This window comes from Chiloscyllium plagiosum, unplaced genomic scaffold (genome assembly GCF_037043375.1).
Source record: "Chiloscyllium plagiosum isolate Xiang-an unplaced genomic scaffold, Cpla_swu_hap1 HiC_scaffold_12, whole genome shotgun sequence".
NCBI classification, from domain to species: domain Eukaryota; kingdom Metazoa; phylum Chordata; class Chondrichthyes; order Orectolobiformes; family Hemiscylliidae; genus Chiloscyllium; species Chiloscyllium plagiosum.
The window spans coordinates 35256293-35361928 of NW_028270150.1; the positions used below are offsets into that span (position 1 = coordinate 35256293).

At 39.8% G+C, this 105636-nt stretch overlaps 3 protein-coding genes across 7 annotated transcripts in view; 1 reads left to right on the forward strand and 2 right to left on the reverse strand.

The window, feature by feature from the left end:
- Positions 1 to 16986, reverse strand: part of nit2 (nitrilase family, member 2) — a 27406-nt gene extending 10420 nt beyond the window's left edge. The window contains exons 1-5 of one of the 3 annotated variants that reach the window (XM_043701151.2): positions 16872 to 16986; positions 10658 to 10846; positions 5005 to 5123; positions 3912 to 4032; positions 2702 to 2790 (exon numbers count right to left, since the gene is read on the reverse strand). In XM_043701151.2, the coding sequence (XP_043557086.1) occupies positions 2702 to 2790; positions 3912 to 4032; positions 5005 to 5123; positions 10658 to 10688 (360 nt within the window). In that variant the 5' untranslated portion in view covers positions 10689 to 10846; positions 16872 to 16986. Of the gene's footprint in view, positions 1 to 2701; positions 2791 to 3911; positions 4033 to 5004; positions 5124 to 10657; positions 10847 to 16749 lie in introns of all 3 variants that reach the window. The other 2 variants (XM_043701153.2, XM_043701152.2) reach the window with 2 other exon arrangements.
- Positions 16987 to 17136: 150 nt separating this feature from the next.
- On the forward strand, positions 17137 to 17448 carry LOC122555301 (histone H4). Its single transcript, XM_087993193.1, has one exon. It carries the CDS (start codon positions 17137 to 17139, stop codon positions 17446 to 17448), a length of 312 nt encoding a protein of 103 aa, XP_087849319.1.
- A 7603-nt stretch (positions 17449 to 25051) lies between these two features.
- On the reverse strand, positions 25052 to 105115 carry tbc1d23 (TBC1 domain family, member 23). Of its 3 annotated transcripts, XM_043701147.2 has the most exons (19): positions 105032 to 105109; positions 87073 to 87184; positions 83574 to 83679; positions 75555 to 75759; positions 75227 to 75350; positions 68720 to 68844; positions 61800 to 61846; positions 50188 to 50291; positions 46356 to 46478; positions 45505 to 45597; positions 44416 to 44586; positions 39967 to 40009; positions 34697 to 34800; positions 34088 to 34230; positions 33650 to 33694; positions 29906 to 29994; positions 28509 to 28644; positions 27835 to 28029; positions 25052 to 26219 (listed from the first exon to the last, which is right to left on the reverse strand). In XM_043701147.2, exons 1-19 carry the CDS (start codon positions 105085 to 105087, stop codon positions 26138 to 26140), a joined length of 2103 nt encoding a protein of 700 aa, XP_043557082.2. In that variant the 5' UTR covers positions 105088 to 105109; the 3' UTR covers positions 25052 to 26137. The 3 variants fall into 3 exon arrangements, with proteins under 3 accessions (XP_043557082.2, XP_043557084.2, XP_043557083.2); XM_043701149.2 differs by lacking the exon at positions 83574 to 83679 and having other exon boundaries at positions 105032 to 105115; XM_043701148.2 differs by lacking the exon at positions 33650 to 33694.
- Between the last annotated feature and the right edge of the window lie 521 nt (positions 105116 to 105636).

Below are 105636 nucleotides of genomic sequence, written 5' to 3' on the forward strand. Positions count from 1 at the left end.
AGAGAGAGAGAAAGAAAGAGAGAAAGAGAGAGAGAAAGAAAGAGAGAAAGAAAGAGAGAAAGAAAGAGAGAAAGAAAGAGAGAGAGAAAGAAAGAGAGAAAGAGAGAAAGAAAGAGAAAGAAAGAGAGAAAGAAAGAGAGAAAGAGAGAAAGAAAGAGAGAGAAAGAAAGAGAGAAAGAGAGAAAGAAAGAAAGAAAGAGAGAAAGAAAGAAAGAGAGAAAGAGAGAGAGAAAGAAAGAGAGAGAGAAAGAGAGAGAGAAAGAAAGAGAGAGAAAGAAAGAAAGAGAGAAAGAAGAGAGAGAGAGAAAGAAGAGAGCGAGAAAGAAAGAGAGCGAGAAAGAAAGAAGAGAGAAAGAGAGAGAGAAAGAGAGAAAGAGAAAGAGAGAGAGAGAGAGAAAGAGAGAAAGAAAGAAAGATAGACTGACTTGAGCGGGACCTGTGAAGTCCTTAAATAGGATGGCTGTAAAGGCTAGCACTCCAGAGGACGATATATAAGGAACTAGGTTATGTTTGAATGAAGTATTACTGTTAGTTCAGTTCACAAGTGTTGGGATAAAACCCTAAAGAGCTGAAAATGTGTTGCTGGAAAAGCGCAGCAGGTCAGGCAGCATCCAGGAGAACAGGAGAAGGGCATAAGCCCTTCTTCAGGAATGAGGAAAGTTTGTCCAGCAGGCTAAGATAAAAGGTAGGGAGGAGGGACTTGGGGGAGGGGCGTCGGAAATGCGATAGGTGGAAAGAGGTCAAGGTGAGGGTGATAGGTCAGACTGGGGTGGGGCGGAGAGGTCAGGAAGAAGATTGCAGGTTAGGAAGGCGGTGCTGAGTTTGATGGATTTTGACTGATACAAGGTGGGAGGAGGGGAAATGAGGGAACTGGTGAAATCCGAGTTCATCCCTTGTGGTTGGAGGGTTCCTAGCGGAAGATGAGGCGCTCTCCTCCAACTGTCGTGTTGCTGTGGTCTGGCGATGGAGGAGTCCAAAGACCTGCATATCCTTGGTGGAGTGGAGGAGGAGTTGAGTGTTGAGCCACAGGGTGGTTGGGTTGGTTGGTCGGGTGTCCAGAGGTGTTCTCTGAAACCCTCCACAAGTAGGCGGCCTGTCTCCCCAATATAGAGGAGGCCACATCGGGTGCAGAGGATGCAATAGATGATATGTGTGGAGGTGCAGGTGAATCTGTGGTGGATATGGAAGTTTCCTTTGGGGCCTTGGAGGGAGGTGTGGGCGCAAGTCTTGCACCTCCTGCGGTTGCAGGGGAAGGTGCCGGGGAGTGGAGGTTGGGTTGGTGGGGGTGTGGATCTGATGAGGGAGTCACGGAGGGAGTGGTCTTTACGGAATGCTGATAGGGGAGGGAGGGAAATATATCCTTGGTGGTGAGGTCCGTTTGGAGGTGGCGGAAATGATGGTGGATGATGCGCTGTACATGGAGATTGATGGGGTGGTAAGGTGAGGACCAGTGGGGTTCTGTCCTGGTGGCGGTTGGAGGGCGGGGCTCAAGGGCGGAGGAGCGGGAAGTGGAAGAGATGCCGTGGAGGGCATCGTCGACCACGTTGGGGGGGAAATTACGGTCCTTGAAGAAGGAGGCCATCTGGTTGTACGTTTTTGGAACCGGTCCTCCTGGCAGCAGATGTGGCGGAGACGAAGGAATTGGGAGAATGGGATGGCGTTTTTACAGGGGGCAGGGTGGGAGGAGGTGTAGTCCAGGTAGCTGTGGGAGTCGGTCGGTTTGTAGTAGATGTCCGTGTTGATTCGGTCGCCTGAGATAGAAATAGAAAGGTCGAGGAAGGGGAGGGAGGAATCTGAGGACTGTCCAGGTGAATTGAGGTCGGGGTGGAAGGTGTTGGTGAAGTGGATGAACTGTTCAACCTCCTCGTGGGAGCACGAGGCGGCGCCGATACAGTCATCGATGTAGCAGAGGAAAAGGTGGGGGTTGGGGCCAGTGTAGTTGCGGAAGATGGACTGTTCCACATATCCTACGAAGAGGCAGGCATAGCTGGGGCCCATGCGGGTGCCATGGCTACTCCTTTCGTTCGGAGGAAGTGGGAGGATTGGAAAGGGAAGTTGTACAGGGTGAGGACCAGTTCAGTCAGTTAAAACCCTAAAGAGGTTATTTAAAGGTTAATATATTTAAACAAGAAGAAGCTATCCTCAGTTCCACTCAAAACGTTGAAGTCACAGGTGGCTTAAGCCACTAATGTGTTAGTTACAGCATATGTCATGTTTACAAGTGGCATTTTGGGTACTACAGGAGCTGTTTCCTTTCAATTTATTGAAATGTTTTGGGATAATGGGATTACACTTTTACCTTGGTTAAATCTTTGAATCTGAATCTGTATTATAAGTAGATAGTTTGAATTGTTCTATTTTATCTTCCTTTATTCTGTTCCACTGTTAAAGCCAAGTCTGCAGCAGTGGGTGTTTACATTTCAGTGAGAGACAAAATATTTTAAAAATAAAGAACAAAACTAAACAAAATATAATCTATCAAGCCAGGTTTCTGTCTGAAATCTGACTTGTTTCATCAATCGGGATCCTAGCAGTAGCTGCTTGATATCACATTCAAACCTGTAGGAAATTAATATTTTATTTTGGGCATTCAGAGAAATGGAGCTTTCCTCTTAACAGCCTTATTTAGCCTATAAAGTAGAAAATGCTCTTCTAACTCACTGCACAACTCAGTCACTGCTTCATAATAAAGAGTTTAAACCTTTCTATATTTCATCAACATGGATCCATTTGGTGCAAACACTGTGCAGGTGTTGTAAAACTTCCCACCATCTTCCTCTGGAATGGAACCTGTAAAATCACAAGCAGCCATTTATACTCAGCTACTGTTGGCAAAGTATTGTTTCAAATCTATCAAACAATTTTACAAATACAATATAAAATAACACATTGCCCAATGCTTTCCTTTTTATTCTTGGTGCCTTATATTAAAACAGGTATCATTGGTTAAAGATGTGAATAATGTGTTTGTATAAGGCACTGATATTTTCAATATATCCCAAAGCGCTTTATCCCTAGTGCAGTGGCTGTTGTCATGTCAACAAGTGTATCACAGACTGCAAAAGCAAGAATGACATGACATTCTGGAGTTACATAGATGATACTGCACCCTGGCAAATTGCTCCCTGCTCTAGTTCAAATAGTGCTACAGATTCTTGCATGTCCCCCTGAGCTGCCATGCTTGATTGTATAACAGAGCGGGCTTGGAAGTTCAAGGTTGGGAATGGACATGTGCAGGATGCTCAGGGATGAAATGTCATTTTCTTAACTCCCCACAATTAAGTACACTCACCCAGGGGATAAATGGTAGTAGGTGGGCAAAACACCTTGTATGCCTGTTTAGGGATGGGGAGTGCCAGAAAACAAGAGGCACATTATGTGCTCAACTAATGCACTAAAGTTTCTCTTCAATACTATTGCGAACAGCTCAATCAACAATACACAATAATCCAATGAAAATGCAGAGATCTCTCAAATACTACACTGAAATATAACTGGAATCTAGACAAAAAGGTAACAGTATGATGCATAACCTATGTGCATCTCACACACAGCTAGAGTGAAAACAGCTCTATAGTATACATGATCCTAAAATACAATTGTGATGTGCCTCTGATTAGAATTTATCAGCTGACTATATAAATTCTATATCGCTATTTGTCATTCTGCACCCATTACCAAGTTTCATAACAGAATTTTAAACTAATGCACTCAGCAACAGCCAGTTTTACATGCTCAATTTTATTTTCCATTGAAGTTTAGATTAGAAATTATACTTTGTGTTTTAGTGTGAAAATAGGAGCTTCCAAATTCCAATCATTAACTACTGAACAAAAAGTTGCTTTGTGAAGTAGAAAACAGCAATTAAATTTATTGGTTTCTTCCTGCAGTCTGCATTAACCCATACTGACCTCCAATAAGGTGAATCCCATTATCCTTTGCTACTTCAGACAACACTTGAGTTGACTCGCCTGGGATTTTTTCTGCATACTCTGGGAAATAATTTGTTCCATATGGAGAATTGTAACATTCCTGTGGTTTAAGATACATGAAGTCTTTAAAGCAGATATTCAGAAAAACCAAAATATACAATATTTGTTACTATCATGACCTGAATTTAGTTCAGGGTTATGGCAGTGTACTTCATTAAAAAAAAGGCTATACTCAAGTCTATACTTGTCTGAACAGTCTGAACTATATAATAACGCACAAAAACAAAAGCTCAGTTTATAAGTACCCTTTGAATTCTTTTTCAGCATTATACATTTTATGCCCCAAAGGTGTTTTCCATATGATTTTTTCTTCCTTTCTTTTGTTTTTAAGATGAGAAACAGATGTTTGGCTCATTAAAATCTAAAATCAACTAGGAGAAAGTGAGGACTGCAGATGCTGGACATCAGAGTTGAGAGTGTGGTGCTGGAAATGCACAGCAGGTCAGGCAATATCTGAATACCTGATGAAGGGCTCTTGCTCGAAACGTCAATTCTCCTGCTCCTTGGATGCTTCCTGACCTGCTGTGCTTTTCCAGCACCACACTCTCAACTCAAAGTCTAAGCCCATCTGTGATCCTAATTGTTTAATGCAGCATATAATGGCATTCTGAGTATCTGTACTATTCTATCTCCGCTGCACTGTCATACAGGCCAGTTATGGCATTTGCTGCCTTACACATTCTATCCCAATCTCTGTTTCAAATCTATTTTGCACCAATCTAAATCTATGTTGTCTAGTACTGAAACAAAAACAGATGGTGCTAGAACCTGCTGAGTATTTTCCACTAATTTCTACTTTTCTTTTGAGTTTTGTTTGTTGTAGTACTAGCTACTAAATCTATGAATAAAAGCAATAGGAATAAGCATAGGCCCTACGTTCCCTCAAGCCTGTACTGCTATTCAAAACAGGAAAGGCTCCACTTTTAAGTTTTGATGATAACTGGAAGGGTTAAATTGTGCAACAAGAAAGATAAATGGCTGTTGAACTTTTGTTGCTGAATGTTTTACCTACAGGGAGTGCTACAACCTTTGCCCCCTTCAATGCTGCTTCCTTCACCAATGTTCGGACTTTGCTGAGGTTACTGGCTTTCAGAGGTGACACTGTGAGCTGAATAAGCGCCAGACGGAATTCTAGGAATAAAACGCAGAACAGCAAATAGTCATTAATAAATAACTCAGTCACTATCGGCCTGGTATCGACTAATCTTGACCACAGAAACACACATTTGGTCCACTCACAGAAGGACGTTTTGCACCTTTTCAATCTGGAAATTCTGCCTAATTTTATTGAGCCTAGAGGTTAGCCATCGTCTGTGTAATTATACATTTATTTTAAACAAGGATTGGAGTGTTACACCATTCTTTGTGCACTTATTGTTCTGTCAAAATGGGGTTATCTTCCTTTTAGGCCATAAATTAAACACAGGCTCAAGTCAATAAGAGGTCATTTGTTGTTTGGCCCGGCAACTGTGGAAATGTTTAGCTCCGGGCAGCACCATCAGAAGGATCCAACATTTTAAGACTGTGTCACATCTGCGAATGCTATTTAAATTTGTATTACAGGCAGGTTTACTATGATGCAGATCATAATATTGGTAGATATACCATTTAATATCAACAGTACTGTTAAATTATATAAACACCACTAATACTAAAGTGTGCCTGTGCATTTCTTTCAAGTAGTAAAATTTGACTTACATTAAATAAGGTCATCCAAAGGTTAGTTACTAGTATTGTAGTTTGAAATTGTCATTCCTGCAATCAACTAGCACATTGGTTCACAATTCATTAATGTTTTAAAGATTTTCGTTATTGCAGTTACTTTGCTTCAAGCTTCTCCTTTTCCTATCTGTGACCTCTCCCTGTCCTTCACCTAGTGGAGAATTTGTCAATCCTCCAAACTGGCCATTCATGTACCTTGACCTACCACAGATAAGCTATTGTCAATTGTCTAGGCCTTAGTTTATATATGCTCTCACTGAAAGTCATAGAGATGTACAGCACAGAAACAGATTCTTCAGTCCAACTCATCCATGCTGATCAGACATCTCGCCCCATTTGCCAGCATTTGGCCCATATCCCTCTAAAGTCTTCCTGTTCATATACCAATTTAGATGCCTTTCAAATGTTGTAATTGTACCAGCCTCTACCACTTCTTCTGACGGCTCACTTCATACATGCACAATCCTCTGCATGAAAAAGTTCCCCCCTAGGTCCCTTTTAAATTTGTCTCTTCTCACCTTAAACCTATGCCCTCCAGTTTTGGACTCCCCACTCCAGTGAAAGCATCTTGTCTATTTACCCTATCCATGTCCTTCATGATTTCATAAACCTCTATAAAATCACCCCTCAGCCTCTGACACTCCAGGGAAAATAGCCCCAGTCTATTCAGCCTCTCCCTATAGCTCAAATCCTCCATCTCTTGCAACATCCTTGAAAATCTTTTCTGAACCCTTTCAAGTTTCATAACATCCTTCCTATAACAGGCAGACCAGAATTGCATGCAATATTCAATAGTGGCCGAAGTCCTCCATTCGTCCTCCTCCTTCTGAAGCCTCTCTTTTTTACCCAATTTTTCGGTTATTGGTGTTGATACCTCCTCCTTCGGCTTGGTGCCATTTTTTAATCCAATAAAACTTCGTGAAGGGTCATAGTAAATTTTATCACTTTACTGTATACATTATTTTAGGATTTCAGCTGATTAGACAAGTCAGATCCCAGATCCGAAACATGACTCGATAGGCCATAAATTTTCCTGTTCTTTGAGTTTACCGTGGAGCTCAGTCATTCAACTAATTAACAAGAGGCTGTGAATGGACTTCTAAAAAAAAGACCACAAAAGTTTATTACATGAGAAAAAGGCTAACAACTTTACACCAGACAAGAACTATTAGACTTATCTTATCACAAACATCAGCAAGAAAGAAGCATCCCTTCCATCTCAACAATATACTTATAGACATCAAATCGCAGTGAGGGCCTGCCCTCATTTAGATGGCACTGTTGTAATCTCTCTCTCCTAGATACCCTTAAAACAACTGCCAATTCAGCTTATTATTACTTAACATTGTTTCCGTAAACATATGTCCTCCAGCCTTGAAGAATGGCTTCCTCTCTTACAGCCCAACAGCCACTTGTTTCGGGAGCTTTCTTCATCTTGACTTGTAAACATGATAGGCTCTCTCCCCAGCCCTGGCTGCCTGTATAGTGCCAATAACAGCACCTCTGCTGCTATGGGCCTCTTCCCTCTGCAGGAACCTGCTTCTGGTTCTTTCCTGTTCTCTCTGATGTTCATAAAAACTGAAATCAGCAAACAGTAGAGCAATTATCTCCCGAGGTGACTTGCTGTCCGTTGAACTAAAAACATCATTTCTTGTGAATGCTGCTTTGAACTCAAACTTCAGAATGACTTTTAAAATGACAAATTTTCATAACTCTGAAAATTCATTTTTCATGAACTTCTAAACCTAAGTTCACAAATAATAATACATTATGCACCTTCATAACAATCACAAAGAACACCCTTTGTTTCTTAGCAGCTTGGTTCATACCTTGCCACAGAGGTTCATATTAGATAAGAAAAACATTGGCCTGTATAGGAAAGACATTTTGTTATACATAAAATCAAGATAATGAAATTCACAAGATGCATCGAACAGGCATAATCATCCCAAAAAAATGACACCAAACTTATAAAGGAGATATTAGAAAGGGAGGCTAAATACTTGGATAACAAGTAAGTTTGAAAGGAAGGTCTTACAGAAGGAAGAACAGGTGGACAAGTAGAGGCTGAAGGTAACTCCAGACTTTAGGGTCTAGGCACCTGAAGGCAGTGTTTCTGGACCTGGCCACGGTGCATCAGAAGGTCCAACAGCAGGCTGTGGAGGAAGTAGTCTGGTCCAATAACTTGTCTGCTTTCTAATGTTACCAATGACCCAGTAGAGTAACATGTATGCCTCAGCCTTCCAGGACTGTTGGTATGAGAGGGATTGAATTATATCATTATCCTTGGGAATATCATTTTAATTGGGATTTCTTAAGGTTCCTGTTAAAGTTTTTGTCTGTGCTCCAGTTTATCAGTTGTGCCACAAGAAAGGGGTACTTACACCCTTTTATAATTAATAAAGTTCTAGGATTGGCTGAAGATTGGGTGAAAGAAGCCAGGGAAGATACAGGGGACCAAAATTGGGGAAATGCAGGGTTTTCAGCAAGTAGTCAGGCTAGAGGAGAGGTATGGTGAGGCTATGAGATGATAATTTTTAATTGAAAGTGCTTGGATACCAACCTGAATGTAGATCAGTCAGCACAGGGATACCAGGTGAATGAGAACGTGGGCAAGAGTTTTTAATGAGCTTAATTTAAGGAGGCTTGAAGGTTGGAAATCAGCTAAGAATGCATTGACATAGTCAAGGCTATAGGTTAAAAAAAAGGCAAGATTGATGCTTTAAATGGAAGCTGGGCAGAGGTAAATGCAGTGATGAAAGAAATTATGGAGGTTGAAGCAAGCATATCTTGTGTTGAACTTTCGAAGGATATACTAAATTTCTGTGGATACAGGAAAATCTTTCATGACCATTAGCCTGAAAAATTAATCCTGTTAATTTCTCCACGGATACTGCCTGGTCTGCTGAATATTTCCAGTATTTTTATTTTATGGTACACTTATTGGAAAGATTAGCTTAAGGTTACGGGGAAGTGGGTGGGGGTATGATGAAGAAGGTACAGATGAGTGGATGAGGTCTGGATAAGTCTTTGGGAGATTTCAGAGCGAATGGTGCAGAGAGTGGGATGGGAATCCATTACTGTGGATCGTCTTGATGTGACTCTGGAATCAAGTGGGAATAATCCTACTGAGCTCAATGATATGGAAGAAGGATTAATGAATGGTCAACTGTGCCAATGCTTGAAGAGAGGCCAGTGAGATTGAAGAGGGCTTCTGCTGCTCAGTCATGGAGGATGTCAGTTCCAATTCAGGCTATATCCACATAACGGTGTGAGTGGAACCGCAATTGCACATTCAAACACAAGTTCTGAGAAATATAGGGATGAATTTGAAAGATGGCAACTGGTTTAAGAATGGATGTTGGATGTTTGGAGGGGGTTTGAGAGGAGTGAGGGGAAGATAGTGTCCACTTTCACAGTCAGGGGGTCACAGCCCCTGATAAAAGGGGGCATTTACAATGTTATGGGAACATGAAAGTCAGGAATAGTAGTTGGATAGTCAACATTTGGAGTTAAAAGAGAGTGGTTTGGGTCTTGTAAGTTAATTCAGGCCAGAGAAGATGTGAGGGGGAAAAATAGGAGAGATGCTAAACAGAGATTCAGAATTAGGCACAGGGGGGTTTGAGTGTACATTGGGGAAAATTGTGGCACAACTGTTAGCTGAACAGATGGCTTCAACCTTTGTGACAAAGAAATCCACTAGTACCTTATACATGTAGTGCAGGGGGATGGTTAGGGGTTGCCAATAGATGGGAGAGCTTGCAAATACATCCACCATACAAATAAAACAAAGTGGATGCTGGAAATCTGAAACAAAAACAGAAATTGCTGGAGAAACTCAGCAGGTCTGGCAGCATCTGTGGTGCAAAAACAGTTAACGTTTCGAGGCCAGTGACCCTTCTTCGGAACTGGTTTGGTATCCACCATTCAATCTGTTAGCTAAATTGTGGTGCTGTAATCAGTTGAGTCAATTAGTATGTATTGTAGCCACTATATCAACTGTGGGAAAATACTCATGCAATCAGTCTCAAAGTGTTTAGATTCTCACTTCAACAAATTGTGGGCGGCACGGTGGCACAGTGGTTAGCACTATTGCCTCACAGCACCAGAGACCCGGGTTCAATTCCTGCCTTAGGCGAATGACTGTGTGGAGTTTGCACGTTCTCCCCGTGTCTGCGTGGGTTTCCTCCGGGTGCTCCGGTTTCCTCCCACAGTCCAAAGATGTGCAGGTCAGGTGAATTGGCCATGCTAAATTGCCCGCAGTGTTAGGTAAGGGGTAAATGTAGGGGTATGGGTGGGTTGCGCTTCGGCGGGTCGGTGTGGACTTGTTGGGCCGAAGGGCCTGTTTCCACACTGTAAGTAATCTAATTCAATCTAATCTAAAAATTCCCCAAAACTGGATTTAAGCTTAATCTTATTGGAAACAAGGTTTAAGGAGAATCACTTCTGGAACGTTTAGACAGGATACAGCCAAACTCAAAGCCATGTTTTAGAATTCTATGATTCTCTGTTTCTGGAGGACAGGGGGGGGGGGGGGGAGTAACCTATTGAAAAGAACAGTTTTCTTTAATCGGATTCATTGAAACACTATTATTTGCCGCAAAAAAAAACACTTTTTAAAATGCTCTATGCAACAAAGCGGTAGCCGCTTTAAAGATGCGACAGAATTTACAATAAACTATAAAATTAATCTCGCGGATTCTTTTAAAAACAAAAGGACGGACGAACTCGGTTGAACACCATGAGTAGTATTTAACGACTTCGCAAACATACTTGCAGAGATCTTGAAATCAAATAGTTAGACAGAAGCCTGTATCTGACTAAGAGTAGCTGGGTCCCTCAAACAACAGCAACAAGTATGTGGAACGGGTTTGGAAATTGCAAAAAAAAAACAAAACCAAGGGAGCAATAACATGAATGTCTATGGCCTTGTAATAACTTACTTGTTGCCGCTGCTGACATGTTGTCAGTCATGGAGAAGCCCTCGACAGTGGAACGACTAGGGTGAAACTCCTGCTTTTTCAACTCCACTGGCTGGGGTCACGTCGCTTTGCAGCGGGCGGGGAGATGCTCGGGAGTTGTAGTATTTCACTCTGCCTGAAGTGGACTACAGAGGCTGCAGGCGGAAAAACCTGGAACAAAGTCAACCATTCATTCAAGTCACTAATGCGGAAGTGCCCAGTATGACTTGAAGCTCTTAACCATTTGTGCTAGTCAAAAACCTGGGTGGGCATTATATATTTTTTCTCTCGATTTGTTACAATCATTGTGCTTTAATCAATTTAGATGAATATATGTTTAAAATGTCAATATCCAGAAGCAAAAACCAATAACCTCACAACTTCTGGAATCTATAAATGGGAGATATCAGCTTTCATATTTTCTTTAGATCGCTTGGGTGTTTTGCCTGTGGTGGATTCAAAACTAAACACTTACATTGATCAAGCCAGATGACAAAGTTGCAAATAGAAAATGGAGCTGACAGATGCCTCACCAGCAATCCAGCTTTAAAACCGAACCTGAAATGCTAAGGAGGGAAAGGATTGGGAACTGGCCTGGGGATTTATAGCGTCAAGATTATAAAGGCCTACTGCACAGAAAAAGCTTCCTCGATCTATCGAGTCTCACCGGTCAAAAAAATAACCATCTAACTATTCTAAGCCCATTTTATAGCTCTTCCCCATAGCCCTGTGTGCCTTGGCATTCACAAGTATACATCTAAATACTTAAATGTTATAACTGTTTCTGCATTTACCATCCTTGCAGGCAGTGAGTTCCAAATGTCTGCTATTCTCTGAATGATAACATTTTTCTTTACATGCCCTCTAAACGGCCTGCCTCTTATATTAAATTTACACTTGCCATCACCAATCCCTTCACCAAAGAGAAAAGCTCCTTCTTGCCTACCATGTCCATATCCCTCATAATTGTACGCATCTCAATCATATCCATCCTCAGTATCCTCGGCACCAAGGAAGTCAAGATTAGAATGGTGCTGGAAAAGCACAGCAGGTCAGGCAGCACCTGAGGAGCAGGAAAATCGACATTTCGGGCAAAAGTCCTTCATCAGGAAATTCCTAGCTAACAGCAATTGTTACAGCTAACCTGAGAATTCAACTTTTAAAAAAAGGTTTTGTGATTTACACATGAAAGAAGTGAAACTATCATGGTATTCGAACAGATGAAACACTCAACAGACAATCAAGGTATTTTTCAATGTATAATTTCTGTTACGTCACACTGTAAATTTTTACTATAAATTCTGTGCCTTACAATTGTGTATTCCACAATCACCTGATGAAGGAGCGGCGCTCTGAAAGCTAGTGCTTCCAATTAAGCCTGTTGGACTATAACCTGGTGTTGTGTGATTTTTAACTTTGTACATCCCAGTCCAACACCGGCATCTCCAAATCATTTAGACAATTCAACATGGATAAAATCAAATGTCACCTTTTAGCATTTACAAATCCAACTGTTAACTAAAAATGCATTTAAAGTAACCAAAATGTAATATTTTTATGTTAAAATTCAACATTCAGGACTAATGGATGCATTTGGAAAAACTGTGTACGGTCCTAATTAACCATGCTAACTATTTGATTTTTCTTTAACAAAGCAACCTATTTTGATATTCTACACTAATAGATCAAAATATACAGACATTTAAGATAGAAAGCAGTGATACAATTGATATACAAATCACCTAGAGAAATAAAACTCTTGGCCTGGATAGATTTCATCCAATGTAAAAGCCAGCAAAATGATAGAGGAGACATTATTATATTTTTATATAGATCTTAAAAAGGAAATTATGTCAGATGAGCAGCCAATTAACTCTCCATATTTAAAAAGAAAATGTGTGGACTAGGTCTGAAAACTGTAGGCCAGTTAGTTTAATGGCGGTGAGAAGAAAGAGGATGAAAACATTACTCAAAGATGTGTTAAAAGAGAAAAAAAGTAGAAACTGAAATAGAAGAGGATTCAGCACTGACTCTAAAAGTGAAGATCATGTTTGATCCACCTTATTCTATTCTTGGAAGTGACAGAATGATAATGAATATTAGATACACTTGGATTTCCAAAGGCCTTTCAATAGTAATAGACTCATGTTTAGAGATCTGAGGCTGGATTTTTACACTGTCCAAATAACTACCTCAGAAGGCTTGAAGGTGGAGTAGGGCACATAAAATCCAGTGGCTGGCCCACCTGCCACTTACTCGGTCTGATATTTCAGCTTGGAAAGCCTTCCCTTGGGCCTATTTAAATGGTATTGGTCATTTAAGGGCTTCATCCTACTTTCCTTATTGTACCAAAATTGAGACTGCTGCTCTCTAGTTCTGAGGAGGGGTCACTCGAGTCAAAACATTATCTCTGATTTCTCTTCACAGATGCTACCAGACCTGAGTTTTTCCAGTAATCTCTATTTTTGTTTCTGATTTACAGCATCCACAATTCTTTCATTTTTTTATTCATTATTCTACCCATGGTGGGAAAGTCCCATGCCACCAGGGTAGCCTTACAGCTTGGTATAGCTTTCAAAACGTTATTGGGCAATTGGGTCCTCTTCTGGATATTTTGCCATATGGCTTTTTGAATCCAGGCCCGCAAACCCTTGATGAGATTCCCAATGGACCCAAGCTCCTGAGCATTGGGCTACTCCTCCCCCAAGGTGACACTAGGACCACATAGGCCATCCATCCCATTGACCAGCATCCATGGTGGGACTTTCCTGACTCTTTAAGCTGGGTGGAACAGGGCAAAGACTGTGGAGCACCATTAATTCAACCCATGCAATCAGGGTTTAAGTAGCACCATGGACAGCAAGCTGAATATCAAACAGAAAGGGGTTTAAAGGAAGTCATACGGTAAATCGTGAGAAGTGATGTTTCACAATGACAGGTTCTGGAACACCGTTGTTGACGATTTACATAAACAATTTGAAAAATTGCACAGAATACCAAATTTGAGGCTATAGTTAATACAAATGGACTGAAACAAAATAGATCTTTAATAAACTTGCATAACAGTAAGATAATTTAGTGAATGGACTTCAGTATAAGTAAAAAATAGGAACTGAATGAGACCATTCAGCATGATCATAGCTGATCATCTACCTCAACCCCATTACCAACATCCCTTGATGCCCTGAGATGTAAAAGCTTTCAATCTTAGACCTGAACATATTCAGCAACTGAGCATCCACAACTCTCTGAGGTAGATAATTCCAAAGATTTACAACCCTCTGAGTGAAGGAGTTTCCCCTCATCTCTGTCCTAAATAGGCTCTACTCTTTATTCTGGGATTATGTCTTGGTTCTAGACTCAGCAGGTGGGGATACATCCTATCTTTATCCACCCTATCACACTTTGTAAGAAATGTTTATGTTTTGCTAATCACCTCTCATTCTTTGAAATTCTAGACAATACTAACCCATTCTTTTCAATCTTTCCTCATAAAATTATCCTGTCATCTCAGGATTTGTTTGGTGAACTTCTATTACATTCACGCAATGGAAAATCTATACTTCCTTATATTAGAGGACCCAAACTTTACAGAATACTCTAAGTGTGATTTCACCATGACATGATACAATACAGCAAGACATCTTTTTGATGTGCAGTAACACCAGTCATCTCGCGCTCTCCAATGAGATAGCAGCTTATGGTCCTCTGAGTCTTTGGCAACTTTTACTTTACTTCTGTACCTGAATGACCCTGTGATGAACATCAACATACCACTTACCTTCCTTATTGACTATTACATCTGTGTGCTTGCTTTTAGTGACTCATGAACAAAGACACCCAAGTCCTTTTGGACAAAATACTGACCTACCTCTGACAATTTAACAAAAGCTCCGTATTTTAGCTTACTTACAAAAGCGATAATTTCACATTTGTTAACATCATTTCCAGCTTCCAAGTTCTTGCTCATTCACATAGCCCTCCAAGTCCTTTGTTCCCCTTGCATCTTCCTCAATATTCACAATTGCACTTAGTTATGTGCCATTAGCAAATTTAGAAATATTACAAATCCCCGCATGTATTTAGCTGATGACAAATGAGGCCCTAGCTCTGATCCTTGTGGTAACCCCACTGATAACCCAACCTGCCTTCCTGAGAATGGTCCAAAGATGAATTGTGAATTGGCCCTTGTAAATTGCCCATAGTGTTCAGGAATGTGTAGGTTAGGTGCATTAGTCATGGGAAATGTAGAGTGGTTGGGGAATGGGTCTGGGTAGGATACTTTGCAGAGGGTTGGTGAGGATGTGTTGGGCTGAATGGCCTGTTTGCAGGATTCTAGGATTCTATTCCTACCCTCTGTTTTCTCAACACATTGAAGTGTACTATCCAAAATTGCATGTGCTCTAATTACTAAGTTCCTGTGTAAGACCTTATCAAATGCCTTCTGAAAAGTCAAATACACTATACCCTGGTTGTTTATTTATGTTACAAGTAACTTCCACAAAACAAAGTTTGGAAAACATGATTTGCCTTTGTAGCATGGGCATAAATGATTGTTTTTTTTCAGGTTAGTAGGATGTAAAAAGTGGTGTGCTCAGAGATCAGTGCTAGGATCTTGATATGTTTACATCTTTAATAAATGACTTAGGTGAAGATGTGGAAGGTATGTTGCCAAATTTGCCGACAATGCAAAGACAAGTAGGAAAGCAAATTGTGAAGATGACAAGGAGATTATAAAAAGATAGGGGTTAGGTAGGGGTTACATGGGAGTTAAATGGTAAGCAAACATTTGGCAATGCAGCATAATGTGGAAAAGTGTGAAATAGGCCATTTTCAGAGAAATTTCAGGACTTTGAGATGCAGAGGCATCTGGGTGTCCTCATGCAAAACAAAAAAATCACAAATGTTAGTATGTAGGTACAGCAAGCAATAGGAAAGTTCATAGAATGTTATCATTCTTTGGGAGGGGAATTGAATACAAAAGTAGGGACAAAAACAGAAATTGTTAGGAAAGCTTAGGAGGTCTGGCAGCATTTGTGGAGAGAAATCAGAGTTAACGTTTCGATTCGCTGCAGCCTTAGAACAAAAGTAGGGAGGTTATGCGTCAGTTGTACAGGGCACTGGTCAAGTCTCATCTGGAGTACTGCGTTATTGGTCACCTTATATAAGGAAGGATGTAAACATACAGGAGGCAGTTCAAAGAAGGTTTGTTCAACTGCGGTTGGACTACTGAGGTTTAGAAGAGTTAGAGGTGTTTTGATTGCAACGAGTTCTGACTGATTAGATGTGAAGCCATGATTAATGGGAGATCGAGGGATTACTGTTTAAAAATCATGGGTTGCCAATTTAAAACAGAATGGTGACTATTTTTCTCTGAAAGTATTGTTAGTTTTTGGAACTTTCTTCCTGAAAAGATAGTAGAAACAAGATCCTTGAATTTTTTTTAAGGCAGAGGTAAATAGACTTTCTTACCACCATTTGAAAGGTTATCAGGTGAGGCGGGAATATGGGTTTGGTTACTTACAATCAGGAGGTTGGGTGGGCTGAATGTTTGTAAATCGACGTTGATTCGGCACAACTTTACCATCCTTTTCGAAGTGTCGAATTATCACACCCTTTATAATAGATCCTAATATTTTCCCAACAACCGCTTTGTCATGCAGTGTAGCAGAACCCTACTGGACAGCATCGCTGTAATACTTATTTGAGTTAAAAATCACACAACACCAGGTTATAGCCCAACAGGTTTAATTGGAAGCACACTAGCTTTCGGAGCGACGCTCCTTCATCAGGTGATTGTCACAATTAAACCTGTTGGACTATAACCTGGTGTTGTGTGATTTTTAACTTTGTACACCCCAGTCCAACACCGGCATCTCCGAATCATGGATACTTATTTGAAACAGCTCTCCAATCAGCCCCACGAATCTACATTTTCTCCCTTCCAGTATTCACCCAATTTCCTCCTGCAAGTAACTGCTGAATTTATTGCCACCGACATTTTACGTATTGCATTCCCGATTCATCCCGCATGCCTCCATGCGTTCTGATTTACACGTCCGACCTTTGATTACCCGAATGTTTCACCTACCGGATGCAGTTACCCGCCTTCACTTTTAAAATATATGACTTAAAAATATCCAATTTGGAACAGGCTAGATAATCTGTAAATCTCGCTTCTACAAAGTTTCCTTACTCTTGATGACAGTCCAGTTTTTCCAAAGTAAAAAATGAAGCTGGAAGGAGTAGAGAAGACAATCAATCAACTCTCTCTCTATTTCCGGATAGAGCTGGAAATTGAAACATTTGGAGGCGGGAACACAACAGAGCGGTGACGTCAGTGCGCGTATTACACCCAGGTCCGCTTCAGCTCAAGATCTCTTTGAGAAGAAAGGGCTTGTGCTTCAGTCTGCGGTCGTTGTTGTTATCGGCTGGTTGGTTGAGTGTGGTTGTAGCGCAGCATGTCGGGACGTGGTAAAGGCGGCAAGGGACTGGGCAAAGGCGGCGCCAAACGTCACCGCAAAGTGCTCCGAGATAACATCCAGGGGATCACCAAACCAGCCATCCGCCGGCTGGCGAGGCGAGGCGGAGTGAAGAGAATCTCCGGCCTAATCTACGAGGAGACCCGGGGTGTCCTGAAGGTCTTCCTGGAGAACGTGATCCGGGACGCGGTCACTTACACCGAGCACGCCAAGAGGAAGACGGTGACGGCCATGGATGTGGTGTACGCCTTGAAGAGACAAGGCCGCACTCTGTATGGATTTGGCGGTTAAAAGGTCCCGTTCCAGCCCTCATTTAAGACGGACTTTGTGATAGTTTTTTAAAAATTTTGTTGGTAGAAGTTTTGGCTTCAGTAGTGCGCTTGGCTTGTGCTTTGGCGATTCGGGGTCCGTCTTGGGGGAGTCGAAGAGATGTGAGGAGATCGTCAAGATGTTTCGCTTCTGATTGGCTGGCTCGTAGTTTGAAAATAGACCAATAGGAATTGGCGGCGTTTGCTATCCCTCATTTGCATATCAGCGTTGATAAATATAGTCGGTCCACAGTATCCCCGCCACTTCCAGCTGCTCATCCTCATTGTCTAATTGAAATGCAAACACCCTCTCCCCCGCGTTTAAACTCTTCTACAATCATGATTTCATTCTTGTTTGATGCAATGGCTTTTTTTTTCTGCTTGGTGACAAGTGGGACATTTTAACTACCTTTTTAGTGCAGTGTGCCTTTTTTTCTTTTTTAATTTGTTTGCTGATTTGAATCTTGTCTGCTCTTTTATTGCAATAAACAGATGAGTTCATTTTTCCATATCGTTCTGTCTTGTGTTCTTCTCCTAGTCGGGCTGTTATGACCTGATTCTGGATTAGTGGTGCTGGAAAAGCACAGCAATTCAGGTAGTATCCGAGGAGCAGTAAAATCGACGTTTCGGGCAAAAGCCCTTCATCAGGAATAAAGGCAGTGTGCCTGAAGGGTGGAGAGATTAAATGAGAGGCTTTACCCCTCCAGGCCCTCTGCCTGTATTCCTGATGAAGGGCTTTTGCCCGAAACGTCTATTTTACTGCTCCTCGGATGCTGCCTGACCAGCTGTGCTTTTCCAGCACCACTCTACTCCAGAATTTGGTTTCCAGCGTCTGCAGTCCTTATGTTTTTACCCTGTTATGACCTGATCTTGACACATTTGGAATCAATTTGACATGAATCTCCCTCGAAGGGTAACTCGACCTTAACGCTAATTGCTCTTTCTCCACAGATACTGCTAGATGTGAGGTTATATAGTAATTTGTTCTTGCTTCTGTTTCTGACTTCCAGCATCCTAGGTTCTTTGTTTTATTTTTAAGCAGGAATCTAGTTGCCTGGTTACTTTAGCTTTTCTATACACTTCAGTAGCTTGCTGGGTTTTCGTTTGTAGTTGAGCACTTCCAACCAGTTCCAGCAATCTAGATTTAGTGTTTAAAATATAATAGGCCCTTTTTAGTTCTAAATTAGGTTTTGCTGTTCTAATTGTCTGGTGTTTTTTCCTTAAATCGTGAATTCCTAACTGCACTCAGTCTTGTTCAGGTTGACCTCCTGGCAGACTGGTTTTCACTGGCATGTAATTGACGTTAAGGGATGACTTAGTGGAGGTCTATTTTAAAGGCAATTCTGTCTGGGTTTTTGAAATTGAATTTTAAAAAATGAATCTTTTAAAAAGGCAGTTGATGGTAGGCCAATCTGTTTTAAACTTAATAGTAGGCCTCACCTGAAGTAGGAGGCTTATGGCAAAGGTTGAATTTAAGTCTAATCGTTAGAGCAGGAATATTTCACTTAGTGAAATCTGTATTAGAGGATGATTTGTGGTTGCTGTAAAATAAATGATTTCAAGGCAAGGAAATTTGATCTGCCTACTGCTATCATTCAGCTTGTAACTACATACTTTTACTTTGAACACTACTTTTCCTGGAGAGATACAGGAAATTATGTAAATAAGGGATGTCCTATGGACATACAGAAGATCTGATTTTCTGTACATCCTAGGGTACTAGGTTAAAAATCACAACACCAGGTTATGATCCAACAGGTTTATTTGGAAGTACTACTTTGAGTGCTGCTCCTTCATCAGGTGGTCATACAACCTGCCTCACAGTGCCATGGACCCAAGTTCAATTCCAGCCTCTGGCGACTGTCAGTGTGGAGTTTGCACATTCTCCCTGTGTCTGTGGGTTTGCTCTGATTTCTTCCCACAGTCTAAAAATGTGCAGATCAAGTGAATTGGCCATCCTAAATTGCCCATAATGTTGCCTGCAATATAGGGCAGGGGAATGGGTTTGGGTGGGTTACTCTTAGAGGGTCGTTGTGGGCTGAAGGGCCTGTTTCTATTCTGTGGGGAATCTAATCTTTAAGGATTAAATTCCATTTGCCACTTCAGCCTATTTGACAGTCAGTTTATATTGTCATCTATGACCTCCTTGCTAGTTACCATCAAACTTTTTAATGTCCTCTGCAAACTGTTTATTTATTCTTTGGGATGTGGATGTTGCTGGCTAATTGCCTGCCCAAAAAGCAATTTACTCAACTAATTGCTGTTGGTCTAGTCACATGTAGGTCAGATCAAACAAGTTTACTTTCCTAAATGGTGTAGTAGATCAGATGGTCTTTCTGACTATTGTCAGGTGTTTCTTGGTCATTGTTCGACTTTAGTGGCATTTGAATTGAATAATTCAAAGTTTGTGATAATGCCACTAGGCCACCAGCTCTCCAACTACCACCTCCATTCAAGTCATCACAATGCAAACAGGAGTTCTAGCTCAATCCTGTAATACAGTACTGGACACTAGTTGTTTAGCTTGGTGGCAGTCACAGATTATCATCCTCTACTTCCTAAGTTTTGATGTTATTTACTCTGGATCCTCGCAGCTCTTGACTCTAACCAGTTGGCTTTGCAAGACCTTGTCAAAAGCCTGACTGACAGCCAGGCAGACTGTATCAACTGAATTGTACTGAAAAGCTTAAAATGTAGTATAGTAGTAGGCCTGATGAGTTCAGAATTAATTTAAAAATCAGCACCAGAGTTAACAAAAGAAATGGTGGATGTAGAATACCTCCACTTCCAGAAAACATTCTGGATCAGTGTGCCACATTTACTCCAGATATCTAAGTCTCAAGACACAAGGGATGAGAAAACTTTCTGCTGATTACCATGTATTATCTTCCCTTAGCTGATGACTCTATATACCTCCATGTTGAATACTCTTGGAGGAACCACTGAGGGTAACCAGAATACTGAATGTACTCTGGATGGAGGATTTCAATGGCCAACACCAAAAGTGGTTTGGCAGCCACAAAACTAGTCCAGTCCTAGGCTGGGTCCATAGCAGACGGTAAGGGAACCAACAAGAGAAAAACATACTTGCTTTCCCTCTCGCCACTCTTGTCTGCCACAGAAACAACTGTCCACGTCAGTATCAATAAAAGTGGCAGCTACATGGTCCACTTGGAGATCTAGTCAACTCTTAACATTGGGAATATCTTATTAGATGATGTGTGCCACTATCACTGTGCTTGGTGGCACTGACTTTGAACAGATCTAGCAACTTGATGGGTCATCCATGAGGCATTGTGAGCTGACAACAGCAGCAAAATCTTTCTCCAATACAATCTGCAACCTCATGATCCAGTGTATTCCCTGCTCATTCATCACAATCAAGCCAGGGGATCAACCTTGGGTTCAAAGAAGAGTGCAGGAGATATGTTAGGAGCAGCATCTGGCATACCTTAAAAAATGAGATGTTACCCTCTTGTAGCCAAACAGCACAAGCACCAAGTGATAGTTAAACTTAAGAACGTAAGAAATAGGAGCAGGAATACACCATGTGGTTCCCTCCAGTCCACAAATTAACAACCCTTTGGGTGAAGACATTCCTCCACAGCTCAGTCTGAAATCTGGTCCCCCTTATTTTGATGCTTTGCCCCCTTGTTCAAGTTTCACCTGCCAGTTGGAACAACCTCCCTGGTTCAATCTTATCAATTCCCTTCATAATTTTATATGCTCCCATAAGATGAGATTTCCCTCCTTCTGAATTCCAAAATGTATAGTCTCAGTTTACTCAATCTCTCCATGTAAGTCAATCCTCTCAACTCTGGAATCAACCTAGTGAACCTCTTCTGCACCTCCTCTACTGCCAGTACATCCTTTCTCAAGTAAGGAGACCAAAACTGAACACACTACTCCCGGTGTGGCTTCACCAATCTCCCACACAACTGCAGCTCCTAGTTTTAAAATTCCATCCCTCTAGCAATGAAGGACAATATTCTATTTGCATTCTTAATTACCTGCAAATTAAGGTTTTGTGATTCATGGACAAGGACAGCCAGGTCCCTCTGCACAGAAACATGCTGCAAGTTTTCACCATTTAAATAATAGTCCATTTTGCTGTTATCCCTACCAATATAGATGACCTCACATTTATCATGACATGGAGACAGCGGTGTTAGATTGGGGTGGACAAAGTTAAAAATCACACAACAGCACTTTATATAGTCTGTTATGGACCAGGCAAGAACTCCTCAAATTCTAAGAGCGTAGTCCCTGATCCTAACTTTGCTAATTGTTTTAAGTAGGTGTAAGTGGATATTCCAGGAGAGATGTAGCTGGTCAAACCACTTAGTTTTATCAAAACAGAATTTACTTACAAGATTATGGAACAAAATACACAAAAAAGGAATAATAAAAAACTTAAACTATCCGAAAACCCAACAGATTATCCGAATTTAGTGATGCTGTTCCAAATACTTGCAACAGTCCTCATAAACACCCCTTGGCACGAAAGGTAAAATCAAACAGGGCCTTATGGGAGAGAGAGAGAGATGGCATGTAGCTGTTTCTTAGATCAGTAGCCTCAAACTGCCTGACTGCTTTCAGTGAATAGTCAGACTGCCATAATCCAAATCAAACCAGACAAAAGCTGAGCTGGGAGAACTGGCTACTCCCCATCTGCAAACTTTGACACCAGAAAATAAACTTATCCCACTTTTTGCTTTGTTAGTTATCCAATCCTCCATCCTTGCCAATATATTACCTGTAATGCCATGCACCTTTATCTTATGCAGCAGCCTTTTGTGCAACAACTTGAAGAATGCCTTCTGGAAATCCAAATACACCCTGTCCACTGCACATAATGTCCTCAAAAAATTCCAGTAAATGAGTTTAACGTAATGTGCCTTTCATAGTTTAAGTTTTTTATTATTCCTTTTTTGTGTATTTTGTTCCATAATCTTGTAAGTAAATTCTGTTTTGATAAAACTAAGTGTCCCATCTGCCTGATGGGACAATTTCTATCAGATGTCTCGCTATTTCTTCCATAATGATGGATTCAAAGATTTTTGATTCCACAACCAACAGATCCGATCTAAGGTCTCTAGTCCTGCCACGTCCATTTGTGAATGATGGTGGACAATTAAACAATTCACAGCAATCTTCTCCAGGGCTCCTCAGCAGCACAGCTGCCAGTCTTCAGCCAATTTTATTCACTCCACATAATATCAAGGAATGGTTGGAGGCACTAGGTAAAATCTGAATCATAGAATCCCATAAAGTCTGACTCTCCGAAGAACATCCCGCCCAGACCTACATCACCAATATTTTCCATGGCCAATTCACCTAACCTGCACAGCTTTGGACTGTGGGAGGAAACTGGAGTACCTGACACGGGAGAATGTGCAAACTCCACACAGAAAGTTGCTAGAGGGTGGAATTGAACCCAGGTCCCATAAGACAGCAATGACAACCACTGAACCACTATGCCACCGCATACTGCAAAGGCTATGGGTCCTGATAATATTCTGGTAACAGTACTGAAGACGTATACTCCAGAACTTGCAGCATTCCGAGCCAAGCTGTTCCCATACAACTGCATGACATGGATCTACCTTATGAAGTGGAAAACTGCTCAGGTTTGTCCTGTACACAAAATGCAGGACAGATCCAATCTCGCCAATGACTACCCCAGTTTACTCTTGATCATCAGTAAAGTGATGGAAAGGGTCATCAACAGTGTTATTCAGCAGCATCTGTTCAGTAACTGTTTAGATTTTGCCAAGGCAATTCAGCTATTGAACTCATTACAGCCTTGGTTCAAACATTCCACATTTTTCTACATAGCTGTTATGGATCATTGGTGTAGTACTGGGGTGGACAATGCTAGAAGTCAGACGACACCAGGTGGTTTGTGGTTGTGGTTTCAAATAAACTGGTTGGCGTATAATCTGGTGTCATCTGACTTTTGACCTTACATAGATGTTACCTGACCTGCCAAGTGTTTCTTGCACTTTTAATTTCTATTCTGGTCAGCAGAGTAATTGGGTGCATTAAGGCTAGGCTTGCTAACTCATCTCACTCACAGGGAAGAGAAATGTGTGGGCACTTTGTAATGTTCTCAGCAGTGCTTCTGATATTTTCTTGGGGCACAAACTGACCACAAGAAGGTCTACAAAAGATATTTAGTCAGGCAGAGCAGAAAATCCACCACACAAACTACTCATAGCAAAATGAATGTGTTTCTACTCAAGGGTAGAAAATGCTAACCCTGCTCTGCCATGGCACCAGACTTGTACTACTCCATGAAAGAGATCAGAGGCAGCTCATCTTCAACATGCAAACTTGAAGTAGAAAACATGGTTGGGTTTGCCCTGTTAAAGCTGAATCTAGATGGAGATGGGTAGGAATGCCAGTTTGATATCAATTCTCAGACTTGATGGATAATTTGGATATACAGAATTGAATGGTAGCTTTTTCTGTGATTGGGCTTGCTTTGGGTTGGGGGTGGGGGGTAATTTCTGCAAACCTGGAAGGCATTTGACACTACCTAGTTGAATGGTAGTGTATGAAACAAATACACTGATTTTCAAAAATGTAGATTTCTTTATTTCTTCTTGATCTAGGATGATGGCAGTAATTCTCATGTGATACAGATAATGAAAACTTTACTTCAGCAACATCAAGGTTTGTGAATACGTACACAATTCAACACCACCCCAAGTAAAAGATTGCCAATCAGCTATTCCCAAATATTCCGTTTGCCAAAACTGATGGATTTTGTTGGCACAGGATCTAATTTTAGTATAAGCATAGAAGCAGTCAGTCCTCAGATTATTACATCGGAAGGCAAACGGTATCAGAACAGAAGGGTGAAATTACATAATGCTGCACACTTCTCAAAGTTAACCACCAAATTACAGTGGTTAATCTTGTCTTACTTTAAAAGGTTGTAGAAGTAAAAAGTGACAAATATTGCAAAGTTAAGTTTCGTAAATCTTTGTTATATATCAGAAATGCTTGTTTTTAAAAAGAATCTGTTTGCCTACTCTCTTCATTAGAAGATGGAAGCCTTCTGGGGGAAGAGCTCCACAGCAGCTAAACACCCACTGATATTTTATTCAAATGGTTATTATTCATAACCAACAAGCTACATCACTGTAGTCACTACAGTTGAGTTTGGTCTTACGTTTAAACACTGTTCACATACCCGGAACTCCACAATCACTACCTGCAAATTTGGTTAGTTTTGCGCTTCTTGGCTTCTAACTAACTTAGTTCTGATTCAAACAGGTCAGCTAATTAGCAAAACTACTGAGTTATTTATCAAAGCTATTCATCTACTTTATATGACTGAGGAAACTGTAACCTAGTCAGTTCCCAATGAACTAGTTTCCAGCAGCCTCTTGTCTTAGGGAATCTTTCTATCTCTCTCTAGAAGCTGAGGATTTAAATTCAGTTATTGAAAAGTATAGTGTTGTAACTGCAGGAACAACCAAGGTACTGTAATTAGTGAAATATCAGAGGAAAAATTCATTTCTGATACAATACAGATTATAAAGTTCATACAAACTTTCACACAGGTAAGAAAAAAGTGAAGAGGATCAAGTTGGTTTTATTAAAAATACAGTCTCTGTGGATAATAAAAGTATGTTTATAGCAGGCATGCAGGAAGGATGAAGCCAATAAACATGTAACTGTTGACACTAAACAATGATGACAGGGAAGAATAGCCATATCATTCAATTTGAACAGAATGAAGTCAAAAACGGAATTTCTTCGGGCAATCTCATAATAAACATGTGCAAACACATTTATTGTAAATACTGTTGTAAGTCAGCCATTAATACTCTGAAATGACAGTGTTTTGTAAACCAGAAATTCCTAACATTACCCTTTTAGAATGCAAAATACTGGGTGGGTTAGATTATACTGCACGCAGTTTTAAGTGACAGATGATCAATTGCTAAAATGAAGATTAAATTCTCCCAGTTTATTTACAGGTGTTTCATAAACAGCAGTAAGTGGCATACTGTAACACCAAACTTTATTTTTACATTAATTTACTGAAAATGACATTACTGAAGTAGGCACAAAATAAAGACTGCAGCAGAAATTTCACAGGGGAATAGATCTTCAGGGACAGCATGACCTGAATATGCCTTCTACAAGTGCATATTTATTCTAAAAGCCTGTTGGAAACAATATTAGTTCTTTAGTATTGTATTAAAAGGTTCTTTTTCAAATTAAGGTGCATAAACAAAAACATCCAAGGTAAAGTTTGTTACTTTTATACAGTGATTATTAAATCTAAGGGAAATATGTTAGCCATTAAAGAAATTTCATATCAAACGATTTGAAAAAAAACAACAAATACTTGTATTAACAATTATAAGTTAAGAATATTCAAATGCACCAAACAATTTGCCTTCAACATCAGATTGTTGTTTAGGAGTTTAGTTCTCAGAGTTCAAATTCCCAGGTAATTACCAGTTTGTTGTGCACCAAATAACAGAATTTTATGGAACACCTACAAATCCGTATCAGTTGAGTCAAACGCCTGGTGTTCTGCTGGAAACAGAACTTCTGGTGGGTTAATCATCCAAAGAGAAATGTCCATCATCTTGCGTGTTCTCAGTCTCAAGCATTTGAAGGCAACATCTTGAGATTTTTCTTGTTTATCAGCTTTCTAGTGCATCAAGGACTTTCATGATCTGCTGTTTTATGGCTTTAGTTGCATCTCCTGCATTTGGTATCAAATACCTGAAGAAAAATATTGAAAATAAAACCCATGTAAATATCTGACAACTTGGCATTAACAAGCATGAAGGGGATGCCATTTACAATGTTTGAAAATCTGACCGATGTTCAAATTTATTTTGTTTACTTTTCATAAAGTCCTACAGCATGGAGACAGGCCCTTTGGCCAAAACTGGTCCACACCAACCAAAATGTCCACTTCCGTCCACATTAACCCCATTTCCCTGCACTTGCCTCATGTCCTTCTAAACCTTTCCTATCCATGTATTTGTCCAAATGCCTTTTAAATGTTATTAATATATTCACCCCAACCACATCTGCTGGCATACACTATGGCATATACCGGCATTTGTATGGTAAATAATTGAACCACAGAATTATTACATGCAAAAGGAAGCCATTCCATCCTTTGTGTACCTTTGGAAATCCAGATAAATGCTATTTCTGATTGGTGAATTTAAAAAATATGAGTCATAGACACAGTAATTGAACATATGTTATCCATGTTCAAATTCACACGGCATATTATTTTACCAGTGACTGTGCAAAGGAAGGATGAAAAGTAGATTGTGCAAGTGTTTTTGGTTGCTGTGAATGCTATGTTTTGACTATGGAATGCTGGTGAATGTATGTTATATAAATATACATGAAATATATTTAGCTATTATGAGTGTGATTAAGCTGTTTTCAATTACAATTAATCAATGCAGTTAAAGACACGTTTTCTTGTCCAAACCTGTGGCTAAGTCACCAATTTCTATTGGATAACAGTTTCTTAGTGTTACCAGGTCTGGAACTACCAGACCCATCCAGTGCTCCTGGAGCTGATCCTGTTACCAAAGCTTGAAAAAGAATTTAAACCAATTTATAATTCTCACAGAAAAATGAAGAGAGTTGTCAAATTTATTTTACTAGTAAAAATTTCAGAATATGACTTAATTAAATGGTACATAATAACACAAGAAATAGGAGGAGGAGTAGACATCTAACTTGCTCGACCATTCAATAAGATCATGGTTGATCTTTTCGTGGACTCGGTTTCACCTACCCGCTTGCTCACCACAACCCTTAATTCCTTTACTGTGAAAATTCTACCTCTGCCTTGAAAACATTCATTCAGCGAGGTAATCTCAACTGCTTCATTGGGCAGAGTATTCCACAGGTTCACAATCTTTTGGGTGAAGAAGTTCCTCCTCAACTTAGTCCTAAACCATACAAATGCCGGTATATGCCATAGTGTATGCCCCTTATTTTGAGTCTATGGCCCCTAGTTCGAGGTTCTGAATTAGTTAAGGATTGTGCTCCTTGTTTGATGACTTGATCTATTTTGTACATTCCTAATTTTCCACTGAGTTACTTTTCTCAGTTTCTGTTGTGTACTTGGGGGTTGACCCTTTGTTCTGATTTTCAATGCTATCTTCAGGAGAATTCCCAAGGTAAACTTTCAAATGTGGCCAAGGAAGTTGAATTTGTTATGATTTTTGTGTAAATAAAAAGCATACCCAACACTTCAAGAGAACTAGCTCTTTCACTTTAAATGAAGATTTTAGCATAGGAGGTAGAAGCATTTTTACTTGGCATCACTGAGTTTAAACTCAAAGCAAATTTATAACCTTACCTTTCCACAGCCAATATCTCCACTGGTGAGGCATTACTGTTTCCAAATTTAAATGTAATTAGCTCTGGGTGCTTTTTCTTGGATGTAATTTTCACCATTGAGGTCAGGGCCTGCCGCGATTGAATATAAGCAAATCCTTTCCGAGACGGCATTTCTCGCAAACAGTACATGTGAGTTGCTGTTACCAGAAGGTGACTTAAAAAGTTTAAAAAAAAAGCTGTTATATTATGAGCATCCAATCGGTTCTAATTTGGAAATAATGATTTACAACCTACTCCAGTAATTTCAAGGGTTAATAAAATCTTGTGCATAGAGACGGTCTATTCTGAGATGGGTTAGTACACAATGAGTAAAATGATTGCATGAGCATTTTACAGTAGTGCCACAGACTATCCAGTCTGTCAGGTTTACATTTGACAGAGGCTCCTCAAAATGAATCCATCAATTCACCATACAAGATCTCACTGATGTTATTAATGCTAACCAGCAACCAGACTATATATCTGTATCAGCCCTCCCACGATCACTGCAACTGAGAATTGGGCATGAACGAGTGATGCTTTAACATTTTTTGACCAATGTCAGTTGTTTCAAAACTCTTCTTTAATTTAAAAACAAACAGTCATCATAGTAAATAACTTCATAATTGAACTTGTAGATTTGCTGTTACATACCTTGGAAACATATGTCCTGTTTCTTTCACCTCATCACATGGAAAGTGGTATTTAATGTCAGGCTTGTTCACCCATGTCTGAATATTCACCATCTCCTTCCGATCATCATCGGACATAGAAGAACTGTCAATTTCATCTGTTGAAACAAAATGGACAAAAGTCTGATGATAAATGTACCCTTTAAACTGAAAAGAACTTAACACAAAGTATATAAAATATTTCTAATTAGAGATCAGTACATAATTCTGGTTATATGTCTGAAAGAAAAGCTACAGGCGTAAACGTAGTGCAGTATCAATGAAAAAAAGCAAATGTGTCTGTTGTATAAACACCCAAACCCTGAATTTGGTACCTAAGAATCAAATTTATTATTTTTTTTATACTGAATGTAGAATACACCTGGAGTCCAGTCATTAAAGCAACGCAAGTTTTGAGAAGTTCATCTAAGATGGGCTTAAAATGCTGCCCTCTTCTCCTTACTGCATTCCCAATTCCAGTTGCACCATTAAGAGGAAGCAGTAATTACATTGGAAACTGCAACCTCTGAGCCAAAGCAAGAATCTATGCAAGGAATGGACAGGAATAGGGTTGCAGAGACCTATCGATTCACTTATTTCTAAGCTCGAAGACACAATTACCAAGATATTGAACATAAAATAATCTTTACCAAGTGCAAATAACAATCAATCAATAAAGATAACTGAGAGGACCGAAATTCCAAAGCATTTTGTTTTTTCTCAGCGAAGTGAGATTGAAACTTTGCTGACATGTTACTTGTGGAAGCAAGCCAGAGTAAAGAATGGAACGTGGCAGTTTTAATCTTTGATATGTATTCACTTTGTTAATTTCATACAAAATAAGTGATAGGTGATAGAATGCTACCAACAGTATTGGTGTTCATGGGCTAAGATGATTAAGAGAAAAACATTATTGCTTGCAAATTCATGGAAAAGGGAACAATTTTTTTTAACCTAGGTATAGTGCTCCCAACAACAGCAGGCCAGCACTCCCTTCTTGCTCATACATGAAAGGCCATTTGCCTGATTTATCTGAAGACTGCTATTACCAATAGAACTATTTGACACTATTTTTCAAATTCTTCCTTTGTCACAAAACTATAATATTTCACCAAAATGCATGAATTAACCCTCCAGACTTAAGTGGCATTAGGACAAAACAATTACAGTTGCGATCATGCAAGTTTGAACCACCCTCCTAGCAAATTGGAAAAACATTAACTTTTGGACTCCAAATATATTTTTGGGCTGAAGTCTGTTAAAAAAAAGGAAGAATTTTCTCATCCTTGAATCAAATATTCTGACCGATATTCCAAGTTGAAAACAGCAGTTAGGATGTCTGATAATAATTGGTGAACTTGCAGTAATGAACTTAATTACCTGTATCATACTCCTCTTCATCTGCAATGCTGAAGACAGGCTTTACCCCCCGATAGGGTTTTCCTACCCTGTCACTACTGCTCACATGCCTGAGTAAGACAAACACTGAGGTTAATTATTCAAAAGCCAAAAACTTCAGTACAAATTGTATTAGTCACAGAACATTCAAACTGTTGAACTAATCAAGTGTCTTTAACAATTAGCAAGTTTTGAAAAGATTTTTAGCTCAGGTTGAGGTTCTGGATGTAGGTTTGCTCACTGAGCTGGAAGGTTCGTTTTCAGATCTTTCATCACCATACTAGGTATCAGTGAGCCTGCGGATGAAGCACTGGTGGTATGGCTCACTTTTTGTGTGTGTTTAGGTTTCCTTGGGTTGGTGATGTCATGCAAAACTCATGTCATTTACAAAATACCTTGCAAGAACTGGAACAAACACTACCTTGAATAAACAGGCAGCAAACTAGCCACCAGGATACATGAACATCAACTAGCCACAAACAGACATGACCCACTCTCACTAGTATCTTTACATACAAAGATGAGGAAGGACACCACTTCGACTGGGACAACACATCCATCCTAGGACAAGCCAAACAGAGATATGCGCAAGAACTCCTAGAAGCATAGCATTCCAACCAGAACTCTATCAATAAAGACATTGACTTGAATCCCACTTACCACCCACTGAGAAAAAGAACAGGAAATGAAATCACTGCAGGAAATGACATCACCAACCCAAGGAAACCTAAACAAATAAAAAGTGGACCATCTCACCAGTGCTTCACCCGGACGCTCATTGATGATGTTACCTAGAAAGGGGATGAAACGTCTGAAAGCGAACCTTCCATCTCAGCAAGCAAACCTACATCCAGAGCCTTCAACAATCTTCCCTACATATTGAAAACCATAATCTTCCACAAATTAACTGATCATTGTAAAGGCTACAGTTTTAGAAAAAGGAACACATTTTAACAAAATCAAATTTAAACTGTATCTGAAGAGAGGAGGTAATTTGGCATTTAGTTGTTTGATGAAAGAATTTTGGAAATTTAAAAAAGGCGTTATTAGTTGCATGCTCCATGATTTTAGATCACCTTGCATTTGTAACCAAAGTGTAGATGCTTCTCAATGAGTTATAAGTTATGGCGTTACGTTGGAAGAAGGTGATTGACACTGGGATGTAAAAATGGGGCAAGTGTGGAGTCTTTGGAAATAAGTTTCACTTTTTCACTGAAAACCTAAGAGTTTTCCTAAGAGCGTAAGCTCTTGGTTTATTGTTGAAAAAGCTGCTTTCCTGACATGCTGCAGCTGTGTAAACAAGTATTTTTTCAAGACATTTTCTTAATTACTATTGATACAAATGACCTCGGGTAAATGAACTTCCATAATTGTTAAATGATTTCAAATATATTTATTAGAGCACATGCAGGATGTATTAAACTGTATTAAGTATAGTGACAAAATATAGTGTCAACTGAGTCTTAATAAATAAATCATAAGTCAGAAAACAATTCGGCAAGTCAGACATGACAGCATAATAGTGTGGTTCATTTAACCCTAAATCACAATGATGGCAGATGATCAGCAGACCAATAAACATACTAGGAATGGATGATGTGGCTGGTGTGGGGGTTTGGGGGGGGGGGGGGGGGGGGTAGTGTCTGATGTTGGTGAGGTATTACTAAACTAGTTTACTGGTAGGTATGTCTGTAAACTAAAAATATGAGCATTATCTGTACATCACAGTCCACAAGGTCTTCTGAGAGAGAAATTAAAAAAAAGTGTAGCAAAAGTCTGAGTCACACTGGGATTGTAGGAGTCAGGCTGACTGTATAACTAATTATCTAAAGTACACAAAGTTAAGAAACAAGAATACTAAAAGAGTTTTTTGCATAAGGTACATTTTAAAATATATTATAATTCTGCAACTTCGAGTTGGATGACACTAAGCATTTTGTTTAGTATGTAAACAATAAGCATATTAGCAAAATTACAAAAGCATTTTAGTTAGTAAAGCAGAGTGTAGAATTGCAGAACAATGTCACTCAGCCAACAATGCAACAGTTAGAATACATTTCAGTACTTCTGACTGCAAATAACTGAAGTTTTCAAACAGAAAATAAGACTTCAGGGAAAACATTTATACAAGGCTTCATAATTCTCACAATCTGAACATCGTTCTGGTCCATTTTCACCAGAAGTCCTAAAAATCAAACTTTAGTGCTTCTAATAATCCAGTGTGCTCATGCTAAGTGAGATCCCAAGCTACATCCACATGGTTCCTTCAGATGTTGTAGCAAGGTATCCTTAAGAGAAAAATTGACAGAATGCAAGTTGGGATATTAAAAGGTTGTCCAAAATCATGATGAAATAAAGGGGTTGTGAGTTGGGTAGTGAGAGGGAGAGAGGGGAACAAGAATCTATTTGGCTCTTTTTGGTTTAGAGGTGCTTAGTGTGAGAATACAGAGATGAGAATTTTATATTTGAAATGTTGGGAACGGAGATCAACAAGATCTGGGTAATAGGCAATATGCATTTTTACAAAGAGTCATAAAGGGCAGAGCATAAGACACCAGCCAGGAAATCTCAGAAAGGTCTGGAGATGAAATGGGCATTAATGATGATTTTAGCATAGCTGAGGATGGCTAGCTCAGAGGTAAAATTGCAAACAGTGGAAATATCGTCAGTCCAGTCTTATATTGAAAGAATGAGACAAGGGTAGCAGGAAATGGGATGGTGGAACTTACCAAGAGTCAGTGTTCTTAAGAAAAGAAAAGGAAGTTGGAAAAGAAATAATTATTTAACACAAGTGGAGTGAAGTTTAATGAAAGTGAAAATCTTGACCTTCAAACATTCTTATGATGCTGAACAACTGAAACTGGTCTTTCAGAACTTCCAAAAATTAAATGAATTTGCTTATTAGTAAAAAAAAAAGTCTAAGTGTAACTGATAGACAAAAAAAAAGAAAGGTATTTGATACCACAGAGACAATGTCTGTAACTAATCCTTGCACATCCATGAAATTGTTGCTTATTACTGAGCTTTGTAACTAAAACTAAAGCTATTAAAACCATATACTCAATCACATTTTTATTTTCGAGAAACAAACTGACATTAGAATTAAATAGCAACATCCAACAATTTCCTGATAGATCCAACTTTTTTTGTTCCGCGAACAGCAGCTGTTTTTCTTAAAATGCTTGTATAACTAAGAATCAAAAAGCATTGGCTATACCAGTGAGGCAGTTTTAAACAGGAATGTTCTTGAAAAAGGTAGCCAGCCTACTTTATTTCAAATGCCAACAAATTTTAAAAGGCTGGTTATATATTTAGTATTTACATAAAGAAGCCAGCACAACAAAGCACGGAGTTAGGCCACAGGTCAGCCATGACCTCACTGAATGGTAGAACAGGCTTGAGGGGCTGAATTGCCTACTCCTGTTCTTATATACCTAAACAAATGGTGAAAACTTTCCAGTAACAAGTGTAGTGCTCTGCAAGATTCCCACGATACCAGATAAGGTCAAATAAATCCAAGAATAGTACACGGACAAATTTAAGGCATGGTTTTACTGTGAAAGACCGATGTTGAATACATAACCTTAGATAAACCAAATAAATAAGTTGTCTCTTAAGGGTTAAAATGCTGCAAAGCAACAGTAAAAGGTCATAGTAGGAAAGCCTTGTGCAGCATGCTGCAATCCACAGACCAGAGTTGGCAAGCTATTCTCAACACCATCTTACCAATTGAGGTTCATTTTTTCTGGCCAAGGAACTTGAAAAGCCATTCTATATTAATTAATAATGGAAAACAAAACAAAAGGCAATAATTTTAATTTGAAAGAAAAAGCTTAGAAATTAAAGCTTAATCACATTAAGAAAAAGTTCCAAAAGTCACTTTAAATTTCTTCCAATCTGCATATGTATAGCTCATTGCACCATTTTCAAATATATAATATACCTCATTAGAACTGTAAATTTGCTCCCGATTTTGAAATAAACCAAAATGCACCTTAAATTTGTTCACGCAAAAGACTTAATGTGAACATTTAATAAAATGTATTTTGCTTTAAAAAAAATCCTACTGCTGGAAAAATAACTGTTTGCTAGAATACAAACTCAATTTGGTCTTTACAAAAGCTAATATAGAATAAAATATAATTTTCAAGTTCATTACATTACCTTTCAACTGGTGTGGATGTATTCTCAATGAAACTGATCACCTTCTCTTTTACATTCACGGATTTAGATTTAAGAGCAAAAGTCATTTTATTTACTAGTGACTTGACTCCCCTTCCATCACCTGAACCATTTGGGGAGTCGCCCTGCGAAAGCAGTTAATTGAACATGATTACAGAAACCTCAAAATGCAGCATGAACAATGTGACAGTTTGCTTTACTGTTTCTTAACAGGCTTATTCATGTAACTTCAGGAGATATTTAGAAAATGAAACACATGCTTTTATAAACTTGCATCTTACTGTGACAGTGATTGATACCTCTGAACTATTTTCCTATTTTAATATGTTTAATGAAAAGATGCTGAGAAGGTATCAGTCCTTTATTAAACAAAGGGTCCAGTCCATTTAACATTGAAAATATCAGACAGACTAAAGTAAAACACTGTGAGGCTCTTCAAATTTTCCTGTACAATGCAATATCCCAACTGTGAACCAAAAGATAAATGCAGTCTTGATTCACTCTAGTTCAATAAGGTTTCACCAATTTAACCTAACTCTTTTAAAAGAAAATATTTTTAAAATAGCATTGAAATAGCTAACATATACTTACATCAGAAGAGATACTTCCACGAGATCCGGATGTACTAACAATCCAGTGACCGTAGCCATTTTCTGGACCATCTACATTTATGTCTACAAGGTGCTGCTGCAAGGCTGCAAGACAGGGCAGCTTATAGATACTGACAATGATCACCAACTCTCCAATCTTACTTGCAATAATTATCTTCATAAATCACAATACAGAGAACACTGTTCACCAGAACAACCTTTCAATTCAATCAGATTAAACAGTATCTAAATCAATCTTTGTTAGTTGTTTTATTCATTTAATTATCCGTTAGGATACATTAGTATTGTTTCTTCATTTCAAGTGACAATTTAAGTGGTTGGTTTGACATTAAGTATAAGAGTTACGGCAATTGTGATGGATTAACTGAATATTTTATCATGAGAAATGGAACTTTTAAATTAAACTACCTAAACTATGCATAAGAAAAAATGTCAGCCTCGAGATTTGGCATCTGGATCAACAGAAAATAAACTATCTTTTGTAAGGTTTGCGCTAATCTGGACAATGACTGCAATGCTAAAACATATTGCAGAATGATCAGAACCAAACCTCTTGAACCTTAAAGCTGAAAGACAGTATAGAATCCATATGCAGTGGGGACAGAATTTATTAAAAGTATATTAATAGACAAATGACAAGCTATATTCATTTGAAGCTGGTCTCTTATAAACTAAGCAACATTTCGTCACGTGAAGGCTGGTAGAAGTTTGGCAGTATCTTCCAGCAAATGCAGTAGGTACTTGCTCTGTTTATACTAAGTGTTTTGAATGAATCTCTACTGTCCCAAGATAGATTATGATCAGAAGGGGCAAAGTGTTTCTGTGAAGAACAGTATCTGTACTGTAAAGGTAGTTTCCGTTGGAGATAATGATCTGTTGAAATCGTAAATGATATGTTCATCATTCGAAATTTCAGACTATTTAACAATAAAGAATTTGGTGGAATTCATCATAAATGACAATTACGGTCAATTCTCAATAGGAAATTTCTGAGTGTGGATTGAATAGATTCATAACAAGCATCTATTCAAATTACTTGAGACAATGAAGGCAAATTAAAAACATCACAAACATTCACTGAAGCACTGGGATTGCACAAATGCCATAAATTTGAGGACATCTCATAAGAGGATAGTATTTAAGCTGGCCAATCCCCTGAACAAACTTGAAAGAGGATAGAGGTCAAACCCTTGGTTTTGTATTTAGGGTAGAAACAAAAAAAAGCATAATGTGTGATATTCTGAATGCTAAAATTGTCTGGCTAATATGAGTGAAGGAATGTAAAAGCAAAATACTGCAAATGCTGGAAACCTGAAATAAAAAAAGAAAAGGAACAGGTCTTGCAAGAATGGAGAGAAACAGTTAATGTTCCAGATTGATGATCTTTCAATGAGGGAAAGAACATTGCCTTTTAACTTCCCTAGTAAGTGTGTGCAAAGTGCCATAGCACTGTTAGTGTAATTACTTTGTTTCCAAATGCTGTATGCTTACATTTTTGATCATTTGGGGTTCTCAGCTTCCTAGGCTTATGTCAACTAAGTTTAAACTTCCAGTTTGCAAATCTTCTAGCTTGATACATATACAATATTAGAATAGATGATAATCATATAGCATTGATTATAAATGATATTAACAAACTATATATACAAAACAGTTCAAAAGCAGGGTAATTTTATATCTAGTGTCAAACTTGACAGAAAGCAAGATATTTCAATACTTCTTTTTAGTCTGTAACAGTGATCAAAGAGGCTGCATTAAAGGAGGGTTTGGTTCAATCCACTCACTGAATTAAATGATTTGAACCAAGGCAGTAAGGAAGATCATCTGGCCGTGAAGGTAGTTTATGGAGAAATAATAACTGCTTCACCATCTTTGCAGTGCGATGTGCCAACTCTTGAAACACTTGAGAAGTTGTTGGTTGTTTCCACAAATGTTTGCCAATTAACTACTTGTGTTGTTTCCTTGGAATAAAGCTTCTCAGGTTAATCACATACTGGCAATTTTAGGGCACGTGGTATTGGGGGCAAAGTACTAATTGGATTGAAAATTGGTTGGCTGACAGGAAACAAAGAGTAGTGATAAACGGCTCTATTTCGGAATGGCAGGCAGTGACCAATGGGGTACCGCAGGGATCAGTACTGGGACCGCAGCTTTTTACAATATATATTAATGATATAGAAGATGGTATTAGTAATAACATTAGCAAATTTGCTGATGATACTAAGCTGGGTGGCAGGGTGAAATGTGAGGAGGATGTTAGGAGATTACAGGGTGACCTGGACAGGTTAGGTGAGTGGTCAGATGCATGGCAGATGCAGTTTAATGTGGATAAATGTATGGTTATCCACTTTGGTGGCAAGAACAGGAAGGCAGATTACTGCCTAAATGGAATCAATTTAGGTAAGGGGCAGTACAGAGAGATCTGGGTTTTCTTGTACACAAGTCAATGAAGGCAAGCATGCAGGTACAGCAGGTAGTGAAGAAGGCTAATAGCATGCTGGCCTTCATAACAAGAGGGATTGAGTATAGAAGCAAAGAGGTTCTTCTGCAGCTGTACAGGGCCCTGGTGAGATCACAACTGGAGTATTGTGTGCAGTTCTGGTCTCCAAATTGGAGGAAAGACATTCTGGCTATTGACGGAGTGCAGCGTAGGTTCACGAGGTCAATTCATGGAATGGCAGGACTACCTTACGCTGAAAGACTGGAGCGACTGGGCTTGTATACCCTTGAGTTTAGAAGACTGAGAGGGGATCTGATTGAGACATATAAGATGATTAAAGGATTGGACACTCTGGAGGCAGGAAACATGTTTCCGCTGATGGGTGAGTGCCGAACCAGAGGACACAGCTTAAAAATACGGGGTAGACCATTTAAGACAGAGATGAGGAGAAACTTCTTCACCCAGAGAGTGGTGGCTGTGTGGAATGCTCTGCCCCAGAGGGCAGTGGAGGCCCAGTCTCTGGATTCATTTAAGAAAGAGTTGGATAGAGCTGTCAATGATAGTGGAATCAAGGGTTATGGAGATAAAGCAGGAACAGAATACTGATTAAGGATGATCAGCCATGATCATATTGAATGGTGGTGCAGGCTCGAAGGGCAGAATAGCCTACTCCTGCACCTATTGTCTATTGTCTATTTTGTGCAATTCGAAAATGGCAATTTGTTAATACCCTACTTCCCAGTTGATGCACCAACTAACACAATATTGGCACAATTTACAAATGTAGCATATTTTCTACATTTCAAAACTGTTGCTTGCCTGAAAATAAAAAGGTTGTTCTGGGACAGTCTCGATGTCCTTGATAAACAAAGTAATAAATCACCAAGCCTGAAGGGAGGGGTGAAATTGTTTGAAGAGTAAAGGTTTCAAAGAAAAGGATGCAGCTTCCAACAGCAACCAAGTACACCAAATGTACCAGAGTCTTCCCACAGTATTTTGTATACTTTTTAAAAGTTCTAAAGCAAAGGAAATCTATGGTTGGTGATAAGAGGGATAGATATTTAAAATAATAGCCACTATAATTATAGCTCTAAAATGGTAAGATATGAAATTCTATATTGGGTACAATGGATAGAACTTCTGTAAGAAATCCAGATAGCATAACAAGAAAATAATTATAACTGGTGAAATCTAGGTATTAACTATTAAAAATTGGAAGTTTTTTTACATCCTGTAGCTGAATACAGGACTATAAAAAGTGGAGCATTTTCCACTTGGATGGGAAGAAAATTGCTCACAAATTGCTCTTCATATGCTGACAGATTATCCATAAAATGTGATTTCACCTCTACAGATTTAAGGAAAAATCATATTCATCAATTGAGTTATATTATCTCAACAAGGTTTTCAAATGTTCACAGTTGCAACTGCCATTTAGAAGTAGAATGGATGCGAAATATAGTTAATATATACTTCTAACTACCATTTAGAAGTAGAATGGATGCGAAATATATGAACAAAAGCAATCCTGGAAAAGTTAGAAGACATTGTGGAGCAGTCAAACCTTGTGATTCAGTATCCAGTATGATTTCTTCCTCAAATGTAGCAACATATACAACATTGTGTACTAATGTAGTGATTACAAAAATAGAAAATAAAATTTCTGGCAAGATGCAAAATAATGTTAATCAAATTGACATAGGCTATTATTATCTGTGCTGATCTGTTTGATTATTTAAGAATTAAATGCTTAAATCAAAAAAAGGAAAGAAGCAATTTTTTATCAAACAAATGAGAACTGGAGGACAATTTTGCACCTTCAATACTGGTGCAAAATTAAACAGATTTGTTTTCGGGCATTAGGATAATTTAAATGATAAGAAATCATAGTAGTAAATATAAATACCGTGACGGAAGGGGGCACACAATGAAGAGATGTCAGTCATCAATTCCCAGCTATTCATATGCAACAAGTCTAATATTTATTATACAATGTTGAATTGATAAAAGTCATTCAGAAACCTAACCCTTAATCAAAGCAGTTGGAATCCTCAATTTTTTGTTATTTTTCACGCTATTTTAAATAGTCAAATATAATCCCTCTTACTTAAACCACAAAGTCCTTTACTGAAAACACTGAAAAAAGACTCTGACATCAGAAAACAGCATGCCAGTTGCCAAGAAATAAAATTAAGTTGTGTCAAAAGGGCGATAATGTCAATGCACTAAAATACTGGAGAATAAAAGATTGTACATAAATAATACGGTGATTATAATGGAACACAAGGAACAACTACACAATGTAAAACAAAAATACCAAAATAGCTGCTGAGGAGTGAAAATACATTCATACAAAAAAAAACTGAAAAATGTTGAGCTTTAACAACTGCAAACTTATCAGAATTATATAGAAAGGTAATACTTTAGTTAAACCCTTGTAAGATTATGAAAACATTTTAAAAATTGCATTACTTAACAGTACAATATTTCCTTTATTGCTACTTTTCAATAGTTATCGCTACAAGAACACTTTGGTAATATCTAACTGAGCACGCCATTTCAAATGACGACAATAACAATCACCTACTTATTGTCAAGGATTGTAGCAAATAAAATTACAATTTTCTATTAATCAAATTAAAATAGAAATGCTAGTATACAAAAAAAAGGAAAGAAGCAATTTTTTATCAAACAAATGAGAACTGGAGGACAATACCTTCAATACTGGTGCAATATTAAACAGATTTGTTTTCGGGCATTAGGTCTTCATTGAATGAGAAAAACTAACATTCAAAAATTTGAGAACTTACCCATAAAGCCCCCTTTGGCAATGCTAACATACTCCTTGTTTTTCTAGAATATAGAAAAAAAAAATGCTTAAATACTGCCCTATAAAAGGATTATAAATATATAACTTGTAAAGATATAATAAAATCTTAAAATTTAAAACTAAATTAAAATCAAAACCATTTAAAACTATTTAAAACATTATTTAAAATTAATACCTAAAACCTTATTAAATTATGCAATAGGAGATATTAAGAGTCCATAAAAATCCTTAAAAGTTCAAGGGTCAAAGATAAAACTAGGGTTGTGATATTCTGTGCAAAAGATTTAAATTTCAAAATCCCGAGGTCTTTCATTAACTCAGTATTCTTTTCAAACCACTTCCCTCGGACTCCTATCACAAAACCATAAAAAGATATTTTTCCTCCACCAATGAGGTCCGTTATCTCTTTTCCTAGATGTTAATATTTGTTTATCTTTGCTTCTCAAGCCAATTCAAGAGAGTTGATCTGAAGGTCCGTTCTAATAGTCACGTCCACCACAACAATCTGATGTTCTTTCTTAAAGATTAAATCCGGTATCCAAAGTTTTCCGGCATAATCTTTAATTCGCGGCTCTATATATGTAGTCCACCCGTTCTTCCTAACAAACTTGACTAACTCTTCTGCTATCCTATTATGCCTTTTAAATCTCATGTTTTTAACGTAAGGGCATCGCCCAGAAATATGCGCAAACGTTTCTGAAATATCATTGCACCTTCTGCAATTCTTAATAATAAATGGCCTACCGTACGACAATGACGCCCGTGTTGGAAATAAATTTGTTCCTGGCAAAATCGAATTAATAACTTTGGACGTCTTCATAAATTGTAGTTTTGTCAACCAGTTGTTGGATATATTATCATTCTTATAGTAATGACCACCTGCCCCTTGACAGGGGAGGGCCATCCACCTCTGTACCTCTATGGATCTCCAATTAGCATAGTTGGTACTATTAAACTCTTGCATCTCATCTTCACTATCTTCCATGATAATATCCTCTTCATCCAATTGCCCATTAATATTCAGGTTCCAGATCTTTTCCAATACTTTTAGTTTACTCAATTTATGCATTTTCACAGCCACACTATCACCCTCGAACCGAAACGATGCATGCAAAATTTCGTCCTCGGATTTATGTAGCGTCCCATACTTCCTCAATCGAAATTGGAATGAAGGTTGACAGTCTGTTTAAAGCAAGACCACCATCACAGGATTTGGCATATAACACTCCATCCGTGATGGATTGCAGGAGGTGTAAAATTTCTTTAACTGCGCTTTTAATAATATTGTTTAGTTTATTAAAATAATTAATAGAAATGTCTGATAAAATTAGATAATAATACAGCCTAGGAATAAAATACGTTTATAAAAGTTCTAATTTCTGTACTGGTTTTAAGGGGGATCTTTTTTAAATTTCCTATCCATATATCTAATTGGCTTTCTCCAATCCACGGATCTATCTTGGCACCTAAGTATTTATCGTGTTTCCTGGCTCTCTAAATTGTATGATCCCATCATTTAACTTCCAGTTAGTTTTATCATTATATGTAAAACTGTCTTATTTCTATAAGTAAAATCCTTTCGTTTTCTTTATATTAACCTCCATTCCCATATTGTTACAAATTTTTTCCACAAGTTTTAGATTATAGACCATACCATCGTACGATTGACTAATTAAAAACAATGACTACAGATGCTGGAAACCAGATTCTGGATTAGTGGTGCTGGAAGAGCACAGCAGTTCAGGCAGCATCCAAGGAGCTTTGAAATCGACATTTCGGGCAAAAGCCCTTCATCAGCCCTCCTGATGAAGGGCTTTTGCCCGAAACGTCGATTTCGAAGCTCCTTGGATGCTGCCTGAACTGCTGTGCTCTTCCAGCACCACTAATCCAGAATAATTAATGCTATATCATCTGCGAACGCTAATGTCGCGCAATAAAAGCTATTCCTATCTAACTCTAAAAATATTCCTTTCTTCTTCTCTTCGATGGTACTTATCAAAGGGTCCATTACAATATTAAAAAGAATCGGTGACAATGTATCACCTTGCTTGACCCCTCTTAAAATTTTAATTTTTCCGGTTTTACAATTAAAACCTTCCACTTGAGTAAAATTATCATATAAATTTGTAATCAATTTAATAAATATTAAAGGGAGCTGGAGTCTTTTAAGAGCTGTTATAATTAATTTATGGCCTACTGTATCAAAAGCTTTTGCTAAATCCACAAAAACTACCGCTAAATCTCTCTTGTTCTTTTCAGTCCCATTAATAATATCTTCCAGGATTTTAATGTTTTCCTCGCATCCTGCTACACCGGCCATAAAACCTTTGTCTTTTATTTAGATTTATTACTTTACTTAATCTATTCGCTACAATTTTTGTAAATATTCTGAGCATAATTGGCCCTATAGTTATTGGCCTCCAATTATTAATATCCCTTAACCCTTCTTCTTCGCTCACTTTGGGAATCAATACAGTTCTGCTTATTTTCATTTGATCTGTTATTTTGCCGGTTTTTATCCAAATAGTATATAATCTAGGAAGTAATGTATTATCTTTATTAAATATCTTAACTATCTCCTTCAGCGTTACCCTATCCGGCCCTGCAGCGGTTTTTACGTCCATCGCCTTTACGGTTAGATTCACGCCCTCCAACGTCACAGGACCAGTCAGAATCCCACCTACCGATCCCTCCCCTTGACTTTTGTATTTTGCAAAACCTCTTAAGTTATTCTTATCATTAGAGTTAGTTAATCTTTCTTTATAGTAATCTTCCAACTCTTCCGTACTAAGGGGTCATTTGCACCTAGCTGGGCCCCCCATTAGGGTTCCTGCTAGGTACTGTCTCTTGAGTTTTATATAAAACCTGCATTTCTTTAAACTTCCATATCCGCCACAGATTCACCTGCACCTCCACCCACATCATCTACTGCATCCGCTGCAGCCGGTGTGGCCTCCTCTATATTGGGGAGACAGGCCGCCTACTTGCGGAGCGATTCAGAGAGCACCTCTGGGCCACCCGGACGAACCAACCCAACCAACCTGTAGCACAGCATTTCAACTCCCCCTCCCACTCCACCGAGGATATGCAGGTCATTGGACTCATCCACCGCCAAACCACAACAACCCGACGGTCGGAGGAGGAGCGTCTTATCTTCCGACTGGGAACCCTCCAACCGCAGGGGATGAACTTGGACTTCACCAGTTTCTTCATCCCCCCTCCCCCCACCTTGTCTCAGCCGGATCCCTCCAGCCCGGCACCGCCTTCCTGACCTGCAGTCTTCTTCTTGACCTCTCCGCCTCCATCCTACTCCGACCTATCACCCTCACCTTGACCTCTTTCCACCTATCACATTTCCAACGCCCCTCCTCCAAGTCCCTCCTCCCTACCTTTTATCTTCTCCTGCTGAACACTCTCTGCTCATTCCTGAAGAAGGGCCTGTGCCCGAAACGTCGAATCTCCTGTTCCCTGGATGCTGCCTGATCTGCTGTGCTGTTCCAGCAATAAAGTTTCAACTTTGATCTCCAGCATCTGCAGACCTCACTTTCTCCTTTCTTTAAATTTACCCTTCTTTTTACTATACCTTCTCTTAACTTTATTTTCCTTCATATTCCTTCTTTGTCCACTATCCCTTTGCTTAAAACCTCCTCGTTTAACATGAGTTACCTTCTTACATGTATCATCTTCCTTACTCTTTCCTAATTTGTCCATTATCATACCCATAATGTTATCATGTTCCTTACTAATACCTTTATTCCTACCCATATCATCCTCAATTATTTTAATTAAATCTGTTAGTGACCTACCACTATAACCTAGATTTTCCATTGTATTATTATTCTCCTGATCACTCTGTTCATTTAATCTTTCTTCCTCCATTATCCTATCTATCACCAGGTCACTATTCTCCCTTTCATTATTATCACTAATATTAAGGACCACTTCTTGATCTATACCCTTACCATTATCGCGATTTTTACTCTTCTTATTTAATAACCTCCTTTTATCAGAAATTTGTTTAGCAGTTTTAGAACCTATTTTCTCCGTGATAACTTTATTAATATTTTTGCAGCCACTAAACTCTATTTCTAATTGTTGCAACTTTTCCACCTCTTCCTTAGACTATATTCCCCTCTTATTTCCCTCTCTATTTTCCAACTTATCCCTAATCTCTATGTTTCCTTTTTTCCTCTTCTCATTTCTCAAGATGGGATGGGATATAATAATAATACAGGTTGGTAAGAAAATATAAGAAAATCAAGGTTATCAAGCTAGAAACTGGAATAATCGTACAACTGTGGTGTTTCAATCAATTGCTTAAAAACCAAAATATGAAGTTGAGATATCCCAAGCATGCAAATAACAACACTTATGTCCATGAGCAGAAACAGAACTGTACTGAAGTTTGTATGGTCAAATGTCCAATCACCTGAAGAAAATGTGCCAGCACCATATTCATATACATGTCCTCTTCTTCTCTGCCACTTCCCATAAAACACAGATGTTCACCACTTGCGACTGACCCTGATTCGATGGACTGTTTCTGTGCTTCCAAAAGAGACTTAACTGAAAGTGCGAACTCTGCAGGGTTCTGCAGCATCTGTGGAAAATGTTAAGAGTCCTGTTAAGTTGCTAAAAGAATTGGAAGATATACAATAACTGTTTACAGATTATTGTTACATTTCATACCAAATAAAAATTAGCACAATACATGTAATCAATGTATATACAAAGTGATGTATCTTTTAAATTTCATTGAAGTAGTTTACATGGGAATAACTGGGTCAACATTTTTAAAACTTCAGAAAATGGTTGCTCACTTGTTTTTCAATGATAACTTCCAAGTCTTACATTATCGAGATAGTCCTATCATTAACTTTCAATAAAGAAATGCATATAGTACCCACAATTCCCAATCAAAATACATTACTCGAGAAGGAAAATAGTCAACTCGTCTGACCACCTGCTTCAGGCTTGCTATTTTAGTAATTATATTTTCTAGCACCATTTATATTATTTCTCACAATGTTTTAAAAATTGTCATGAAGTTAAGTTCACCAGTACAACTGCTTTCACAGCTTCAGACCAGACAAACAATTTTGCCATAATAATACCTGATATCCCAAATTTGACATCACTAAAGATCTATACAAGTTAGATTACCTACTGACTCACTCCAACTTCCAAGATTATTCTACTGTAGTATTTTTCTGATAAATGCGAACCTTTCACAGCATGAACAAGTATTACACACAAATTAATTTGAGACTACCAGAGACCATTTGTGTTGCCTATCACAAAAATCCATACAACATTATTTGCAAACTTTCCAGAGCGTTGGGGGCCCACTGTGAAACCTATTGGAATTCGAACTTGAAAAGTAGACACGTATCTCATACTAACGGTAAAGTCCCTGCAAGCTTTCCAAACAATGTAATTATTCAGCTTTTTTTTTAGTGAGCAGTCCAGCATATCAATCAGAGCAAGCAGTAACTTTTTAGTACAAATTTTTATTTACCAGGTCAGAATCCAAATGAAATGCTGTAGAAAGATGCCCAGCATTGTACTGTTCTGCAGGTCGACAATCCACTACAAAGAAACGAACTCCATCCTTTAAAGTGGAAAAAGAATAAAGAAACACAAGATAGATAAAATGAGAGGCTTGCAGTCTAGTGTAAAAAGGTTACCCAACTATAATATTCTGAAATAATTAGCTGCTTCTATAATGAATCAGGATGTTTATAATTCCCATTACGTCTGTATATTTACATCTCATTACATTCTCAAATTACAACACTAGAGATTCTAACCTAAATATCTGATATCCATTATCTGAACAATGTTGCAAACTGCTAGATATCAAAGAACAAACTTATACTTTCCCTTTTTTGCAAAGCAAAATGCTTCAGACTTTGCCCATTATAGCTCCTTTAGCGTCTTTTACCTCATCACACCATCACCAATGCCCATCACGATCTCATTATTTAATTTCACTTGTCTTCGCCTGAACAGATCTTTGCTTTTATTTTCTTCTCTTCCCCTCCACACTCTCTATTCCTATGTACTTGCTTAAAATCTGGTGCAATTCAAACATTTTAATTTGGATGAATGGTCAACCTGCAACATTAACTTCTGCTTTTCTCACTGCAGATGCTGCATTTGCTATTTTTATTTTAGACTTCTAACATCCACCATGGTGTGCTTTTGTACCAGTAGATGGTCTTCTAAGATACACTATTAACATAAAACGTTTCCTGATACTTAAGTCATTAATGAGAACATACATTATTATTATAATACAAATCTGAGTTTTGCCTAGAATAAACTGTTTTGTTTAAACAAGTTGGTTTGTTTATTTGTATATCATACCCCTTGTTGTTGATTTGCTTGTAGTATCTCCGATACGGAAACAGGCAAACATAAAGCTTGGCTCAGATCCATCTCATCATCTTTCAAGCCCAGTAGATTACTTCCAAATAGGTTTTGGTTATCCTGTCGTGAGTAATGTCATTAGTCATGAGCAATTATATGACAATTGTGTCATTACTAGCTACTAGTAGTTCTGAAGAAAGATCACTGTATTTGAAATTTCAACTTTGCTGTCTCTCCACAGATGCTGTAAGACTTGTTGAATTTCTCCAGCAATCTGTTTCAGATTTCCAGCATCCACAGTTCTTGGTTTTATTTTACTTGAAATGGTTTTGCCTTGTTGAATGAAGTGCAACTGTCTTTTAAACACCAAAGACTCAACACTGAGTCAACCTCTGGCCAGAAATGCTAATTTTATGTTAAATATCACGCTTTTCCTTTCCATGATTTGAAAAAATTGCATAGATTTTGTTAAAAAGAAACTTCTTTATGCTAAATTTCTTTTGATATTTCACCTTATGTCAATGCTCTCACCTTCAGTTTATGCCCAACTTTAATAACATCACATGAGTAATAAAACCTGCTTGTTTCTTCCTGGTTTGCAATCCATGAAAGTGTTATAATATAATTGGTTGATTAGCCCGATGACATCATGGTAGGTGATCACCAGAATTCCCCAATAACTGGCACTAGAATGAAATTAACATTGGGCAAAGTGAAAACGGTGCCACAGAACTTGGTGGACCTTCATGGGCAACTTTCTTAGAGGGCACTGTCAATGAAAGGTTCTGTTGCTTCTCCGTTGATGTAAAAATCCAGGTCAATATTAACAGATTAGAGATTTGAGAAAAAGATATTTGAATCTGTACAATTTAGAACAAACTCAAGATCTACAGAATGCTGTATCACAACTGTACTTAAACAATTAGATAAAATCTATGTAATGTCTCATTGATACTAGAATTCAATCAATCAGAATTCTCTTCTAAAACAGCACAGCAGACCATTTGGCCCTTCAATTCAAGATCAATTTAAATTCATCCCAGCCCACCACAGCTACTGTTACAGAAATGTTTCGATGATGAGTTCAGCATTTTTCTTTCAGGACTGAAGGATTACTGCAGTTTTTGAAAGCAAATAACCTAAGACCCATTCTAAGTATTGTTTGCACGGCTGTTGATTCAAGCTGTTGAAATAGTTTGTAGTCAAGTTGGAGCCAATGACAGTATACAAAGAGATTCTGCTGGCAACAAGTAGCGGATTGTCGTCATAACTGCTCACTAGTTCAGAGGCCAAAGGACTTCTAACTGCCAACAACTGAGGTTAGATCCCAGACAGCTGAAAAGCGTGGGACTAAAAACAAGTTGGGGAGGAAGCATTGGATACTCTCAAACTCAGAAGCTGTCTTCTGCATTAAATAACACATCAAGCTTGAAGAAAACTGTTTACTTTTCCTTTAGCGGTTGTTCTAAGTGACTTCTAATTAGCAAGTCAGAGAAACGCAAGTGTAAATTGTGCATCCTATAAACAAATTAATGCATCTGAAGGCAGGCCAAGAAGCAACATTCTAACCCATACAAGAATCCTCATTGTAAATTCTGTGAACAGGAACCCCTGAATTGCTTTCCCAGTCTCTCCCTCTGACCGTAACGCCGGTGTATTTTTTCTCATCCATGCCTATGAGCACACTTTATAGAGGGACAATTTATATGGGCATTAGAGTTTTGTTAGTTATATGCCGGTGCTTCACAATTATTTGTGTGTAGTTAAGAGTGTACTTATTTATTATAGGTAGTAACTCTTGTTAAGTATACAAATCTGGTCCATGTTTTGTCAACCTTGTCTAAAAGGACAGAGTAAATTGGGGAATTCTGCATACTCATTAAAATATTTTCACCTGTGTGATGAATAGAAATGATTTCCTGAGATTAGTGTGACTCTATTTTCAGCATGCTACCCAGTGAAATGTAACAATTGCATTTCAGCAATGCTATTAGCGGCTACTTTGATCTTGACAACAGTCAATGCTCCTTTGCAACTGGCAAGCATAAGGAAGGCAAATACCAATTATGCCATTATTAGTTCAAGCATAACCACAGACAGCAAGCTAACCCACATATAATGCTCCATTGTTATGTCACACAAGTCATGAGAAGCAGATGCATGACTATTTCCTGAAGTACCATTCTTAGCTGTCACAAAACAAAGGAGACTTATCCCAGACCTTGTTCATGTATCCTTATGCAACCTGCCACAGTAATACAACAGTACATTTCGACAGTTCCATGACAGCATGCTGGCTTGTATCTTGGATGGCATCGAGTCTTCTGATCCATCCCTAGTAACTAATGGAATTAAATCAGCGTTGCACACTAGCACCATTCACCTTCAGCATTTTTTTTCCTTCTCTCCGTGTTCTTAAATGTCTTCATGATACTTATCATGGCATCAAAATCAGAAATTGCATGGATTGGAAGGTTCTCAAATTGGAGACAACTCCAGACAAAGACCAAGGTCTCTGAGGGAATACATTGTCATTTACTGTTTACTGTTTGCTAATGACAATGGGTCAGAGTGTAACCCGTAACATAGAATGGACTGTTCTTCAATTCATGTGACAACTTCAGCCTTAAAAAAACTGAAATAATGTACCAGTCTGCAGGAAAGCCCCATCTTGAACCCAAGAAGGTTTCAGCTCATGTTCAGGAGTGAATAAGTTCACTTATCTTCAAGGCACACCACCTCGATGTTGCCTAGATTGTGGGTGAGTCACATGCAAGAATTGCAAAACCAAGTGTAGTCTTCTTCAGACATTGACCATCAGTCTGAGATTGAGGCAGAGTTAGTCTGCCTTTCAAACAGAAAGGGAATAATTATTCTGCCCAGTCTGTTGTTGGCGGGAAAGAGGTGGACATTGTATGAGTGTCATGCCAAAAAAGTTAACCACTTAAGCTGCCTTTGGAAGCCCTTGAACATCAGATGGCAGAACGTTTTTAAAAAAAAGACACTGAAGTGCTCACCTGAGTTGGCAATGTCAGGATTCAACAAGTCACAACTGAGTTGGACTGGTCATAAAGCAAATGTGTTTATGGGGTGCAAAGGAAGTACTACAAGGGCATTTTGAACCTTTCATTTATATCAACTTTGATGCTGATTTCAAATCGAGCAAGAAATTCATCCCAAGTGTTAAACCTCTTGGGGTCAAACGAAAATAGCTGCTGCCTCCTTCTCAAGCAAGCACATATCACAGGAAGATGCAAAGAAAGGAAATCCGAAGCCAGCGCCTTATTCAAAATTCAATCTGTGGCACCCTGTTCTATTTTCATCATTACCTTCAGGTTCCTTAGCAGGAACCTACATACCCACTGCAAACCTATCAAACTGCCAGATGATGAACATGATCTTCTTGAAGGATGAACAAGAGAAAAAGACAAAGAAACCTGCCTATATCAGCATGTCAAATTAGTTGTCTGAGTTGGCACAGCAAGGTTTTAAATAACAATGTTCACCACTATCCCAATTACACTGTCTGAAATTCTTGCATTTGTTTTTCTTTTCACAATAGAAGACACCTTCCATGTTCACTGTTTTTAGAACAGAAGGCAGACAAATATTCCTGTCTTGGTATATATTTTAAATAGACAGATATTTTATTCTTTCAGTTGGCATTTGATGTTAATTCAAATTTTTATTACTACAAATTTTCAAAAACAAGTCATATATTTCTTTTTAAAAAGATTCTGCCTAATCGGACTCTTGATCGTATGTTTAGTTGCTACATGTGAATCAAAATTAAAAGATGAATATTTTTGTGCTCCAGAAATAGAAGTACCTTTCTAAAAGAAGCAGGTGTTCGGGCATAATAATACAGTGCCAATGAATAGAGATCCTCTATATCTTCAATCTCCAGGTTGCATGGAACATGTTCAAGAGATCCTGAAATACAAACATTTGCACCAAGTTTAAACACACGCTGACAACAAACAGTGCTTTGTAAAATAAGACAATTATATTTATCGCTTTAGTAATCTCCTTACTTGGAATCAGAGATTAGACTATGCAGTGTTAAAGGCCCAACATCCTTTGAAGGGGGAGGAACAAACAGGTAAACAAAGTTTTGCACTGATTTCAAATATAATTTACAACATTGTACACTGAAATACCCAGATGTTTATGGTTTGTACTTGGCAAACAATATTTACATAGATGCATTATTTTTGCCACACATGCATCTTGTTAGCTGCACTGTCACAAAAGAAATAATTAACAGGGAGGACACACAATTCAAAACAGATATTAAAATTATTTATTTTCTCAAAAGTATTTTTTTCAATAAAGGAAGGTTTTTTTTCCCCTGAAAAGGAAGAACAAGTGCAATAAACTATATACATTCAGGACAAAAAAAAACAAATTACTGTAGAAGCTAACAAGTCTGGCAGCATCTGTGGAGAGAAAACAATTTTAATTTTCAGTTCAGTGATCTTCTTTCAGAAGTAGAAGCAGCTAAGAAAGTGCGAGACTTACAATGAAGGGATTTGGGGAAGGAAGGAAGGAAGATGGGAGAGGGGCGAAAGAGGTGTGGGGGTAGGGGGAGGGGGGGGAGACTGGGAGGAAGAGGGGAGAGGTGGGGGGGGTGGAGAAGGGGAAGGGGGGGGAAAAGGGAAGAGGGGATAGGGACATTTGTTTTCTGTCTCTACCTATAAGGTTAGGCAGGCAAAGTGATTGTTAATAGTAAGCCAGGAAGAGTAGCTGGATAGGTGATAATGGAGATTGAGTAGTTGGACCTGGGCTGCCTTTGCTGAAAGCAACCTACTTCATGACAAGACCAGGAGTCGTGGGGATCGGTAATGGATAAGGAAGTTGGTGTTCATGCTCTGAAATTGTTAAACTCAATATTGAATCCTTAAGTTTGTACGGTTCCCAAGTGGAACTTGAGACATTGTTCCTCCACCTTGCACTCAGCTGAACTACAGCATTGCAGCTGGTCTGAGATAGAAATAATAGCATGCGAACACAGTGGTGTGCTGAAGTACCATGCAACTGGTAGCTCAGGATCATTTATACAGACAGAACGCAAATGTACTACAAAGCGGTCTACCAGTCTATGTTTTGTCTCCCCAATATAGAGGAGACTGCATTTCTCTCATGCTGGGCTCTGTATCCACCCATCTGCGCACTCCCTATTCCATGCTCCCATCAACATAAATACCGCCTTTTCCTGGTTGCTTTTAGTTCTGAAGGGTCACTGAACTCAGCTAACTCTGTTTCTCTTCACAGATACTGCCAATACTGCTGAGACTCTCCAGCAATATTTGTTTTTGATTGTTTCAGATCTCCAGCATCTGCAGTTTTGTTTGACCTAAATGCAGTTGTAAGTGCAGACAAAGGAAAATATTGATTTGTCTTTCTGCAATGGGTAAGGAAATTTCATTATTTATTCATGCAAACCAAATAGAAAGCTCTTACCACTTAATTTATATGCACTTCTTGAACCTTTCTGCAGTTGTGTGTATGTTACCCACTTAGAAACGTTTCTATCATTCTTCTAACAGCATAATCTCTGCCTCACCACATGCTCAATGTTCCAATATGCACAATTATTTCCTGTTTCTTTTGCTGATCTCCTTATGTTAAGCTTCAGGGCTCAGTTATAATATTTACACACAATATGCCAATAATTTCAATTCACAATGTTACTTTAAAGAAAACAAGGAAAACTATTAATCAAGGTGAAAACGAAAACACGGATCACCTTCCTCTAAGTCCTTTAGATTTGCCTTTCCCTCAAATGGCCTAGTTATTAGATTATGGCAAAATGGATAGAACAAGCAAAATCATCTTGGATATCATGCCAATGATAATCTTGTCAACAAATGCTTGACAATGAAACAGCAGTAATTCAAAACACCCATCAAAACAAAAAGTATACAATAAACTACTGTACCAATGAAGAATAAACAACCTCCAGGCAATTTTTAAACACTTCTGTAACAAATCATTCATTCTATTATTCAAAGATAGAGGAATCAAATTAACATGGAATTTTGGATCAGATGTTCTCTAAACAATTTACTCAAATACTTTAAAGTGACAGCTACTGCAGTTAATTATGCCATTACGTGAAGCACAAACTAGAAAAAAAATTCAGAATATAAGCTAGCATAGTAAATCATGATTTATTCATAACAGTATGTTAGCTTGGGAACATTTGTGTTGTAGATTTTATTTTTCAAAGTAAACCATTAAATAAAATCAATTTCTGCAGCATGGAGTAACAAGACTGAGCATTTTTCACCTACTTCTTTGTCCAAATGAAGTGCCTTATGTTGTTTTCTTTACAGTACAAGGAATCATTGTAAACCAGAAATTAAACCAAATTATCGTGCTTCAACCCTTGCTCTTCACCTTTTAGTTGCATTGGTGCTGTGCCTCCTCAAAAGTCAACATTTTGCTCCTAAGGTCACATGCTGAAAACTGAATGCAGTTCTTCATAAGGTTTAACCAAGGGTCTGTACAATTGCGGCATCATCTTATTTATCTATTTCTTGACTTCTCTTGGGATAAAGTTAACATTCCTTTAGTTTGTCTGATTATTTTTTGCATGTGTGCACTCGCTTTTGGAAACAGAGACTTAAATCCCTTTGTTCCTCCACAGGTCTTGATTTTTTTTTATCATTAAGAAAATAACAGGATTAGTTTTATTCAAATCAAAATTGGATGACACCACACTCCCAACAACAATACCAAGAAACAGGATATCTAAAATATCACGCCACTGATAACCTTGTCAACAATGTGCCAGTGAAATAGCTATGTGGCATTAGGGTAGATGATTCACCATGATCTAAAATGGTAGAGTAGGCTCCAGACTTAACACTGCTTCTATGTCCATAATGTGGCAGTAGAGTACAGACTGGTCAGCTCTGAGCAGGTAACATGACATATGGTATTCTGAATGAAATGCTGCAAGGAAGGTGGAAATGGTGAAGATTGGCTACAAGACCAGCGCGAAACATGAGGCTCAAGGTAGCAGAGACATGGATTCTTATCAAGGTGACAACAGAGAAAAGGACTGGCAATGTTGTAAACAAAAAGAAAGTGCACAGAAATAGACTCAATTGAGAAAGCAGCAGCATGTCGTTGTGCTGACAGGATTAAGCCTAATGAAGCAGTCATTGGAGCTTATGGATGACAGGGAAGATATAGGTAGAAAGTGAAGATAGCACAAGAAAAGGCATCAGTTTTGTTTTGCTTTCTTTAAAATGGTTGAAGAACTTGTTTATCCAAGAACAATTGCAATGCTGGTGTTTAATGGTTTACATTTAAATGTTATGGTCAAATAATATTTTAAGGTAATGCATTATAAGTAATTTCTTAAAGATTATTTTCAAATTGTGATCTTGCACAGTAAGATCGGCTTTAAGAGGCAATTAAGTGTGTCATAAACCAGATGCTGAGTGTTTTTTTTCTTAAAGTCAATGGTTTCCTTCACAGCTCTAATACAGGCAAGTTAAAAAGCCCTTAAATCTATTCCAAAATAAAGATTATTAGATCCAGTAGGATCAACAATCAGAAATACAGCTTGTTGACGGAAGGAGCTAAGAGATCACAATTGAGAAAACTGGATCTATACATGGAATGTAATACCATATTTTAAGGGCCTTGGTAATTGCAGAGGGTTGAGAAGTAGGGCATAACGCGACGTGTGGATGTATGTGCTGGACAGCACGAAGGCAAAGACTGCCCCCAATTGGATTTAAACAGCTCCAACCTTCAATGAACCCGCATGGGCCCCAGCTATGCCTGCCTCTTCGTAGGATATGTGGAACAGTCCATCTTCCGCAGCTACACTGGCACCACCCCCCACCTTTTCCGCCGCTACATCGATGACTGTATCGGCGCTGCCTCGTGCTCCCATGAGGAGGTTGAACAGTTCATCCACTTTACCAACACCTTCCACCCCGACCTCAAATTCACCTGGACCGTCTCAGACTCCTCCCTCCCCTTCCTAGACCTTTCCATTTCTATCTCGGGTGACCGAATCGACACGGACATTTACTATAAACCGACCGACTCCCACAGCTACCTAGACTACATCTCCTCCCACCCTGCCCCCTGTAAAAACGCCACCCCATATTCCCAATTCCTTCATCTCCGCCACATCTGCTCCCAGGAGGACCAGTTCCAAAACTGTACAACCCAGATGGCCTCCTTCTTCAAGGACCGCAATTTCCCACCAGACGTAGTCGACGATGCCCTCCACCGCATCTCTTCCACTTCCCGCTCCTCCGCCCGAGCCCCGCCCCTCCAACCGCCACCAGGACAGAACCCCACTGGTCCTCACCTACCACCCCACCAACCTCCATGTACAATGTATTATCCGCCATCATTTCTGCCATCCCAAACAGACCCCACCACCAGGGATATATTTCCCTCCCCTCCCCTATCAGCGTTCCAAAAAGACCACTCCCTCCGTGACGCCCTCGTCAGGTCCACACCCCCCACCAACCCAACCTCCACTCCCGGCACCTTCCCCTGCAACCGCAAGAAATGCAAAACTTGCGCCTACACCTCCCCCTTACTTCCCTCCAAGGCCCCAAGGGACACTTCCATATCCACCACAAATTCACCTGCACCTCCACACACATCATCTATTGCATCCGCTGCACCCAATGTGGCCTCCTCTATATTGGGGAGACAGGCCGCCTACTTGCGGAACGTTTCAGAGAACACCTCTGGGACACCCGGACCAACCAACCCAACCACCCCATAGCCCAACACTTTACCTCCCCCTCCCACTCCACCAAGGACATGCAGGTCCTTAGACTCCTCCATCGCCAGACCATGGCAACACGACGGTTGGAGGAAGAGCTCCTCATCTTCTGCCTGGGAACCCTCCAACCACAAGGGATGAACTCAGATTTCTCCAGTTTCCTCATTTCCCCTCCCCCCACCTTGTCTCAGTCAAATCCCTCGAACTCAGCACCGCCTTCCTAACCTGCAATCTTCTTCCTGACCTCTCCGCCCCCACCCCACTCCCGCCTATCACCCTCACCTTGACCTCCCTCCACCTATCACAATTCCAACGCCCTTCCCCCAAGTCCCTCCTCCCTACCTTTTATCTTAGCCTGCTGGACACACTTTCCTCATTCCTGAAGAAGGGCTTATGCCCGAAACATCGATTCTCCTGTCCCTTGGATGCTGCCTGACCTGCTGCCCTTTTCCAGCAACAAATTTTCAGCTCCAACCATTCAATGCCTACTTTGATGGTAGGCATTGAACGGTTGGTGCTCCAACCTTTCCAAATTCTCCAATCAGCAACTTTTCAAAGGAGCATTACAAGAACTCAAGGTTTAGCTATCCATTTCTTATCACCTTTTGCACAAAGGGAATAATTAGCTCACTAACCACAGAAGTCAAGGAAATCAGCCCCACTATTTCCAACACCTTGAGGTTCAACAAGGATCAAGTCAAAGGTAATTTTGAATTGATAACTACTTTCAGAACAAAATTACATGTAAATCATTGGTGCATCAAATTAACATTCAAGACATAGTTACATATGCAAATTCTTTGATTATTTTAAACTTGCCTGTTTTTTAAAACAATAATCCAAAGTGATATAAGGAGCCAATTAGAAAGTTTAGGCAGGAGAAAAAGTGGCACACAAGCTTTTCATCTTTGGAGCCAGTGCATAAATTCAGCATAGACTGACAAAAGTCTTCTGACTGTTGACTGTAAGAAATACAAATGAAATGAGTCTGGGTAGCCTCAGGCCAAACAAGTACTATTTGAAAAAAAGACTAAGCAATTAGTTTGGCACAAATTTGCATCTTATTCCAGAAGTTCCAGGACAAGTGACTAGTTTGGGAAATTGAAAACAAAAACTGTGCCACAATAGTGCAAAAGCCCCCTTTGGAAATGGGGGCAAAGCATATTGCTGTAATAAATTAGATAATATTTTAACCCTTAATCTGATTATGCTGACCTAGGAGTGCTTGGTGCTGACACTGAACATGTTGGTGGCAAGATTTCAATTTCCTACCATTAAAATCCCCTACCCTGAGTAGATGATAAATGTTAAAAATGTTACTGAGAAAGTATAATCAAAATATTTTAAGCTAATGAAAATGGAGAATTCTTACAAAGATATTGAGCAGAAAGAGAAAATAATTCCTCATTTCTAAATTATTCGAATGACAAACATATTCTCTCTACAAATTGCTTTTTTAGTTCCATATTATACTGCATTATGGTTTACATAACCATATATATTTATTATCCTAAAGTGGAAGGGAATGTTATGCCATTGTGGTTTGACTAAGAAATAGCCTAAACTGAGCTTCAGCTACACCTAAAAGTTTTGCTGCAAACCTCATTTTGAAAGCTTGAACAATGTGGCTTAAGTAGTTAAACTTACATTGCTAGTAATAAAATTCCTTCTTTCCAATATTCTCCTTAAGCAATACACAATCACGAAGGTTAAACATGCATTTTGTTACAGTGTGGAATTCAGTGTTGTACATTGGTATCTATGTATTATCAAAATTGAAATAGAATTTAGAAATCTTCTTAATATTTAAGGCAATTTTGCCTGGCTTGATTGAGAGTGGAACACAGGAAGGGGCAGGTTGTTGGCAATCTTGAGGGCAACAATGCCCTTTCGGTTCATGTAGTACATCAGAGTTTCAGAGGTGATGTCTCTCCCACGCATTGATGTTGCTGCTTTGTGGTTTTAATTTTGTTATTTGATTAGCCATTGATGATTCCTCATTAAAAAAAAAATCAATTATGAACAGTACCTTAGCAGTTAAGGTCTCAGTTGCTTGGATATGGTACTACATAGTAACGTTGCTGGACATGTGGCCCAGAGGTATGGATGAACAATCCAGAGACTAAAAGTTCAAATAGTTCAAACATGGTAGTTTATTGAGTTGTCACAATTCACAACTGTTCTATGATGTTTCTTTTCTGAAAGAATCATAGAATTCCTGCAGTGTGGAAGCAGGTCATTTGGCCGATTGAGCCCATACTGACCTCTGAAAAGCATCCCACCCAGACCCCACCCCCTACCCTATCCCTGTAGCCCTGCATTTCGCATGCACTAATCCATCTAGCCTGCACATCCATGGACACTATGGGCAATTTAGCATGGCCAATCCACCTAACCTGCAGATCTTTGAACTGTGGGAGGAAACCTGAGCACCCGGAAGAAACCCATACAAACATAAGGAGAATGTACAAACTCCACAAGGTTGCTCGAGGCTGGAATCGAACCCGGGGTCACTGGCGCTGTGAGGTAGCAGTGCCGACCACTGAGCCACCATGCCACCCCTATGGCATGCTGTACCCAATTTGGCCTATAAGAAATTTCTTCGTTAATATTAAGGAATATTAACTCTGCAACATTTGGGCTACAAAATCACTCAATTGCATAAACTGACATCAATAGTGCAAGAAAATATCACATCACTAGCTTTTTAAAAGGTAACGAAGGGTGAAAATTAAATGCGGATAACACTGATCCATTGAATTGTTTTAAAGTTAATCTTCAATGGTTATATTAATGATTGAAAACAGAATTAAGAATAGACAATTCTGTACATGCACACAGAAGTGGCAAAGGTTGAGTATGATGCTCTATTAGGCTGTATTTAAAGAGGACCAGAAAAAACATTATGTCACAAAATAGTAGAGCAGAAGAAAGGGCATTCGGTCCATAATAATAGACACCAAATTCTCTTCACTGTAGCAACAGGCTTCTCCAGGAATTTCAAGTCCATTACACTACCTGGAAGTCATTTCCTTCTATGAATCACTAGATTTGCAAAGAATTTCTCAGTATTCATTCTAAATTTTCTTTTTAATAGTTTGAATCCATGGCCCCAATCTTGCTCTCACATACTAATGTGAAGTATATTCCAAATTTACATTTCTATTGCGAATGAATCAAAAACTAATTTGTAAAATCAGGAAATAAAACCAGGAAAATACATTAAGGGAGTTCTTTTGACACCTAAAAGCAGCACAAATGCACACAATATGTTTGATCAAGCCTGACTGTAATGTAAAGAGTTAACAAAAACCAAACAAAGAAAATAAGCTTATACAGATTGTATCTTGGTATTTTCCTTATCCTTGGTTGTGCAACAAAATGGGAAAAGGTGTGTTTAAAAACAAAAGGATGTGCAAGGGTTTGCATCATTCTTTAAAAGTTACCAGCACTTAAGTACTGTTTATTCTGCTTCTTGTTAACCATTGGGCAAGTTTAGTTGCACCTGGAAGTATGCACAATGCTTAGAGTTGGAACAAACACAGTTATCATCTCTGGTTTGTTGCACATGACACGCGCTAGTGAGACAAACAATAGGGAGAGAGGGGAGTTGAACACGTGGCTACAGGGATCGTGCAGGAGGAGGAATTCAGATACTTGGATAATTGGGGTAGGTGGGACTTCTACAAATGGGATGGTCTACACCTGAACCAGAGAGGGTACAAATGTCTTAAAGGGGGGGGGGGCTGTTATTAAATTTACTAATACTCTTCAGGAGGGTTTAAACTAATTCAACAGGGGGATAAGAACCTGAATTGCAGCTCCAGTGTACAGGAGATTTAGAGTAGTGAGGTTATAAATAAGGTTTCAAGGTTGCAAGAGTGTACCGGCAGGCAGGAAGGTGCTTTGAAGTGTGTCTACTTCAACGCCAGGAGCATCTGGAATAGGGTGGGTTAACCTGCAGCATGGGTTAGCAGTACCTGGACTTCAATGTTGTGGCCATTTTGGCGACATGGATAGAGCAGGGATAGGACTGATTGTTACAGCTTCTGGGGCTTAGATGTTTCAGCAAGAACAGGAAAGGTGGTAAAAGAGGGGGAGGTGTTGCATTGTTAGTCAAGGGCAGTACTATGGTGGCAGAAAGGACGTTTGATGAAAATTCATCTATTGAGGTACTATGGGCTGAGGTTAGAAAGGAAACTGCAGGAGATGGGCACAATTGAAATGTGGAGCTTGTTCAATGAATAGCTACTGCATGTCCTTGATAGGTATGTACCTGTTGGGGAGGGAGGAAGTGGTCAAATGAGGGAACTGTGGTTTACTAAAGAAATTGAATCTGTTGTAAAGAGGAAAAAGGCGACTTATGTAAAGATGAGAAGTGAGGGCTCAGTTAGGGCACTTGAGAGTTACAAGTTAGCCAGGAAAGACCTAAAAAGAGAGAGCTAAGAAGAGTCAGGAGGGAAAGGTTATAAGAGAGGTCTTTGGTAGGGAGGATCAAGGAAAACCCTAAAGCTTTCTCTAGGGTATGTCAGGAATAAAAGAATGACTAGAGTAAGATTAGGGCCTGTCAAGGATAGTGGTGTGAAGTTGTGTGTGGAGTCAGAGGAGATAGGAGAGATACTAAATGAATAGTTTTTATCAGTATTGACAAAGGAAAAAGACAATGCTGTCGAGGAGAATACTGTGAGGCAGGCTATGAGACTAGATAGAACTGAGGTTCATAAAGAGGAGGTGTTAGTAATTCTGGAAAGCGTGAAAATAGATAAGTCCCCTAAGCTGGATGGGATTTATCCTAGGATTCTCTGGAAAATTAGGGAGGAGATTGCTGAGCCTTTGGTTTTGATCTTTATGTCGTCATTGTCTACAGGAATAGTACCAGAAGACTGGAGGATAGCAAATGTTGTCCCCTTGTTCAAGAAGGGGAGTAGAGATGACCCTGGTAATTATAGACCAGTGAGCCTTACTTTGGTTGTGGGTAAAGTGTTGGAAAAGGTTATAAGAGAGGATTTATAATCATCCAGAAAGGAATAAGCTGATTAGGGATAGTCAACACGGTTTGTGAAGGGTAGGTCGTGCCTCACAAACCTTACTGAGTTATTTGAGAAGGTGACCAAAAAGGTGGATGATGTAAAGCTGTTGATGTGGTGTATATGGATTCCAGTCAAGCGTTTGATAAGGTTTCCCAGAGTAGGCAATTGAACAAAATACAGAGGCATTGGATTGTGGATGCTTTGGCAGTTTGGATCAGAAATTGGCTAGCTGAAAGGCAGCAGAGGGTGGTGGTTAATGGGAAATGTTCATCCTGGAGTTCAGGTACTAATGGTGTACTGCAAGGATCTGTTCTGGGGCCTGGGATCTGCTGTTTGTCATTTTTATGAGTAACCTGGATGAAAGCATAGAAAGATGGGTTAGTAAATTTGTGGATGACACCATGATTGGAGGAGTTGTGGACAGTGTCAAAGGATGTTGCCTGGGTGGCAAGCTTCAGGGATCTATGTACCTGGACACTGAGATCTTACCATTAGCCCAGTACTCTATATTCCTGTTGCTCCTTCCAAAGTGAATCACCTCGCACTTTTCTGCATTAAACTCACATGTGCAGATTTCAGGGGGATGGGAGATAAGAGATCAGGACTGAGGCAGGTAACAAGGAGGAAGTGTTATCAGGAGGAGAAGGGGAGAGGGAGGGAGGGGAGAAATTGGGAACCTGGGAAGGAGCAGAGGGAAGAGTGGGAGTTTGGGAAAGTATGGAGAGGACATCTTGGCTCCTGGGCTTTCCTCGTCGCATCTCATCCCATCCTCCCAACTCGAGTACTCCTTGTTGCTCCCACCCCACTTTGGGCCCTCTTCCCTTGGCTCAGAGGGTTTCAAAATTTTAAAATCACATTCTTCCCTGTGCATGCGCAGTAATACATTTGTACCTGATGTCACATGTAAAGTATTTGTGATAATATCCGTGTTTCGACACGTGCATTCCCAAATGAGCGCACGTACATTGTTCCTCACAGTTGTTGGTGTCAACAAACACTATTTCAAACAGGTTTTTAGTACAAATGTTATCAAAACGTCTATATGCTCACCCTAAGAAATGACAGCTGGAAAGGAATGCAGCAGTTGGATTGTTGAAGTTTCAAGATTTTGAGTTTTATCTTTCTGATTCAGACATTATACCATCTCAAAATTTCCAATTTGTGAGACAAGGTTTTCAAGTTATATATATATATATTTAAATGGAAAATGCTTAAAAGAGTTGATGTTTAAATTGAAATGTATGTTCAAACACGTTACTTTTGACACTTATTTGTTCAACATTAGCTCAGATAGGTAAGATAGAAGCTTCAATAAGAGAACTCAAAGGTCTTCTCAAATTTAATTAGCCTTAATTACACCTTTCTGAAAAGATGGACAAAATAAGTCAACTATATCTTCTGTCAATTAGTGAGAACAATTTCAAAATTATGTGCTAAACATCTAGCCTAAATATTGACCAAGAATGATCACTTCATCCATTTTCTGTAGTTGAGATGACAATATTGCGTTCTTTTCTTTGTGGGTTAAGTATTCATAACATTGAACATGGGGTATTTAAGAATTCTTCATTAAAAACAATACATGCAACTTCAATTGGAAAGAAAAGGAAATTATTCCAGGAATATATCTGGTATACTTACGCATGAGGTTTTCCTTACTTTCTGCCTCTTGAGACAATATAAATTCTCTGGGGGAAAAAAAGGACAGATGTATTATTGTTCTTGGAGAAACACCAAGTACTGAAAATATACATGAAAGGGATCTCCAAGATCAGAAATCACTTGGTATTCAGTTCACAAATGATCCAATTAGACTGAAAAAGGTTCTGAAGAGTCATACCAAATTTAAAACATTAATTAGTTTTCTCTCTGTACAGATACTGTAAAACATGCTGAGTTTCCCTAGGTTGCGTTTGGTGTAATCTGAAAACCTGTGTTTAAGCACAGCAGCCACAAAACCTTGCTGTTCGCTGACATTCCCTTGCACACACAACCCCATTCTCACCCTCGTTGCTGTTTAATTACCAAACAACACAGGTAACGTGGCATTAGCAATGGTCCATTTAACAACCCTCTCTAATATACCGCTACTCTGTCTCTAATGCCTGTTGCAGGCCCCCAACTTGTCATTGTCTACTACATCCAGGCAAGTAATCAGACAATTCCAAAGACAAGCTTTTATTTACATGTTGCAAAAGTGAACACAACCAAATTGGATATAGGCTGCAATTTGCCACCACAATGCTAATCAAATACTGGCATAATGAACAACTATATTATAGTCTGCAATTGCCTGCTGGGCTTAGCTTTGATCAACTGAAAGTGGACCGTGACCAATCTGAGTGCATGAGCGAGTGGCTGGATTATGAGCTAACGGTATTGAAGCAAATCAAACAGTCAGGGCAGGCAGGAACAAAGCAGAGAACAAGATAGGACTGATAAATTAAATGGCACTTATTTCAATGCAATGATGTCTAACAGGGAAGGCAGATGAATTCAGGGCATGATTAGGAACATGGAACTGGGATATCACAGCAATTACAGAAATGTGGCTCAGGGATGGACAGGACTGGCAGCTTAATGTTACAGGATACAAATACTACAGGAAGGATAGAAAGGGAGGCAAGAGGAGGGGGAGTAGCGTTTTTGACAAAGGATAACATTACAGCTGTACTGAGGGAGGATATTCCCAGAAATATATCCAGGGATGTTATTTGGGTGGAACTGAGAAATAAGAAAGGGATGATCACCTTATTGGGAGTGTATTATAGACCCCCTAATGGCCAATGGAAAATTGAGAAACAAATTTGTAAGGAGATTTCAGTTAACTGTACCAGTGAAGGTGCAAAACTTGACCTACTCTTGGGAAATAAGGCAGGGCAGGTGACTGAGTTGTCAATGGGGGAACACTTTGGGGCCAGAGACCATAATTCTATTAGTTTTAAAACAGTGATGGAAAAGGATAGATTGGATCTAAAGGCTGAAGATCTAAATTGGCGGAAAGCCAATTTTGATGGTATTAGGGATGAACTTTCAAAAGCTGATTGGGTGCAGATGTTCACAGGTTAAAAGGGACAGCTGGAAAATGGGAAGCCTTCAGAAATGAGAGGAGTGTCCAGAGACAGTATTTTCCTGTTAGGATGAAAGTAAAGGCTGGTTGGTGTCGGGAATGCTGGATAACTCGAGACATTGAGGGTTTGGTTAAAGAAAAAGGTATAGACAGGAGAAAGAGAGTGAATTCTGAGAAGATTATAAAGGCAGTAGAAGTATACTTAAGAGGAAAATCAGGAGGGCAAAAGGGGACATGAGATAGCTTTGGCAAATAGGGTTAGGGAGAATCAAAGGGTTTTTACAAATACATTAAGGACAAAAGGGTAACCAGGGAGCGAATAGAGCCTCTCAAAGATCAGCAATAAGGCCTTTGTGTGGAGCCACAGGAGATTGGGGGGGGGGGGGGGGGGGGGGGGGGGAGAAGATAATAAACGAGTATTTTGCATCAATGTTTACTAGGAGAAGGACATGGAAGTCATATGCATAAAGGTAGATAAATTCCCAGGACTGATCAGGTGTACTCTAGAAGCTAGGAAAGTGATTGCTGGGCCCTTTGCCGAGATATTTGTATCTTCGATAGTCACAGGTGAAGTGCCAGAAGATTGGAGGTTGGCTAACGTGGTACCATTATTTAAGAAAGGTGGTAAGGACAAGCCAGGGAACTAGAGACCACTGAGCCTGATGTCAGTGATGGGCAAGTTGGTGGAGGGAATCCTGAGGGACAGGATGTACATGTATTTGGAAAGGCAAGGACTGATTAGGGATAGTCAACATGGCTTTGTGCATGGGAATTCATGTCTCACGAACTTGATAGAGTTTTTAGAAGAAGTAACAAAGAAGACTGATGAGGGCAGAGCCGTAGATGTGATCTATATGGACTTCAGGAAGGCGTTTGACAAGGTAGCTCATGATAGACTGGTTAGCAAGGTTAGATCTCATGGAATATAGGGAGAATTAGCCATTTGGATACAGAACTGACTTGAAGGTAAAAGACAGAAGATGGTGGTGGAGGGTTGCTTTTCCAGACTGGAGGCCTGTGACCAGTGGAATGCCACAAGGATCGGTGCTGGGTACAGCGCTTCTTGTCACTTATAGAAATGATATGGATGTGAATGTAGGAGGTAGAGTTGGTAAGTTTGGAGATGACACCAAAATTGGAAGTGTAGTGGACAGCGAAAGAGGTTACTTCAGTATCCAACAGGAACTTGATAAGATGGGCCAACAGGCTGAGAAGTCGCAGGTGGAGTTTAATTCAGATAAATGCGAGGTGCTGCATTTTGGGAAAGCAAATCTTAACAGGACTTATACACTGAATGGTAAGGTCCTAGGGAGTGTTGCTGAACAAAGAGACCTTAGAGTGCAGGTTCATAGCTCCTTGAAAGTGCAGTCGCAGGTAGATAGGGTAGTAAGGTCTGCTTTCCTTTATTAGTCAGAGCATTGAGTATTGGAGTTGGGAAGTCATATTGCCGCTGTACGGGACACTGGTGTGAGGCCACTTTTGGAATATTGCATGCAATTCTGTTCTCCTTCCTAGCGGAAGGATTAGATTAGATTAGATTATTTACAGTGTGGAAACAGGCCCTTCGGCCCAACAAGTCCACACCGACCCGCCAAACGCGCAACCCACCCAGACCCATTCCCCTACGTTTATCCCTTCACCTAACACTACGGGCAATTTAACATGGCCAATTCACCTAACCTGCACATTTTCGGACTTAGGGAGGAAACCGGAGCACCCGGAGGAAACCCACGCAGACACAGGGAGAATGTGCAAACTCCACACAGTCAGTCGCCTGAGGCAGGAATTGAATCCGGGTCTCTGGCGCTGTAAGGCAGCAGTGCTAACCACTGTGCCACCATGTCGCCCACAGGATATTGTGAAATTTGAAAGGGTTCAGAAAAGATTTACAAGGATGTTGCCAGGGTTGGAGGAATTGAGCTATAGGGAGAGGCTGAATAGGCTGGGGCTGTTTTCCCTGGAGCGTCGAAGGCTGAGGGGTGACCTTATAGAGGTTTATAAAATCATGAGGGGCATGGATTGGATAAATAGATAAAGTCCTTTCCCTGGGGTACGGGAGTACAGAACTAGAGGGCATAGGTTTAGGGCGAGGGGAAAGATATAAAAGGGACCTAAGGGGCAACTTTTTCACACAGAGGGTGATGAGTGTATGGAATGAGCTGCTAGAGGACGTGGTGGAGGCTGGTACAATTGCAACATTTTAGAGGCATTTGGGTGGGTATATGAATAGGAAGGGTTTGCAGGGATATGGGCCGGGTGCTGGCAGGTAGAACTAGATCGGGTTGGGATATCTGGTCGGCATGGATGGGTTGGACCAGCGGGTCTGTTTCCATGCTGTACATCTCTATGACTCTATAAACAGCATGTTATTTTCACCAAATGTTAAATACAGCAATAGAAAAGAACATTTCAAGAAAGAGAGATTGAGCATGGAGTTGTACTGTTGAATGATCTGTCATGCATTATGGGATGAAGAGAAGTAGGATGTTATAAAAAGGTCAGATCAAACAAAAAGGAACCCAAGACGAGAGGTACAGCATGACCTTGAAGGGACTTGAGGAAGAGTACTTTAAATTTAATGTGTTGGTGGATAGGAAGTTGGCCTCGGTCAGCAATAAAAAGAGTGATACAACAGATACCAAATCCCCTTCCAGAGGCCAAAAATAAAACATGGACAAGGTTTTTGATGATAGCAAGGTTAAAATCTTACAAAAATTGCAACATGAAGTCTCATGCAGTTTTGCATTATCTGTTTTGTCTGAGCTGTAAAGATGATATCTTTGTACTTTTGATTGTTGACTAAAATGATAAAAGAACTTGTGTAAAAATAAAGGATCATGGAACGAATTGCTGCACATTTGAAAAGTAAACTGCTGAAACTTGCTGCAAATCATGTGTACACTGCACTATTATACAATAGGGGAAAGCTGTTTGCAGACAAGCCAGCACCTATGTGTTTAAAGAGAGATTCAACCAGCAAGCGGTTAATGATTGCTCTGCGGAATTGTGAACAAGTATGTATGCCTGTCAATAATTATCTGATAGACTCTGGGTAGTTGAACAGCTTGAGGTGTGCATGATACTGGCAGAAGCCCTCAGGACTGGTGCAAGGGGCAGATGGCAAAATACTTGAAATAAACTGAACTTCTTCAGTATTATCCTCAACAGTTGCTTTAAGGGCTGGCCTTTAATCACTAACTGAGGGAATTTGCAGATAGTGTACCAATTGCTTGTGCCTCCTGTGATGTGAAAAGAGCCTGGAGAAGAGAGACTGAATAACAGGAAATCATGGCAAGAGAAAGCACCACTAATATCCAATATAAACCCACTGACTCCCACAGCTACCTGGAGGATACATCCTTGCAACCTGCTTCCTGTAAGCACAGTTCCAGTCTCCCAGTTTCTCTGTCTCTGTCACATGTTCTGACATTGCCGATTTTGATAAGGAAGCCTCCGAAATGTTCACCTTCTACCTCAACCGAGGATTCCCCAGCACCTTTGTTGACAGGGCTCTCATCTGGGTCTGGCCCATCGCCTGCAACTTGGCCGTCACCCCCTCTCTTCCCTCCAGCAACCTTGTCCTTATCTACCATCCCACCAGTATTCACATCCAGAAGATCATTAGTTGCCATTTCTGCCCCCTCCAGTGAGATGCCACCAGCAAACACATTTTCCCTTCCCCTCCCTTATCCACCTTCCACAAGGACCATTCCCTCTGGGACACCCTGATCCACTCTTCCTTCACTTCCAACATCCCCCCCACTGCACCTGCCCCTGCAATGGCTGAAGGTGCAACACATGCCCATTTACCTCCTCCTTCCTCAGTATCCAAGGGCTCAAACACACCTTCCAGGTGAAGCAGTGCTTTGCCTGCACTTCTCATAATCTAGTCTAATGCATTCGCTGCTGACAGTGGTCTCCTTGACATTGGAGAAATGAAGTGTAGACTGGGTGACCGCTTCGCACAAGTGACCTTGAGCTTCTAGTTGCCTGCCACTTCAACACACCTCCCTGCTCTCTGATCACTATCTCTGTCTCATATTTGCTACAGTGCTCCAGTGAAGCTCAGCATAAGCTGGAAGAACATCTCATTTTCCGCCTGGTGACCCTGCAGCCCTGTGGACTCAATATAGAGTTCAATAACTTTAGGGCTTGAACTCTCCTATGTCCCACCACCCACCCCCACACACCAGGCCTTGTTATCACAAACTGCTTTTACCCATTGTTAGCCACTAACAGTCTCCATTAACAGTGTTCATCCTCCTAGCCAGATCATTACCCACTCCTTTGTTTGTTCAGTAGCTGTTCTCTCTGGCCTCTATCCCCATCTATCGTTTATTCCTTACCCCCTCCCCCCACACTACTTTCCACTTAAACACCAACATTCTCCTAGCTACCATTGGTTCTGAGGAAGAGTCACTAGACCCGAAATTTTTGTGATTTCTCTTCACAGATGCTACCAGACCTGCTGGGTTTTTCCAGAAATTTCTGTTTTTGATTTACAACATTGACAGTTCTTTTGGTTTTTAAGAAAAACCATCATCTCAACAAGTCAGTGAACTGAGACAACTGAATCCATCTCCCAGGTTTTGTGCCTTCCACCATAATAAGAGTTCAACTATAGGTATTGAAGAGTTGTCCTGTTTAAGCAGAATGATGTGTGAGAAAAGATGACAGAGAGAGGTCATGGGTAAGTAATTCTGGTTTGAGAACAGAATTGATAACAACAGTTCCAAAAAAAAAAAGGGAAATAAGCATTGGGTAAGCAAAGAGAGGCATATAAAAGATCAGCAGTCTAAGGTTCAGAAGAAAATATTTGAGTGGCCACAAGTTGAGGATAGGAGCAGGTCAAATGAACTGCATGTGGGTCACATGGATGAAATGAGAGCAGAGGTTGTCGATGGGGAAAATGGCAAAAAATCTAAGTATGAAGATACAATCAACTGGTAAGACAACTAACTGAATAGTTCAAAGATTTGTATCGGGTGCTCATTGTTGTGGTTCTGTTCGCCGAGCAGGGAATTTGTGTTGTAGTGTCAAATGCCGGAGGAAAGATCACAGAAGCGCTTCACAGGAGGCTTCCAAGCACTGAGGATGTCACCTGGACAGGGGACGAAACGTCTGCAACACAAATTCCCAGCTCAGCGAACAGAACCACAATAACTGAATAGTTATTCGGTTTTAAGGCAATTTAAGAATAAAAAATGATGATTCAACTGCAAAAGTCAGCCTTTTAACATGACATTTTAGCTGAATGTTTGCATAGTTACTAACTTTTTAAATTAAGTACAAATAGTAAATAAAATATATGAGAGAAAAGGAATTTATAAAAGGTTTAAAGCCTTTTTAAACAAATATGAAAATCAAAACTAGATAGATCAAATGAACTGAGCAAAACCACATTATTTAACTATCTATTCATAATATGTAAGATGCAAATGTTAAATTGACAATCTTGGCATTGGAAAAAAAATACAAAAAAGACACTTACTTTGCATTAACTAGAATGACTAACATGAGAAAGAAAATTAGGAAAGGGTCTGCTTGCTGTAGATACACATCCCACATCAGCTGGGCAACATCTTCTGTACAACAACCAGCAAACAGGCTTGCTCCCTTTAAAACAAGATATAAAAGCACAAATGTTTCATGAAGTAAAACTAATAAAATTTTAAAATCAGAGTTTTAGTCAATTGATACCCATATTTCAGGAATATAGCTTTAAAAACCTACAAAGAGAATAATAGCTAACTAGCTTATGGCATTAAAAAAAGAAATAATTTCAACCATCATTTGGACTAGGAGGAGAGCATAATTTTCCTAGATTTTGCTTTTTTTTTGCTGAAGAGTCTATTTTTCATTGCTCAGTTTAGTCAGCTCTTCAGGTAGGATATTCACAGAAGCCTGCACCAGAGTGGGGCAGGGCTTAGAGGACAGTACTGGGAGCAGGGAGACATCCTCAACTTGGAACAACAGTGTGAGCAGGGGCCGGGAGGCTTTAATGTCTAGGTGTGAAGTGAAGGTTGGGAGAGAATGAGACGTTTAGGAGCATAGAGCAACTTCAAAATTAAAATGAACATTATTTTGTAGAACAGGGTGCTTCATTTTACATCTTACATTACTAAGCAGGCAGGTGCTTCTGCCACTTGAGAATGACTTATTTCTGCTTTCTTCACCACCAAGTGATGGGTTTAATAGGATACTCTGCCTGTACCAAATTGTGAAGAGTAAAATATAAACAATCAATCAGTCTATGATAATGGAGTTACGAGAAGCAAAACTGCACTGGTCTGGCATCTCATTTTGGATGAGCAGCAATTTCCCCCAGCAAAACATGAGGAACACTGACGTCATTTTCTTTGATATGCATGGCAAACACCATTTCAAAGCCACAGCTTTGACTGCTCTGCTTGGTAACTGTCTCAAGCTGATCAGACTGTTTGACACAAAAATTTGAACTAATTATCCTTGCCATCCCAGGCCTATTTCCACCGCCTAATGTAGCCAGCTCTATCCCTACCTTGGGTTTCATCAAGGCTTCTGTTACCTCTAGGTTTGACTATTCCAATGAACTTTTGGTTGGCCTCTGACTCTCAAAGTGCATACATTAAAAACATTACTGTCCATATTCTCAATTGCTCCAATCACATTCATTCATCAATGTTCCATCTAACATGCAACTGTACAGCAAATGGAATGTATCAGGCAGGAAATAATAGTCTGTAGTGAAGCAATGTTCTCTTAAGATCTGTGTGCTCGCACATGTCAATGTGTTATTCTTAAACAATGTGCCATGCAATATACCATCCATGTTGTACATAGTAGTTAGGAAACATGCTGCCCGTTATTTTGTTTTTGCTGACTAACACTGGTTCCCAGATCAACAATGGCTTGATTTTAAAACTCTCATCTTGGTTTCAAATTCCTTCCTTCCTCTCCACCTCTGTCAGTTCCTCCAGGGCTACAATTTTCTGATTGTGGATTTTTCAGCATTCCTGATTTAATTGCTCCACCATTTGTGATCATGCCTTCAGCTGCCAAACTCTTAAGCTCTGGAATTCCCACCTTAACCCTCCCCCTGTTTCTATTTCCTGTTTTAAAGATGCTGCTTTAGACAGGATACTTAACAAGACTGACCAAAGTAAAGGGAAATAACATTTATCCTGTATGAAAGGAGAACCTATACTTGCCAACCAAACAGCACTGATTACTAGATGCATTGCCATGAAGAATGCACTGGTTAGTGGTCACTGATAGTTAAACATATCACTCAAGGAAACAATGGTCATTTGCACAGATACACTGTAATCATGGTGAGCTAAACCTGCTACCATTGTGAGAAACAGTATTCATTGAATTTTGAACTCAGTAAATCATGTTGCTGAATTCAGTTTTAACACATGTATGATCAAATAGGTGGTTTTGCCATGGGATCCCTGTAGGCCCAGCTCAAATAATCTCTAAGAGTTCCATGGAACGTGTCTTTGATGAAATAACATCTCATGCCCTACGGTTTGTAGGGTTTGTATCTTTTATATAGATATGTTAGCTATAGTTGAATCTGCAGTAACATGTAGGAAAATTCGTAAATGGATTCTAATTGTATGCTCAACTTCACTTTTGAAACAGCGTTGTCACATGAGTTCCATTCCTCAGTATCTTCAGGTGAGGGGTTCTCTACAACGATCCACCACAAACCTACCTGTGTTGGGTCATGTGTGTGTTGGGATTCCTAATGTTCTACATACTGTAAGACTGGTCTTCTTGATAATCCTATAAATAGAGGCCAAGCCATTTATTCACTAATGGTGGAATGGGCATATAAAAGCAATATAAAATATAATCGTGTAAAATAATTGCTACCTGTCTGCACATTTCATATGGGTGCTCTGGTTTCCTCCCACAGTCCAATAGATGTGCAGTTCAGATGGATTCTCCATGCTAAAGTGCCCATAATGTCCACAGATGTGGAGGCGAGGTGGATTAGCCACGGGAAATGCAGGGCTACAGGTATTGCGGGAGGGGAAAATGAAAGGAGAGTCTGGGTGAGATGCTCTTCAGAGGGTTGGTGTCGACATGATGGGCTGAATGGCCTGCTTTCAAACTGTAGGGATTCTATACTTCTTACTCCGATAATTTCTGCCTGTACATCTCCCAAATTTGTGAACTGGCTTCTGCCTGTCATTTTTGGGCCTGAAAAAGTGCCAAGTCTAATCCAAATTTAGATTAGATTAGATTACTTATCTTAAAAATTTGAGCAATAGGTGAAACTAGTGGTTTTATGCTGCTCCTATGCAGTAGAAACACTAGTGGTGGTCACCACTATTAGGATGCTGCTATCAAGCCAAAAGGACATTCTGCCAGTCACACAAATGACTAACGTGGTGTATGACGCCACGTAGGCTTACAACCCAAGATTGACAGATTGTATCAAATGGCACATCCTACCTGCTGGTTACAAGGTACTGCAGGCACTGGTACTGACCATAGTCAACCAGCCTGCACTTCCAAAATTTGGAACAGGGCCCAGCATGAGATACAATTGCATGGTTGGTTTATTTAGCAAAAGCTGTCCAGATGTTTTGAAGAATTATGGATTAGTGGTGCTGGAAGAGCACAGCAGTTCAGGCAGCATCCAAGGAGCAGTGAAATCTATGTTTCAGGCAAAAGCCCTTCATCAGGAATAAAGGCAGAGAGCCTGAAGCGTGGAGAGATAAGCTAGAGGAGGGTGGGGGTGGGAGAAAGTAGCATAGAGTACAATAGGTGAGTGGGGGAAGGGATCAAGGTGATAGGTCAGGGAGGAGAGGGTGTAGTGGATAGGTGGAAAAGGAGATAGGCAGGTAGGACAAGTCCGGACAAGTCATGGGGACAGTGCTGAGCTGGAAGTTTGGAACTAGGGTGAGGTGGGGGAAGGGGAAATGAGGAAACCGTTGAAGACCACATTGATGCCCTAGGGTTGAAGTGTTCCGAGGCGGAAGATGAGGCATTCTTCCTCCAGGCGTCTGGTGGTGAGGGAGTGACGGTGAAGGAGGCCCAGGACCTCCATGTTCTCGACAGAGTGAGAGGGGGTGTTGAAATGTTGGGCCACGGGGCGGTGTGGTTGATAGGTGCAGCTGTCCCGGAGATGTTCCCTAAAGCGCTCTGCTAGGAGGCGCCCAGTCTCCCCAAAGTAGAGGAGACCGCGTCGGGAGCAACGGATACAATAAATGATATTAGTGGATGTGCAGGCAGAACATTGATGGATGTGGAAGGCTCCTTTTGGGCCTTGGATAGAGGTGAGGGAGGAGGTGTGGGCGCAGGTTTTACAGTTCCTGCGGTGACAAGGGAAGGTGCCAGGATGGGAGGGTGGGTTGTAGGGGGGTGTGGACCTGACCAGGAATCATGGAGGGAACGGTCTTTGTGGAAGGCAGAAAGGGGAGGGGAGGGAAATATATCCCTGGTGGTGGGGTCTTTTTGGAGGTGGCGGAAATGTCGGTGGATGATTTGGTTTATGCGAAGGTTGGTAGGGTGGAAGGTGAGCACCAGGGGCGTTCTGTCCTTGTTACAGTTGGAGGGGTGGGGTCTGAGGGCGGAGGTGCGGGATGTGGACAAGATGCGTTGGAGGGCATCTTTAACCACGTGGGAAGGGAAACTGGGGTCTCTAAAGAAGGAGGCCATCTGATGTGTTCTGTGGTGGAACTGGTCTTCCTGGGAGCAGATACGGCAGAGGCGGAGGAATTGGGAATATGGGATGGCATTTTTGCAAGAGGTAGGGTGGGAAGAGGTGTAATCCAGGTAGCTGTGGGAGTCGGTGGGTTTGTAAAAAATGTCAGTGTCAAGTCGGTCGTCATTAATGGAGATGGAGAGGTCCAGGAAGGGGAGGGAGGTGTCAGAGATGGTCCAGGAAAATTTAAGGTCAGGGTGGACCCTACGACCCTACCAACCTTCGCATAAACCAAATCATCCGCCGACATTTCCGCCACCTCCAAAAAGACCACAGCACCAGGGATATATTTCCCTCCCACCCCTTTCCACCTTCCGCAAAGACCATTCCCTTCGTGACTACCTGGTCAGGTCCACCACAACCTCAGAGTACAAAGGGATCTTTATCAGATGGGCCAATGGGTTGAGGAGTAGCAGATGGAGTTTAATTTAGGTAAATGTGAGGTACTGCATTTTGGAAAAGCAAATTAGAGCAGGACTCATACACTTAATGGTAAGGTGCAAGGGAGTATTGCTGAACAAAGAAACTTTGGCACGCAGGTTCATAGTTCCTTGAAAGTAGAGTCGCAGGTATATAGGATAGTGAAGATGATGTTTGATACGCTTTCCTTAATTGGTCAGAGCATCGAGTACAGGAGCTTGGAAGTCATGTTGCGGCTGTACAGGACATTGGTTCGGCCACTTTTGGAATATTGTGTGCAATTCTGGTCTCCTTCCTATCAGGAGGGTGTTGTGAAACTTGAAAGGGTTCAGAAAATATGTACAATGATGTTGCCAGGGTTGGAGGATTTGAGCTATAGGGAGAAGTTGAATAGGCTAGGGCTGTTTTCCCTGGAGTGTCAGAGGCTGAGCGGTGACCTGATAGAGGTTTATAAAATCATGAGGGGCATGGATTGGATAAATTGACAGTCTTTTACAGGGCATAGGTTTAGATCGAGAGGGGAAAGACATAAAGGGTACCTAAGGGGCAACTTTTTCACAGTGTGGTGGGGGACGTAATGAGCTGCCAGAGGACGTGGTGGAGGCTGGTACAGTTACAACATTTGAAAAGGCATCTGGACGGGTATATGAATAGGAGGGGTTTAGAGGGATATGGGCCAAGTGCTGGCAAATGCGACTAGATTCGGTTAGGATGTCTGGTCAGCATGGACGAGTTGGATCGAAGGGTCTGTTTCCATACTGTACACCTTTACAACTCTAGAACACAGTCATAGAATCATAGAACTCCTACAGTATGGAATCAGGCTATTCAGCTCATCCACACAGACTCTTCAATGAGCATCCCACCCCGAAATCCTGCATTTCAGTTGACTAATCCATCTAAATTACACACCCTGGCACGCTATTGTCAATTTAGCATGGCCAATCCACCTAACGGGCTCATTTTTGGACTGTGGGAGGAAACCCATGCAGACACAGGCAAAATATGCAAACTCCACACAATCACCCAAAGGTGTAATCACCTGGTCCCATAGCAGTGCTAACCACTGAGGCACTATGCCATCACTAACTGGCACATTCTCATGACAATGCGTCTACTAATAAGAGACAACTTGATAACCAATCAGCACACTCTTCTCATACAGTACACATTCTCTTTTTCCTTCAGCTTGGTATTTCTTGAAAATTGCCCTGATGAGTGAAAGACAAAAAAGCTTTGAAAAATTGTACCATTTTTCAGGGATATTCAGGTTCTGTACTACCAATTGGCTGATTACACTATCCTATGTCATGCTGGAGTGGTCAGATGATTGTAGCACAATGAAATGTTTTCTTGGGTAGAAACGTGCAGAATAACTTGAATTCTCAAATAATTTACTGGTAGCCTGTGATGTTAGAACTTATACCAGCAGCCACTAGTTTGAGAAAAGCCAAGGATATGGTCCAGTACAGAAATTTATTTAAGTGGATATAAAACAAGAAAATATTAATTAAAAGCAAAATAATCAAAGCATTTTTCCCCACTTTGGCATAGGATATATAAGGTCTGCATAATGAACTGAAGACTAATACTTGTCAGGTTCTATTAAATAATGAAAATACATATTTTTTAAACATATCAGTTAACTGTAAAACTGTACATCCAAAACTTAAAAGACTAGTCTAAATTGCCAGCTGCGTTGGAAAATGGGCCTACAATTAACTGAACTGAATTTTATGAAAAATATACTTCTGTGCATCATTATTGTATCCACACGTAGAAGATTTTGACAAACCGTTCAAAAAGGGGTTTTATGCTATGTAGTGGCTGGCATGTTGAAAAATGCATTTTTCTTTCAAAAACAGATATATTTACCCAGTTGATTGCATAGGAGTCTGGAGTAATTTTCTTTGTGTCAAGAAAAGAGCAAAGCTCTGGTTCATGATATTGCAGAAGAAGCCTGAAGAGGTGGAATGGTCGACCTTTGGGGATACAATCTCTGTTTAAAAAAATATTCCAATGTTGAAAACAAAACTTCAACTTGGCATGCAATTATCTATGTCAGCAGGCATTTCATTTAATGCTATCACAATGAAAGTAATCAACTAGCACCAATCAATTAATTGGCACTGCAAAGTCAAAAATGGAGACATGTTGACCATATGCTATACAAAACTGGTTCAGCTGATATTTATGTTCTTACCGAGGTATATATTTATTCAGGATGGCATAAAAACAGTTATACAAATCATTTCGTGGTAACTGGAGTGGAATAAGTGGTTTAAGTAAGTCAGTCCAGCCAAGACTCTGCATGTACGTGATATTTCGGGATTTGCAGTAGAATGTGATCACAGACTCAATATCTGAAAGTAATTGTGCTTTTTCCTCTTCTGGTACTGCAAGATAGTCTATAGGTTAGAAAAAACAAAATATTAACAATCAAAATTATGGGACATAATTTTAGAGCTGCATTATGCTAAGCCTTTGAAGCTTTATGGAAAGGAAAAAAAGGTCTAGTCCTTGTAAAACAAAAAATGCACTTAGTACACATTTCTACAAAGGAAGCCAGAAGTAATGGTGCTACCAGGATATGTGAAACGAGAGGCAGGATTATTCCTTTGATTATAGACTATAGTGACCAAAGCTAGAGGAGTTACCTAAAATGCCAGCTTGACATCAATACATACCTTTTTTCAACAATACATACCTTTGTGATGGACCAGACCAAACCCCAGCAAAATATATTAAGATAGCCTAGACCCTAACTTTCTCTTATTTCAAAGGCAAATGCCAGGTACTTGATTCAGGATGCAATTGAATTGGTCAAACTATTAGATTTGAAGCAAAACACATTTTATTCATACGCTATTATTAAAATACAACAAAGAAGAAATTGTAAAAACTTAACCCTATTGGAAAACTTAGAGTAATAGACTATTTACCTAGACAGTAACTGTTCTAATATAGTAACATCTCAAATACATCCCTGCCAAAGGCAAATTCTGTAAAACAGATGGTTTCCCAAGTCTAGCAGCTGGAATCGAACCCCCGCTGTAACCGAGAGACGAAAAACAGCTTCCACATCCAGCTTCAAGAGGCCAGCAGCTGCTGCTGAAAACTAAAACGAAAAATCCTAGTTCTACGGTTGATCCACCCCACAACAGATTGCTTCTATTGTTCCTATTTTTAAAAAAAAAAACGAACCCGAGGCTTCAAAAGCTTTTTACTTTTTGAGCTTTCAATTGATAACTTGTCACCTCGGTCTTAAAACCTCTCCAAAAAGAACAAACAAAATACACTTCTTAAAGCAATAATATCATCATATTTCTACGTAAATTAAACCACCAGAATTTAACAAAATTTATATCACTTGATCATCTTTTCTGCAGCAATTGTGCGAGAGATTGCCATGCCACAATGGCACAGAGTAATACTAGGTAAATGCAACACAGAATTGACCACATGACAAAACATTACCTCATTTGATGCAAGGCTGCCACCAATTTGAACATAGTCAGAGAAATCAGGGCATGAAAGACTGTACCAGAAAATAATGAAGGCAGAATAGGTACCAACAGAAGTAGACAAGTATATGAAAAAAAATGAAAAGGATGGGAGGAAGGAGTGAATGGGACTAAGTGGATAGGACTTTTTGTCCAGAGAAACTGTACATGCAACTGGCCATATGGTTTCATGTGCTGCAAAATTCTATTTCTCCCTCAACTTTCAGAATTTTAAAGCCAAAACCGACACAGCCAGCCATAATTTCTCAATTTATCTAGTTTTTACTTTCACTCTTTTCAATGTGGTTGATGGTCTGCACTGAGGACCTTGGAAATATAAAAGATTCCTCTCAATCATAATTAATATTGTATCATTTTTATTGTTTGTATTTTTGATTGTTTACTGAAGTGGAAAGAGAATGGTTTTAAAAACCAAAGATGTTTGGAGGATTGTTGCAGATTTTAAAAGTCATCCAATATTCATTGCAGGTACAGTTTACATAACTGATTGTACAAGCAGCATTGGAGGTGGAGTATGTAGATGAGCTGGAGCCAAGCGAGTGTACGATGGAGCTTTGGCTGATAAATAGCTGGATTAGAGTGGTGCTGGAAAAGCACAGCAGTTCAGACAGCATCCAAGGAGCAGGAAAATCGACGTTTCGGGCAAAAGCCCTTCATCAAGAATACAGTGGCTGACTGGTCTATGAGCTAGTGACCAGTTATTGATGACAAGAGCTTCTGCTTGCCAACAACTATGGGATTGCACACAAATGCTAGATAATGGCCATCTCAAACAAGCTAAGATCTAACTAATGCCCTTCAACAGCATTCCCATTCTCCCCTTGGCTCTACAGACAGAAAAGCATTGTATTACCACTAGGAAGCCTAGTAGGTATGGACAATATACCCCTCTCAAATAATTATATCATGTTGGATACTGTTGTGGGGGTAGCCTCTCGGGGAAAGCAGCAAGAGCCAAGTTTGTGGCACAATGGTTGACTCTGCTGCACAGCAAGGGAAAGAATGAAAAACTGGGAGGGGTTTAGTGATCGGGGACTTGATTGATAGGGGAACTGTCAGGCAGTGTGGTTGCAAATGAGACTCTCAAATGATATATAGACTTGCTCGTGGCTGGGTAACAGAATGGCTGCAGGGTCAACAGCCAACAGTTTTAGGATGTTAGTACCAATGACATAGATGAAAAGAAATTAGGTCTACCAATAGGAATTGAGAGAGCCGGGTAGAATGAGAGAGGGGTGGGGGCATTGCATTATTGATAAAGGAGACCATTACAACAATAATGGGGGAGAATGGCTCAGAAGACTCTTCACATGAGGCCATCTGGCTCAAATTTAGAAATTAAAAAAAGGACGATCACTTTGCTAGGATTATACAACAGGCCTTCCAACAGTCAGAGAAAGATAGAGAGTGAGACAATAGGCAATAGGTGCAGGAGAAGGCCATTCAGCCCTTCGAGCCTGCACCGCCATTCAATATGATCATGGCTGATCATTCCTAATCAGTATCCTCTTCCTGCCTTATCTCCATAACCCTTGATTCCACTATCTTTGAGAGGTCTATCCAACTCTTTCTTAAATGAATCCAGAGACTGGGCCTCCACTGCCCTCTGGGGCAGAGCATTCCACACAGCCACCACTCTCCTCATCTCTGTCCTAAATGGTCTACCCCTTTTTTTTTTTAAGCTGTGTCCTCTGGATCGGCACTCACCCATCAGTGGAAACATGTTTCCTGCTGCCAGAGTGTCCAATCCTTTCATAATCTTATATGTCTCAATCAGATCCCCTCTCAGTCTTCTAAACTCAAGGGTATACAAGCCCAGTCGCTTCAGTCTTTCAGTGTAAGGTAATCCCGCCATTCCAGGAATTGACCTCGTGAACCTACGCTGCACTCCCTCAATAGCCAGAATGTCTTTCCTCAAATTTGGAGACCAGAACTGCACACAGTACTCCAGGTGTGGTCTCACCAGGGCCCTGTACAGCTGCAGAAGAACCTCTTTGCTTCTATACTCAATTCCTCTTGTTATGAAGGCCAACATGCTATTAGCCTTCTTCACTACCTGCTGTACCTGCATGCTTGCCTTCATTGACTGGTGTACAAGAACACCCAGATCTCTCTGTACTGCCCCTTTACCTAAATTGATTCCATTGAGGTAGTAATCTGCCTTCCTGTTCTTGCCACCAATGTGGATAACCATACATTTATCCACATTAAACTGCATCTGCCATGCATCTGCCCACTCACCTAACTTGTCCAGATCACCCTGTAATCTCCTAACATCCTCATCACATTTCACCCTGCCACCCAGCTTTGTATCATCAGCAAATTTGCTAATGTTATTGCTGATACCATCTTCTATATCATTAACATATATTGTAAAAAGCTGCGGTCCCAGCACGGATCCCTGCGGTACCCCACTGGTCACTGCCTGCCATTCCGAAATGGAGCCGTTTATCACTACCCTTTGTTTCCTATCAGCCAACCAATTTTCAATCCAAGTTAGTACTTTGCCCCCAATACCAATGCTCCCTAATTTTACTCACTAACCTCCTGTGTGGGACTTTATCAAAAGCTTTCTGAAAGTCCAGGTACACTACATCTACTGGATCTCCTTCGTCCATCTTCAGAGTTACATCCTCAAAAAATTCAAGAAGATCAGTCAAGCATGATTTCCCCTTCATAAATCCATGCTGACTCTGTCCTATCCTGTTGCTACTATCCAAGTGTGCCGTAATTTCATCCTTTGTAATAGACTCCAGCATCTTTCCCACCACTGAGGTCAGACTAACTGGTCTATAATTTCCTGCTTTCTCTCTCCCACCCTTCTTAAAAAGTGGTATAACATTAGCCACCCTCCAACCCTCAGGAACCGACCCCGAATCTATCGAACTCTGGAAAATAATCACCAACGCATCCACGATTTCCCGAGCCACCTCCTTCAGTACCCTGGGATGTAGACCATCAGGCCCCGGAGACTTATCAACCTTCAGACCTAACAGTCTCTCCAACACCAAATCCTGGCAAATATAAATTCCCTTAAGTTCAGATCCTTCAGCCACTGTTACCTCAGGGAGATTGCTTGTGTCTTCCCCAGTGAACACAGATCTGGAGTACCCATTTAATTCTGCTGCCATTTCTTTGGTCCCCGTAATATATTCCCCTGTTTCTGTCGTCAAGGGCCCAATTTTAGTCCTAACCATTTTTTTGCCCTGCACGTACCTAAAAAAGCTTTTACTATCCTCCTTTATATTATTGGCCAGTTTACCTTCGTACCTCATTTTTCCTCTGCGTATTTCCTTCTTAGTAATCCTCTGTTGCTCTTTAAAAGCTTCCCAGTCCTCAGTTTTCCCACTTATCTTTGCTATGTTATACCTTTTCTCTTTTAACTTTATATGTTTCTTAACTTCCCAATAGTGATATAGTTGTAGGGGATTTCAACTTTGTTAACATTTACTGGAATTGCATCAGTATAAAATGATTAGACAGGGTAGAATTTTGAAGTGCGAACAGGAGAGCTTTTTATGCCAGTATGTAGTCAGCCCTTCTACACTGGGGTTAGTGTCAGGCCTAATCTAGGGAATGAAACTGGTCAAGTGGCTAAACTATCAATGGGCATCTTGGGGAGAGTGACAATAACACCCATAAGTATAGTGCAGAAGCTAACAGTCTAACAGGAGAAAGCTGAAAATGTGTTGCTGGAAAAGCGCAGCAGGTCAGGCAGCATCCAGGGAACAGGAGAATCGACGTTTCGGGCATAAGCCCTTCTTCAGGAAAGCCCTTCCTGAAGAAGGGCTTATGCCCGAAACGTCGATTCTCCTGTTCCCTGGATGCTGCCTGACCTGCTGCGCTTTTCCAGCAACACATTTTCAGCTCTGATCTCCAGCATCTGCAGACCTCACTTTCTCCTAAACAGGAGAAAGGCCAATTTCAATATCATGAGACAAATTTTGACAGTCATACTGGGAGTAGCTATGTGTACGTGAGTCTGCATTCAGAAAGTGGGAGTCTTTTAAAAGTATAGTGTGTGTTCGGGGCCAGTATGTTCCTCGACAAATGAAGGATGACAGGCAAGGGCAGCAGATCCACGGAACCCTGAATGTCAAGGGTTATTGTGAGTTTCCATTACAAACAGGGAAATCCTCCAGGCGCTGTGTGTGTGGTGATGTTTAAAAAAGAAATTAAGAGGGCAAAGAGGGGCCATGAAATATCTTTGACAGATAGGATTAAGGAAAACATCAAAGTATTTTATAAGTACATTAAATACAATAGTCAGACCAGGGAAAGAATAGGGCCTATTAGAGAGGAGGGAACTCAGTCACAGAGGCGGAGGCGGAGGCAGAGGCAGCAGCAGCAGCAGCTGGGGGCCCAGACCAGGGACTTTGCCAGTCACTCATAAGGCAGTTAGTGGGTCCAAGCAGAATTCTGGTGGTCAGCTGCATCGTAGAAGAGACTGGGGGCCCAGAGTGGGACTATAGTGGCCTGTAGCGAGGCAGCTGGCGAGCCCAGATGGTGGACAGCGGTGAGACAGCAGCGCGGATGCACAGGGATCAAGAGACGAAGCTCAGCGCAGGAAAGAGATCGAGCCCTTCTGGGGAAAGCCACATGTGATGCAACAGCAGGGCCCAAAGTTAGAAGAGTGTAATTTGAAACTTTAACTTTATTTCTTATTTATTACTTTACATGGAAAAGAATTTAATGTTGAACTTTTAACTTTGTTCTTAAGTTTTCTACTTTTTATTTAAGATTTTTTATCTATGCACCTAAGATTGCACTTTGAATGGCAACGTTGTAAACTTTTCACTGTACACCTGTATCCTTGTACTTGAGTCCATGTGATAATTCCACTCAATTCAATTGGGCAATCTGCACGGAGCCAGTGACATTAGATGAAGTATTAAATGAACATTTCCCATCTGTACTAACAAAGGCGACATACGTTTCATCTGGAGATTTTAGTTGGAATGAAGCTCTAGAGATTAGATCAATACTACATTTGTGTTAAGATTAATAGGGAGGTGGTATTAAATGTTTTAGCAGGCATAAATGTGCATTATTCCCCTGGGCCTGATGAGATGCATCCCAGGCTGCTATGCGAGTCAAGGTAGGAGATTGCTGGGGCTCTGGTGGAGACATATAACACATCGCTAACCACATGTGAGGTGCCAAGTGATAGTTTATGTGCTTTCTTTGTTCAAGAAGTGCAGCAGGAATATCCCAGATAATTACAGACCAGTTATTTTGATGTCAGTGATGAGGAAGTTATTGGAAAAAGTTCTGAAGGATAAGATACACTAACACCTAGAAAGGCAGGGATTGATCAGAGATAGTCAGCAGAGATTTATTGAAGGGAAATCCTTTCTGACTAATTCAACTGAGAGCTTTTGAAAAGGTGACTAAATATATTTATGTGGTAGTGCAGTTGACATGAATTTCACTAAGGCCTTTGGCAAGGTACCACATGGAAGGCTCGTCCAAAAAACAAGATGCCATGGAATTCAAGGCAAGTTGACATCTGGATCCAAAATTGGCTTGCAATTAGGAGGCTGAAGGGTTGTTATTGTGATTGGAAGCCTGTGACCAGTGCTGTGCCACAGGGATCAGTACTGACACCCTTACTATTTGATACGATTTAATTTGGATGGCAGATGGAGCGTATTCCTGATAAGTGTGACGAGATACATTTTTTGAGGTCGAATAAGGGAAGGATACAAGGAATTTGTAGCTCCCTGGGGAGTACTGAGGATCTTGGGGATGTTGATGTACAAGTCCATAAATCCGTGAAGGTGTCAGCACAGGTAGGCAGGGATATGGAGGCATACAGGATAATTGCTTTCATTAGCTGGTATGTAGAATAAAGAAGCACGGAAGTCTTGTTACAACTTTACAAAACTTTGGTTAGGCTACAGATGGAATACAGTACATGGTTCTGATTGCTGCACTATTGGAAGGATGTGATTGCACTGGAGTGGATACAGAGGAGATTCACCAGGATGTTGCCAGTTATGAGGAGAGACTGGATAGACTTGGTTTGTTTTCCCTGGAGCAGAAGAGACTGAGGAGTCAATCTGACTGAGATAAACAAAATTATGAGAGGCATATGCAGAGTGGATAGCGAGAATCATTTCCCCATGGCAAATGTGCTAAAGACCAAATGGCATAAGTTTAAGGTGATGAGAAATGATTTAGATTGGACTGCAGGAAGACTGTTTATCACCCACAAGTTGGTAGAAACATGCAACACACTGCCTGAGAGGGTGATGCAGGCAGGTTCCCTCACAATATTTAATATGCATCTGAACATAGTCGGCTTTGGACCAAGTGCAGACAAATAGGATTATAACAGTTTGGTGCTTGTTGGTTGACACAGACATGATGGGTCAAAGGGCCTGTTTCTATGCTGCATAACTGTGTGACCAGTACTTTCAAGTTCCCTTCCAAGATATACACTATCTTGACTTCAAACTATCTCCGTGTTCCTTCACTAATGCTCGGTGAAAATCCTGCAAGTTCCTCCCTAACAGCATTGTGGACGGTCCTACACCCCAAGGACTGGACTGATTCCTGAAGACAGCTCACTATCACCTTTTATAGGACAATTAAGGATGGCTAATTAGGTAGTGATGACCATATCCTATCAGTAATTTTTTTAAAATCTGGAGTCACAAACACCCTGATTTACATAAGTTACTTAATTCACTCACCAATGAGTTTTTGGCAGTCGTCCTGTATTAATGTCTGTTCAGGTAGATCTAGAGATCCATCCCATGATCCTAAGCTGCCCACTTTCCCTGCTACATTTAGTGAAATCTGAAATGTACAATGGGTTAAAATGTAAAAGATCAAAGGAAAGAAATTCAATGGATATAATATGTTTCACATTTAAATGCTTTTTGTAGACAAACTTGGTAGGTAATTGATAATATGGCAAAACCTACAATGAATGAGAGAAATGACCTGTAATCTGATATTTGTAGTGTTGTTGAGACACAAATATCATCTAGAATGCAGAGGAAATTTCCATGGTTCTTCTCTGAACAATTCCATTGGATCTTTTACATTTTCTGAGCAAGCTAAGTATGTTTACAATAGGGCAATCCCTCAATACTGTGAAATAAAATCAATTTTCTGTAGACAAGTCTGCTGTGAAATCCAGCGTCTGTGAAAATCATAACAGTTAAGGCAAAAGATGGTCTATCACGGATTACATTTGATGCTACCTAGAAACATGAGCAGAAAAAAATGTTACAAATGTTTTAATAGGTAACTCAAATTGGTTCTAGAATCAGTTGTCTGTTCCAGTTATTGAGCAGGGGAAAGAGACTCTATGAAGCTGAAGTGATGCTGCTGGCAGATGCACTGAAGTTGGACCTCAGGAAAGTGCACGGGCAAGTTGTTTGGCAGTTCCACACTTTTGGGGCTCGGGAGATTCAGCAGCTCATCAAATCAGTTAGACTGTTAAATGACAGTTAGAGAAAACAATACGCAGTTGAATGGGACGGGAAAAAAAAAGAGGGAAGAGAGTTGAAGCTGAAGACAGTGTTTGTTTGGTGCAGTTGAAAAATCCAGAACCAGTTCATCGAAATTTGTAATCTGTCAAGAAGCTGAGAATGTGTAGTTAAGTAGGTGGCTCATGAATTCTGCAAAACTTGGTAGAGGAGATTCAATGATCAAAATATGAACAGTCTTTGAGGCAGTCTGAGTTGGAGATGTTTGACAACATTCTGACATTAAATTTTTAAGTGTGAATGCTTGGTATCTCTTGAGAAAGAGGCAAAGCTTGATGAAAAAAAGAGAATCCTGGAAAATCTCAGCCATTTTGCAGCATCTGTGGAGAGAGAACAGTTAACATTTCAAGTCCAGTAGATTCTCTCCAGAACAGCATTGAAGAAGACTGGACTCAGTGTTAGCTCATTTCTCTATCCACAGATGCTGCAAGACCTGCTGAGTGGATAGAGAAATGAGTTAACACTGAGTCCAGTCTTCGTCAGTACTGTCGTGAAGAGAATCTACTGGACTTGAAATGTTAACTCTGTCTCTCTCTCTCCACAGATGCTGCTCAACCTGGTGAGATCCTCTGTCTCAGATTTCCAGCATCCTTTTGCTATTAAAACTTTAATAAGGTTTGGCTGAAATGGATCTGACTTGACTGCATCAGCTATTTAATATGACCTGTGGGATTTAATTTTAAATGTTTGAGTATAAATTGCACATACATCCAGTAGATTATTTTTCAAACTCTGGACAATAAAGTTTATGCCCTTTGTTCAAAACTATAAAATCTTGCAGCTTTATTCTCTAAGTTTGTGGAATCTCAAACTTCATTCAATTTAAAAAAATATATTTTTGGTTTCTAACAAGACAGTCTAGCTAATGCTAGCTTTGATTGTTCATTCAAAACTGAATGTTAGGACTGGAATCCATGACCTTTAAGTCGTAGCTGAGGGCTTTGCTAAGGCAAGGCATGCCTAATAGAATCAGACGACCCTGCAGAAGCAGACTTCCCATCAAACAGTTAGTATGCCTCTCTCAAATAAATGACATTTCAATTTAATAGAAACAGGAGGAAACAGAACCCAAATTAATGCATAATGAAACAAGCTGTGTATTTTAGTTTACTTTGCAGAAACATCTTCTAAAGTTATAATCTTTTACTGGGGTACAGTTTCATGGTATGGGAACAGGAGAAATCCATTTCATCTCTCAAACCTGCTTTATAGATCATGGATGGTCTGCATCCTAAATTCAAACATTGAGCTGAAATTCATATCACTTAATATTTTTGGCAAGCAAAAGATATATAAAAGAAAGATTTACATTTACTAATTGAGCTAGCATCTATTGCTTTGTGGAACATTGTGTCAGCTTCTACCATTCATGAAGAGGAAGTATTGATTACCTTCTCTGAATGGACCAGCTCAGATTTTAAGATTATGTCCCTCTGCCCTGGACAAGCCCACGGGCAGAAAACAAAACCCCTGCCTGTCCTACATATTCCTGTCAAATCAATTTTCAAATTTCTATATACCAACTAATACAATCATAGTTATGTAATATCTTCTCATATTACAATCCTTGGTAATAATCTGGTAAATGGGCTCCACATGCTTTCTGAAGTCTCAATTTCGCAGCACACAGGCTCATCATAATCAAGATCTCCGCTTGCAAAAGAGCAAGAAACAAAGCATTAAATAATGTACATTTAATATCCCAAGAGTTATCATCTTCAGGAGAGATGGAATTATTTTGTAATAGTCTGTGGATAGTCAGATGCCAGGCCGTACCCTTAAAAGTATCTTACCGGACCCCTCTTAAGTCCTAAGATGGTAATTATCCAGGAACTGTCCAACAGTTACCGGAATGGGGAACCCCTTTAAAAAAAATCCCCAATTTGGAGTTAGAGTCCAAGTTGAGACCTGTTTTAAATTCACCCATTTACAGAACTGACCCCTGGAGTGGTACTAGGTGAAAGTGAAGACTGCAGATGCTGCAGTCAGAGTCAAAAAGTGTGGTGCGGAAAAGCACAGCAGGTCAGGCTGCATCTGAGGAACAGGACAGTGTACTTCCATATTCAGCACTGCATCGAGTTAGGAGAGGCCCTATATTCCTCTGAGCTACTGGAGTTGTAATGACCATGTAGGTCTTATTTCGACAGCAGAAATCTTCATAGAACTGGTGTCACTGAGAAACATTTTTCCAAACGCTTGAAAGTGCGTGGCTACATTTTATGCATTTTTTTCTTTCCTTGCAAGCAAAGATCAGAGGACTGGCTGACAATACAGGTCAGACATCCTGTACTCATGTGTTTTAGCCCGTGTCATTGGAGAGAATCTTTCAGGTATATTTCAGTTGTTATTTTTATCTCTAACCCGGGAACACTGAAGCCAGATGAAGCACATGTGTTTCTTTCCTTGTTCAGATTAGCTCAACATATAAAGAATGAGAATCAAACACAATATCTTCTGGCTTGTGTGACTTTGGACCAAAGCATCCAGTGAATTTCCTTACTAGATAATAAATGAATACATACAAAATGGCATTTTTAATGTCTGAAAACTTAAACCTGCAGTTAGTGGCAAGTGAGTTAAGTTATTAAAGAAGTTAATGACAGTGCACCTCTGGTTTGCCTCAGTGGAATAATTTAATCAATTTCTGTGGGTTCAAAGTAGCCAATTTTGTTTATCTTTACCATTCATTATTTACCTTCCAAACTTTGGCCCTTTGGTCTGTTGGTATGCATCGCCCTTGAATTATGTTTCTTAGTGTGTCCAGATCATAGCCACCTTCATCCAATGCTTCAGCTAGGTCTTTATCCCTAAGATAAAATTAAAGATTTACTAGTTACTACATTGATTGTGGGATGATATTTACCTATAGAATACAGAGGTTTACTCGTAATGTTTACGAGTGAAAGTTCATTTTGGTCAACTGAGAAGCAAACTTGACAGTGGGCTAACCTACCTTTACTTGAAACATATCATCACTGACTGACCTCTAAATACTGGAACAAACTTCTGTTTAAAAACCAGTGACTGACTTGTTGGGATAAAAGCTGACTGTGACAAAAAGTACAGTCACACTCATTCTACAGAAAAAGAAAGCTACAAACATTCAGTAATTTTAACAGAAACAAAAATGCTAGAGGCAGAAGCTGTAGCATTTGTACAACAAATATTCTCAACACAGAAATGGTTTGACCAGTCAAGTGCTTTTGAGACTTTTTTTCCTGCTTCTATTTCAAATTTTCAGCATCCATATTATTTTGCTTTTGTGACAATGGGAATACAAAGTAGTAAGTCAGTATCTCTAAACAGAACTGAACATTTCTTATAAACTTATACACTTTATCCAAACTATTGTCAATATAAGAAATGTCAAATGTATTTCAAAGTATTGAAATTTTTTTAAAAAAGCAAACATTTATTAGAATAAACTACCAAATAGAAAACAGAAAGCCTGCATAATTTTCAGTGATAGCACTACAATTTTATCCCACAAAGTATTTTTGAACACCAATTTTCTTGAGCAAAACATACTGTATATATTACGATGGTTTTGTTTCTGCATCGAACAACAGAAACAGCATTGATCAAGTCAACAATGTTATCATGATCATTTGATCCCTTTTTGATCAGGTTTGTTATACTTTCAAACTCAGTTAAGTATATTGTCAGAAGACATTAAAACATGCGACAACACCTCAACCAGCTGCATCTCACACTTTTACAAGACAGAAGAAAGTATATCCAAAAACTTAAGTAACCATTGTGAAAGCACATGACATTAATACTGCATCTCCTAAAAGGATTTAAAAGAATCTAAAAAAAAATGCCAATACATATTTTTGAAACTTACATAGGCAGACAATTCACCTATCATGTTTTTCAATCCTTTTATTGGCACGATTTTTTTTAAGCTCAGAAAGCATTTAGGGGAGTGAGGGTTCAAAACCACAAGTTCACCATGTAATATGTCACCATTACACATTTAATAATATTTTGCAAAGAAACTGTGGCTGAATTGATAACTATACATGTGTTTACAAGGAGTTTTGGAAGGCATTCAGCGAGATTTAGAAAAACAACTTGGGTTTATGACACAACAGCACAGAGTGTCATCATGGATTCAACATTGGCTAAGGATCTGGAAACAAAGGTTAAAGTTATGAGTATTGCTTTCATTAAAGGCAGCTTGGGTGTGACATACATATTTGAGCAATGAGTTCTGCATGTACTTTTATTTCCTTGTAGAGCTAGCTGAAATAATATTACCTTTAAAACCTTTGCAGCAGGGTCTGGCAAACAGTACTGACTGTAAAATTCTTCAGAACATAGCTAGGTTAGCAGGATAGGCCAACATGGACATGTCGGATACTATTTAGAGGAATGAACTTGGAGATTATAATAAATGTTGTGATGAAAACAGGCAAATGGAATATATTTTTTAAACAAAAGATGCTGAAGGATCTGGAAGAAGACAGAAAATAGGCATTCAAGAATTTACTTAATACCTCGAGTGACAGCAAGGATTAACAGGCTACATTTCATTATGCACTTAATGAATTCCAAATTCAAACACATGCAAAGAAAAACACAAAAGCAAACTATTGATGCTGAAAATCTGAAAACATTTTGGAAACGTTCAGCAGGTCAGGCAGCATCTGTTGAGACAAACAGAGTGAAGTTTCAGTTCATCTCGAACTAAAAAGGTTAAAGTTGCCTCATTCCATAGGCGCTACTTGGCCTACAGGCATATATATCTATAATAAAGGCCAATGGTGAATTGGGATTGTGTCTATATGGGAAAGGTCCTTGTATTACTTTTGTTTGATGCTGTCAAGAGAGCTATCCATATAGTCCAAAAGAGTAGAACAAGCTTTACTCTGTATCTAATCTCATGCTGCCCTGTCCTGGGATTGTTTGGTGGGCACAGTGCAGAGGAAATTTTAAAAAGGTGATTAAAGCCACATATAACAGAATCCAGAGTTTTTTCAGGATAGAAAGCTGTAATTATGATAACTTATAGATATTGGGATTAGTTTCACTGGTCCAAAAAAGATTTTTATTTATAAAGTATGAAGAATTTTGATTGGAAAAAAGGGGGGTGATTTGCTTGACGTAGGGTTATTAATTTGTCTGGTTCACTTTTAAGAGAAAGGGAATTAAAATGTCTTTGTTCAAGGGGAAAAGATGCCCTAATGGTTTTTTCAGTTGACTGTTCATCAATAAACTCAGGTAAATGTTCGGAGAATCCAGATTTAAATACTACCACAACAGATGGTAGAATTCAAATTCAAAAAAAAACTATCTGGAATTAAGAATCTAATGAGGATTACAAATTCACTGATGATGATCAGGAGAAACTCATCTGGTTTATTAATGTCCTTCAGGAAATAAGCCATCCTTACCTGGTCAGGCCTACATGAGACTCCAGACCCGCAACAATGTGATTAACTCTCAAATGCACTTTGAAATGGCCAAACAAACCACTCAGTTGTAACTACTGCAACAAAGTCTCAACAAAGATCAAGGCGTCAATCAAGGCAAGACCAGCCTTGTTGACCCTGTAATGTTCTCCTTATGAACACCTGGAGGCTAGTGCCAAAATTGGGAGAGCTGTCTCACAGATTAGTCAAAGCAAAAGAGAAAACATACTTAACCAAATCACCAATCTGCCCTCTGCAGATACATCAGTCCATGACACAACTGTTAAAGAGTAAATGCTGCACAGTCCTGTGGAGACAAAGTCATGCCTTCACAATAGCAACACCTCATGTCATGTTATGTGGCACTGTTACCATGTTGAATGGGGTAGACTTTGATCTGATCTAGCAACTCAAGTAGGGCACCCATGACGTGTTATAGTCCATCAGCAACAACAGAATCATAGGTTACCACAATCTACCACCTCATGGTCTAGCATATCTTTCACTCTACCATTACCAGCAAGTTAAGGGATCCACCCTGGTTCACCGAACAGTACAAGAGGGCATGCCAGGAGCAGCACCAGGTGTACCTAACAATGAGGTCTCAACTTGTTGAAGCTACCAAACAACTATATGCTTGTCAAACTATACAAGTAGCAAGTAATAGACAGAGGTAAGAGATCCCTCAACCAATAGATCAGATCTTTGCTCAGCAGTCAGATGTACAGCCTGGAAACAGACCTTTTGGTCCAAATCACCAATGCCAACAGACATCCTAAATTAATCTAGTCCCATTTGCCTGCACTTGGCCCGTATCACTCTAAACCCTTCCTATTCATATATCCATTTGAATGCCTTTTAGATGGTGTGACTATACCAGCCTCCACCACTTCGTCAGGCAGCTCATTCCATACACTGACCACCCTCTGCATGAAAAGGTTGCCCCTTTGGTCCCTCGTAAATTTCTCCACCTACCTCAAACCTATACTGTCTGGTTTTGGACTCCCCAACCCTGGGAAAAAGACCTTCACTATCCACCCTATTCATGGCCTACATGATTTCATAAACCTCTAAGGTCAGCCCTCAGCCTCCAATGCTCCAGGGAAAAATGTCCTAGCCTATTCAGCCCCTATAGAGGTTAAACCCTCCAACCCCAGCAATATCTTTGCAAATCTTTTCTGAATCCTTTCAAGTTTCACAACATCTTTCCTACAACAGGGAAACCAGAATTGAACACAGTATTCAAAAGTGGCCTAACCTATGTACAGCTGTAATATAACCTCCCAACTCCTATACTCAATGCACTGACCAATAAAGGCAACCTGCCATCCATCCAGTTGGGAATGGCAGTGGACAATTAAACAACACATTGTAAGAGACTGCGCCACAAATATCCCTACCCTCAATATGGATGAGAACAGCACATCAGCACAAAAGACAAGGCTGACCTGCTCTTGACAATCTTCAAGTAGATAACCCAGTTTGGCTCCCTAGCGTCAAAAATGTCAGTCTTCAGCTAATTCGATTCACTCAAAGTGATGTCATGAAATGGTAGGAGGCACTGGATAATGCAAAGGCTATGGGCTCTGCAACATTCTGGTAACAGCAGTGAAAACATGCTCTAGACTTTGCTGCATTCAAAGCTACACCAGTATAGATACAACACTAAAATCTACCTGACAAAGTAGAAAATTGCCCTGGTATATTATGCAGACAAAAAGCACTCAGCATGCTCTGTGCAACACTAGCTACAAATGGAAAAGTAAACATGCCCAATAAGAGATGAAAGTGACAGCCCTAGACATCATGGCTGCACTTGATTGAATTTGACATCAAGGAGTCCAAGCAAAACTGGTGTCCATGGAAAGTGGAGAAAACTCAGACCACTGGAGTCATACCTGATACATAGGAGAATAGTTTTGTTTTTTGGAAGCGAGCCATTTCAACTCCAGAATATCTCTGTTGGAGTTCCTTGGGGGGACTGTCCTCAGCCTAACCATCTTCAGCTGCTTCAATGACCTTCCCTCCATCCCAAGGTCAGAAGTGTGAACGCTCACCATTGATTGCAAGACATTCAGCACTACTCAATTCCTCACACTGAAGCAATCCATATCTAAATGTAACAAGGCCTAAACAATATCTAGGCTTCGGGTGAAAAATGGCAAGTAACATTCCTGGCACACAAATGCCAGACATTGTCTTTTATTGGAGATAGTCAATCTAACTATCATCCCTTGACATTAAGTGGTATTAGCATTACTGAATCCCCCGCTATTAACATCCTGGGAGTTGCTATTGACCTGAAACTCAACTGAATTATCCATGTGAATACAGTGACTATAAGAACAGGTCTGAAACTAGAAATAGTGCAGTAAGTTACTCACGTTCTGATTCCACAAAGCCTATCCACTATCTTAAAGGCACGAGTCAGAAGTGTGATAGAATATTCCCCACTTGTCAGGCAGCTCCAAAAACATTCAAGAAGCTTGACACCGTATAAGACAAAGCAATCCATTTGAATGGCACCACTTTCATAAGTCTCCAGTCTCTCCGCCACCATTGCTCAGTAGCAACGGTGTGTACTATTACAAGATGCACTGCAGAAATTCACCAAGGCTCCTTAGACAACACCTTCTAAACTCTCAAGCACTTTCATCTAGGACAAGGAAGACAAAGGCAGCAGACAAATGGGGACACCATTAATTACAAGCTCTCCTCTAGTCATCACCATTTTGGAAATATATCACTGTTCGTTTAGTACTGCTGGGTCGAAATTCTGGAAATCTCAGTTAATGGTAATATTTAATGAATCAAATCCAAAAGAGTCAGGTTGGTTGGATCATAACATATTTTACTTCTTGTTTACCATGGAGGTCAGTCTCTAAACCAATTCACGAGAGGTTGTCAATATACTTTTAATGAAACAGCATAAAAAAGTTCATCACACAAATGGAAATAAAACTAAACTTCAAAAAGAATATTTAGATGGAACTCATTCTTTTCAATCCTGAGACTTTCCCTGAGGCTGTCAAACAAGCTGCTCACTATCACTATTGCACATAGGTTCTTTAATCTTCAACAGCCTTGTAGGAAGTCTTCCCCGTGTCTTCCTCCACTAGCTTCTATTTCTGGATTTTTCCCTCAGAGTATCCCTGGACTTCTGCCTTCCTCCCTTATTATTTTGGAGACTGCTAAAACTGATAGCATTATAGTGAATGAAGCTTGCCCTACTGTCCAACCTCTCCCCTCTGAGCTGCAAACCCAAGTCAAAAATACTTAAATTATCTCCCCAGAGAATCACTAACCATTTATTCAAAAGCATACAAATTCTTCATTTGCTAAAATGACTTCTGACCCTTTCCAAAAAAATCTTCACAAAACTGAAAACTAAATTCCATTCTTCCTCCACTTTAGAACCCAAGTGTCCAAGTAATATTCATATTTTATGAGCCTTCATCAAAATCGATATGGTGAATAGTGGAATGGTTTTCCACAGAGTGCAGTTCAGGCACACACCACTACATATTTTAATGAAAAGGTTGATAAATATTGAAACATTAGAAGATAAAAGGGTTGAGGAGAAAGCAAAATAGTGGATATCTTTTGGATTGCTCTGATAAATAGATCAAAGGATTCCCCATTGAACTATAAATGGCTACAGTTCTAAACAACTACAATTAATCTCAGTGTATGGATCAATTAATCTCTTTCATATGCATGCATACGGCAAAATATAAAACCAATTCTTTCCAATAATTGGTATATCCCTTAAAACAAATGTTTTGCTCTCATTTACAATAACTGCATAGAAGAATCAGATTAGCACTCAGCATCTTCAGAGCAACACAAGTGACAAACGGAAAAGTTAAAAAAAAAGAACTGCAGATACAGGAAATCAAAAATAAAAATATTGCTGGGAATCAGGAAGTCTGGCAACATCTGTGAAGTGAAAGCGAGGTAAACGTTTTGGGTTCAGAACTGATGGCAGTGAGGAAAAGTAGATATTTAGGCAGAATGAGGGGCGGGGGAAAGAAGAAAAATGATAGGTGGAGATAGAACCCAAAGAAAGAAAAATAGTTGGACAGACAAAGTGGTGTTAAAGGTCAGTCTGACAGAATGAATAACTGCTATTGAGGGCAATAAGTAGCTAACAATGGGTTGTGTGTGGTTAGCAACCCATGTAATGTCAAGGCCTGGTGTGTGGGGTTGAGTAAGGACATGGCCTCAATCCCTAAAATTGTTGAACTCAAATATTAAGTCCAGAAGGCTCCAAGCAGAAAATGAGGTGCTGATCTTGGCTGCAGCACTGAAGCAAGCCTGACACGGACATTGGCCAAGAAACATGGTGGACAAAGTGAGGACTGCAGATGCTGGAGATCACAGTAGAGTGTGTGTTGCTGGGAAAGCACAGCAAGTAGGCAGCATCCGAGGAGCAGGAGAATCGACATTTCGGGCATAAGCCCTTCATGGTGGTGTACTGAAGAGGCAGGCAACTGTAAAGCTCCGAGCCCTTTTGCGCAGACAGAACATGGGTGTTCTGCAAAGTTGTCACCAAGTCTGCATTTCGTTTCCCCACTGTAGAGGAGACTACATTGTGAGTAGTGATTGAGTGAAGTGCAGGTAAAGCACTGCTTCATCTGGCCCCATTCAATGCGAACTTGGACGGTGAGGAGGAAGGAAGTAAATGGGTAGGTGTTACGCCTTCTGTCATTGCAGTGGATGATATTGAGGAAGTTGTGGAGGAAAAGTAAACATTTCTAACATGTCAAATGACAGTGACAGCCCTTGACATTAAGGCTGTATTTGACCAAGCGTGGCATCAAAGAGCCTTAGCAAAACTGGAAACAATGGGTATGACAAATGGGAAGATGGTTGTGGTTGTTGGAGGTCAGTCAATTATCACACAATAACTTGGAGCAAAAGTAGGCCATCTGGCCCCTCGAGCCTGCTCTACCATTCAATAAGATCATGGCTGATCTGTTCATGACCTCAGCTCCATTCACCCGCCCTCTCACCAAAACCCTTAATTCTTTTACTGTTCAAAAAAAATCATTTCAGTTTTAAAAACATTTATTGAAGAAGCAGCCTCAACTACTTCACTGGGCAGGGAATTCCACAGATTCACAACCCTCTAGGTCAAGAAATTCTTTCTCAATCCAGTCCTGAATCTGCTCCCCCTAATTTTGAGGCTGTGCCCTCTTGTTCTCATCTCAGCTTGGAACTGCAGGAGTGCCTCAGGGTAGTGTCCTAGGCTCAATCATCTTTAGTGCTTCAATAACCTTCCCTCCATTGTAAGGTCAAATAGTCACCGATGATTGTAACGTTCAGCACCATTCACGACTTACTTGTTACTGAAGCAATATATGTTCAAATGCAAGGAGAAAGTGAGGACTGCAGATGCTGGGGATCAGAGTTGAGTGTGAGGTTCTGGAAAAGCACAGTAGATCAGGCAGCATCCAAGGAGCAGGAGAATCGATGTTTTGGGCAAAAGCCCTTCATCAGGAATTCCAAACGCCTCCTTCACTACAATGTCTACCCATGACTCCACCTTCAAGGAGGTATGAAGCTGCACCCCTAGGTCTCTGTTTGGCAACACTCCCCAGGACCTTACTAAGTACACAAGTCCTGCCCTGATTTGCCTGATCAAAAATGCAACACTTCACATTTATTAACTTAAATGCCATCTGTCACCCCTCGGCCAATTTGATCAAGGTCCAGTTGTACTGAAATCACCCTCATTACTGTCTACCACACCACCAATTTTGATGTCATCTGCAAAAGTATTAACCATCCCTCCTATCACACGTACATTTCTTTCTAGTTCACTTCACATTCTATATTTTTACTTTTAAGACATGCTTTGTTTTCAAAAAATGTTTCTAGTCTTCTGAACCATCACTAACCTGAAGCCTTGGGCTCATGTTCTTTCAATTTGATACTATCCTTAACTTCTTTGGCATGGATGGTGTAACTTCTAGAAAGATCTTTCTTTTTCCATGGGAAATATCTTTGTTGAAAGTTATGAACCATCTCCTTAAATGTTGAGTACATTCGTGACAAATGAACAGATGTCTGAATATTAAATCCATCAACAAGAATGGACATTGCATAGGCAAGTTGACTGAGGTAGACCATCATGATCCGGCTGAGTGGCAGAGCAGGGTCAAGTGGCTAATTGGCCCACTCTCACTCCTGCTTCTACCACTGGACTGTCAGTTAGTCGAGGTACCTAAACAACTAGGACATGCAGAATAAATTCAACAGTATGAGTTTAATCCCCATACTAGCTGTGATTGTTAATTGAAATCTGTATCCCAAACTTGTGGAGTGGTTACTCTCAAATTGTGAGTACTCTCGCCCTCTTTAATGGACAGAAATGCCAAAGTTCGTTTGTGGACTCTTGCTCTTTACATGTACCACATCATAACTCAGAACCAATTTAGGATCACCAGATCAATGCCAATTTTATATAATTATATTTTGATTTTGGCAAGGGAGCAATGCTGGCCATCTTGAGTTGCCTGAAGATACAGTCAGAGATTTACACCATGGAAATAGACCCTTCGGTCCAACCCGTCCATGCCGACCAGATATCAGAACCTAGCTTGTCCCATATCTTTCCAAACCTTTCCTATTCAAATAGCCATCCGGATGCCTTTTAAATGCTGTAATTATCCCAGCCTCTACCACTTCATCTGGCAGCTCATTCCATACACACATCACCGTCTGTGTGAAAGAGTTGCCCCTTAGGTCCCATCTATATCTTTCCCCTCTCACCCTAAACCTATGCCCCATCCCGGAGAAGACCTTGTCTGGTTATTCTATCCTCATGATTTCATAAACCTCTATGGTCACCCCTCCGTCTCCAATGCTCCAGGGAAAACAGCCTCAGCCTATTCAATCTCTCCCTTTCGCTCAAATTCACCAACCACGGCAACATCCTTCTAAGAGTTCAGAAAAGATTAACAAATTTCACAACAACCTTCAGATAGGAAGGAGACCAGAATTGCAGCAATATTCCAAAAATGGCTTAACTAATGTCCCGTACAGCCTCAACATGATCTCTCAATTCCTGTACTCAATGCTCTGACCAATAAAGGAAAGCATACCCAACACGTTTTTCACTATCTGATCTACCTGTATCTCTACTTTAAAAGAACTATGAATCTACACACCGAGGTCTCTTTGTTCAGCAACACTCCCCATTAAAAGTGTATAAGTCCTGCTAGGATTTGCTTTGTCAAAATGTGGTACCTCACATTTATCTAAATTAAAGGAATTCACTTCCCTAGCTTCCCACAGAGTTCTACGGTACACCTGATCAGATCCCAGGGATTTATCCACCTTCATGCATTTCAAGACATTCAGCATCATCTCCTTTATAATATGGACAGTTTTCAAGATGACATCATCTATTTCCCCGTATTCTATTCCTTCCATCTGCCACTTCTTAGCCCACTGGCCCATCTGATCAAGATCCTGTTGTAGTCTGAGGTAACCTTCTTCACTGACCACTACACCTCCAATTTTGGTGCCATCTGCAAACTTACTAACTATACCTCATGTTCACATCCAAATCATTGATATAAATGATGAAAAGCAGTTTCCAGCCGTCCCTTTACCTGTGAACATCTGCACCCAATCACCTTTTGAAAGTCCTTGCCTAACACTGTCAAAATTAGCCTGCTCCAACAACCTGCCCACCACCGATGTCAGGCTCACTGGTCTATAGATCCCTGGCTTTTCCTTACCACCTTTGTTAAATAGCGAGACCATGTTAGCCAACCTCCAGTTGTCCAGCACCTCGCCTGTGACTATCGATGATATAAATTTCTCAGCAAGAGGCCCAGCATTCACTTCCCTAGCTTCCCACAGAGTTCTACGGTACACCTGATCAGATCCCAGGGATTTATCCACCTTCATGCATTTCAAGACATTCAGCATCATCTCCTTTATAATATGGACATTTTTCAAGATAACATCATCTATTTCCCCGTATTCTATTCCTTCCATGTCCTTCTCCACAGGAAACACTGATGCAAGATACCTGTTTAGCATCTCCCCCATGGACTGCTTCTCCACACATAAGGTGCTTTGCTATCTTTGAGGGGCCCTATTCTCTCCCTAGTTACCCTTTTGTCCTTAATGTATTTGTAAAAACCCTTTGGATTCTCCTTGACCCTATTTGCCAAAGCTATCTCATGTCCTCTTTTTGCCATCTTGATTTCCCTCTTAAGTATACTCCTACTGCCTTAATATTCTTCGAAGGATTCACTCGATCTATCCTGTCTATACTTGACATATGCTTCCTTCTTTTTCTTAATCAAAACCTCAATTTCTCTAGCCAACCAGCTTCCCCTACACCTACCAGCCTTTGCTTTCACCATAACAGGAATATACTGATTCTGGATTCTTGTTATCTCATTTTTGAAGGCTTCCCATTTTCCAGCCGTCCCTTTACCTGTGAACATCTGCACCCAATCACCTTTTGAAAGTTCTTGCCTAATACTGTCAAAATTGGCCTTTCTCCAATTTAGAACTTCAACTTTTAGATCTGGTCTATCCTTTTCCATCACTATTTTAAAACTAATATAATTATGGCCGCTGGCTCCAAAGTGCTACTCCATTTGCACCTCAGTCACCTGCCCTGCCTTATTTCCCAAGAGTCGGTTGAGTTTTGCACCTTCTGTAGTAGCTAAGTCCACATACTGAACCAGAAAATTTTCTTGTACATGCTTAACAAATTCCCCTCCATCTAAACCCTTAACACTATAGCAGTCCTAGTCTACATATAGAAAGTTAAAATCTCCTACCATAATCACCCTATTATTCTTACAAATAACAAATCTCCTTATACATTTATTTCTCAATTTCCTGCTGATTATTAGGGGGTCTATAATACAATCCCAATAAGGTGATCATCTCTTTACTTCTCAGTTCCACCCAAATAACTTCTCTGGATGTATTTCCAAGAATATCCTCCCAAATACAGCAGTAATGCTATCCCTTAAGAAAAACGCCACTCTCCCATCTCTCTTGGCTCCATCTTGCAATTGACCTTGCATCCTGTGCATCAGTCTGATGCTTGAGACATTGAATATTGAATCCAATAACATGAGCAACATTCAAGCAAACTGCTTTATCCTGCATGTTGTGAAGTTTGTAATAGTTCCTCAGGGCTATTGAGGAATATTTTGTTAAATTAATCAAAAACCACAACTCAAAAATATACTGTTGCAATTGAAAGCCAAAACTTGGTTACAACCTAATTTAGCCTGAGTATGTGTTGTAGAATATTAAAGGCAGTAAGAGAGGAATAGAATATATGGTGGGTCTGAAGATGACGCATTGGTCTTTGTAATTTTAAGCTGGAGGGAGATTTTCTTGTCTAGAATTTTATCAACTGTGCAGTCTGACAAGAGAGATGTAGTCAAAACGTAGTGATGGACAGATAAATTGGACTAACAATAGGCATGTCAAATCTGGCCTAACGACTTTATTACCTAGAGGCAACATTCATTTAAGGAACAGTAAGGGCCACTGACGACAGTGCAGAGAAGGGAAAATAAATCTTTTCTGCAGTCATGATAGTTACATTTGGTTAAGGAGTGGAGCTAAACAAAATCTAAAACCTGGACATAAAGGAGATTTTGCAAGAGCTAACAAATAGTATTATAGATAAAAAGGTAGAATGCACCATAACTGCAACCACTGAGCCTATCCATAATAAATTCTGCTGGTGTTCTTTCAGTACTGAGAAACCTGGAAGCCAGACAGAAGTACTTTGAACAGGGAGTTTTATCAGAGATGGATATTGAGCTTTGCATGATATAATGTTCATAACTAGGGAATGAGGAAAAAGAAACAAGGAAGAATGACATAAATATAAGTTGTAGTCACTTTTTTAAAAAATGATTCCTTAAGTTATCTCAAGAATGCGACTTAAAAAGTTCTGGAATTTACATGTTAATTATTTGAAACCTGCAACCCATTCTAAAAGATGAAAGGCTAGGTTTGTTCACTATATCATTTTAATTGCATGACACTGATCTTTTGCTATAAATTCTGTCATAAGATCCTACCCAAATAGTTATCTGATGAAGCAGCAGTGTTCTGAAAGCTAGTACTTCCAAATAAACTGTTGTGCGATTTTTAAACTTTGTCCACCCCAGTCCAACACTGGTACCTCCACATCATAAATACAAGCGATATTACAAAGTTTTCTTCCTTTAAAAGTGAATAAGTCAAAATCATAAATATGCAACAGACAAAATAGGGGCCTTCCTATTCATATATGACAGCACGATGCCTCAGTGGTTGGCACTGTTGCCTCACAGTGCCAGAGACCCAGATTCGATTCCAGCCTCAGGTGACTGTGTGCAAATTCCACACTCTCCCAGTGTCTGTGTGGGTTTCCTCCAAGTGCTCTGGTTTCCTCCCACAGTTCAAAGATGTGCAAGTTAGGTGAATTGTCCAAGCTAAATTGCTCGTAGTGTTCAGGGATTGTAGGTTAAGTGCATTAGTCAGGGAAAATGGAGAGTAATAGGGAAGGGAATGGGTCTGGGTGGGTTACTCTTTGGAGGGTTGGTGTGGACTTGTTGGGCCAAATGGCCTGTTTCCACACTGTAGGGATTCTATGATTGAGAAGTAGACCATTCAGCCATGAGTCTGCTCTGTCATTCAGTGTGTTTCTGATTGATCCATTTTATAGATATGTACAGCACAGAAATATACCCTTCAGTCAACTCATCCATGCTGACTAGATAATCTAAATTAATCTAGTCCCATTTGCCAGCACTTGGCCCATTTCCCCCAAACCCTTCCTATTCATACACCTATCCAGATGCCTTTTGAATGTCATAATTGCAACAGCCTCCACCACTTCCTCTGGCAGCTCATTCCATACACACACCATTCTCTGGGTGAAGAAGTTGCCCCTTAGGTCTCTTTTAAATCTTTCCCCTCCCACCCCAAACATATGTCTTCTAGTTCTGGACTCCCTCACCCCAGGAAAAAGACCTTGTCTATTTACCCTATCCATGCCACTCATGATTTTATAAACCTTTAAGGTCACCCCTCAGCTTCCAGTGCTTCAGAGAAAGTGTTTTGAATTCCACATTCTGATCTATTTGCTCAATAAGAATCTAAGACTATCTATGTCGGCATTAAATATTTTCAATGACACCACCTTCTAAGTAGGGAGTTCTAAAGTTGCACAACCCTCAGAGAAAGAGGGTCTCATCTTGGTCCTAAAAGGCAACACTTTTTTTTATAAACACTGTACCCTGTTTCTGGACTCAGCAAAAGAGGAAGCATCCTTTCCACATAAAACTGAGATGTGAAAGCATAATTAGGCTCTGCCATTCGATCATGGCTGATATATTGTTCAACCCCATTCTCTTGCTTTCTCCCTAACATGCAAGCCATCTACCCTCCCAAAGATCTTATATACTTCAATCAAGGCACCCCTCACTTATTTAAATTCCGTGGAAACTAGGCCAGACAAACAAGCTCTCTCATAAAACTAACTCACTCATTCCAGGTATAATTCTTGTACACCTGCTCCCAACCACCTCCAATACAAAGAAAAATGAAGGTAAAGTTATTACTGTTATTTTGACAGCTAAAATTGACAGTGTACCAAGCTACCAACTCTTTTTTATATAAAAGCAAGAGAAGAATGGTAAGAAATACTGGTATGAAGAAACATCTTAAGTTTATTGTAGCATTACATTGTTACAAGTTATTTAATTATTGTGAAATTGAACTGAGTTTGAAACTGTTTTGTTAAAAGACAGAAACACGATTTTACAAAATAAAGCCATTGACAAGACCAGCTACTAAACAGTCATTCCAAGGTAAATGCCATAAGAACAAAAATGCTGGAAAAATCAAGTCAGAAGAGAGAAAGAGTTAAAGTTTAAAGTTGATGATTCTTCATCAGAACTGAAGATAGTAGAAAGAGATTTTAAATCCACTTTTCTCTAATGACACTATTCCATTCCTGTCACCCCAATGCTCTTTCTTTGTGATATTTTTCTACACAACAGTATAAGATGCAACACCTCCCATCTCCTTCCTTTGCACCAAGGTCCTAACCAAGAGAAACAATGATTTCCTTGTGCTGATTTCAATTTTGTATATTGTATTTACTGCTCACGATGTGGTCTCCTCTATAAAAGGAAGACCATAGATAGACTGGGTAACTACTTTGTGCAATAATTGTAATTTATGGACATCACGTTATTAGCAATATTAGGCCATATAGTTCCCCAGGCCTCTGCCATTCAAGATGATCATTGCTGAACTGACTGAAACCTCAGTTCTGCATTCCTGCCTTCCTGATAACCATTTAACCCTTGCTTAACAAGAATAATTTAAATTCTCCACCTTGCTTCTATGCTGACTTTTCTGTCCATGGTGTTCCAGTGAAGCCCAACACAGCTTTAACACAACCTTATCTTTTGATTTAGCACTCTACAGTCCTCTGCACAAAACACAGCATTCAATAATTTCAGGTCATCATCCCTGCCGCCATCTTATTCTGTTTTCCTTTTATTGTTTGGCTGGGCCAGTCTTTGCCAATCTGACTTCTTCCTTTATCCACTTTTTTGTTGCATTTAAAAATTGATTTTTGGCTATTACATAATTAATTTTGTTGCTCAGTCTCTCCTGATTCCCCACAAAATCCTTTGTTCATCCAGCCCCAGCACTCCACTCTATCCTTCCACTGTCTTAAACAATCTACCATTTCTGTATTGTGGAAATCATCAACAGAACTGTTAACTCTGTTTCTCTCCACAGATGCTGCCTGACCTGCTTAGTATTGAGCATTTTGTGTTTTATTTCAAGCTTCTAGTATTTCACTGCATTTTGCTTTTGAACACGTGAATAATTACTGACTATAGGACTTTGTGTGAAACTTGGTTTCCAATATTTACATAAACAATAGTTATTCAACATCCAAAACTATTCATCATTTATGAAGCATTCACAGACTTGTTAAGGGATCATCAAAAATCAAGGTTGATGCTGCAATGCATTACTGTGATATTTATACACCCAGAGGGTACTATCTTTTGGCTGAGATGTTAAATTGACGTCAAAATGTTTAGATGGATGTAAAAGATTTCATGAGACTATTATGAAGAGCAGCACATGCTTATTATCCATTGTGAGCTTGCCAATATTTAGCCATAATTAAAATAAAACAAATTATCTGGCCATTACCAAATTGCTATTTATTGGAGCTTTCTATATACAAATTGGCTGTTTCGTTAAAAGACAGAAGTATGATTTTACAAAATAAAGCCATTGACAAGACCAGCAATGCAGTCATTCCAAGTCATTGTGTTGTTACCTACAGCACAAAGTTTTACAAGTATTTCAAAATACAATTTCAAAGTGTTGAGAGGTCTGGTGGTTGTGAATTGTGCTATACAAATACAAGGCTGGAAATGTGTTGCTGGAAAAGCGCAGCAGGTCAGGCAGCATCCTGGGAACAGGAGAATCGACGTTTCGGGCATAAGCCCTTCTTCAGGAATCATTCCTGAAGAAGGGCTTATGCCCGAAATGTCGATTCTCCTGTTCCCTGGATGCTGCCTGACCTGCTGCGCTTTTCCAGCAACACATTTCCAGCTCTGATCTCCAGCATCTGCAGACCTCACTTTCTCCTCAAAGAACTATACAAATACAAGCCTATTACATGTAGAAACACAAGATTTCATTTTGTAAAGGAACTCCAGTGTTTGCTAACTGTACATCAGTAAGTCATAGCTCCCATTATGAGCTCACAAATCCAATCAGCCACTCATAACACAAAGCAATTTTACTGTGATGCAAAATACAGTGCTGATAAATAAGCTCCCCAAATTGAATTTAAACAAGCACTGATCTAATCTCTCTGATGTAGCCTTATAATTTTATCACTTTGAAACAATTTTTTGTGTAATGGCAAGAACTCACAACAACCTATCAGCCAAAAAACAATTTCTGCTTTTACCATCAATTCTTTTTTACCTACTGAGAAAACTATTAAACTGCATCTGGATCACTGCAGATTCTGTTCTCTTCCTCCCATAACATTCAAGGAAAACCTGTGTGGACCCTCACACATATCAGCAGCAGGAACAAAATACCGACAACTGGATTCTTATGGAGGGATCAGCTAGCTAACACCTCATTAATATATAACTGATCATTAAACTCCAGTGAACCATAAAATACATTTAAAGCACATTGCTTTATATGCCCCGACAGCAACAGAGCTTTCAGTGCAGCATCCTGCTTCTAGCTTTACATTTCTGTAAGCAGAACTGCACTCCAGTAAATTTTCTGCCATTATCGTATTCTAGCTAATTACCACAGAATTTTCAAAATTGCGTAGAGTATCTAATTTCTCATGCAAATTTTTAATACTTAGCTTAGTTCAATTTTGAAGTCAATTTAAGTTTTGACCAGAAGAAAATGTTCGTACAAAACTCCAAAAATATATTTGAAATAGCTCAAACTAAATTATTTCCCACGTAATTACAGGATGTGGGAGACAGTATCAAAGGATGATGTGATGCGTGTTCACACTTAATGCCTTTTGAAGCATTTCTGCGGCAGAACTCCCACTCTCGCCCTCCCCGGTGCATGATCAACTGTAAACAAAACCCCTCCTTTCGGTCTCACACAACAGCCTGGAGGGGATCATTCTCTATCTCTTTCACCTTCTGTCTGGAGTTTACGGGGGGAGGAGAGCTTTGTGAAGAGACAGGTCCCAACTGCACACCCTCCCCCTTTTTCCATCTTCAAAATTTAAGGAAATTAGCAACCACTTGACAGATCTTTTCTGCTCTTCTGGCTAAAAGCGGTGTCGCTTTTAAACTGAGAAATAAGCTACGTGAACGAGTCCACTCTACAAGTCATGTCACAAAGTCCGTAAAAAATATACTGACACGATCGTCTATCTTTGCTGACATTACATTTTCAATAAACTATGTGCCCAAAGGAGGAGAATGGCTAACTTGAAGTAAATAAAAGGAAATAAAGTGAGGCTGTCACTTAGTCTGTCCCTTCAAATAGTCCACTTCCCAGTTTAAAGCTCCTCGGCTGGGTTTCATGTTGAGCTACAGGCAGTCGGTAAAGACACCGCCACCGTGAACAGACAAACACACGCGCGCGCGCGCCCCCACCCAGCCAACCGCAGGCCGCAACCGGCACACTGAGCGAAACTCAACCGGTGATACCCACCAGCTGCTGTTACCGCCCGGTACCGGGGGCGCCTCCTCGGCTACCGCCGCCGCCATTGCACCGTCAGCCTCCACGTCTCTCCCCGACTGTTGCCGTAAACTGTGATACAGAGGTGTCGTCAGAAAATAAGACAAACCATCGTAAAACCCTACCTTGCCGATTTACGGCATTGAGCCATTGTTGCTCAGGATGTGAAAGTATGAAGTTTGTGATAGATGCTCATATTTGTTTTCCTCTCCAAGTTAGGTACTTCTGATTTAATGGATTCAGGGATGATAAAGTTCTATTTTGAAAATTGATTGGATAAGTTGGGAGGTTTCCCTTGGAGAAGAAAAAGATAAGAGGAGATCTGAAGTTTTAAAAATCATGAAAGTTTTGTTCAGAGTAGATGGTGAAAGGATGAAAGGATAATGAATACAAGGGCGGCATTCCAAGGTAACTTGTAAAAGAAGCAATTGTGTTTGGAGAAAGTACATTTTCAGAAAATACTGGAATACAGTGTCTGGAAGTGTGGTGGTGTTAGGTTTAATTGAAGCATTCAAGCTGGCATTGATGACTGTTTAAATATAAACAGTATTCAGGGTTATGGAGAAAACAGGCCAATG

Coding starts and splice junctions, on each gene's coding strand:
- LOC122555301 (XM_087993193.1), top strand. CDS start 17,137: ATGTCGGGACGTGGTAAAGGCGGCAAGGGACTGGGCAAAGGCGGCGCC.
- tbc1d23 (XM_043701147.2), bottom strand. CDS start 105,087: ATGGCGGCGGCGGTAGCCGAGGAGGCGCCCCCGGTACCGGGCGGTAAC. Junction 68,845..75,226: donor ACTCCTATGCAATCAACTGG/GTAAATATATCT, acceptor CTTGTTTTAAAG/GGAGCAAGCCTGTTTGCTGG. Junction 34,801..39,966: donor TGCCAAAGGGGGCTTTATGG/GTAAGTTCTCAA, acceptor CCTGTCTTGCAG/CCTTGCAGCAGCACCTTGTA.